The 144,179-nt window shown below is 37.7% G+C and overlaps 2 protein-coding genes and 2 long non-coding RNA genes across 11 annotated transcripts; 1 reads left to right on the top strand and 3 right to left on the bottom strand.

Moving 5' to 3' along the window:
- Positions 1 to 21,842: 21,842 nt before the first annotated feature.
- Positions 21,843 to 27,016, top strand: LOC138320658 (uncharacterized). Of its 2 annotated transcripts, none has more exons than XR_011208228.1 (4): positions 21,843 to 23,024; positions 23,285 to 23,438; positions 23,758 to 23,829; positions 24,089 to 27,016. It is a non-coding gene; the product is annotated as an uncharacterized lncRNA (long non-coding RNA). The 2 variants fall into 2 exon arrangements; XR_011208229.1 differs by having other exon boundaries at positions 21,843 to 23,053.
- A 4,482-nt stretch (positions 27,017 to 31,498) lies between these two features.
- Positions 31,499 to 33,962, bottom strand: LOC138322396 (uncharacterized). Of its 2 annotated transcripts, none has more exons than XR_011208384.1 (3): positions 33,224 to 33,962; positions 31,911 to 32,031; positions 31,499 to 31,565 (listed from the first exon to the last, which is right to left on the bottom strand). It is a non-coding gene; the product is annotated as an uncharacterized lncRNA (long non-coding RNA). The 2 variants fall into 2 exon arrangements; XR_011208383.1 differs by having other exon boundaries at positions 33,239 to 33,962.
- A 9,015-nt stretch (positions 33,963 to 42,977) lies between these two features.
- Positions 42,978 to 143,329, bottom strand: LOC138320657 (microtubule-associated protein 2-like). 6 transcript variants are annotated; one of them, XM_069263802.1, is made up of 13 exons: positions 143,046 to 143,329; positions 118,524 to 118,759; positions 98,115 to 102,935; positions 89,679 to 89,725; positions 88,763 to 88,934; positions 83,242 to 83,339; positions 82,807 to 82,905; positions 81,540 to 81,629; positions 79,885 to 79,974; positions 76,869 to 76,964; positions 74,300 to 74,395; positions 51,709 to 51,767; positions 47,912 to 48,050 (listed from the first exon to the last, which is right to left on the bottom strand). In XM_069263802.1, the coding sequence occupies exons 2-12, from the start codon at positions 118,573 to 118,575 to the stop codon at positions 51,753 to 51,755; spliced, it is 5,676 nt and encodes a 1,891-aa protein (XP_069119903.1). In that variant the 5' UTR covers positions 118,576 to 118,759; positions 143,046 to 143,329; the 3' UTR covers positions 47,912 to 48,050; positions 51,709 to 51,752. The 6 variants fall into 6 exon arrangements, with proteins under 6 accessions (XP_069119899.1, XP_069119900.1, XP_069119901.1 ...); XM_069263798.1 differs by lacking the exon at positions 51,709 to 51,767 and having other exon boundaries at positions 42,978 to 48,050; positions 143,046 to 143,327; XM_069263799.1 differs by lacking the exons at positions 51,709 to 51,767; positions 143,046 to 143,329 and adding an exon at positions 137,801 to 138,001 and having other exon boundaries at positions 42,978 to 48,050.
- Positions 58,868 to 61,903, bottom strand: LOC138320656 (uncharacterized). The gene has a single exon (XM_069263797.1). It carries the CDS (start codon positions 60,710 to 60,712, stop codon positions 59,315 to 59,317), a length of 1,398 nt encoding a protein of 465 aa, XP_069119898.1. The 5' UTR covers positions 60,713 to 61,903; the 3' UTR covers positions 58,868 to 59,314.
- Positions 143,330 to 144,179: the final 850 nt, after the last annotated feature.

Here is a 144,179-nt window from a genome sequence, read left to right as displayed (position 1 = left end):
ATGAAACGGGAATAGCGTACAGTTTTATATGATTACATGTAATATTCTGTATTTCAAGGACGGGAACTCATTATTGTGATGTAATTTGCAGGAATTTATAGCATTTTGAAGGTCATGTTAAGATTTATCTATCAGAATAAGTGTATTTAGTGCCAAGGTAAAGAAGAACAGGATTTGTATTTATCTGAAATGATAACACTAAGTTTTTATGACGTCATTTGCACATATAATGATGACGTCACCATTATTATGACGTCATGGTAACTATGACGTCACAGAACAGGGTCAGATTTCATAGCAACCCAGTATTTTTCACTTTTCTGCATAGAGAGAAACTCCAAATACCATATCAAATTTTCAGAATAATTTTATTTCAGAAAACAGCATAGTTATTAAACTTTCATTTTTTCAAATTACCTCCCCTTGTTACTTGTATTGGAGGAATATTGGTGAAAATATACCTTATGGGGAAATTGGCATTACTCGGTGACTATTAGAGATACACAGTATCCGGATAGGTCATTTTGTTCGTCACAACCTTATTTAGACATAATTTGGGTTTTCGGAAAACTTGAAAATACAAAACATGCTGTATAATTATAAGTGACTGAAATTCTCATTTTTTGGAAAATGACCTTGATTATAATTGATTTTGCTAAATTTTCGTTCATTTATCTTAGAAATCACAATCAAACAGTTTGAAACTGTGTAAATACATATATTTTTCATTTGTTACACCTAAAGGGGGGTAATTGGCTCAGTTTGCCATTCTGTAATTTGCTACCTAGGTATGGTATGATATGCTTGACTGTTAATCGATTAATCATTTTACACTTGAACAGCAAGCTGAAAACAGCGAACCGGGTGTCTTTCAGTCATTTATATGAATTCTAATTAATTTTGCTCTGCTAATTACCTAGTATCTATGGAGAATTACAGCAAAAGTGCTAATTTTGGGATTTTTTTCATTGATTTCTCAGTTTTCACATAATTAAGGCTATAATATGTATTTTTTGTACTAGAATGAGTGTTCGACTAAGCCGATGTTGTCAGTTATTGCCATTTCCTTAAGAAAAGAGGGAAAGTGGCTTTTTTTCAATGAAATGGGAATAGCGTACAGTTTTATATGATTACATGTAATATTCTGTATTTAAAGGACGGGAACTCATTATTGTGATGTAATATGCAGGAATTTATAGCATTTTGAATGTCATGTTAAGATTTATCTATCAGAATAAGTGTATTTAGTGCCAAGGTAAAGAAGAACAGGATTTGTATTATCAGAAATAATAACACTAAGTATTTATGACATCATTTGCGCATATAATGAGGATGTCACCATTATTATGACGTCATGGTAACTATGACGTCACAGAACAGGGTAAGATTTCATAGCAATCCAGTATTTTTCAATTTTCTGCATAGAGAGACACTCCAAATACCATATTCAATTTTTAGAATAATTTTATTTCAGAAAACTGCATAGTTATTTAACTTTTTAATTTTTTGAATTAACTCCCCTTGTTACTTGTATTGGAGGAATATTGGTGAAAATATACCTTATGAGGAAATTGGCAGTACTCAGTGACTATTAGAGTTACACAGTAGCCGGATAGGTCATTTTGTTCTTCACAACTTTGTTTAGACATAATTTGGGTTTTGGGAAAACTTAAAAATACGAAGCATGCTGTATTACAAGAGCTCATTTTTTGAAAAATGACTTTGATTATAATTGATTTTGCTAAATTTTCATTCATTTATCTTAGAAATCACAATCAAACAGTTTGAAACTGTGTAAATACATATATTTTTTCATTTGTTACAACTAAAGGGGGGTAATTGGCTCAGTTTGCCATTCTGTAATTTGCTACCTAGGTATGGTATGATATGCTGGACTGTTAATTAATTAATCATTTTACACTTGAACAGCAAGCTGAAAACAGCGAACGGGGTGTCTTTCAGTCCATTTAATATGAATTCTAATTAATTTTGCTCTGCTAATTACCTAGTATCCATGGAGATTTACAGCAAAAGTGCTTATTTTGGGATTTTTTTCATTGATTTCTCAGTTTTCACATAATTAAGGCTTTAATATGTATTTTTTGTACTAGAATGAGTGTTCGACTAAGCCGATGTTGTCAGTTATTCCCATTTCCTTAAGAAAAGAGGGAAAGGGTTTTTTTTCTTCAATGAAATGGGAATAGCGTACAGTTTTATATGATAACATGTAATATTCTGTATTTAAAGGATGGGAATTCATTATTGTGATGTAATATGCAGGAATTTATAGCATTTTGAGTGTCATTTTAAGATTTATCTATCAGAATAAGTGTATTTAGTGTCAAGGTAAAGAAGAACAGGATTTGTTTTATCAAAAATAATAACACTAAGTATTTATGACATTTGCGCATATAATGAGGATGTCAACATTATTATGACGTCATGGTAACTATGACGTCACAGAACAGGGTAAGATTTCATAGCAATCCAGCATTTTTCAATTTTCTGCATAGAGAGACACTCCAAATAACATAATCAATTTTTAGAATAATTTTATTTCAGAAAACTGCATAGTTATTTAACTTTTTATTTTTTTAAATTACCTCCCCTTGTTACTTGTATTGGAGGAATATTGGTGAAAATATACCTTATGAGGAAATTGGCAGTACTCAGTGACTATTAGAGATACACAGTAGCCGGATAGGTCATTTTGTTCTTCACAACTTTGTTTAGACATAATTTGGGTTTTGGGAAAGCTTAAAAATACAAAGCATGCTGTTTTACAAGAGCTCATTTTTTGAAAAAATGACTTTGATTATAATTGATTTTGCTAAGTTTTCGTTCATTTATCTTAGAAATCACAATACATATATTTTTCATTTGTTACAACTAAAGGGGGGTAATTGGCTCAGTTTGCCATTCTGTAATTTGCTACCTAGGTATGGTATGATATGCTTGACTGTTAATTGATTAATCATTTTACACTTGAACAGCAAGCTGAAAACAGCGAACCGGGTGTCTTTCAGTCCATTTAATATGAATTCTAATTAATTTTGCTCTGCTAATTACCTAGTATCTATGGAGAATTACAGCAAAAGTGCTAATTTTGGGATTTTTTTCATTGATTTCTCAGTTTTCACATAATTAAGGCTATAATATGTATTTTTTGTACTGGAGTGAGTGTTCGACTAAGCCTATGTTGTCAGTTATTGCCATTTCCTTAAGAAAAGAGGGAAAGGGGCTTTTTTTCAATGAAATGGGAATAGCGTACAGTTTTATATGATTACATGTAATATTCTGTATTTAAAGGACGGGAACTCATTATTGTGATGTAATATGCAGGAATTTATAGTATTTTGAATGTCATGTTAAGATTTATCTATCAGAAAAGGTGTATTTAGTGCCAAGGTAAAGAAGAACAGGATTTGTATTATCAGAAATAATAACACTAAGTATTTATGACATCATTTGCGCATATAATGAGGATGTCACCATTATTATGACGTCATGGTAACTATGACGTCATAGAACAGGGTAAGATTTCATAGCAATCCAGTATTTTTCAATTTTCTGCATAGAGAGACACTCCAAATACCATATTCAATTTTTAGAATAATTTTATTTCAGAAAACTGCATAGTTATTAAACTTTCATTTTTTCAAATTACCTCCCCTTGTTACTTGTATTGGAGGAATATTGGTGAAAATATACCTTATGGGGAAATTGGCATTACTCGGTGACTATTAGAGATACACAGTATCCGGATAGGTCATTTTGTTCGTCACAACCTTATTTAGACATAATTTGGGTTTTGGGAAAACTTAAAAAGACAAAGCATGCTGTATTATAAGATTCTCATTTTTTGGAAAATGACCTTGATTATAATTGATTTTGCTAAATTTTCATTCATTTATCCTAGAAATCACAATCAAACAGTTTGAAACTGTGTAAATACATATAATTTTCATTTGGTACAACTAAAGGGAGGTAACTGGCTCATTTTGCCATTCTGTAATTTGCTACCTAGGTATGGTATGATATGCTTGACTGTTAATTGATTAATCATTTTACACTTGAACAGCAAGCTGAAAACAGCGAACCGGGTGTCTTTCAGTCCATTTAATATGAATTCTAATTAATTTTGCTCTGCTAATTACCTAGTATCTATGGAGAATTACAGCAAAAGTGCTAATTTTGGGATTTTTTTTCATTGATTTCTCAGTTTTCACATAATTAAGGCTATACTATGTATTTTTTGTACTGGAGTGAGTGTTCGACTAAGCCGATGTTGTCAGTTATTGCCATTTCCTTAAGAAAAGAGGGAAAGGGGCTTTTTTTTCAATTAAATGGGAATAGCGTACAGTTTTATATGATTACCTGTAATATTCTGTATTTAAAGGACGGGAAACTCATTATTGTGATGTAATATGCAGGAATTTATAGTATTTTGAATGTCATGTTAAGATTTATCTATCAGAAAAGGTGTATTTAGTGCCAAGGTAAAGAAGAACAGGATTTGTATTATCAGAAATAATAACACTAAGTATTTATGACATCATTTGCGCATATAATGAGGATGTCACCATTATTATGACGTCATGGTAACTATGACGTCACAGAACAGGGTAAGATTTCATAGCAATCCAGTATTTTTCAATTTTCTGCATAGAGAGACACTCCAAATACCATATTCAATTTTTAGAATAATTTTATTTCAGAAAACTGCATAGTTATTTAACTTTTTAATTTTTTAAATTACCTCCCCTTGTTACTTGTATTGGAGGAATATTGGTGAAAATATACCTTATGAGGAAATTGGCAGTACTCAGTGACTTTTAGAGTTACACAGTAGCCGGATAGGTCATTTTGTTCTTCACAACTTTGTTTAGACATAATTTGGGTTTTGGGAAAACTTAAAAATACGAAGCATGCTGTATTACAAGAGCTCATTTTTTGAAAAATGACTTTGATTATAATTGATTTTGCTAAATTTTCATTCATTTATCTTAGAAATCACAATCAAACAGTTTGAAACTGTGTAAATACATATATTTTTCATTTGTTACAACTAAAGGGGGGTAATTGGCTCAGTTTGCCATTCTGTAATTTGCTACCTAGGTATGGTATGATATGCTTGACTGTTAATTGATTAATCATTTTACACTTGAACAGCAAGCTGAAAACAGCGAACCGGGTGTCTTTCAGTCCATTTAATATGAATTCTAATTAATTTTGCTCTGCTAATTACCTAGTATCTATGGAGAATTACAGCAAAAGTGCTAATTTTGGGATTTTTTTCATTGATTTCTCAGTTTTCACATAATTAAGGCTATAATATGTATTTTTTGTACTGGAGTGAGTGTTCGACTAAGCCGATGTTGTCAGTTATTGCCATTTCCTTAAGAAAAGAGGGAAAGGGGCTTTTTTCAATTAAATGGGAATAGCGTACAGTTTTATATGATTACATGTAATATTCTGTATTTAAAGGACGGGAACTCATTATTGTGATGTAATATGCAGGAATTTATAGTATTTTGAATGTCATGTTAAGATTTATCTATCAGAAAAGGTGTATTTAGTGCCAAGGTAAAGAATAACAGGATTTGTATTATCAGAAATAATAACACTAAGTATTTATGACATCATTTGCGCATATTAATGAGGATGTCACCATTATTATGACGTCATGGTAACTATGACGTCACAGAACAGGGTAAGATTTCATAGCAATCCAGTATTTTTCAATTTTCTGCATAGAGAGACACTCCAAATACCATATTCAATTTTTAGAATAATTTTATTTCAGAAAACTGCATAGTTATTTAACTTTTTAATTTTTTGAATTAACTCCCCTTGTTACTTGTATTGGAGGAATATTGGTGAAAATATACCTTATGAGGAAATTGGCAGTACTCAGTGACTATTAGAGTTACACAGTAGCCGGATAGGTCATTTTGTTCTTCACAACTTTGTTTAGACATAATTTGGGTTTTGGGAAAACTTAAAAATACGAAGCATGCTGTATTACAAGAGCTCATTTTTTGAAAAATGACTTTGATTATAAATGATTTTGCCAAATTTTCATTCATTTATCTTAGAAATCACAATCAAACAGTTTGAAACTGTGTAAATACATATATTTTTCATTTGTTACAACTAAAGGGGGGTAATTGGCTCAGTTTGCCATTCTGTAATTTGCTACCTAGGTATGGTATGATATGCTTGACTGTTAATTGATTAATCATTTTACACTTAAACAGCAAGCTGAAAACAGCGAACCGGGTGTCTTTCAATCCATTTAATATGAATTCTAATTAATTTTGCTCTGCTAATTACCTAGTATCCATGGAGATTTACAGCAAAAGTGCTAATTTTGGGATTTTTTTCATTGATTTCTCAGTTTTCACATAATTAAGGCTATAATATGTATTTTTTGTACGAGAGTGAGTGTTCAACTAAGCCGATGTTGTCAGTTATTGCCATTTCCTAAAGAAAAGAGGGAAAGGGGCATTTTAGTCCACCATCATCAGATGGTGGGCTATTCAAATCGCTTTTCGTCCGTGGTCCGTCGTCCGTCCTTCCGTCCATTAACAATTCTTTTTACCGCTTTTTCTCTGAAAGTACCGAAGGAATCTTTCTCAAATTTCATATTTAGCTTCCCCTAGGTCCGTAGTTATGCATATTGCAATATGGGACCAATCGGTCAACAAAATGGTCGCCAGGCAGCCATCTTGGATTTTGATAGTTAAAGTTTGTTTGGCTATTTCTCTGAAAGTACAGAAGGGATCTCTCTCAAATTTCACATATAGGTTCCCCTAGGGGTTTAGTTGTGCATATTGCAATATGGGACCAATCGGTCAACAAGATGGCCGACAGGCTGCCTTCTTGGATTTTGATAGTCAAAGTTTGTTTCCACTATTTCTCAGAAATTTAAGCTAATGATAAAAACCCCATATAGAAACTGTCCGCAGCCCAATTTTCTTGAAACTTTGCATATGGAAAGTACTACTAGTTTTCTCTTTAAAATGACAGTACTTTGTAGAAACTCCATTTAAACATCGTGTAGCTCACTTACTTTAACCGTCACTGCCATGTTCATTTGTATTTCGGAACGCTTCTCGAGTTTACCTACAAGCACAACATTACATAATTTGCATAATTTAGTCACGATATGTAAAGTCGAGAAGCGTTCCGAGAGAAAAATGAACATGGCGGTGACGGTTAAAGTAAGTGAGCTACACGATGTTTAAATGGAGTTTCTACAAAGTACGGGTCATGACACCTCCAAAGGAGATTGTGGATGAACACAGTTATGGGTACTGTTTACCGCCACAAGCGTAGATTTTGTTATTTTGGCTTGGTTTTTGAGGTACCCATTAGAGCCGAGACGACATTTCGACCGGACAGGAAAATGTCTACCTAGCATATTTTTCGTAAATTTCCCGATTCATCAAGCCATAACTTCGTCAATACTTGGCCAATTTTGTCCATCAAGCACTCAATGGAAAGATAAATTATTTCTCTTTAAGGTAAGATATCCGTCAATGTTGTATATAACCCATTTATTAAAATAATCATGGTTTTAAAAAAATAGGTCCGTTTTTCTCGACCGCCGAGTTCATACCCTTGGTACTATAATATATATATGTAAACTATTGGTTAAAAAATTTTCGTGCCAGGTCCCTGTGAATCTGATCAAACAGATTCCATATTTCAAAATCTTATGGCATACATGTGTTCCTGCACATGCCAATGTCTTTTTGTTCACCTTAAAATTATATTTAATGTCACCAAGGACGTATATGAGAAGGATAAGTCACCCTGGGTTTTGGGGAAGTCCAAAGCAGGCGCTTTTGTGTATGTGCACTGACCGTGGCGTTGGGCGACGACTGATTTTCCTTTGATATCCGCCGGCGCAGCCTTTGATGTAGCTTGCGGGTGCGAGGGTTACCGTCTTACTTTCTGAAGCTGTGCTGTCATTTCATGAGCTGTCTATTTTTTTTAACGAAAATTTAAGACATATCCCCTAAATATTCCGTCTTTAAAGCAAGTAATAAACGTCGTGAAATTTAACAAACTTTACAATGGTGTTTCGTTTGACTCGATAAGACAAGTATTTGTTGAGAAAAACGGTTTTTATTCCCGGTTCATAGGCGTCTCGCGTGGTGTTTAGTTATGTAAAGAGACAGACACGAATCCTTCTCACTTATAAATTCTTGATGTCACATAGGTCACATATACTTCAACAGTACACGCTATTATATCTGTAACATTATAGACCACTGGTAAAATAAGTTTATCATGTATTACCTTTATCACTTTTGAAGGTCACGGTGAAAAAAATGTTGAATTAACACAATTCTTTTGAAACTTCAGCTGGGGTTTGCATCATGCATGGTTATATGCTTTCAAGCGAATGGCCTTGACATGCATTCAAGGTCACAGAAGTCAAATCAATCGATCTAACGACCGGTTATTTTCGTCCCATTAAAATATGCAAAACGGTCGCCGAGTTCATCTTGAGTTATGTCCCTTGAACCATAGCTGCATAAGAACAACCATTCTAACAAGACGGACGTGAAGCCATAATTAAGATGACACCTTTACAGAGGACAACCATCTTTGAGTGTAAATAATTTTAAACTCAAAGTCTTCTTATATTTCATAATTTAGATGAGCTTAATGTCAACATAAATTTACAAATACTCTTATTTGGAGATCCTGAACTTTCTGTATAAAAAAATACAATTATTTTCAACCATGTACTCAATTTATAAGATCTAGTAATAGATTTTGATTTTATATAAACTAAGCTAGACGCAACTCGTGTTCAAGATTGAAATATCACATTCTTTCCCTACATCTCTTTTCACAACGCGTTCTCTCTCTTTCCCTCTCTCCAAAAAATGTTTTTTATACATTTTGTTTTTTGTCGTATTTTGTTGCCATCATGCGATGTTTGTATATTATATTATTTTGTATTATTAAGGAAAGGACTGAATGTGGTGATATAACTCATGTCCGATCCTTTTGTTATTCAACAATAAAATATATTCCAATTAAATAATCTAGTACAGTACTTCTATTAAATACATGCATTGCACTCACTATAACTAAAAATAACGAAGTTTAAAAATCAATAAGCTGTAAATGGTACAATTTTACTACAGGTGTTTTGCAAAGTCTATATTAATATAAATCTGAAAACTAAAGCAAGATATATTATTGTATTAAAATTTTACATTTACAAAGGTGAAAATCAGCACAAAAATGTATTCTGCAGCAGCTTGATAATAATTCACAGTTACTGATTTGCTGTTCAGCTACTGTACCAGGTGAGTTGATTTACCCGAGATTACCTGTGATCTTGCAACGAGAACCATTTTGAAACAGACTATAACTCCCTATCAACGGCTATCAATACACCTTTGGCAATTAGCCCTTATGAAAACACCCCAAACTGTAGGAGATTTCAGAAAAGATGGCGTGACGTCACAGAAAGTTTACATCCGGGTCCTCAAAGGTACAAACACAGTATGGCGACTGATAAAAACAATAACAGATACGTACATCCCTGCTTCATAATCGATACTTTGACAAAAGTTTATACTTTCATACTTGAAAATTCTGATTTTGAAATGGTTTCTTATTGTTTCGCATGTTACGGATGTTAACATTTTTATATTTTCATTTGTTTATTGCTAAATATAACAAGTGTAGATTTAGTGTCGAAGCCACCTATCGAAGCGCTGCCGGGCCATCACACGTTCCCGATTATGTTCATATGTATAAATTGAGGTTGTGAAAAAGGTGTTTATGAATAAATGATTTATTTCAATGTATCATGTTTCTGTTAAACATGAAAAAGCTGTTCACAACACGATATGATATAAACAAAACGTGAGCCACCTGACCAGACCACGGCCGCTCGTGTATGGCTTCATCGCTGGTAGATCACCGCAGGCCACAGCATTGTTGGGGAAATAAATCATATGAATGATTACCAACACTTTTATCTAAAAAAGTACTTGTTTAAGATATATATATTTCGTTATTTAATATGTACATGTTGTTTTAATGGAATCCCCTTGTATCAACTACTGTGTTACACGTACATGTATGGCTGCCGATCTCGAAAAATAATATATGGTGAAATCGTTCAGTTTTCATGCTGCATATTTCATTTTTAATATTTCATTTTCAGTCGCTTTTATGCCATGGACTGCTGTGTTAAGTCTTCATTTGAAATGGTATTAATTTTATATAATTTGAATACATATTAAGTAGACTTCATTTAAATTGATATAAATTACAGATCGTAGTACTGTACGTAAATGCCGACCAGGATACATTGCGCACGGCTTTGAGAATCCTAAATACTCAAAGTTTTGTTTAAAAATATGATATAATGAACCTACAAACTGACTCATTTGTATGTTATAAACTAAATCCCAAAATTGATGACAAAAATATTAACCAATATACGTAATTTTATGACACTGAAAACGGACGAAATTCGGGTTCTCGGTTGTACTGTAATGGCTGCTGTGGGCTTGGGGTAATCTACGAAAGCAAATGTTTAATTTTGTACTAATCACACATCGTAAGGTGTTTTATCAAGAAACCCTTCGAAAACAGTAATTGCTTATAATTATATTTTGGGTGACTTTGAATTTAATTTGTAATTTCAAATTGATATTTGCAATATATCTGTCAATGTTTATACGTAATGGCGACCGTGTTTTCTCGTGGCGGTTGAAAATGGAGTATAAACAGAGTAAAATATATGAATACCATATGTTTAAAATTGTAAATTATTGTAAAATATTTTTATTTACACTTTTCGAAATGTAAATAACGCAATAGTTCTCGGATTGTCGTACTATTTATTACAATAAAATGTAAACAAACATCGCAAGCGGCTGTGTTCCCTCAATGTTTATGTGTACAGATATAGTTGTACCTTTGAGCGCCCGGATGTACCCTTGTGTGACGTCATCGCCATCTTTTCTGAAATCTCCTATACCCGGAGGTGGTGTTCGGAGAAGACCCCATGGACAGTAATGTGTCAAGATACTATTTCGCCATAATTTTGCCCTCAGGTCATGAATATTATTTTACCTGTAACTAACATCCAGACTTGGGTATATAGGTACTAGACCAATAATTCAATTTAATGCCTTTATTACCCAACAGATCAAGTGAAGTAAAGAATGAACAAAATGTCTATACATTGTAAAACCTATATCCTAAGATATAGATCTAGAATTATACATTTTGTAGTTATAGCTACGTGTACATATACCAGCCCTCACCAGATTTTGTAAATAGTTTGAATATCTAATTGTATTTTGTTTACAAAACTACATGACAATATGTTTACTTAATTAAGAAGGTGTCCTGTTTTGAAATCAATAAGATGTATATTGTGACAAATTTTAGAATGTGACATGAAAGATTTAGTTTAGTTATTGATACAAAAATGTACAATTAAAATTATAGAACTTATGATAATTGAACTGGTAAATAACCAATGAAGTGTAAGAAAAATAGTTTAAAGATTTTCATCAATTGCATGTACATTGTATATAATAAATCAACTTTGTAAAGACAAAAATTATACGAATGTATCAGAATTTGCTAATTTTATCTAAATATAAGTTAATAATATCTTTTTTTAAATGACCATACCAGTTGCATAATTTATTAATAAAAATTTTAAAAAAATTCTCCAGTAAATATATTAATAAAAAATTATGCATGTTTGCATGATATATTTCTTAAAAAAAATATTAAAAATAAAAAAAAAATATAATACCGCCGGTAAGCTTCGAACCCCATCCGCCTGATCAGATCTCTAGCATGTTACCACTACGCTGTAAAAAAAGTGTAAACTTTACGATTGATGATGGTTACTGTTTATTGTTATCTTTGTCGAATTAAGGTAGGTCCATACTTTTGAAAATCGCGCCAATTCATATGACGCTATACCGGAAGTTGCGGAGGTTGTTTTGAATTCCAGAATGGTTTCCGATACGCCACGACATCACACTTGGATATTTTTTCAATAGGTGAAAATTGTCTACATATAATATTGAATGTTTACAATCATTAAATAAATCAAATAAAAGCAGTGAAGTGAAAATTATATGCTATCTCTGAGGTTTTTGCGGTCCCTGTCGTAAATGGGAATGGATTTTTAAACACCAGAAGTGCCGTTCGTCACTATAAATCATAAGAGGGGACCCGGCCGGACCGAAATTCCGGAATTCTAAAAAAATCGCATACGGATTTCCTTTAAACACACAATTTGGAGAAAATCATAAAAACAAACAGACATAAACCAGATATAATGTCACAAAAATGTATGAATTGATGTGGAATGTTTTTTTGCGGCATGATTTTCAAAAAAAAGTCAAATATAACCCATCTTAGCACTGGATGAAATGGGGGTAGGGTTGCGATTTACAAACTTCAAGCTTACAAAATTGTGAAATTTTGATCGAGGACCCCGTGTTTTTTATATGATATCCGAAAAACATATTACCTTGGGCATATCATGTACAAATATTGTGAAATTGACATGGGTTTTTATTTCCTTTTTGGCCTATTCATTGATTTTTCTACGGGCGAAAATATGGCAAAACATGATAATTACGTATAGAAACGTTCCTGGGATATAACAAAAATTAGTTAGCATTTGTAAAAATAAAATAGTTTTGTATATTGTCCTATCGTAAGAAATTTAGGACAAAAAATCAACAGGATCCAGACTACATTCACCCTAATATTACAGAAAACATAATTTTATGAATTTTTCTATTTTCGGTCAGCAAATTTGCATGGATGGTATATTTTAAGCTCAAATATCTCACAAAGTTGTTCGAGAACACCCATTTATCTTTACAGATTTGAAAATCACATGAAAAATGCAAGAAAATAAGACCTGTTAGAAAAAAATGACATGGGTTTTCCCAAAAGTATGGAGCTACCTTAATGACTTTTTAATGATATAATGTTTCAAGATTAATGTACACAATTATTCTTAACTATGTTCTGTTTTATATGAGTGCAAATTGCTACCATAAATACCACTAGTGAACGCTTATTCCTTCAAAACGTCAGCCGGGGGGGGTAAAAAGCTAGTTCCGGTAAATGTGGTGACAATATAGTCCCAGAAGCCTTAAGGACTAAAAATAATTAAAAAATAAAAAATATGTTCAAAAGGTGGACAGAAGTGGTCCTATTGCCCCATACCCAAAGTAATGTTAGAAAATATCAGTTTAGGCCCTTTATGACTTTTACAAAATACAAAATAGATAAAAAAAAATCATATAAAGTAGTTATATACCTATAACTTTAACACTGTAAAATTTGAAAAAAAAAACTTAGCGTGGGCGGATTTTGCAACCCCACCTTTATACATGCCTTTTTCACAGGCGTTTGGCTAATTTCATACAGATAAATGCGACATCATCCGTGTTACACCAAAACGCAACAAAATACATCACAACTACACACTCCACAATCACACACTCGAGCAAGTAAACTCAAGTAAATATTTAGGACTAACACTACAAAAAAACCTAAACTGGGACATACACATAAACAATATCACCGCAAACGCAAACAGATCACTAGGGTTTTTAAAGCGCAGCTTAAAAATTAATTCACCACATATAAAAGAACACGCATACAAAGCACTAGTCCGACCCAAACTGGAATACTGCTCTTCCATATGGGATCCCCACAACACAAACCAAATCCAACAGATCAAAAAACAACGCAGAGCAGCAAGATACGTAAACAACAAATATCACGAACCCAGTTCAGTTACAAACATGATACATAAACTCACCTGGCCAACAATACAGACACGACGGCTACACACAAGATTAATACTTTTCTACAAGATCACTACCCAACCGGATGTGGGAAACTGTAGTTACGCTCTACAAAAATGGTGACGGTGATTTAGGTCAGATTTCGCATGTCTCAGTTAATGTAATTTGCGATATTTTAAAGATTTTTATCCTTGTCTCATAAATCATTTTTGTATAAGAAATAAAATTTGAAGCGTAACGCATACGTAAATGACTATGAATAAGCCAAACAAGCCATCACAAAATTGACATTTATAGTGGGTAACTGAAATTCAAATGTGTGTAACTGAGTTATGATTTTTAGGTGAATAGTGGGTAACTGACAAACATGGAGCATAACTGACGAATTAGGCTTAGATCGACCAACCTATGATACTTATTTGTTTTCGTCATTCATGCAATGAAAAGACGAGAATTAAGAAACCTTAAATTTCGTCTTTTCGTCTTTTCGCCCCGACAAGACGAAATTTAACAAATTTAAATTTCGTACGAAAAGTCATACACGAAAAGACGAAAGTAATGCACGCTAATTAGCGACTTTGATTCTCGTCTTTTCGCCTTCAAAAATCTCGTCTTTTCCACAGGGATCAGAGAATTAGTTACAGATTATATACTCATGGACTCACCAGAGTGCCCTAAGACCATTTTAGGTTTAAGAGGTCTAGACTAAAAAACGATAAAAATCATACTCTACATGGTACTATATACGAGAAGGGGGAAAGCCTTAGACTCCAAATTTCTAACCAGCCTACTTTTAGCGGCTATAAAAACACATTTCTAGTACGTCATCATAAAACGGTTACTACAGTTGGAAAGAGCGATAATTTTCCTTTCAAAATCATCCTATGCATCTATACAAAGTGCCGTCATTAAGACGATATAAGCCCCATTATGACAAACATCTTGAAACCATCTAATTAAAAATGCATATTGGTTTCGTGGCTGATATAATATGCATGAGCGAGGCTTCGGTTGCAATCTCATTGGTCATACAGACGTTTTAATAATGACCAATTTTGTTCATCAAGCACTCACTGGAAAGATAAATTATTTCTCTTTAAGGTAAGATATGTGTCAATGATGTATATAGCCCATTTATTTAAATATTCACGGTTTTTAAAAAATAGGTCCGTTTTTCTCGACCACCGAGTTCATCCTTGATACTATGATATATATATGTATACTGTTGGTTAAAAATTTTCGTGCCAGGTCCCTGTGATTATACACTGTATTTATATGTGAAAAAAACAATGTCTCGCTGTGAATTTGATATTTCATACGGTTGAGTGTTATTGCCTAGTGGGTAAGTGATATTAAACAAGTAAGATCAAATGCATACAGATGTTTTAATAATGGTTTGCATAAGCATTTCTTTGCTCCATTAGCAGTAATAGGCACCAAATGTAGCTCTAAAGACGACACCATTATCGGTCTAAAAGTCTTTTGAGCTACAATATTACAGCTACCTTGCACTCCTACAGATCACATGACGTAATCGTCATTTTTGACGGAGTCATGCAAGAAGAAGAAGCTTTACGTACAGTACTACGATCTGTAATTTATATCAATTTAAATGAAGTCTACCTAATATGTATTCAAATTATATAAAATTAATACCATTTCAATTGGAGACTTAACACAGCAGTCCATGGCATAAAAGCGGCTGAAAATGAAATATTAAAAATGAAATATGCAGCATGAAAACTGAACGATTTCACCATATATTATTTTTCGAGATCGGCAGCCATACATGTATGTACGTGTACGTGTAACACAGTAGTTGATACAAGGGCATTCCATTAAAACAACATGTACATATTAAATAACGGAATATATATATCTTAAACAAGTACTTTTTTAGATAAAAGTGTTGGTAATCATTCATATGATTTATTTCCCCAACAATGCTTTGGCCTGCGGTGATCTACCAGCGATGAAGCCATACACGAGCGGCCGTGGTCTGGTCAGGTGGTTCACGTTTTGTTTATTCATGTTTAACAGAAACATGATACATTAAAATAAATCATTTATTCATAAACACCTTTTTCACAACCTCAATTTATACGTATGAACAAAATCGGGAACGTGTGATGGCCCGGCAGCGCTTCGATAGGTGGCTTCGACACTAAATCTACACTTGTTATATTTAGCAATAAACAAATGAAAATATAAAAATGTTAACATCCGTAACATGTGAAACAATAAGAAACCATTTCAAAATCAGAATTTGCAAGTATGAAAGTATAAACTTTTGTCAAAGTATCGATTATGAAGCAGGGATGTACGTATCTGTTATTGTTTTTATCAGTCGCCATACTGTGTTTGTACCTTTGAGGACCCGGATGTAAACTTTCTGTGACGTCACGCCATCTTTTCTGAAATCTCCTATTATGAAGTTCCTTACCGTCAATCGATTGATTTGTAACACAGCGAGAAATTCTGTACCGTGTAGCGATAAACGCTAACACTCTACCGACACAACGTGGCTATTTTTAGACTCGAGTACTGTCGCCAAATCCACAGGTAAATCGCGGGGCGCTCTGGCTACATCAGCTATACCAAACACAATCGTAAATGTTACAAATACCGTAAAATCTTGTGTTACTTACTCACCAGTGTACTTTGCAGATGTATTTTTTCTTATGGCTTTAAATACTGAAAAAAATCTACTATCGGTATATTTTGCGCATTCAAATTTTGGGGAAAACGATGTCCGGGGAACCACAAATTCAGTGTTATAAAGGTGGTAATTTCATTGCAAAACATTCACAATAAATGCTTGACAACTTGCACAAAAAGTGTTGTATTTAGAAGAAATAACATAATATAATTGCACTGTGCTTGTTTTCTTTTATTGGCCACCGTAACTGAAACAGTGAAATATATCTTGCAGAACATGTCAAAAACATTAGCAGTCCGCCGTATTCGATCCGTACACATGTCAATGTCTGGAGATATTACACATGAATAGTTATCAGAACTATTTGAAAATTATAAATTTAGTTACTTTAATATTGCCACAATAAGTTTTAAGTGTGTTTGAGATCATTAACAAACTTTAAAGAGCATTCCGATAGCATTTACGTTGGCTTGCAATAATCACATCGTGAGTGAACTCACTATCTGTACGGCACCAGATCCAAGCTGATGGCTAATTATATATAACAGTACGGTTAAAATGCCACTAACCTTGTAGCTTGTCAGTTTTGCTGTAATAATATTACAAACCACTTATTGAAAATCCTAAATATAGGACAGTTTAGGACTCGTCTTATAAATCCCACGTGTGTTTTGACTTTTTGCACACGGCCTGCAGCCGGGACATGTTATGGCGGTTCCCTACGTAATGAGCATAGCTAGATCTATAAGGAGTTTCATATGCAGTTTTACTAGAAATATGAAGATTTGTTAAAATATCTAAAATAAAGAAATACTAGTCAAGTGAATTTTTACGCAATTTGAAGAATATTTGTTTTGTTTTTAAGTAGATACAGACGCATTGTTGATGATATATAGATCGGTTAAGCTAACTAGCCATTCAGTTTCGTTAAGCTGGATGAGAGGCCCGAGCGTAGCATCCAGTACCAGTTTACCTGTGGATTTGGCGACAGTACTGGAGTCTATAAATAACTACACTCATTCGATACATCGATACAATATACACGCATCGTTCGCAGTTGGGGTGGACCGGGTGTAAAAGGACCTCCTGGGGTTGGGATAAGGTACTACATGTATACAGGTGTTGTATAGTCTGTGATACACTTGACTGAACATATAGAAGGGTGCCCAAAGAAGGCCCCAGGCCCCTGGCCCCACTCTGACCAATGTTAGGTAATTTAGATTAGTATGAAGTCCAAGTGACCATGGCAACTGCAGTCCTAGCCTAGGGGTCTACCTTTCGAGCAGGCAAATTTAAGTGAACAATATATACTACATGTGTGGATCATACATTAATATATATTGTTATCATATAACTCACGCGGTTTGTAAAAGAAGGTCAGAATAGGATATTGTCAAATTATCAAGGTTTCTAGAATTAAAATAATTATGACAAATTCAGAATCGAATCAACAACTATGAATCTACAGTTTAAATGGGTAGAAGTTGGATTTATTTTGATTCTGTCTGTTTGATTTGTTATCAGACATGTGACCTACATTTTAGCGATCATTCCTTTGAACAGTGTTGATGCTCACGAGCAGCCACATGCCCGATAATAAATTTTTGCTTTCTTAAGCTAGTGCTTACAGGTTCCTCAATCGGTTGAGTGTAATAAAGTGTAATTTCTAATGCCGATTTTTAACGTCTATGGACGATTTCTCATTTTTCCAATGCTTTGCAACGCGCCAGGTTCCATGTAGCAAATGTATACGTATTATACAAACTATTTGGCGCACCTTGCCGTTTAGAAAATTATATTCCATACATACATAGTTAAACATTTTATGAAGAATTTAATTTGTTTATGTTTATATGTCCTTGCTTTTATTATGTCCATCAATATATTCTTTTTAATCAAAATAATTTGCCGATCAAAATATCTCTTTGGCGACGATTTGCTTACACTGAAAATCACGGTCAGTGCACAAACACAAAAGCGCCTGCCTTGGACTTCCCCAAAACCCAGTGTGACTTATCCTTCTCATATACGTCCTTGTGTACGGTAAATGATAATTTAAATCATAAATAAAGGATGATTATTTTAGCATTAGCGTATGAACCTTGAGAAGGAATGTGAAGTTTTACACTGTACAAATGGGATAGGCCTACTTCGATGAACCACTTTAAATAACGTGTGACTAAAGCAAAATTAAGTTAGATCTAATATGAATTTAAGGCAAAGCCTCAGAAGAGCGCAGCTACATGTAAAAGATTATAACATCATAACTCTATATTGTCTATATTTTTCTAAGAGATTAACAATAAAATATTTCACTGACATGCAAATACTATTGATAGTCTAGTTAGAAAGAATTCTGACCCTGTGACCTTTGAATGAAGGTCAAGGTCATTCATTTGAACATACATGTACTTGGTAGCTCTTTATCCAATCATGCTACGTACATGCCCATTAGCATGTCTCTAGGGCTCTTATTTATTTACAAGACGTTGATTAAAGGTTTTAGCCTTTTTGACCCCTGTGACATTGAATGAAGGCCATGGCCATTCATTTGAACAAATTTGGTAGCACTTTATTCCAGCATGCTACAGGCACAATATCAGATCTCTAGGACTGTTACAAGATGTCAGTTAGAGAGTTTAGCCTTATTTGACCCCTTTGACCTTGAATGAAGGACAAGGTCATGGCAATTTATTGAGGTATAAAAGTATAAAGTACATGTACCAATCTTCACACCAGTCTAAGCACCAGCCCTATTGACCGATCGCCAGGTATAATATAGCCACACCTCGTGCTCACAAACGCACATGTTTCTATTCAATGTCGGAGCAAACATCGTAGCACACACAATTCAAAATACAAAGTCACGTGCGGTTTGATTGACAGCTGGCGATCTGTCAATTGCTCTTGCGCAAGAATCTGATGCAATAAGAGTTCTGTAAGTGTGTGTGTGTGTGTGTGTGTAATCACTTTGGATACGTTCAATTGTGTATAAATTAGTGTAAGTTGAATATTTTCTAGGGACAGTTTAGATCCCTTTCCGAGATCCGGAAATCCGGAAATAATAGATGTACAGGTCAACTATTTGCTCATTGTATGTTGGCATCGGTTCACTAAAAGAAACCCACTAAACCGCTCAACTATTACAATGACATTCAATTCATCTGATTCTGCTCAAGTGCAATAAACACTCTGTTGCATTAGACCTGTCCGTAGATCGGTACCTAGTACTACTATTTTACATGGAATCCAATATGGACGGTGATAACTTGTGTAAATGGTATAGGCTATAAAGATACAACGAAAATTATAAAGTTTATTGCCGTACAAATAATCAATAGAACTACAATGAAGATATAAAAGTAGGGCAAAAATTACTAAATTTCAGTATTATTCACTACCATAAAATAACATCTTTCAACATATACGTGAAGCGGTCATTTATAGTTTATTCTAGAATCACAGAAGGCTCATAGCTAGATTTATGCTTACACTGCAAGCCATTTGAAAGCTTTTAAATAGTTATACCGATTAAGAAAATTATCGGTAGAAAATATCGGTGAACAAGTAGTAAGTTACAGATAAATAATTTACAGTCGTACCATTTATTTTTGAATGCATTCATATTGATCATGAGATAACAAGTAACAAGATGGCTCCATGAGCAACTGATCTCGAGCATGGTATGAATTCTTGATTATAGGCTGTACTGACGTGAAACATTCAATAAGACATCACAGCTTTATGAAACAATATATGCAGTACCACCCTTTAAATCATTACCGCTTTACCCTGTCATGTGCTAGTGGAGCAAAGAATTTTTTTGTAGAACTACTCCAATCACTTTTTAACAGTGTCATTTTTACCTGAAACAGTTAAGTAATACACACTTCGGTGGCTATATTTGTAACGTCATCTGATCCATATTTTTCAAGATGCAGTACAGGAGAGGAGAAAATGTAGCAGCCAGACAGGGATTCAAACCCAGGACCCTCAAACACTAGCCGAATAATGCTCCACCGCTGAACTACCTGGTCAACGATGATCAACCCAGTCCATTCCCACTGCATTCCTCCCTCCCTTTTCAAAGTCTTCGCCTTCAAAGGCATTTAAGACCACTTTATATATAACACCATGTTTATGTAGACACTAAATCTAGAACCAGGGGTATACACATTACACCAGGGTTATATAGACACTACAGCTCTAACACCAGGGTTATATAGACACTACAGCTCTAACACCAGGGTTATATAGACACTACAGCTCTAACACCAGGGTATATATAGAAACCACAACTCTAGCACCAGGGTATATAGACACTACAGCCCTAACACCAGGGTATGTAGACACAACAACTCTAGCACCAGGGATATATAGACACTACAGCCCTAACACCAGAGTATATAGACACAACAACTCTAACACCAGGGTTATGTAGACACTACAGCTCTAACACCAGGGTTATATAGACACTACAGGTCTAGCACCAGGGTTATATAGACACTACAGCTCTAACACCAGGGTTATATAGACACAACAACTCTAGCACCAGGGTTATATAGACACAACAATTAACCAGGTATATAGACACTACAGCCCTAACACCAGGGTTATATAGACACACACTCTACACCAGGGTTATTAGACACTACAGCTCTAACACCAGGGTTATATAGACACTACAGCTCTAACACCAGGGTATATATAGACACTACAGCTCTAACACCAGGGTATATAGACACTACAGGCACAAGGGTATATAGACACTACAGGTCTAACACCAGTGTACATAGACACTACAGCTCTAACACAAGGGTTATATAGACACTACAGCTCTAAAACCAGGGTAAATATACACTACAGCTCTATTACCAGGGTATATAGACACTACAGTGTCTAACACCAGTGTACATAGACACTACAGCTCTAATACAAGGGTTATATAGACACTACAGCTCTAACATCAGGGTAAATATACACTACAGCTCTAACACCAGGGTATATAGACACTACAGCTCTAACACCAGGGTATATAGACACTACAGCTCTAACACCAGGGTTATATAGACACTACAGCTCTAACACCAGGGTTATATAGACACTACAGTCTACACCAGGGTTATATAGACACTACAGGTCTAACACCAGGGTTATATAGACACTACAGGTCTAACACCAGGGTTATATAGACACTACAGGTCTAACACCAGGGTTATATAGACACTATAGGTCTACTACCAGGGTTATATAGACACTACAGGTCTAACACCAGGTTATATAGACACTACAGGTCTAACACCAGTGTAAACACTACAGGTCTACACTACAGTTATAACTCTAACACAAGGGTATATAGACACAACAGCTCTAGCACCAGGGTTATATAGACACTACAGATCTAACACCAGGGTTATATAGACACTACAGGTCTAACACCAGGGTTATATAGACACTACAGGTCTAACACCAGGGTTATATAGACACTACAGCTCTAGCACCAGGGTTATATAAACACTACAACTCTAGCACCAGGGTAATATAGACACTACAGCTCTAGCACCAGGCTTATATAGACACTACAGGTCTAAAACAAGGGTATATAGACATCACAGGTCTAGCACCACAGGTTTATGTTATATATAGACACTACAGCTTTAGCACCAGATGTATACTGACACATCAGGTCTAACACCAGAACACTATATACATACACTTCAGCTCTAGCAGCAGAGGTATATAGACACAATAGTTATAGACACAACAGAGACACTACAGGTTTAGCACCAGAGGTATATAGACACTACAGGTTTAGCACCAGAGGTACGGTATATGGACACTACAGGTTTAGCACCAGCGGTATATAGAAAAGGGGTATAGGTTTATTCAAAGATATGTAAATTAATCTATCAATAGCATATTCTTTCATTGGAAATAGGTTTTAAATGCAAGAAAAGAAAAGCTAATGAGATAATATTCTAGAATAGTAAGAGGGTAACTTGAGCTATTTCCAACATAAAGCCTGCATTTTTCAAATTTGGTAATAGTATTCACAGATAGCCCGTATTGGCAGATAGTCGCATTAGGCATCTTCTGATGTAAAAAAATTGTATACCCCATGGCCAATACGCAGGAAATTATAGTGAATGATCAAAAATTAGAAACCAGATATGTTATTTTTCATTTCAAATGATAAACTTCCTATAGATTCAATAAATATTGCTGAACTTAACTGGCTAGTACATATTTAGTTAAGACTAGTGTGATTTGTAACTGATTTTTTTTTTTTTTTTGTGTAGAGATCATGATATTTGTTGGAAGAACGTTGTTTTCTTTGCCTCAAACAACTGCTCCGTTACGAACAACTCTGTGATGACCCACATCAAAGAAAAACAACCATATGTTTTTTATGTTGGATATAACTGCCACCTGGCCAACCTGTGCATTCTAGCAGCTGTCAAGACCCTGCCTATGCCCATTGAGGATCTGTTGGTGGACACCTACTTCCATTTCTATTACAGGTTCATATAAATTATATATATTGCTTGAGGTAATTGATTCCAAAATTCTATACCATTACAACTTCAGTTTTAGAAAGAGAACTAATAATATGAGATATTTGATGTCTTATCATAAAAAGGATAAATTATCTACCTACCTATCCAACACTGACTGGTATGGGTAGATATAGGGGACACAAACAATATATTAGGGCTTACCAGAAGCATCCTTAATTACTCAATTATTTAACTGAGAAATATGTCAATTTATATATCTTAAGCTCAAGCAGGAAAGAGGAGTACAAAGAATTTACAAAGTTTTGGGATGTAGAGCCAACCAAGATACTGAACATTGTTCTACCCATTCGTTGAGCCTTGAGAAGTGTGTGAAGTGAAGCGCCTGCTAGATCACTGGCCAGCCCTCCAGAGCTACATGTACTTAAATTCTAATGATGAGGTGGCGAAGTCTGGCCGAATCAAGAGGTTGTACTACTTGTTTCTGGCTTTCATCCTAGAGCCACTCAAACGGTTCAACACAACTTTTCGTGTATTACTATAATTCTAATATATATGAAAAGTAGCAATTATTTTGAAGAAAAAGAAGTATGACAGAATATTTTAATTTGTATATGATCATGGGTATGATTGTAGTTCTTGTTAATATAAAGTCTATATTTTTGAATGAATGTCACACACTTATGTTTTAATCATTGATCATTCTTAATTATTTTACACAACAATTTTTGGACATTAGACCATTGTGCCAGGCATAGGAAGTCGACAATGAGGACAGGATTTCCTCATCCTTGATCAATAGATTTTTTAGGTAAGTTAAACAATATAAGTGTATAAATCATGAATATGTCTTATAAATAACTTGTAATACATTTTAAAATGATTAATCAAGGATATTTCAAATTTTGCACTAATCTGAATTAAATGTATTTCTAGGAGGATAATACCAATGATAGAAGTTTGTTATGATTTATTATCAATAATAATTACTTTAAAGAAATTTCAATTTCATTTGTGATAACCTACCAAAGAAAAACTTGACACTAATTGTTTTCTTTTTATTCTAACAGGTCTGTCAGGAAATTCTATTGCACTGTTGTCGACAAGATGATTAAGAAGTTTCCATTTGAGGGTACAGTCGTCGCCAAGTTGAGTTACCTTAACCCTGCTACAAGATCAGATGACACACCAATAGATGTGATGGCCATTGCCAGGAAGTTCCCAGGAGGACTTTCCCAAACTAGAGAGTGTCCTGGGCTCCGTTATAACTGTAACAAGGACATTAAGGTGGTTAAACCCCATCAATCAATCAATGAACCAAACTAGAGGATGCACTGACTGATTACACTTGAATTCTGAACTTCCTAGATTGGTTCCTGGTAATGGGCCAGTATGGGGAAAATGTGTAATCTCATCACACTGATGACTTTGCTGTACCTTTTAACCTATCCAGGAGATCTTGACGCTGACAAACACAGCAACAAGAAAATATAATATGTGTCACTAATCTTCAGATTTCCAAATGGAATTGAGAGAATAATTAGTGCTTGAATTTAACTTGTACTATTTGTTCATATGAAATGATCTGTGATGTGTTCTTACATGATGACTTGATCATGAACAGTTGGTATGTATTTATTAAGTTGTGTTTGTCAATTTAATTGTTCAACAAACAGTTGATATTTTTTCAGAATGAAAAAAGATATATGAATATTTGGTGTCATTTGCAGCTAGTCAGCTATGTTTATTTAAGAAAATGAAATGTTTAGTTGAGATGTTTGTTAATCATTTGAAAATAGTTGCTATTGTGTTTTTATTATGTCAACATCTTTTATGACTTTAAGGTGACAGAATCAGTTTGGAGTTTTTCATAAAACATGAATTTATAGAGTTCAACTTATATTTAACATAAAATGTTATTGATGAATATGACTACAATACTTCTTTTTTATTATCCCCCGCCCAACGAAGTTGGCGGGGGATATACAAATGGGTTCCGTCCGTCCGTCCGTCCGTCCGTCCGTCCGTCTGTCCGTCCGTAGGAATGGTTTCCGGAGCATAACTCTAAAACCAGTAGAGATATTTCCACGAAACTTCATACACACATTGGTCTTATGGTCTTGTAGTGCCTTTTGCTATTTTTAGGATTTCATTTTTTGCATTTTTTCCGTAACCATGGAAACATTGCTGAAAATATCATATTTTTGTACCAGGTTCGTTTCCAGAGCATAACTCTAAAACCAGAAGAGATATTTCCACGAAACTTCATAGACACATTGGTCTTATGGTCTAGTAGTGCCTTTTGCTATTTTAAGGTTTTCACTTTTTGTACTTTTTTCTGTAACCATGGAAACATTGCTGAAAATGGCAGATTTTTGTGTAAAAAATCGTTTCCGGAGCACAACTCTAAAACCAGCAGAGATATTTCCATGAAACTTCATAGACACATTGTTCTTATGGTCTAGTAGTGCCTTTTGCTATTTTTAGGTTTTCACTTTTTGTGCTTTTTCTGTAACCATAGAAACATTGCTGAAAATATCATATTTTTGTAGCAGGTTCATTTCCGGAGCATAACTCTAAAACCAGCAGAGATATTTCCACGAAACTTCATAGACACATTCTTTTTATGGTCTAGTAGTACCTTTTGCTATTTTTAGGTTTTCATTTTTTGCACTTTTTCTGTTACCATGGAAACATTGCTGAAAATATCATGGTAAATGGTAAATGTTACTTTGCAAAACTCCACCCATCTTTGTGTATATAGTCTAATATAAATGTCAAGGCTGTAAACCTGATTCAACAATTGCAGCCCCGCTCTACTTGAATTATACTCCATCTTTCTTTAGCTCAACTTCCTTTTTCCTGTTTTTTTTCATACACATAAGTCTCCACAATCAAACTTACTTCAGCTTTGATATCTCTATTGGCGGGGGATCTGAATGACTATGTCCTTGTTGAAGTAGTATTTATTTTCAATTAATTTGATAGAATAAATATTAATTATGGAGACAAGCTTGGCATAAAATGCATTCCATATGATTCAATTGTTATTTCTATTGAAAGTTTATTGTTATAGGTATTCTGTGGACATTTGTAACTTATTTATAATAGCTGTTGTATTTATTTTACAAAGAAGAGTAATATGTGTGATCAGATGACATTTGTGAAATCAATATGAAGTAGTTCCTATTTTTAAGTCATCTGACCCAAAGGGTCAGGATGACCTATTGTCATCATGCATCATCCGTCATCCTGCACCATCCGCCGTCCGCCATGCGTAAACTTTTGATTCAAATGACTTCTCACGTTTGTTCAAATGAATGACTTTGACTTTCATGCAAGGTCACAGGGGTCAAGTAGGCTAAAATCTTTAAATGACTTCTTGTTAATAACTAAGAGGCCAAGGGACCTGATTTTGGGCCTATGACGTGCTGGGATGAAAGGCTACAAAGTTTATTCAAATGAATGACTTTGACCTTCATTCAAGGTCACAGGGGTCAAATAAGCTAAAATCTTTAAATGACTTGTGAATAACTATGAATTCTAGAGACATGATATTGGGCCTGTGACATGCTGGGATGAATGGCTATCAAGTTTGTTCAAATGATTGACCTTGACCTTCATTTAAGGTCACAGGGGTGTAAATAACTAAGAGTCCTAGAGACTGGATATTAAACTTGTAGAATGGTGAGGATCAAGGGACTTTAATTCATGGTCTAATTCATAAAATATATCAGAACCTGAACTTTTCCTATTAAAGATTTCTTTGTATTGCCTTAATTGTTTGCCACTACTTTATTCTTTGAGGTGTTGTATAATGTGCCAATAGTTAGATGACCCATGGGCCTGTTGTTTTTGTTAAACACATATTGCTTCTTATCGATTAACTTAAATTTATCCTAGAATCATGTGAAATTTTGCAAGATGTTAAATGTTATGGAATTTATTCACAAATACAAATAAATGATATAGTTGTTTTAAACTGTTTTCAAGTTATTTGTACTGTATAGTGTGTTAAAAAAATTCTCTAGATTTACTTCAATTAAGACTTTATTACTAATATGCCATGTCGAAAATGTCATCAAAAAATGCAATCTAAATCTTCATCAATGCTTTTTCCTACCTATTTATCTTTTCTAATCGCTTTTACTAGTTAGAGCATATTCAATTTCTCTGCATGAAGATGAGAATTTTAATAGCTGTATTGTCCACAAAAAGATATGTAGAACATTCAATTAAAAGCTCATCAGTAATATCGTTCAGAAAGATAACAAAAAGAAGAGGACTGAGTATTGAGCCTTGAGGAACTCCAGCCTTAATCCTACCTATTTCAGAAAATGAATTATTGATAAATAATTTTTGTTTTCGATTACTAAGATAATTTTCCAACCATAAGAAATTTCCTGAAATACCATGGCCATATGATTGTAATTTTACAAGTACACATTTGTGTCAGACCTAGTCAGAAGCTTTTGAAATATTACAGAAAACTTAACATGTGTATTTTTCTCCTCCATATCTATACAAATTTTTGTCTATCTTTTTGTTTCTATGTGCTTGTCTTTCTGTCTATATTTGTATGATATGTCTATGTGTACATGTATATCTGTGTGTATGAGGGTGTATGTGTTGGTTGTGTATGTATATTGTGGTGTGTGTTTTTGTCATAGTGATTCAGCATAAATGTGTAACAAGGTATTAGCATTTTGTATTATCAAGATCAGATTGGATTAATAAAAACAACTGACAATGAAAAAGATGGTGAATGATAGTGAGTTTTCATGTCAAATAAGACAATATATGCTATATTCACAAAACTGATATGAAAGAAATAAAATTGCCATCCAACATAAAACTTTATTTATAAACATCTAATTCCTATAAATATTTACTGCAACACTTTACTAAAAGGTCAAGACAACTGTGACACTTCATAAATCTAATATTGGCAATACATTAAACATTTAATAAGGAGAACACAGGTACTGTACCAACAATATCTGAGAACCAGAAGTCTAGTGATATACATATCTGGATACTATAACACAAGCACCATACATATCTAGGTTCTATGACACTAGCACCACACAAATCTGGGGACTAGAACACAACACTAATACCATACATATCTGGGTACTAGAACACAAGCACCATACATATCTAGGTTCTATGACACGAGCACCACACATATCTGGGTACTATAACACTAGCACCATACATATCTAGGGACTAGAACACAACACTGATATACATATCTGGGTACTAGAACACAAGCACCATACATATATGGGTACTATAGCACTCGCAAAATACACATTTAGGTCCTAGCACAAGCATTATACATTTAAGCATTAAACTATCATCCTATGGCATCTACATTGTATGGTCTATATAGATGCCAGAGCTTTGCAGACAATCTTCATAATGCGCGCTAGCTAAATATATCTGGGTACCGGTACTAGATCACAAGCACCAAACATACCTGGATACTCTAACACCAGCACCATACATATCTAGGTTCTAAAACACAAGCACCATACATATCTGGTTAGTAGAACGCTGGCACCATACATATCTGGGTACTAAATCACTAACACCATATATATCTGGGTACTGAAATACTAGCACCATACATATCTGGGTACTATAACATTAGCATCATACATATCTTGGTACTGAAATACTAAAACCATATATATCTGGGTATATAACACTAGCACAAGACATATCTGGGTATAAGAACACTAACGCCATACATATCTGGGTAATGAAATACTAACACCATACTTATCTGGGTACTATAACACTAACAAAATACATATCTGTATACTATAACACTAGCACCATACATATCTTGGTACTGAAAAACTAACACCATACATATCTGGGACTATAACACTAGCATCGATTTGTCACCACATAAACGTCTGCATTTGGTGTGTATATCACCGCATCGACTTGTCCCCACATGATTACGTCTGTATTTGATCTAAATAAGGTGTGTATACCACCACATCGACTTGTCACCATATGACCACGTCAGTATTTGATCTTAATAAGGTGTGTTTACCAACAAATTGACTACTGGGCGGTGGTTTTTCTGGGGGTACTCCGGCCTACCTCCACAAACAAACCTTGCATGTCCTTACATGACTCTGGTTTTAATAAGACGTTAAACTAATAAGCTGTAACATCTGTATTTGATGTTTTTAGGTCACCGCAGAAGGACTGATAAATTTGATCTTCTTTGTTCTATTATAACCTCTAGAAGTTGGTTGCATAAGGTTAATATACTGTAAAAGACTAAAACACATTATATTAATTTTCATTTCAAGGTTCCTTTTAGTTATCTGTAATATGTGTATAACAATCTATGTGTATAACGAAGTGAATCAGGTGGTCCCCAAAGGTTTGTTATAACCGTTGCATTCTGTATTTGCATATTACAGAGTTATCTGCACTTTTGGGTAGGTATTGGTTGTGATGTCATATGTTTGCAAGCGTTCTGTTATACTTAAATAATGACATAACAAGAAATACCTTCCCGCAAGGGAGCTTACTCTGTTATATGCAAATGTAGTGGCTTAATACTTATACAAACATACAAAGACTTTGTAATAAGTTTAATTATAGTTTATTCAACTAAATGTATAACTATATCAAATGGGATTTATACTCAGACTATCAATACAATATAATACATAATGTTATATGAAACATATTATTCAAATGAGACTGTTAATGCACTCCACAAATCCAATGGAAAAGAAAATTAATGAGATGTTTATAAATTGAAACATGATAGTATAGTTGAAGAAATAAAACAACTATTTCGGGTAAATTTAACTATATATATATTGACTCTTATGATGATTATACATTTGATGGCTATAGCAAATAACTTTTTAAAACAAAATATGACATAAAAAAACTATTATCTATAATGACCTGATGCTAATATATGTTTAAATTTTTAGCAGAAAGATACTTCAATACTTTCTGAAAAATAGTGATAATTGTCAAAATCCAAAATAGCTGCTAGTTGGCCATCTTGTTATCCAATCAGTCCTAAAATACAATATGCAAAACTAGTCACCAAGGCAAACCTACATAAGAAATTTGAGATAGTCCTCTTTTGTACTTTCTGGGAAATAGTTATAACAAGAATTGTTTAACATGGCAGAAAAGACAGAAGGAAGGACGGGTGAACAGATCATGGACAAATCACAATTTGAATCAGATATAGTGGACTAAAAAAATGTTGAATCTTGGGGAAACTAGGCCTATATGAACAAACAGGTATGACATTAAAAACACCCAGTCTATACAGCTGAGACATGTTCAGTTGACAAAGAAAATAAACCTTCTCTTCACAATTGATAAGACTATGTAAAAATTTCTTTCTAGCTCTATAGCTTTTCTTCTTGATATCTTGTTCAAAATACAGATAACATTATCCACTCAGGCTTCATCCATTGTATTAATCAAATTTCTTCAGAAATAGTTTTACGCTTCTGTTTTACAACTTTTTAACCTACTGTCTTATTTTTAAGAAATTTGTACTTGATATTATTCTGAAATTAACCAAATGTAATTCTGGGTGAATTGTGACTATGTGAGCATTCATATTATTTGTATTTGCGATATAACGTTACATAATATATATCTATAGTTTTGAGAACAGACCAAATGTGCTATTCCTTTCTTCAATGGAATCCTCCGAAACATCCTTGAGCCACATCTCTTAATTGACCTCCCATTGATCACCCTAGTAGACTGCTCCTGAACAAAATTTTCAACTTCAGCAAAGAGTAGTGTCAGTCTTGGGAAGCTTGAAATGTTCATCCAGGAGCACTTCAAATTTGCATGCTTGTAAATAAATAAATAAATAAATAAATAAATATGCATAGGTATACCAATGTTGACAAAAGGCAAAGTTTAATTCAATATTTTTTATCCATAGTGACTCAATATTTTTTATCCATAGTGACTCAACAAGCACACAAAACATTTTTATATTTATAACTAGAACTGCATTTCCCTCATTTATATAAGTGAATGCATGTGGTATATGTATATACTGTGTTTCCAAGGTAACCAATGTTATTAGTAAACAATATGACGTGTGAATTATAGGCATCCATGTGTTACATTATTTGACCACCAGGTTTGAACAAGATTGATTCAATTAGTCTAAGATTTATTGTCTACTGTGAAATCATCTATTTTCGTCGGGCTCAATGTCACCTGTACTGTTTGATCGCCCAAGTGGATACAATCACATGCTAGAGTCGGTACTCAACCAGTGTTTTTACAGGTGTATCCATCAAACAATTATTGTGTCATATTGATTGATTCAAGATATACTCAATAATTTATACTTTAGTACATGTTGATAAAGTCTACGGAATTTTGAAAACTATCTTTGTTTGAAGAATACTTTCCATCTTTGAACTTGTCAGGACATATGATGTATAGCTCAGTAAACTGGTGATGTAATTTTCCCGAGCATCTACTATCGCTATCCTTCCAGTGTCTGAAGATTTTCTGTTAATTCAAAGATAATAAATTTCAATAATATGTAAAATCTCTTGATGAAAGCAAACAATAGTTCTGATATCGATGATATAGGTAAGCTCGTTTACCTAGTGGTTGACAACATGTATTTCAATTTCAAGAAGATTTTATAGTTTTTACATACAAATGTACATCAGATGGATTGGACATCAGGTCTAGGCTATGCCTATTAACATGCAAGCCCTTTCCAAATTATCAAATTCCATGTATATATACATTCTGCTTAACAAGTTTACCAGATTGATATGTGTTGTAATGCATGACTTATCAATGTTTTTGTCATCAAATGAGTTGAAGATATATGTATATCGATACCATCTTGAGCTTCACCAATTAGGCTTTCTCAGAAATATGGCCTATAACATGCTGTCTGTGCGAGTGATCTATTACTGCTGTGTTCAAGTGACTTTCCCGATGGCATCCACAAGTAATGGAACTGAAAAATACAAATAAAATTGAAAAAGAATGAGATTAAACTTTACTTATCACATCTACTCTTATAAGATTATGTTAAATTACATACACTATTTGAAGATCTTTTCTCTAAAGATAAATATGTGTAGTCCTCTGTTTATTACCATAATTGTTTGGTTGTACTGCAATCTTGACATAAATTGAGCTATCAACAATGTACATGCTTCACGTTGTGTAAATATAACCCAATGTATATATATTCCTGTATATACATTAATATATGTCATTAATTAAATTGGTTACCACCAATTTTGTCAAATCCTAATAGTTCCAAATTAGCTGTGCCACAAATGGAGAGAACAGTCAGCCATGATTTATCATCCCAGAAGGATCTTGGATCCACTTTTGCATTTTATATATACAGTATAACTTATCTAAACTGCATGTCATCAGAACAAGCATATTTGGCTGGTATGGACAGATTTCCGGATTATACAGATTTAAAATAAAATCTATCAATATATGTAGCAAGTTGCCAGATGCAAATTTTGTCCTAAAGCTACATTTCTATTCTGAAAATATGATTCTAATTAATAATAACTGGTATATTTTTAAAGACGACCACTGGAAAATAAATTCTGCAAACATCCATATATCAAACACCTCATAAGGAAATTATGGCTTTAATCTCTTGTGTATATGGTCGAAACGGCAAAATTTCCAAAAAATCCAATATCTTATTAAAGGTCCACTACCTTTCCGGAGTAAAACGTTAAGGTCTCTTAAAAACATTAATAACATCATAAGATATATGCCAATAGCCTTAGATGAGCTTACAATACCAAACATATGCAAGATTTCCTCTGTAATATATGATAACAGTAGAGAGTCATTTCGCTGTTTTGCCGTCCGGTGCAGTGATAGTCAATTACCGCACCGTATTTAGGATGACGGCGGGAAACATAAACGACCCGCATTATTAAAATTAATATTTACTGTCTCCTATCCTTTAAATAATATATTAAGTATCAATCTCATTTTACATTTCCATTTTAAAATCAAAAGCCATTTTGGTAAGGTAGTGGGCCTTTAACTAGGTGTCTTTGAGTGACAATAGTTCAAAAACTAGTATAAATAACTATCAATAAATTAATGCATCTGGCCTGAGTAAGATATTAACCTGGCAGTGACCAACAAACATATCTCAAATTTACCATATTATAAAGTACCTTCAACATCAGTTACCTCTACTGATGTCTCTTGTTGCAGTGCCTTTGTCATTGAAGAAGGTCTGGTCAGCATGACATCATGATCACAAATTTTCACGATCACCATAACATCCTGTAATGAGAGTAAAAATTATCTAGCGATAAGTGAACACCATCTTAGATTTAGGATATCTGTTATCCAATATCATATTCAAGTCAAAGTGTTATACAAAAGGCACTTCTATTCTAAGTGAAATGAAATATCTGGTTTCAGGAGTTTTTCTTTTTAAATTAGTAATCGAAAATATGAAATGATTGATACTAATGTGTCATTTTATGTATTTTAAGGAAGTTTGCTTCTAGAAGGATATAGGTCAGGTCTTATTAATAATCAAGACTCAGTTGTTCAAAAGGTGTTTATTTATAAGCTTTATGAGCAGTAATGTAGAAATAAAAAGTTTTCTCAAAGCTTATCTGATTGGTCTTGAAACTAACATCATGTTAAAGTAGGATTCAATTTCATATGATGTTTGATATAAGATATGATTGATTGTCCCCTACACTTTGACCTTTACCTTACGCTTTCCTACTCTTTGACATTTACCTTCTAGTCTCCTACACTTTTGACCTTTACTTTCCAGTGCCCTACACTTTGACCTTTACCTTCCTGTCCCCTACACTTTGACTTTTACCTTACTGTCCCCTACACTTTGACCTTTACCTTACTGTCCCCTACACTTTGACCTTTACCTTACTGTCCCCTACACTTTGACCTTTACCTTACTGTCCCCTACACTTTGACCTTTACCTTAACTTGATCCTCCTACACTTTGACTTTACTTACTGTCCCTACACTTTGACCTTTCCTTCTGTCCCTACACTTTGACTTACCTATCTTCCTACACTTTGACTTACCTTACTTCTACACTTTGACCTTTACCTTACTGTCACCTACACTTTGACCTTTACCTTACTGTCACCTACACTTTGACTTTTACCTTACTGTCACCTACACTTTGACCTTTACCTTACTGTCCCCTACACTTTGACCTTTACCTTACTGTCCCCTACACTTTGACCTTTACCTTACTGTCCCCTACACTTTGACCTTTACCTCACTGTCCCTTACGCTTTGACCTTTACCTTCTAGTCCCCTATACTTTGACCTTTACCTTCTAGTCTTGCACACTTTGACCTTTACTTTCTAGTCTTGTACACTTTGACATTTACTTTCTTGTCTCCTTCACATTTCCTTTACCTTATGTGTTCCTACACTATGACCTTCACCTTACTGTCCCCTATCCTTTGACCTTTACCTTACTGTCCCCTGTACTTTGACCTTTACCTTACTGTCCCCTATACTTTGACCTTTACCTTACTGTCCCCTACACTTTGACCTTTACCTTACTGTCCCCTACACTTTGACCTTTACCTTCTAGTCTTGTACACTTTGACCTTTACTTTCTAGTCTCCCTCACTTTTACCTTTACCTTATGCGTTCCTACACTATGACCTTTACCTTACTGTCCCCTATACTTTGACCTTGATCTTACTCTGTCCCCTATATTTTGACCTTTACCTTACTGTCTCCTACACTTTGACCTTTACTTTCTAGTCTCCTTCACTTTGACCTTTACCTTCTGGTCTCCTACACTTTGACCTTTACCTTACTGTTTCCTATCCTTTGACATTGACCTTACTTTCCCCTTTGCTTTGACATTACTTTACGCTTTCCTTCAATTTGACCTTTACCTAAATGTCCCCTACACTTTGACCTTTACCTTAAGCGTTCCTACACTTTGACCTTTTCCTTACTGTCACCTAAACTCTGACCTTTACCTTATGCTTTCCTACACTTTGACCTTTACCTTACTGTCCCCTACACTTTGAACTTTACTTTTCAGTGCCCTACACTTTGTCATTACCTTACACTTTCCTACACTTTGACCTTTACCTTCTATTTTCCTTCACTTTAACTTTTTATTTTCTAGTTTCCTACACTTTGACCTTTACTGTACAGTGCCCTACACTTTGACCTTTACCTAATTGTCCCCTACACTTTGACCTTTACATTATGCTTTCCTACCCTTTGACATTTACCTTACCCTTTCCTACACTTTGACCTTTACCTTACTGTCACCTACACTTTGAACTTTCTAGTCTCCTTCACTTTCACCTTTACCTTCTAAGTCTCATACACTTTGACCTTTACCTTACTGTACTCTACACTTTGACCTTTATCTTACTGCCCCCTATCCTTTGACCTTTACCTTACTGTCCCGGGTGTCCCCTATACTTTGACCTTTACCTTACGCTTTCCTACACTTTGACCTTTACCTTACTGTCCCCTACACTTTGAACTTTACCTTCTAGTCTCCTATACTTTGACCTTTACTTTCTAGTCTCCTACACTTTGACCTTTACTTTCTGGTCTCCTTCAATTTCACCTTTACCTTACTGTCCCCTATCCTTTGACATTGACCTTTCTTTCCCCTTTACTTTGACATTACTTTACACTTTCCTTCACTTTGACCTTTACCTAACTGTCCCCTACACTTTGACCTTAACCATATGCTTTACTACCCTTTGACATTTACCTTACCCTTTCCTACACTTTGACCTTTACATTATGCTTTCCTACACTTTGACCTTTACCTTACTGTCACCTCCACTTTGAACTTTCTAGTGTCCGTCACTTTCACCTATACCTTCTAAGTCTCATACACTTTGACCTTTACCTTACTGTACTCTACACTTTGACCTTTATCTTACTGTCCGCTATCCTTTGACATTTACCTTACTGTCCCGGGTGTCCCCTATACTTTGACCTTTACCTTACGCTTTCCTACACTTTGACCTTTACCTTACTGTCCCCTACACTTTGAACTTTACCTTCTAGTCTCCTATACTTTGACCTTTACTTTCTAGTCTCCTACACTTTGACCTTTACTTTCTAGTCTCCTTCACTTTCACCTTTACCTTACTGTCCCCTATCCTTTGACATTGACCTTTCTTTCCCCTTTACTTTGACATTACTTTACGCTTTCCTTCACTTTGACCTTTACCTAACTGTCCCCTACACTTTGACCTTTACCATATGCGTTCCTACACTTTGACCTTTACCTTACTGTCCCCCTAACTCTGACCTTTACCTTACGCTTTCCTACACTTTGACCTTTACCTTACTGACCCCTACACTTTGACTTTTACTTTTCAGTACCCTACACTTTGACCTTTACCTTCCTGTCCCCTACACTTTGTCATTGCCTTACACTTTCCTACACTTTGACCTTTACATTATGCTTTCCTACACTTTGACCTTTACCTTCTATTCTCCTTCACTTCAACCTTTTATTTTCTAGTCTCCTAACCTTTGACCTTTACTGTACAGTGCCCTAGTAAGGTAAATGTCAAAGAGTAGGGGACAGTAAGGTAAATGTCAAAGTGTAGCCTACACTACCTTACTGTCCCCTACCCTTTGACATTTACCTTACCCTTTCCTACACTTTGACCTTTACCTAATTGTCCCCTCAACTCTGACCTTTACATTATGCTTTCCTACACTTTGACCTTTACCTTACTGTCCCCTACACTTTGACCTTTACCTTCTAGTCTCCTACACTTTGACCTTTACTTTCTAGTCTGTTTCACTTTCACCTTTACCTTCTAGTCTCATACACTTTGACCTTTACCTTACTGTACTATACACTTTGACCTTTACCTTACTCTGTCCCCTATCCTTTGACATTGACCTTCCTTTCCCCTTTACTTTAACATTACTTTATGCTTTCCTACACTTTGACCTTTACCTAACTGTCCCCTGTACTTTGACCTTTACCTTCCTGTCCCCTACACTTTGACCTTCACCTTACAATTAATATTTTCTTTGATTCATATAGAATGGCAGCCACTTTTTTCTAGTGATACTTTCATGACCTTCCAGTTCTTTTTGACCTTCTTGTCAGTCATCTCTGCCATCAGTTCAGAGGTAAATTTCTCCCTAGAAAACAAAAAAACCTGAAGCACAATGGAACACATCATTAATTTCATCACATAAATATCAGGTGAGAGAGAGAGCGAAAAAGGTATTTAGTTGCATAATTTGAGTGCCCATGTAAAAGCTCTGATGCACTCATCATATTCACAGAGGGGATACAAGCTTGATTCCAACATCTGAGGATCTCTGCACATATGACCTACGCTTCACATTTTGATGATTATGTTACAAAACTTGATCTACTGCAGTTATGGTAGAAAAAATACGTTTCTATTCTGTGAACAGACAGTATAATGCCCTCTCCATTTTGCAATGTCACCATGTTCCTCCCTTGGCCCTGTGAGCTATTAAAATAATTAATTTATTGTGGTTGAAATGCCCATATCAATGAATGTCACAATACTAACGTTTTGACAGGAACATTTCCATATAACAATTACTTTTGTATCAAATATGCGTGTGCCTATCATGTATAGACTAATAAGCAAGTCATCTGCCCCTGTGTAATTTGCAATTTACTGTGGATTAGTCCCACCCTTCGGTGATTGACTGATCGCCAGGCTGTATATATGTAGCCACACCTTATATCAAATGTCGTAGCAAAATATACTTATATAAACATAGCCCGAGATACTCTAGCCCCGACACCAGACTTAGACATTATGAGTATGACAGATAGATGTCTGGCGTAGGGCCAGAGCGCAGTAGTACTCGAAAATCTGGAATAAGCCGACACTGTTTGGTATCGGGCCAGGTCATCTCCGATTCAGACTGACCACCGAGAAGCACCACTAACGTTAGTCTATTCAACAAATGAATATTATATCTACCCAAATATAGCAATCCGTCAAGATTAAAGGTGATATGCATACTACGAGAAAATGGCGACGACGACGAGGGAAATTTAAAGTTGCGGAAAAGAAACTACTGTGTTGACACTATAGAACATGCATGTGTGATGAAACTGATGGTTTTGAGTAAATAAATTATTCATTTGTTGAAAAAACCAAGGTAAGTGGCGATTCTCCGTGGTAATATTTTGTGAGTTGTCTGAATCTGAGATGACCTGGCCCGATACCAAACGGTGTCGGCTTATTCCAAGTTTTCGAGTACTACTGCGCTCTGGCCCTATGCCAGACATCTACAATGTATCTGTCATAATGTCTAAGTCTGGTGTCAGGGCCAGAGTATCTCGGGCTAATATAAACAATACAGAATTTATCAATTAATTGTGACATCAAAAAGATCATGATCATGTCAAAATATCTTGTCACATTGGACACAATCACTGGATGATGCGACTAATCAAAGGTCCATCTCTGTAAATCTTATTTTAGAAAATTTTACATAGGGTACTAGGTAAGAATTGTTTTGATATCTTGAAACCCTTGTATTGGTACTGTTTAGCATCTGGCTAATATTTGGAGGTTCCAGACGGCAAAACAGCGACATGAATCTTCACTGTTAACATAGCCCAAGGTCTTGGCATATCAGAACTTTTCCTATGCCTATTTTTATATCATAATCGATTATTCTTATGAATTTCATGACATTATATTAGGCCTACATATATACCCACCTGTTTCCCATGAAGTGATCAGCTATCAGACGGTTCTCTCTTACTATTCCTTGTTCGATGTGCACGAAGCGAAAAGTGATGGGTCGGAAAAATGGCGGTCGTCTACAAACTCGGAACTATATATATTCGGAACACACTCGGCATGAGATGCGATCCGAGAGGTATCGAAAGAACAAGTCCTTACATAGTACATGGGGTTACTATTTAAGATGACCATGTCAACAGTCACTATTTGACTATTTAATATGGAGCATGCGTTGAATTGGATTACCCACATACTTCATCCTCTTCAAGTTCATTTTCTGAATGGTGAACTTCTGAATCCGCCGCCGAGGAATACAGTACCTACTTTAACATATAGAAGGATTAGAGGAGACATGATTGAACTTTTTAAAATAACAAACAATATTTATGACAAGGAGTCTTGTAAATTCTTAAAACTTTGGAAAGATGTAGGATACAGACGGGGTAGTCGAGGTCACACCAAAATGATCTTCCCACAACAGTTTAAGACCAACAAAAGAGGAAACAGCTTTTCGATCCGAACAGTAAAATGGTGGAATAGTCTAACAGAAGCAATTGTAACAGCTCCAAACATAAACACTTTTAAAAACAGACTTGATCAATTCTTTAGTAAACATGATATTATTTATAACTATAGGGCAACCATGTCATAACCGGAAAATGAACTGTAATGTATTTAACTTTTATCATTAATTTGAGTCCAGTGTAGAGGAACATCATGTGTTCCTGTATTGGAAAACTACTATATTATATTATATCATATATGCAGTAAAATGGCGCTGCAACTTTCACACCACATTCGTGAGGATAACCTCTTACCAGGCAGTAGCTTTTCAACAGTTCTTTCTTTGACCATAACAATGGCTACAGGTTCTACACGCGTTTCAAACTGGTGGAAAATAATCTAGCAGACTACTAGAAATCTGCCGAGAAAACCTAATCAATAATTTTGGGTCCTGTGATCAAGTCTCCCCTTGAACTATTCCGTCGTGTGCTTCTTTATGGATAACTATATTTGCGGGTCGGCTTCACCTCAAATTCTACTGCTATACTGGTTAAATATGAGATTGCCTAATAGATGTCTTAGGTCATTCATTTTATCGAACTCGGTCTAATATAAATAACCCTTAAGAGAATGCGCAGCATATTATATCAGGTATCTTGGCATCTTACATAATTACATGTATCCACAGGTAACATACACGTAGGAGTTATAATTTACACATATTTAATTTGTATGACCTTAATGAAGGTTAATGTCGTTATTCGTTCTAACAACCATGTCTCTGACGGTTTGTAGAGAATTATTTATTTAAAAAGATAAATGTCAGCACACCATGGACACAAGGTGATCAAAATGGACCATCTGACTTTTTCCTACAAAAGGCTGATGGTTACCAATTCTTGTATATCAAACCCTTGTACCAATCTAAGGCTAGTCACTGCAATAAGTTCACGTATTATAGTTCCATCATCAGAAACGTTTTCTTTGCCATGTCGCATGACATTCAGAAGAAATTTTCTATTTGTTGATTACAACAAGGATTTATAAGTGAGACTAATCCTTCATTACAGTTATATATTGTCTTTGTCTTTTGTTAAGATTTTCAATTCCACCGGACTCTTCTTTGTGAACCATTTTTGTTTTCAAAAGAACGTGCCAAATTATTTTCAAAATAATTGAATGTTTGGTTAAGGAGACATCATAGCAAAGTAAGCAATGTTCTGTGTTCGCCATTTTTACCTGACAGAAGGTAATTGTTTCTTTTTTAACTATTCTTTCCATGTTTTTTTGTCTGGAAGCTACTTATAACTCCCACCTCTAGGTTGCGAGTTAAAACCTATCTGACCCATTTACCAGGAACTGACTGTAGTTCAGTGGATCTGCTTCACCTCCATAGCCTCCTTAAATGACCTTCACCTCCATAGCCTCCTTAAACGACCTTGACATTTAGTAGCTAAACTAAAACCAAACTCCAGTATCTGGATTTCCTATTTCATGTTTTGATTGATAAACAACAACAACAACACAGACATGTTTTTTTGGTATTTTTTAATTGACATACATGTATATCAAAGCATACAGATAACTTAGTGCTAGATAAAGGTATGTCAGAGAAATATCAGACCATGTAGAGGCATGACAACAAATCACAGAGGCTGATAAAGGTCACCACCTTTATACTCATGTAGACTGACCAGCGAGGAGGGGCCAAGGAACCCCCAAAGTCCAGCAGGGAGGGGTCGAGGAACCCCCAAAGTCATCTCAGCTTTCACTAGCGAGCAACATATTTCAATTCCTATCATCATCATTAGTTTAAAAATGCATCACATCACAAAACATATCCCAGCATGACATTGCTGTCAAAACATATTACATGAGCATTTTATCATGTTTTAATATTGGAAACAATACACAGGGGTCCCTCAAAAGTAAAGCATTGAGCAAGAGGTCCATAAGGCCTGATCACTCACCTGTACAGTGAACCATTGTTTTCAGACATGTGCCATACTTTAGTTCTGTCTTGTTAAACACCTTTAGTAGTTACAATGGTAGAATTTCTTTCAATAATCCCTTGGTCAATTTTACTTGGGTGTTATATAAAGTAAACACATACTTAGTGGGATATAGTTATAAAAAATTGAAGATACCAGCAATACAAAGCCTTGTAGCAGGGGAGGACTCCCAGTTTACATCTATCATTTGTATGGGTACAACTTCTGTACCTTACAACTCCAGGGTTATCTGTACCCTACAACTCCAGGAGTAACACCAATATCTGTACCCCACAATTCCATGGGTAACACCAATTTCTCTACCCTACACCACAGTGGGTAACACCAATATCTGTACCCTACAACTCCAGGGGTAACACCAATATCTGTACCCTACAACTCCAGGGGTAACACCAATATCTGTACCCTACAACTCCAGGGGTAACACCAATATCTGTACCCTACAACTCCAGGGGTAACACCAATATCTGTACCCTACCACTCCAGGAGTAACACCAATATCTGTACCCTACAACTCCAGGGGTAAAACCAATATCTGTACCCTACCACTCCAGGGGTAAAACCAATATCTGTACCCTACCACTCCAGGGGTAAAACCAATATCTGTACCCTACAACTCCAGGGGTAAAACCAATATCTGTACCCTACCACTCCAGGGGTAAAACCAATATCTGTACCCTACCACTCCAGGGGTAAAACCAATATCTGTACCCTACAACTCCAGGGTAAAACCAATATCTGTACCCTACACTCCAGGGGTAAAACCAATATCTGTCCTCAACTCACACCAATATCTGTACCCTACAACTCCAGGGGTAAACCAATATCTGTACCCTACACTCCAGGGGTAACACCAATATCTGTACCCTACACTCAGGGGTAACATTCTGTACGGTAACAATATCTGTACCTACACTCCAGGGGTAAACCCAATATCTGTACCCTACAACTCCAGGGGTAACACCAATATCTGTACCCTACAACTCCAGGGGTAAAACCAATATCTGTACCCTACCACTCCAGGGGTAAAACCAATATCTGTACCCTACCACTCCAGGGGTAAAACCAATATCTGTACCCTACCACTCCAGGGGTAACACCAATATCTGTACCCTACAACTCCAGGGGTAACACCAATATCTGTACCCTACAACTCCAGGGGTAACACCAATATCTGTACCCTACAACTCTCCAGGGGTAACACCAATATCTGTACCCTACCACTCCAGGGGTAACACCAATATCTGTACCCTACAACTCCAGGGGTAACACCAATATCTGTACCCTACAACTCCAGGGGTAACACCAATATCTGTACCCTACAACTCCAGGGGTAACACCAATATCTGTACCCTACAACTCCAGGGGTAACACCAATATCTGTACCCTACAACTCAAGCTCCAGGGTTAACACAATTTTTTGTCAAATAAATTGTGATCATTTTGCGAAAGGTGAAACTCCCTGACACTAATTCGAAAGATAAGTAGAGGTTTTTTAAACGAAAATTATCCTAAATTGATCAATTTAGGCCCTAGGAAAACCACAACCTTTAGTTTTATACAATTTTTCTTTGGTCCAAGAGTACCATATACTTTTTAATATCAAGATATAGGATATGAAATATTATCCCTGTTTTCTTACAGTCTCTCCCCTGAAATACAGTCTTAAAGACACCTGTAGTCTTGTCTATTCCTCACGTGATTTGCACACAAAAGTACACCATGTGAGGAAGACGTGGTGATCCTGTGAAACAGTGGTAGATGATTTTATCTTAACACATCCTGTGAAACAGTGGTAGATGATTTTATCTTAAAATTCAATAGCTAGATGGCCTTGCTTCTATTGTCAACTGGACATAAAGGTATAGGGTTATCAGCTTGCCCTAAAGGGTTTTCCAAATTCCAAGTATGTGCACATTCTGATCTACCAGAGTTACTTCCCTTCATTCCACTTTGTCAGTACTGACCGAGTTAAACAAGGGGAAGTAACTCTGATACTCAGGTTTCCTCTCACACAAACACCCCATCATAGGTTTCTATCAGATATCATTAATGCAAATGAAGCTGCTTAATATCTCTTTTTACAAAGAAACCAAATTCAAAAAGATGAACTTTATAAAAAAAATTCAAAATTTATTTGATGACGGATGTTGCACCCCAGCAGAAGTCTAGAGACATCAGGGTGAGCTCAAACAATATATGGTATAAATAAGACTGGAGAAACCAGAGAAAGCATGGATTCACCAAAGTTTTACACCTAAAGCTGAACACAGTGATTTGTGACTAGGTACACAAAGTCAAGCGGGCTAGGATACTTAAGCACATCGCATATTATAACTAAATCTCCACAGATACCTAGCTTAATATTTGTGGCAGTAAACATTTCGCTAATAACCATTTTTGTGTGTGAAAGACATCCATGCTCCCCAATCATTAAAAAAATTTGTTACAAAATGGTTACACAACCTGGAAGTTCATGTGAAATATTATGACCTTAAAATAGCAATAATTTGAATAAAAGAAAACCTACAATTGGATAATAGTACAGGACAATATATAAAACATAATTAAATGTAAAATACTGCAGGTGTAGGTCAAAATCATCACTGTAACCAGAGACAAATATTCTTTTATTTTACAGAAAGGTAAAAGTAACAATTACAGGCAAAAAATATGTATCACACGTGTTTTCTTCATTGAAAATGACTGGAGTAAAAAGTCAATTTTAAGAACTTCATTGATAACAAAATAAAAGGAAAATAGATTTCTTTTAAATCTTTTCGGTAATATTTGGAAGTTTTCCCAACCAAATTATTATAATCACACTCAGTCTATAGAGAAAGTCAACAAACCATGAATAGCCAGTTATTTTAGTGGTTAAAACTTTCACAATTTTCACTTGAAATGAAAAAAAAAAAATCAATTTTAACCAAATTTAATTGTGATATATGAAAATTTTGTTAACTGACTTTCACAAAACCTTCTATGTATAATATTAGTTACTTGATTATGATTATTTCAAAGATCAATTTTTTAATAAGCATGTCATTATGTTGTGAAATCGCAAAAAACATCCTTGCAAAAATATCCAGCCACTGTGTATACAGAGTATTAGACAGAGTAAGAAGCATGCTCTACTTGATAAGAATCCTACCAAATACCTAGCACCTCTTGGAAGATCAATCTGGCATATATCATATGCTCCTAAATCTACAGATATCTGTAAGCAGAAGTTATAAATACATGTATAATGAAGTACCAATAAATTAGAATTGTGCGTGACACAAAGAGCTTACAACATGGTTTTTCTACTGTCAAAATGGCATTTCATTAATTTGGTAATTTACTATTTCCTATCTTATAAAAGTTATCATTATCTAATACCTATATATATATCATTTCTAACTCTCCTTCAAACCATAATAGTAATTTTGTATCGAAAACTCAGAGAATAGTTAAGGAAAGAACATGTGTTTAACTATCCCCTGTACTCCAGTAAACATGATTAACTCATTCAGCCCTGAAATTTCATAACAGACTAGTCTGCTCTATGTTTCAGGAGAGTCTATGTGTGTCTTCAGGGATGAATGAGTTACAGAGAAGGATAACTAGTATCACTTGTATAGAAACAGCCTTTTTGATTTACTAAAAATGGCTGATGTGCCATATTCTGGAACAGGAACTTGGTGCTATAAATAGGTGGGTGTAAGATCTGGGACTTGGCTACAGTGAAATACTATCAAGGTTGTGACCAATGTTACCGTACTTATTCCAATTAAGTTTCTGAAGTGTGAGAAAGTAACTAAAGCCTTATGTCTTGGCAAATTTCAATACTGGTCGGACTGACAGGCAAACAAAATGGAGACTAGATAATTAATTAGCTACCAAAGGTGCTGGATAAACAGATTAATGTAAAACCAAGGATGGGTATTTATTGGTGGTCATCATTAGAACTGCCCATACCAAGGTTAGGAACCAAATAATACAGAGATATTGTGCTCAAATGCTTTATTAGCAAAATGGTTTTAAAAATCTAATAAAAAAAATTCAACTAAAATGATGAAAGTTTACCCATTAATAACAATTATGATTCACATTCAGTTTGATGTAAATAATTTTAAATAAATAGCAATGAGGAAAAATCCTAAATGATTATAGAAGTTAATTAAAGATGCTAACAATATTTGAGAAACATTGTTGAATAAGACAATTTTGATGTAAATTGAATTCCATGGTTTTGCCAATTAAGTTCTGCCACAAAAGCGTTGCTTACAAATAAACAGAGATATCAATGCACATTGACTTATTCACAAATTCAATATACCAGATTCTTTCTTTTGATATCTTGTTTTATATTACTCTGAAACATACCTGGTAGCAAACATTTCTAATTCTGAACTTCCAGATTCTTTCTTTTGATATCTTGTTTTATATTACTCTGAAACATACCTGGTAGCAAACATTTCTAATTCTGAACTTTTTGAAAATGTTTTGTTGTCCTGAGCATTACCCCTCAGAGTCAAACAGTGGTTTGATTTGACTCATTTTCTAGCTTATTTTCTTTTCTTTTAGACAAGCCAAATTCCTTTTTGTTAAAATGCTGCTACTGGTATATTTTTGTCTGTGAAAAAGAGTTGTCTTTCCTTGACTGCACTCTCCCAACTCTCTCACACACCACAGCTTCCTGTATAAAAGTACATCTGTTCTAGTGAGGTTACATATGTTGTTTATAAATAAATAGTATTTTGGATATTTTATGTATCAGATAGATTATCAAATTGATATTAATATTTTAAAACTAATTTATGTGATTACTTGGAACTAAATGAAACTAGAATTATTTCAAAATAAAATACATGTATTTTACACTCTGAATAAAAAACACAATACAAGAGACTTAAAAAATTGTATCATGAATTTCTCCAGGTGCTCATCTTGATTAAAGCCTTCGTTTTATCCAGGAAATGATGTTTAAATGTCTAAATAACCAAAGCGGCTAAATCTGATAACCATTAAAGAAACAGAAAAAAAAGTTTCAAAATAACATTTCTAAGACGTACGTATTCAAGATCTACCTTTTAGCACACAACTTATATGTTTACACCACATAGATGATCTAATAGAGGTTCATGAATCCAAGTCCAACAATATTATAGTCAATGAATCTTTTTTATGGTTAAATCATTAAAGGAACTGGAATCTAACTGACAATTCTTTCTATCCTATTATAACATATATTTTTTGTGACCATTGATGAAGGCATCATTCAATCCTAAAATAGCCATTTCACCATCTACATATGTACGGGAGCTTTGATGGTGTCTCCTTTACATGCAAAGCCAAATAAGGTATGATGTCATTATTTAATTTATTGAAAAAGGAAACAATTTTGTGGAGTGAATAACATGCAAGTCCTTTTATAATGTACTATCTGGAGATGATTCAAATTTTTCATAAATAAAGTCTCTTAGTCTTGCTTGCCATGTTCTTTTTTAATGAAACTACAGTCAAACTTTGCTATCTTAGGGGCATGAAAAATATTCAAAATATTCCGAGTATCCAGTGTCGGATTGAGTATACTTTATTTAGATTTTTTTCTCCATTCAAAGTTAAGCTTTTCTGTCTAATGAGCTAATTGTGAATTACCAGTGTTTGACTGTTTACAAATAACAATAGCTTGTCATACAATTTAACTAATAATGACCAAGTGTGAACATTGAAACTGAAATATAAATGGTTTAATGTAACTAAAAGAGTGACTTTTTTAAAAATGATTGATCTTCCCCCTCATCCAAATATCCGGTTGGTTGAGAGGGATTCTCTGCGATGATGTTTGGAAACTGGAAAATGCAAGCGGTACAATGAAGCACAAGTTGAAACATGTTTTTTCCATTTTTGTGCCACATTGAGGCCAGCTTGATGTCAAGCTATTGGGCGTACCCACTTGACTATATAGCCTCAGTATACACTACCAACAAGTATATAGATCCATAGACTAGACTATTTGAAGTGTTTGTGTAAATCATTAAATATTTCTCTGATAACTAAATAAAAATTACAAAGGAAAATTGAATATCAGATTTCTTCTTTGCATGAGTTTTCTTTTAGAGGGCTAGTCAAAGTAATTTTGACAAAATTTAACACATTTCCAATCTGTGAAAACTTTGTGGATCAACAATTAACACCTTTAATAAAGACAAACTCTATGCAAATCCGATTCATGATAAATAAAATGAAAATTGATTTTTTTTTCACGAAATGGATGAGATTTATAGGTTTACAATGTTATATCGTATGAGATACTTGATAATTGTTATAGTCTTTAAATGATATACATCTTTACAGAAAATCTAAAATATTTTTTAAAAATTTTCGATATAAATGCGGCTCCTGTGAAAGTTCTTGGCTACAACATATGATCCACGTAAGACAGTCAGCTCTCTGTGTTTACATTGACGTCTCTGTGCTGTCACGCAGCGGTAACGAAATTTATGTCCGATCATGTGGATTCCATCGGCGAAGCCTGTTACAACTTTGCTGCAAGACTATCATCACGATTCCTGCTCTTCTGGGAGACTATCATGAGAGATGCCACTGTCAGGTCGAGGTGATTTAAGGGAAGGAGACTTAGACTGAGGAGGAGAGGTGACAGGTCCAGAGCCAGTGTCTGTCCGAGGTTTGGCTGATTCTTTAAATGTCAGCTTATGGCTCTCTATCTGCAATCAACAATTATATATTATTAAAGTGGTGACAATATCAACAGCAGGCAAAATAACTTCCATTAGTTACAAGTTTATAAAAATTTCAAAATTTCTACATCAAAATGCATGTAACAGATTTATTTATGTATACATGTATATTTGAAATTAAAGTCTTTAACATGATTTATTAATAGACCTGGTCAAATAATTTTGCTTATGGATTTCTTAACTTTGCATATTCTTTTTATTAAGCTAAGTACCAGGTAATCCTATTATTAAGAAGCTGATTAAATATTTTGAATGTCTTACTTAGCTAGACCTCTTTGACCCAAGAAACGGGTCACAACCATGTATAAACTTGACTGGATTACATTTGATATACTGCTGACCTATTATTACCCTTATATTATATAAATAATCTTTCAGGATTTTAACACTGAAATAGAACATAGTGGTGATTTGTAGGCCAGCTACTTTAATATTTTAATATATTTTCCTAATGTGACAAACAAGTAAAAGACATGGATGGTATCGCCAGCTTTAACTGGGAAGCAGCAGAATTTTCATATTGATCAAGTTACAAAAAAATTTTAAGATTTGTGGCAGTTATTGCCCAGAAACCAAGCATTACAGACCAACAGACAGACAGACCCCTTTTGGTGAAAGAGGGGGATAAAAATCATGACAACTTTCTTTTCTGTATTGGAACAAATAATTTCACTTTCATTTACATTACACTGGGTCTGGGTGTCCCATATATTGGTCCCTAACTACCAGTAAACTTAGCATTGAGGAGTGCAATAACTAGGACAGAATAGGATGTCACTTTACTTCTGGAGGTGTATAGGAATAATTCAATTCACAGCTAGATGAATTCAACAATGGATGCATTATTACATGTTGACAAAAGTGCATTGCTTCTGAAATACTGAAAGAAAGAAAAAAAGAGGAAAAAACAACATTTCCCAAATAGGGATCTCAAAAGTCCTTTGATCATTGTACCATAATCATTCTGTCTAGAAACCTGAACAACTCATGCCGTCATAACTCAATACTCTTATTCAAATATCAAATGGAGAAATTTAAACCCCTCATGTCTCAATGTTATAGGGTTAAAAAGAAAATTAATTAATTTGGTTCTCGCTACCATAAACCTTTAATCAGGTTTGAATATAATGTAAAAATCCTCATGGTGTCAGGACAATACAATCAGGAACACATACGGATTCCCGTCAGTCATATTTGTATTGATGATCTCACAATCATCAACTCCGAGTCATTTAAATACCATATTTTACATTCCCATACAATCAATCAGACAAAATCAAATAATATCTTGTATGATATCTGACATTGGTGGCCGAGTAAGGTGGGAAGGAACACACCATCTACACTTAGACATGACCTTACACAGCTGATACACATCGTAAAATAACCTTCTATGCTCCTTTAACGTGTCACAAATGACCATTTCACCTATTCTCTGAACATTGAAAGACTTAACTTGTGTATGATGATAAATACTTATTAAACAATCCACAATATGCCACTCTGTGCCACCTTGGATCATTTTAAAATACCTAAATTGCTCCAAAAACAACAATATGCCACTCTGTGCCACCTTGGATCATTTTGAAATACTTAAATTGCTCCAAAAACACAGATATGAAAGTGTCTTCATAACAGTATCTTTTGTCCCCAGTAATATTTTTATAGCTTCTTTTATTTTAGTGTTATTCGAGACTCCTGCCAGATAATAGCCTATCTGCTGTGTCTTACACTCCCAGGTGATGGAAGGTCAGACGGCAGACCGACCCCTAAGTAACAATGCCACATTAGTTTTCTATCACCACATTAGCACTATGCTTCCATTACCTAAATCAGTACAACATTTCTGGCAGATTGCCTTTTATACAGAGCCTTACCAGGAACTGAATGGTCCTCTATTAGATAACACACTTCAATTACATAAATGCACAGGAAAATCTCTTAAAGGAAAATGTCTCCATAACTTCAATTAAACCATGACTATAACATCCTCTATAAATGAAAGTGCTCATAGGGTATGAGAAAAAAGTAAACATTACAAGAGCTATGTAGATTGTTTTCCGATCAAATTCTTCGAATCCAAACAGTATGCAAAGAGAAAATAAAACAAAAGTTTTTATTCTCTTCATTAGAATGTATCCACAGCACACAATTTTATTAGCACAGCAGGCAGCTGAGTAGGACCTCTATCACTGTGGAGAAGATTAAGCCATATATGGCTGGAATGTCTAGATATCATACTGCTAGACCTACTTCATTTTTGCAAGATACAAATTATATCAATACAGTGAGAGCTTGAATACAATTTTTTTTACAAATAATGGTATCTTAACATAAAATGCAGGGTTGTTCATAAGATTACTTGATCTCGAATTCAGGTAATAGAAAATTTGTTGGAAAAACTGTTTTGCAGAACGTACTCTGGCCTTGCTTCATCTCTCTATATCCTAACACATCTTAATGTACCTTTATAGCAGACACAGTCTGTTGAAAGCCAGATTACCTAAGGGTAATAGTTTGTCAAATAAGTGCACTTTAGAATCTATGATAAATTCTTCATTAGCTAATAATGAAAAGATGTAAATCTAAATGAAACTCAGCACCAGGTAAAATAGACACAAATGGGCCATTTTAGTGGTAAGAGTGCAGTGATAATAAAGGTAACATCGTAGCTGTGGACTCGGGAGTGGGGGTCACCTGGATTAACCACAGCAGTATGATCTTATTTAAAATGATGTGAAGTAGAAATAAATTCCATTGATATAACTGAATGGGACTCTCAACATTTGCATCATTGACAATATATGCCATGACAAACATGCTTACATGAACAGTTATTGAATGAGATATAGGAACAGTAATTATTTTGTACTATAAGGTATATTTGTGTAATGCGAGTGGTGTATAGGGCGCCATTCTAGCTTTAGGTAGTAGGAATTTCTCTACCAAAAGGTAGATTGCCCCTTTGTGATCTGAAGGTTGCAGGCACCATATAAGGCTGGTTTGGTTTTCACTAACTCTCATCTACTACAGGTTGGGAGCCATGGATCGATGCAAGATGCTGGAGGAGAGTGAGTTGAAAGTCTTTGTATAGAAGAGGAGTGTAAAATGGATGAACGGTCTCAATTAATTTCAGCTTCAAACTTCCCCTTACTTAAGTTACTGAGTGTTGGCCTTGTGACCAGAGGGTCATATGTTTGAGTCTTAACCAACTCTCTCCTATTGCATGTGTAACAAGAGTGGAAAACGGACGGTATCTCTGTATTGGAATTAAGTGCTGCCATTAGTTTCATTAAGTAAGATGATTTTGTTCATCTAATCCTGTCTATAGAACACACATGACATTGTACAATGTGATATGTCCACTATGTCGTCACGGTCACAGGCCTGTAATCCTTTATCAACTCCATTTTGTTTATCTGCTGATGCCAAGCAAACTTTATTGGAATAGGAATGCTAATCACCCCCGACTCATCAACCATGTAACCTATAAACGTGACACAATGTTATTCAACTCCCTAATCCCAATTAACACATACATTGAGTGTCGACTTTCAACTACTGCATGTCGATCACTGTTAGTGAGTCTGAAAAATAAATAATGATAATAAATATAATATAATACCTTCTCTGATGAGTGTGATGTACCAGGAGTTGTTCGCTTAGATCTCAGTCGTGGAGAACCTATGTCAAATGTATAAACATATATCATCAACACCCAGTACCTGGTATGTCACTCCATGCTGTACATTATATCACAATATGCAGCACACCATATATACTTATATCTGCAGGTTGTAAATCCTCTACGTAAAACTGATATTGTCCTTTTGACATATTGTCTCCAAACATAAAGCAGTTTGTGTCTATATGTGATCCCAAAGCTGTGATGATGCCAGGCGTATGTCATACAAATGAAGTGATGATGTGAGAACACATAAAGTGATGATTTCAGACACATGAAGTGATGATGTCATAAACATGAAGCAATAATGTAAGTAATGCCAGTCAAGAGTTGGTGAGATACTGAAGCCAAGTTCAAGTCTCTGTAGACTATGTGAAAACCATGAGAGGTCAAATAGAGACAAATATAGGAAAGCAGAATATCATCAATGTTAACTGAAATTCAGTTTTTTATTGTGAAACAAACCACTATACACGGAGCCTGTAACGTATGAAACCACTATGATGGAGTCTGTAATGTGTGATGGTTGATACAAATGATGTATAAACAGAACTTTGCATGCATCATGTCAAGTTATCATGTTTGACACACAGTAAAAGAATAATCACTCCTCCAAAGCCATGCATGGTCAGCAACACATACCTTTGACCATAGTGGTTTTTATCCTTCAGATCATGGAGAGTCTATGTCAAATGTATTAATATAGTTTAATCATCACACTCGGTCCCCTATGAGGACACACTCCATGCAGGACATAGTACATCTAGCCTTTATTTTGTCCCATTTTGTTGTGTTCTGTAATACAGCGTTTTTCTATCCATAAGATTGAGTGTTATAGTCAGCAGCAGTGTGGCCCTATCATAAAAGGACACATCACAACTTCTTAAAACACCCACAATCAACACCTACCCATCTAACACCCACAATCAACACCTACCCATCTATCTAACACCCACAATCAACACCTACCCATCTACTTCTAATCTCCCCGTGTTTGGGTTTTCACGAGCTCCTTTCCAATTATGCTCAATTGATCGGTTGGCATAATATTTTGGAAATATGATTGTTCCTTGTTTGTCCTCATCACTAGCGTAACTTGTTGGTCTCCTCTGAGTCCGAGAAATGTGATCCGGGTCCAAGGAGCCTATTTTTGACTCTTTTTTCCAGTTGACGGAATATCTAGGAATTTCCTTTTGGCTTTGTTTTGGCTTGTGCTGAACATTTTCAAGTGAGTTGACCTTAGGTTTTCCTTGGAATCCTAAATCTATATCAGGAAGTTTTGTGTATTGTGAACGTGACTTGTTATCACGCACCATTGTTCTTGTTGCCATGGATATCTTTCCTATGAAGGAAGCAATTCACTTTTAAAAGTAACTTCTAGTTTTCTTACAAAGTGATATTAAAGTTTCCTTATTAAAAGTTTTAAATGTCATAAGAAAGTCAAACATCACTACAAGTAGCTACAAAAACATCTTGACTCACTTCAGTATAACCAGGAGAAGACTCAAAAGATCATTCCAATATAGGCCAATTACCTGGCTAAAGTATCCAGTCAAAGGCTTCACACACGGTACAAAATTACTCAATACACCAAAGTACTCAAGTATCTAGCTACCAATACCAAAGTTTCTCTGTACTAGAAAGTTGTGTTGGGTGTCGTTAGGTCGCTATAGGGACAAGTGACAGTGAACACATCCGTGTCTACAGTTCAGGTTCATATTTGTCTAAGACAATCACACTATCAGTAGTCCACCATATTCCATAGCCTACTGTTTTAGCCTTATCAATATCCAAATCCTACATAAACACAGTTCCTCTCCCCGCAGAGTCTTTGACAAACATTCACCCACGGTGTTCTACAGAAGTTTATCTGAGCATGTGTGACATTCACAATCTCGTTTCTCCTCAGTACTTGTAATCATTCTGTTTACAGCCTGTTTGTATTTATTCTCTGGTCACCATTTCTACATCCTTGTATATCGACTTTTACTTGCATTTAAATGTATTCCACTGTCACTGTTCACCTTAATTCAGTATTTAAGGTCAGAGGTTAACTCCTGTGTACTTGGACACCCAAGAAAACAAGTGTATACATACAGGTGTATACCTGGCACCGCAGACAAGTGACACTCAGCACACTCTTCGGCAAAGCAATAAAAAACTTCAAAATTTATAGACACTTTTAAAATTACATATGCTGCGCCTCAAAAATCACTTTTTACTGATTGTTACAGATAGGTGTTAGACGTATCCATGGAGTTGGAATCTAATGTAAACTCAATGATTGCTTTTCCATGGCCGTGTCATTCAAACTTACAGACATTTAAACATGTGTTTAAATACTTCATTTGACAAAGGTTTTAATAATCCCATATCTTAGTCGTTGTTCCTTTTAAATTCTCCGACCAAGGGTAATGTTCAGTACTCTCTGAATGTTGACAGTAATTATTACGCTGTTTTAAATCCAGTTTGTATGGCCACTAGCAGATCAATTGTAATCCCCATTTTGTGTGTAAGTGCCATATTCATTCAGTTGTAGAAACTTTTATTGGAATGGCTATACCCACACCTATCTAGATCTGGTAGTATCGGGTAATTTAAGAACATTCCAAACCAACGGCCACACTCTGTTTACAAAGATTGGTTATCTTACTTCACAACACCCTAATTATATACTTCATATATCTATTAGGTTTGATAATCATTATATAAATTAAATTAAAAATTTGATATATAACTTTATCAAAATCTGTCTATAATATAGAAATTAACTAATAGAAAAAATATGAATTTTGTGTGTGATTATCACCGTCAATGATAGAGTTTGTAAACTAAGTATGCCAAGTTGTGCAGATTTGATTAGAGATAATTAACAATAGGCTGTGTGCTTTAATACAGTGTGCCCTATTGGGTGTCTAAGTAGTTGCTATATTATCAATATTAGTAATCCCACGGGGTTATGGGCCTTATCTAACGATCTGCCGGCAGTCGATATTACCTGGTCATTTACACCTGGCGTCTCATTCATACTCGTTACCCACCTGATCAGGGCCAATCTGATCATAGAAACAATACCTTAGGTCAGATTATGTAGATATATATTAATTTGTACTGATCAGAAGATCTTATATTCATGGCTTATATAATATATAAAGGAAGTTATTAAATCATTTTATCAGAAACAGATATTCAGTGACTTTAAATCATATTACTTATCACAGAACCTAATATTTCATCAATAGGAGTGAAAACAGTTATTATTTATGAATTTTTATGATTCTATCAAAGAAACTCAGGCTTTTTTAATGATCATTGTTCAGCTTTATAGTCGTGTAAGGTTATTCTTAGTGGTGGAAAGCCACAGTATCACAAAAAAACACCAATCTAATAGCATAACAACTGCCCCACACTCGTACATCTTTCTCAAACTCCCAAAATAGAGGTGAAGCAGTATGAAAGTGGAAGAATGTAAAGCACCTTAACCACTCAGCCACAGTATCCCAGTATATATGTAACCCTAATGAATACTAGCCACAATGGACCTATCGACTAGACAGAGCTTCTCTTAGCTTGATCGGTTGAGTGTCAAACTAGTAATATTATTAGGCCAGAGGTCCAGGGTTTCATTCCTGGCAGAGTCAGTGATTGTGTTAATGTAAAATCCTACAATCTGTTATAAAAGTAACATGTATAGTATAACGAAATTTTATAATTGTTTACCTATATTATTATATTGAAAGGCATGTTTTCATAGAGAGCATTTGTTAAATGTGTACGTTATATATGTGATTGAGGCAATAAAAAAATATTAAAAACAAAAAAACATGTGTAGTATCAGTGATAAGATACACATATATAAGAACTTTCCAGAAACAATATCCTCTACATATTCTAATACATCTGTGTGAAATGTTTCTTTAAAAAAAAAAAAAAATAATAAAAAAAGTCCCCTCCTTTATTAAACAGAGTCAATTAATGCATTTAAAATGAATATTCCCATATGACCTTTTTTTTTAAATACCTAGCGTGACAGTGGTGCCATTAGGGACCTGTATAATAACTTCAGTTGATCATAATGATATTCTATACTCTATATGTTCTGACATTTCTCACCTAGGACCAGTAGCTAGGCATTACAGACACTGACAAACTGCTCTCTTACATGTATATCTCTGACATTTCTCACCTAGGACCAGTAGCTAGGGCATACAGACACTGACAAACTGCTCTCTTACATGTATATCTCTGACATTTCTCACCAAGGACCAGTAGCTAGGCCTTACAGACACTGACAAACTGCTGTCTTACATGTATATTTCTGACATTTCTCACCTAGGACCAGTAGCTAGGGCATACAGACACTGACAAACCGATGTCTTACATGTATATCTCTGACATTTCTCACCTAGGACCAGTAGCTAGGCGATACAGACACTGACAAACTGCTCTCTTACATGTATATCTCTGACATTTCTCACCTAGGACCAGTAGCTAGGCCTTACAGACACTGACAAACTGCTCTCTTACATGTATATCTCTGACATTTCTCACCTAGGACCAGTAGCTAGGGCATACAGACACTGACAAACTGCTCTCTTACATGTATATCTCTGACATTTCTCACCTAGGACCAGTAGCTAGGCCATACAGACACTGACAAACTGCTGTCTTACATGTATATCTCTGACATTTCTCACCTAGGACCAGTAGCTAGGGCATACAGACACTGACAAACTGCTGTCTTACATGTATATTTCTGACATTTCTCACCTAGGACCAGTAGCTAGGCCATACAGACACTGACAAACCGATCTCTTACATGTATATCTCTGACATTTCTCACCTAGGACCAGTAGCTAGGCCATACAGACACTGACAAACCGATCTCTTACATGTATATCTCTGACATTTCTCACCTAGGACCAGTAGCTAGGCCATACAGACACTGACAAACTGCTCTCTTACATGTATATCTCTGACATTTCTCACCTAGGACCAGTAGCTAGGGCATACAGACACTGACAAACTGCTGTCTTACATGTATATTTCTGACATTTCTCACCTAGGACCAGTAGCTAGGGCATACAGACACTGACAAACCGATGTCTTACATGTATATCTCTGACATTTCTCACCTAGGACCAGTAGCTAGGGCATACAGACACTGACAAACTGCTCTCTTACATGTATATCTCTGACATTTCTCACCTAGGACCAGTAGCTAGGCCATACAGACACTGACAAACTGCTCTCTTACATGTATATCTCTGACATTTCTCACCTAGGACCAGTAGCTAGGCCATACAGACACTGACAAACTGCTGTCTTACATGTATATTTCTGACATTTCTCACCTAGGACCAGTAGCTAGGGCATACAGACACTGACAAACCGATGTCTTACATGTATATCTCTGACATTTCTCACCTAGGACCAGTAGCTAGGGCATACAGACACTGACAAACTGCTCTCTTACATGTATATCTCTGACATTTCTCACCTAGGACCAGTAGCTAGGCCATACAGACACTGACAAACTGCTCTCTTACATGTATATCTCTGACATTTCTCACCTAGGACCAGTAGCTAGGCCATACAGACACTGACAAACTGCTGTCTTACATGTATATCTCTGACATTTCTCACCTAGGACCAGTAGCTAGGCCATACAGACACTGACAAACTGCTCTCTTACTTGTATATCTCTGACATTTCTCACCTAGGACCAGTAGCTAGGGCAAACAGACACTGACAAACCCCTGTCTTACATGTATATCTCTGACATTTCTCACCTAGGACCAGTAGCTAGGCCATACAGACACTGACAAACTGCTCTCTTACATGTATATCTCTGACATTTCTCACCTAGGACCAGTAGCTAGGCCATACAGACACTGACAAACCGCTGTCTTACATGTATATCTCTGACATTTCTCACCTAGGACCAGTAGCTAGGGCATACAGACACTGACAAACTGCTCTCTTACATGTATATCTCTGACATTTCTCACCTAGGACCAGTAGCTAGGGCATACAGACACTGACAAACTGCTCTCTTACATGTATATCACATATCTAACAATTTGAATGATCATTCTGTTACATGTGTATGTACATAAACTATGTTTCATCAGAAGAGGGATTAGTGTTGAATTTAAAGGTCCTGGCATGTGGTAAGGGTTTTATCAACAATTCCTACGTAATATAACAGGCTCTAGGCAGAATGTAAGTTATGTTTCATAACAGATAATGCCCTGTAAATCTGGGAATGTTATAAATAATATCTCAGAACTGGAATGATCAATATCAATTTGTAACTGGAAAGACAATGTGAGTTAAAAACCCATGTGGGCCAGTTTATACTCACAGTTTGGTGGTTTTTCTCCAGAAACTCTGGTTTTTCTACTACTCTAAATACTGGTTTGCCCTTAGAAAACCCTTCTTGGTAATTAGGCATAAAATCAAATCAATCCAAGATCACAACATGTAGTGTAATGTACAATGATCATCAGACCAGGAGTTCCAGGAGAGTCAGCATCTCCTGATGTAGCAGTAACAGCTGCTTCACAGGTAAAATATAGGTAACATTAACACGACAGTCTACAGGGTTATATGTACATCCCAGTCTACAGGGTTATATGTACATCCCAGTCTACAGGGTTATATGTACATCCCAGTCTACAGGGTTATATGTACATCCCAGTCTACAGGGTTATATGTACATCCCAGTCTACAGGGTTAGTCTACAGGGTTATATGTACATCCCAGTCTACAGGGTTATATGTACATCCCAGTCTACAGGGTTAGTCTACAGGGTTATATGTACGTCTAGTCTACAGGGTTATATGTACATCCCAGTCTACAGGGTTAGTCTACAGGTTATATGTACATCCCAGTCTACTACGGGTATGTAAATGTACGTCCTAGTCTACAGGGTTATATGTACATCCCAGTCTACAGGGTTAGTCTACATGGTTATATGTACATCCCAGTCTACAGGGTTATATGTATATCCTAGTACAGGACGTTATAACCTCCATTAGTCAATGCTTATCTGTTTTCATTTATCAATACTTTCACACACAAAGGTATGCATATATGTAATTATTTAAATGTTCTGTTTATTGCAAGGTCATTAAAATATGAAAAGGTACAGGAATATAGGAGCAGTTTTGAATTGTCATGATTGTAACAAAAATAGAAATGTACAAACTAAAGCAGCTACTCGTATATAATGTATAAATGGTCAATGAAGTTAAATATTGCACAAATACATAGAGAGAATGAGTGAAGTATTGTTTATATCTACATATATTCCTACAGCACTATAACCACTAACATTACTCTCAGCTTTAAAGTAAAAATACATTAAAAATGTTCATCATAAACTTTTCAAAAATTTCCAGCTATTTTGTTATGGTTAAAACCAGTCTTTTGCCATAAATTTTATAGAAATAAAGCAATTTGTTAAACACCTGTACTTTATCACCTATCATTTATCAAAGTTTATTGCATTTTCATCTATTGTGTCTGAGAAGTCTATGTATCACTGTCCTGCTTCTTGATCGAGTGAGACTTCTCCAGACGATTCCTCAGAGACCTGCGTCTGCTCCGTCTGGTTTGCTGGCTCTGAATCTTGGCCCGTTTCCATGGATTCTGCAACAATTTCATTCCACGGTAGTTTTTCTGTCACCACCTGGAAGTTGCCACCCCCTGCCTGATAATTTTTGTTGAGTAACGATCCAACCTTCGGCTCAGCTTTCCAGTTCAGTTCCTCACTAGCATATTCCTTATTTCCCCCTCTTGGTTGGTAATGTTTGTTCACTAGAGACCCCACTTTCGGAGAAGCTTTCCAGTCCAGTTCCTCGGACCGGTAAGTCTTATTTCCCCCTCCAGGCGTGTGATCTCTGTTTTCTAGTGAACCAACTTTCGGCGACGCCTTCCATTCTAGTTCCTCCGTTTTATAAGTCACATTGCCTCCACCCGGCTGGAAATTCTTGTTGACAAGAGATCCAACTTTTGGGGAGACGTCCCAAACAAGTTCCTCTGTGTGGTAAGTCTTATTACCTCCCTTGGGTTTATGAGTCTTGTTTACCAATGAGCCAACCTTTGATTCCGCCTTCCAATTGAGTGGCATAGTCTTGTATTCCACATTCCCACCACCGGACTGATAGCCAATATTCTGCAAGGAGCCCACTTTTGACTGGCCATTCCATTTCTTCTTCTCCGTCAGTACCTGTACATTTCCTCCTCCTGGCTGATAGTTTTTATTGTCCAGAGACCCCACCTTGGAGGAAGCTTCCCATTTGACGGGATATTCAATAGCTTTCTTGCGCTTTTTGGTTGGTACGTAGCCAATGTTATCAAACGAACCCACTTTTGACTCCACATTCCAGTTGAATTTCTTATTGGAGATTTCTACATATCCCGTTTTTGGCATGTAATGGATATTTAGAAGTGATCCGACCTTTGAACTCGAGTCCCACTGTGGTCTTTCGTCAGGAATTTCCACGTTTCCACCCCCAGGTTTATACCCAGCATTCTCCAGTGATCCCACTTTAGGTTTCCCAACAAATTTCTTTGGTGTCACTGGAATCTCAAGTTTCCCGGTTACAGAATTTTCACAGGCTCCTTCCCACTTATCCTTGACTCGACTAGCATGGGTTTTCGGGAGGACGATTGTCTTGGTGTGCTGGGTATCGTTCCAATCCCTCTGTTTCTTTTTGGTCCGCTCTATGTGCTCAGGGTCAATGGACTTGACCTTCGCCTCACTTTTCCAGATGACAGGAAATGAAGGGACTTCCTTATAACTCTGTTTTGGTTGATACTGAGTGTTTGACATAGAGTTCACTTTAGGCTTTCCACGGTACCCCATGTCGATACTCGGCAGATGAACCCAGTTAGACTTGTCACGCGGCCCACGTTTTTTTGTAGTTGTTTCCATTTTTATGTCTCTTTCACTTCCTCTTCTCTAGAAAAGTTCCTTTAGCATCAACTAAAATCTCCAACAGAAGAAGCTTGACTTTTGATAGCTTTAGTTCACTTTGTCTATATCCACTTGACTTTTACTTTAAATGTAGATATACAGACTTATAGGTACGTAGGATATGATCAACTTATCCGCCAATCACTACTGATATCGAGAATAGATATATATTTGGTCAATCTAAACACAATAAATAAGTCACATGTGCAGACCAATCCACTAAATGTCCAAACAAATCCGACTTAAAACTATCTACTCTGGCTAACGGATATATGTTGTTAGCTGGTAGTACAAATCACCCGAGATCCTAATCTACCTTTCTAAAACCAATTACCTCTATACCTTTAAACTTCCTTTTGATTAAGGCAATCGTGCTTTTCCGACAATAAATCTAGACAGGAGATATTACTTAAGAATAAAAAAACAAAGTGATTTGGGAAGGGTTGGTGTATACACAAAGACATGTATCATATCACTCCCACAAAGCTATGGTGAATTAGAGTTTCCTAAGTAGTCCAGTCTTTGCTTTAACCTTTTGACCTTGAGAAGTGACCACAACACATTTGAAGCATCTAACTGATGCTAGTATTATCCATATAAATACACACTATAAAAGTGGTAAACAAGAAGAAACTGTGCCAGGTATTGAGGAACTTATGGAATTTTTGTACTCACTCTGTTTTAGCCGAATGCATCATACAAGTGAAAGTGGACGAGAGTAGTGTGCCACCAGCCAGGCTCGAACCCACGACTCAGAACTTACACAAAGATCCTAACTTTATATTGTTACATTAGGCTCGAACCCACGACTCAGAACTTACACAAAGACCTTAACTTTATATTGTTACATTAGACTCAAACCCATGACCCAGAACTTACACAAAGATCTTAACTTTATATTGTTAAATTAGGCTCGAACCCACGACTCAGAACTTACACAAAGACCTTAACTTTATATTGTTACATTAGACTCGAACCCATGACCCAGAACTTACACAAAGATCTTAACTTTATATTGTTAAATTAGACTCGAACCCACGACTCAGAACTTACACAAAGATCTTAACTTCATATTGTTACATTCAGACTCGAACCCACGACCCAGAACTTACACAAAGATCTTAACTTTATATTGTTACATTAGACTCGAACCCATGACCCAGAACTTACACAAAGATCTTAACTTTATATTGTTATATTCAGACTTGAACTCACAACCCAGAACTTACACAAAGATCTTAACTTTATATTGTTATATTCAGACTTGAACTCACAACCCAGAACTTACACAAAGATCTGAACTTTATATTGTTACATTTTGGCAATGTTCAGGTTTACTGTTGACTTTGTACAAATATGAACAGTATTGCATATGTGTTGAATAAACATTTTGAGACCCATTCTTTTTATAAAGATATTCATCACTTCATTATTTTCTTAAGATATTTTTATGAAGATATTCATCACTCCATTATTTTCTGAAGACATTTTTATGAAGATATTCATCACTTCATTACTTTCTTTAAGAGAGAAAAGTAATAAGAAATCTTGAAAACTTCATTAAACAACATTAGCCTGATAGGTACATAAAAGCATGTACGTAATGAAAACAAAATTTATAGATCATTCACTGTAACTTTTGTTGAAACCAGGCCAATAGTTGTGAGAAGAGAAATTTCTAGACAAGTGTATTTGAAAGCGTTTGTGTATATTACTGAGACTTCCAATTCCTAGCCATTCTCTCTTTATCTTTAGATGAAGTGTGGCCTCTATAGGGAGACCTGTATATAGACCAATGTGGGGATGGGAGTTGTTACTGTCCTGTAGTACTCCCCAGGGTTAGAACTCTGACCTGTACATAGACCAATGTGGGGATGGGAGTTGTCACTGTCCTGTAGTACTCCCCAGGGATAGAACTCTGACCTGTACATAGATCAATGTGGGGATGGGAGTTGTCACTGTCCTGTAGTACTCCCCAGGGATAGAACTCGACCTGTACATAGATCAATGTGGGGATGGGAGTTGTTACTGTCCTGTAGTACTCCCCAGGGTTAGAACTCTGACCTGTACATAGATCAATGTGGGGATGGGAGTTGTCACTGTCCTGTAGTACTCCCCAGGGATAGAACTCTGACCTGTACATAGACCAATGTGGGGATGTGGAGTTGTTACTGTCCTGTAGTACTCCCCAGGGTTAGAACTCTGACCTGTACATAGATCAATGTGGGGATGGGAGTTGTTACTGTCCTGTAGTACTCCCCAGGGATAGAACTCTGACCTGTACATAGATCAATGTGGGGATGGGAGTTGTTACTGTCCTGTAGTACTCCCCAGGGTTAGAACTCTGACCTGTACATAGATCAATGTGGGGATGGGAGTTGTTACTGTCCTGTAGTACTCCCCAGGGTTAGAACTCTGACCTGTACATAGATCAATGTGGGGATGGGAGTTGTTACTGTCCTGTAGTACTCCCCAGGGTTAGAACTCTGACCTGTACATAGATCAATGTGGGGATGGGAGTTGTCACTGTCCTGTAGTACTCCCCAGGGATAGAACTCTGACCTGTACATAGATCAATGTGGGGATGGGAGTTGTTACTGTCCTGTAGTACTCCCCAGGGATAGAACTCTGACCTGTACATAGATCAATGTGGGGATGGGAGTTGTTACTGTCCTGTAGTACTCCCCAGGGATAGAACTCTGACCTGTACATAGATCAATGTGGGGATGGGAGTTGTTACTGTCCTGTAGTACTCCCCAGGGTTAGAACTCTGACCTGTACATAGATCAATGTGGGGATGGGAGTTGTTACTGTCCTGTAGTACTCCCCAGGGTTAGAACTCTGACCTGTACATAGATCAATGTGGGGATGGGAGTTGTTACTGTCCTGTAGTACTCCCCAGGGATAGAACTCTGACCTGTACATAGATCAATGTGGGGATGGGAGTTGTTACTGTCCTGTAGTACTCCCCAGGGTTAGAACTCTGACCTGTACATAGATCAATGTGGGGATGGGAGTTGTTACTGTCCTGTAGTACTCCCCAGGGTTAGAACTCTGACCTGTACATAGATCAATGTGGGGATGGGAGTTGTTACTGTCCTGTAGTACTCCCCAGGGTTAGAACTCTGACCTGTACATAGATCAATGTGGGGATGGGAGTTGTTACTGTCCTGTAGTACTCCCCAGGGATAGAACTCTGACCTGTACATAGATCAATGTGGGGATGGGAGTTGTCACTGTCCTGTAGTACTCCCCAGGGATAGAACTCTGACCTGTACATAGATCAATGTGGGGATGGGAGTTGTTACTGTCCTGTAGTACTCCCCAGGGTTAGAACTCTGACCTGTACATAGATCAATGTGGGGATGGGAGTTGTCACTGTCCTGTAGTACTCCCCAGGGTTAGAACTCTGACCTGTACATAGATCAATGTGGGGATGGGAGTTGTTACTGTCCTGTAGTACTCCCCAGGGTTAGAACTCTGACCTGTACATAGATCAATGTGGGGATGGGAGTTGTTACTGTCCTGTAGTACTCCCCAGGGTTAGAACTCTGACCTGTACATAGATCAATGTGGGGATGGGAGTTGTCACTGTCCTGTAGTACTCCCCAGGGTTAGAACTCTGACCTGTACATAGATCAATGTGGGGATGGGAGTTGTTACTGTCCTGTAGTACTCCCCAGGGTTAGAACTCTGACCTGTACATAGATCAATGTGGGGATGGGAGTTGTTACTGTCCTGTAGTACTCCCCAGGGTTAGAACTCTGACCTGTACATAGATCAATGTGGGGATGGGAGTTGTTACTGTCCTGTAGTACTCCCCAGGGTTAGAACTCTGACCTGTACATAGATCAATGTGGGGATGGGAGTTGTTACTGTCCTGTAGTACTCCCCAGGGTTAGAACTCTGACCTGTACATAGATCAATGTGGGGATGGGAGTTGTTACTGTCCTGTAGTACTCCCCAGGGTTAGAACTCTGACCTGTACATAGATCAATGTGGGGATGGGAGTTGTTACTGTCCTGTAGTACTCCCCAGGGGTTAGAACTCTGACCTGTACATAGATCAATGTGGGGATGGGAGTTGTTACTGTCCTGTAGTACTCCCCAGGGATAGAACTCTGACCTGTACATAGATCAATGTGGGGATGGGAGTTGTCACTGTCCTGTAGTACTCCCCAGGGTTAGAACTCTGACCTGTACATAGATCAATGTGGGGATGGGAGTTGTTACTGTCCTGTAGTACTCCCCAGGGTTAGAACTCTGACCTGTACATAGATCAATGTGGGGATGGGAGTTGTTACTGTCCTGTAGTACTCCCCAGGGTTAGAACTCTGACCTGTACATAGATCAATGTGGGGATGGGAGTTGTTACTGTCCTGTAGTACTCCCCAGGGTTAGAACTCTGACCTGTACATAGATCAATGTGGGGATGGGAGTTGTTACTGTCCTGTAGTACTCCCCAGGGTTAGAACTCTGACCTGTACATAGATCAATGTGGGGATGGGAGTTGTTACTGTCCTGTAGTACTCCCCAGGGATAGAACTCTGACCTGTACATAGATCAATGTGGGGATGGGAGTTGTACTGTCCTGTAGTACTCCCCAGGGTTAGAACTGACCTGTATAGCATGGGAGAGTCCCCTCCCAGGGTTAGAACTCTGACCTGTACATAGACCAATGTGGGGATGGGAGTTGTCACTGTCCTGTAGTACTCCCCAGGGATAGAACTCTGACCTGTACATAGATCAATGTGGGGATGGGAGTTGTCACTGTCCTGTAGTACTCCCCAGGGATAGAACTCTGACCTGTACATAGATCAATGTGGGGATGGGAGTTGTTACTGTCCTGTAGTACTCCCCAGGGTTAGAACTCTGACCTGTACATAGATCAATGTGGGGATGGGAGTTGTCACTGTCCTGTAGTACTCCCCAGGGTTAGAACTCTGACCTGTACATAGACCAATGTGGGGATGGGAGTTGTCACTGTCCTGTAGTACTCCCCAGGGATAGAACTCTGACCTGTACATAGATCAATGTGGGGATGGGAGTTGTCACTGTCCTGTAGTACTCCCCAGGGATAGAACTCTGACCTGTACATAGATCAATGTGGGGATGGGAGTTGTTACTGTCCTGTAGTACTCCCCAGGGTTAGAACTCTGACCTGTACATAGACCAATGTGGGGATGGGAGTTGTTACTGTCCTGTAGTACTCCCCAGGGTTAGAACTCTGACCTGTACATAGACCAATGTGGGGATGGGAGTTGTCACTGTCCTGTAGTACTCCCCAGGGATAGAACTCTGACCTGTACATAGATCAATGTGGGGATGGGAGTTGTCACTGTCCTGTAGTACTCCCCAGGGATAGAACTCTGACCTGTACATAGATCAATGTGGGGATGGGAGTTGTACTGTCCTGTAGTACTCCCCAGGGTTAGAACTCCTGTACATAGATCAATGTGGGGATGTAGTACTCCCCAGGGTTAGAACTCTGACCTGTACATAGATCAATGTGGGGATGGGAGTTGTTACTGTCCTGTAGTACTCCCCAGGGTTAGAACTCTGACCTGTACATAGATCAATGTGGGGATGGGAGTTGTTACACTGTCCTGTAGTACTCCCCAGGGTTAGAACTCTGACCTGTACATAGATCAATGTGGGGATGGGAGTTGTTACTGTCCTGTAGTACTCCCCAGGGTTAGAACTCTGACCTGTACATAGATCAATGTGGGGATGGGAGTTGTCACTGTCCTGTAGTACTCCCCAGGGTTAGAACTCTGACCTGTACATAGATCAATGTGGGGATGGGAGTTGTTACTGTCCTGTAGTACTCCCCAGGGTTAGAACTCTGACCTGTACATAGATCAATGTGGGGATGGGAGTTGTCACTGTCCTGTAGTACTCCCCAGGGATAGAACTCTGACCTGTACATAGATCAATGTGGGGATGGGAGTTGTTACTGTCCTGTAGTACTCCCCAGGGATAGAACTCTGACCTGTACATAGATCAATGTGGGGATGGGAGTTGTCACTGTCCTGTAGTACTCCCCAGGGATTAGAACTCTGACCTGTACATAGATCAATGTGGGGATGGGAGTTGTTACTGTCCTGTAGTACTCCCCAGGGATAGAACTCTGACCTGTACATAGATCAATGTGGGGATGGGAGTTGTTACTGTCCTGTAGTACTCCCCAGGGTTAGAACTCTGACCTGTACATAGATCAATGTGGGGATGGGAGTTGTCACTGTCCTGTAGTACTCCCCAGGGTTAGAACTCTGACCTGTACATAGATCAATGTGGGGATGGGAGTTGTTACTGTCCTGTAGTACTCCCCAGGGTTAGAACTCTGACCTGTACATAGATCAATGTGGGGGATGGGAGTTGTCACTGTCCTGTAGTACTCCCCAGGGTTAGAACTCTGACCTGTACATAGATCAATGTGGGGATGGGAGTTGTTACTGTCCTGTAGTACTCCCCAGGGTTAGAACTCTGACCTGTACATAGATCAATGTGGGGATGGGAGTTGTCACTGTCCTGTAGTACTCCCCAGGGATAGAACTCTGACCTGTACATAGACCAATGTGGGGATGGGAGTTGTCACTGTCCTGTAGTACTCCCCAGGGTTAGAACTCTGACCTGTACATAGACCAATGTGGGGATGGGAGTTGTCACTGTCCTGTAGTACTCCCCAGGGATAGAACTCTGACCTGTACATAGATCAATGTGGGGATGGGAGTTGTCACTGTCCTGTAGTACTCCCCAGGGTTAGAACTCTGACCTGTACATAGATCAATGTGGGGATGGGAGTTGTTACTGTCCTGTAGTACTCCCAGGGTAGAACTCGTCCATAGTAGTTGTTACTCCCTCCCCAGGGTTAGAACTCTGACCTGTACATAGATCAATGTGGGGATGGGAGTTGTTACTGTCCTGTAGTACTCCCCAGGGATAGAACTCTGACCTGTACATAGACCAATGTGGGGATGGGAGTTGTCACTGTCCTGTAGTACTCCCCAGGGATAGAACTCTGACCTGTACATAGATCCAATGTGGGGATGGGAGTTGTCACTGTCCTGTAGTACTCCCCAGGGATAGAACTCTGACCTGTACATAGACAATGTGGGGATGGGAGTTGTCACTGTCCTGTAGTACTCCCCAGGGATAGAACTCTGACCTGTACATAGATCAATGTGGGGATGGGAGTTGTCACTGTCCTGTAGTACTCCCCAGGGATAGAACTCTGACCTGTACATAGATCAATGTGGGGATGGGAGTTGTTACTGTCCTGTAGTACTCCCCAGGGATAGAACTCTGACCTGTACATAGACCAATGTGGGGATGGGAGTTGTTACTGTCCTGTAGTACTCCCCAGGGTTAGAACTCTGACCTGTACATAGACCAATGTGGGGATGGGAGTTGTCACTGTCCTGTAGTACTCCCCAGGGTTAGAACTCTGACCTGTACATAGATCAATGTGGGGATGGGAGTTGTCACTGTCCTGTAGTACTCCCCAGGGATAGAACTCTGACCTGTACATAGATCAATGTGGGGATGGGAGTTGTTACTGTCCTGTAGTACTCCCCAGGGTTAGAACTCTGACCTGTACATAGATCAATGTGGGGATGGGAGTTGTTACTGTCCTGTAGTACTCCCCAGGGTTAGAACTCTGACCTGTACATAGATCAATGTGGGGATGGGAGTTGTTACTGTCCTGTAGTACTCCCCAGGGTTAGAACTCTGACCTGTACATAGATCAATGTGGGGATGGGAGTTGTTACTGTCCTGTAGTACTCCCCAGGGATAGAACTCTGACGTACCATGTACATGATCAATGTGGGGATGGGAGTTGTTACTGTCCTGTAGTACTCCCCAGGGATAGAACTCTGACCTGTACATAGATCAATGGGAGTGGTCCTGTAGTATGGGATCATGTTACGGGATGAGTTTATGTCTGTGTAGTACTCCCCAGGGATAGAACTCTGACCTGTACATAGACCAATGTGGGGATGGGAGTTGTCACTGTCCTGTAGTACTCCCCAGGGATAGAACTCTGACCTGTACATAGACAATGTGGGGATGGGAGTTGTCACTGTCCTGTAGTACTCCCCAGGGTTAGAACTCTGACCTGTACATAGATCAATGTGGGGATGGGAGTTGTCACTGTCCTGTAGTACTCCCCAGGGTTAGAACTCTGACCTGTACATAGACCAATGTGGGGATGGGAGTTGTCACTGTCCTGTAGTACTCCCCAGGGATAGAACTCTGACCTGTACATAGATCAATGTGGGGATGGGAGTTGTCACTGTCCTGTAGTACTCCCCAGGGATAGAACTCTGACCTGTACATAGATCAATGTGGGGATGGGAGTTGTTACTGTCCTGTAGTACTCCCCAGGGTTAGAACTCTGACCTGTACATAGATCAATGTGGGATGGAGTTGTACTGTCCTGTAGTACTCCCCAGGGTTAGAACTCGACCTGTACATAGACCAATGTGGGGATGGGAGTTGTCACTGTCCTGTAGTACTCCCCAGGGTTAGAACTCTGACCTGTACATAGACCAATGTGGGGATGGGAGTTGTTACTGTCCTGTAGTACTCCCCAGGGATAGAACTCTGACCTGTACATAGATCAATGTGGGGATGGGAGTTGTCACTGTCCTGTAGTACTCCCCAGGGATAGAACTCTGACCTGTACATAGATCAATGTGGGGATGGGAGTTGTTACTGTCCTGTAGTACTCCCCAGGGTTAGAACTCTGACCTGTACATAGACCAATGTGGGGATGGGAGTTGTTACTGTCCTGTAGTACTCCCCAGGGATAGAACTCTGACCTGTACATAGACCAATGTGGGGATGGGAGTTGTCACTGTCCTGTAGTACTCCCCAGGGTTAGAACTCTGACCTGTACATAGACCAATGTGGGGATGGGAGTTGTTACTGTCCTGTAGTACTCCCCAGGGTTAGAACTCTGACCTGTACATAGATCAATGTGGGGATGGGAGTTGTTACTGTCCTGTAGTACTCCCCAGGGTTAGAACTCTGACCTGTACATAGATCAATGTGGGGATGGGAGTTGTTACTGTCCTGTAGTACTCCCCAGGGTTAGAACTCTGACCTGTACATAGATCAATGTGGGGATGGGAGTTGTTACTGTCCTGTAGTACTCCCCAGGGATAGAACTCTGACCTGTACATAGACCAATGTGGGGATGGGAGTTGTCACTGTCCTGTAGTACTCCCCAGGGTTAGAACTCTGACCTGTACATAGACCAATGTGGGGATGGGAGTTGTTACTGTCCTGTAGTACTCCCCAGGGTTAGAACTCTGACCTGTACATAGATCAATGTGGGGATGGGAGTTGTTACTGTCCTGTAGTACTCCCCAGGGTTAGAACTCTGACCTGTACATAGATCAATGTGGGGATGGGAGTTGTTACTGTCCTGTAGTACTCCCCAGGGTTAGAACTCTGACCTGTACATAGATCAATGTGGGGATGGGAGTTGTTACTGTCCTGTAGTACTCCCCAGGGATAGAACTCTGACCTGTACATAGACCAATGTGGGGATGGGAGTTGTTACTGTCCTGTAGTACTCCCCAGGGTTAGAACTCTGACCTGTACATAGACCAATGTGGGGATGGGAGTTGTCACTGTCCTGTAGTACTCCCCAGGGATAGAACTCTGACCTGTATATAGACCAATGTGGGGATGGGAGTTGTTACTGTCCTGTAGTACTCCCCAGGGATAGAACTCGACCTGTACATAGATCAATGTAGGGATGGGAGTTGTTACTGTCCTGTAGTACTCCCCAGGGTTAGAACTCTGACCTGTACATAGATCAATGTGGGGATGGGAGTTGTCACTGTCCTGTAGTACTCCCCAGGGTTAGAACTCGATTGTATATCACTTATACAAGGTTGTCTGATAATGTCCGATTCAATTTCTAACAACATCAATCATAGCTTTCCAAAGGTAAATTGATAGTTACAGAGCACCTGTGAATCTCATTCACTGTGAAATATTGATACGCTACCAGGTCTGTTATTCTTTTATACATTTTAAACCATTCTTTTCTAATTTAATAAACCTTACAGTACAAGTTAAGTGAATTCTTGTCGGAGTTATCCTCAGGCGGTCTACGTGTATAGATATGTGATATTGATTGACAGAACCCCGGTCTGGCCTGCGTCCAATAAGCACAGCAGAGTTCTGGTCGTATACCTGGGGGTTATTGTGTTTTATCGGTACTAAATACCTCATGTATTTCATACCACGTAATCAATAGATTATCCCAACACAAAGAGTGTATTTCCATTCCATATAGCTAACACCTTGTACCGTTACTTCACTAATTCTCTTTCAAAGATAACAAGAGGTCTTTAACTAAAGCCTTTACACTTACATAATGAAGTATTGGATAGGAGCTTTTGTTAACTTTGTGGTCCTTATAAACAGCATGACAAGACAGCTGGGACCATGAAGCAATATTACAGTACTTATCCCTCAATAAGACAATGCAATCTTATCCAAAATCTATATTTAGACATATAAAACATGCTCCAATTTACATACCTACGATTAGCAAACCAACATCTGAAGACAGAGCCTTAGTGATGGTCACTGTATGTACATGTATTACCTCCATGTGAGAGTTTGTTGTCAGCATGAGGCTTGCCTAGTGCTGACCTGCCAAACTTTTTATTGTCGGGTTCAGGATATAATAACTTTAGCAACCTATCACTGTTGGGTTAATCATAACTCTCAAATAATTTCATTGAAGTGCAAGTCTATTCAAAAATTTTCGTAGTGTGGCCACAACATTCAGGGAAGTGAACTTCATATCTGATGATCAGTTCCAATTTAATGACATCATATAAAACCATGATAACACTATATTGACCTATATAACACTACATTGACCTATATAACACTACATTGACCTATATAACAGTATATTGACCTATATAACACTATATTGACCTATATGTCATACCATACGTCATCTGTAATACTTTTATTCCTTCACTCTGTGAAGTATACAATATCACCTGGTCTACCATAAAAACAAATGACCTCTGAACCAGGATGGCCCGACCTTGTCAACTTATGTCTTCACTCTTTACCTATGCCTTTATACTAACACCTATTAATTTCTTTTTTGGTTTTGAAACTAAATACCATATGAACATCCTTCAGCATAAATTGTTCTAAAGCTGTCAGTGTGAAACTCTGTACTTGGAAACTTCCACATCAGATAGTTATAAATTGATGTTGCGAGGTTATGCTATGAGTGCTCAGGCTTTACCAAATGTATCTGCGCCTATTTCTGATTCAGTGACACAATACAGCTACACAACCTTTAGTTTTCATGAACTATAGAGGAAATTGATTTCTCAGAGTACGGTGTAAAACGACAGAGAAATCATTTCACACTAAAGAGCTAGTAAAACTCATTATAGCATTGATTTTCCAAAGGTAAACAAATGTTGCCAATTTTTAAATTAATTTTGCTTCCACTGTTGAGTAAACTTATTTTACTGAATCAATGTACACTTTACCCAAACACATTGTAAGGATATGGTACACATGATTGGACCAGAACTGATCTATAACACACACCCGTAGCGCTAAGGTCTGATAAATAAAAATAAAAAATTTCTTTCATCTAGAGATTTCAAAACATTTGTCTAAAAAGTCTCTTCACAATGCTTTCATGCATCAAAGGGTGACAAGTCTTTGTGAGGAAAACATGTATATAATGTAGCATTCAATTTTGGTGCTCCTTACTATAACATATATGTAAAACATTCATACAACAGTAAGTAATACAAGAACAGTTTGTGTGACACAATTGTAAAACAAAATGTGGAGATTTAGTGGCACCAGATTGTATAAAATCAAAGAAACATAAATACTTTTAGAGAATAGATTGAAGAGAGAACTACTAAAATGACAGCCATTTCACATCTGAGGGGAAAATGAATATTACTATGTTCTTATCTAGGAGGGTCTCAATAAGATACTCTAGAAATATTCACATTAATGATTATATCCTGTAAATTTCACAACTTCTAGTTAGAAAAATAAAGGTCAAGCCAGGCAGGGTAGGAACATATCCCACACATTATGGTACAGAATGAGGGTTATTAGGTGAGTGATATTATGAACATCTTAAGATTGGTTCAATGACATGCAACAGATAGATAAAGCAGTATATTATACAACATAACATCATATCTAATATTAATTTTCACTAAAGTTTACTTGGTTTTAAATAGAAAGTCTGAAATTGAAAAGTAGTGAAATGAAATAGTTTTACAATATCGCCGTCAGAACACTCACCTTCCTCAGGTATAGAAGAGATGTAATCAGGGCCTCCTAGACTTACCTTCCTCAGGTATAGGAGAGATGTAATCAGGGCCTCCTAGACTTACCTTCCTCAGGTATAGAAGGGATGTAGTCAGGGCCTCCTAGACTTACCTTCCTCAGGTATAGAAGGGATGTAATCAGGGCCTCCTAGACTTACCTTCCTCAGGTATAGGAGAGATGTAATCAGGGCCTCCTAGACTTACCTTCCTCAGGTATAGGAGAGATGTAATCAGGGCCTCCTAGACTTACCTTCCTCAGGTATAGGAGAGATGTAATCAGGGCCTCCTAACACTTACCTTCCTCAGGTATAGAAGAGATGTAATCAGGGCCTCCTAGACTTACCTTCCTCAGGTATAGGAGAGATGTAATCAGGGCCTCCTAGACTTACCTTCCTCAGGTATAGGAGAGATGTTATCAGGGCCTCCTAGACTTACCTTCCTCAGGTATAGAAGGGATGTAATCAGGGCCCCCTAGACTTACCTTCCTCAGGTATAGGAGAGATGTATAGGAGAGATGTAATCAGGGCCTCCTAGACTTACCTTCCTCAGGTATAGGAGAGATGTAATCAGGGCCTCCTAGACTTACCTTCCTCAGGTATAGGAGAGATGTAATCAGGGCCTCCTAGACTTACCTTCCTCAGGTATAGGAGAGATGTAATCAGGGCCCCCTAGACTTACCTTCCTCAGGTATAGAAGGGATGTAATCAGGGCCTCCTAGACTTACCTTCCTCAGGTGTAGGAGAGATGTAATCAGGGCCTCCTAACACTTACCTTCCTCAGGTATAGGAGAGATGTAGTCAGGGCCTCCTAGACTTACCTTCCTCAGGTATAGAAGGGATGTAATCAGGGCCTCCTAGACTTACCTTCCTCAGGTATAGGAGAGATGTAATCAGGGCCTCCTAGACTTACCTTCCTCAGGTATAGAAGGGATGTAGTCAGGGCCTCCTAGACTTACCTTCCTCAGGTATAGGAGAGATGTAATCAGGGCCTCCTAGACTTACCTTCCTCAGGTATAGGAGAGATGTAATCAGGGCCTCCTAACACTTACCTTCCTCAGGTATAGGAGAGATGTAATCAGGGCCTCCTAGACTTGCCTTCCTCAGGTATAGGAGAGATGTAATCAGGGCCTCCTATCACTTACCTTCCTCAGGTATATAAGAGATGTAGTCAGGGCCTCCTAGACTTACCTTTTTATCTCCTCCCCCAGGTTTATGAGTAGCATTGTCTTTGGAACCAACTTTGGATGTAGCCTTTTCTTTGAAATCTAACTTCTTCGTTTCAATCTAAAAAGAAATAGCAGTTTGCAATGTGACAATCAAATGAGATGAATTTCATTTATTATCTGAAGCAAATCATAACACCTTAGGCCTATCACTATTGTTTGTCCAGGCCCCGATTTCTCGAAACGAACTTAAGTCAAAAACTGACTTAAGTCATAAATGTTCATATAAGTTACATAAGGAGAAAAACTTCAGTTTTGACTTTTAAGTCTGCACTTAAATTTCGAGAAATCAGGGCCAGATCAAACATGTGAGAGGTTTAAACCTTGAGGGAAACTAGAGTACCCACAAAAATTATTGTGTTTGGGTAGGAGAGAAATATGTATCTGAGGTGTGGGCTACATGTATCTGAAAAGTGGGCTTCATGTATCTGAGGAGAGGGTAACTTGTATCTGAGGAATAGGCTACATGTATTTGAGGAGTGGGCTACATGTATCTGAGGAATAGGCTACATGTATCTGAGGAGTGGGCTACATGTATCTGAGGAGTGGGCTACATGTAGTGAGGAGTGGGCTACATGTATCTGAGGAGTGGGTTACATGTATCTGAGGAGTAGGCTACATGTATTTGAGGAGTGGGCTACATGTATCTGAGGAGTGGGTTACATGTATCTGAGGAGTGGGCTACATGTATTTGAGGAGTGGGCTACATGTATCTGAGGAATGGGTGACATATATCTGAGGAGTGGGCTACATGTAACGAGGAGTGGGCTCCATGTATCTGAAGAGTGGGTTACATGTATTTGAAGAGTGGGCTACATGTATCTTAGGAGTGGGCTAAATGTATCTGAGGAGTGGCATTTTTGTATCTGAGGAGTGGGCTACATGTATCTGGGTAACGGGCTATATGTATCTGATGATTGGCCTTCATGTATCTGAGGAGTATGCTATATGTATCTGAAGGGTGGGCTACATATATCTGATGAGTGGACTACATGTATCTGAGGAGTGGGCTACATGTATCTGAGGAGTGGGCTACATTTATCTGAGGAGAGGGCTACATGTATCTGAGGAGTGGGCTACATGTATCTGAGGAGTGGGCTACATGTATCTGAGGAGTGGGCTACATGTATCTGAGGAGTGGGCTACATGTATCTGAGGAGTGGGCTACATGTATCTGAGGGGTGGGCTACATGTATTTGAGGAGTTTTCTACATGTATCTGAGGAGTTGGCTACATGTATCTGAGGAGTGGGCTTCATTTATCTGAGGTATGGGCTACATGTATCTGAGGATTGGGCTACATGTACATGAGGAGTGGGCTACATGTGTCTGAGAAATGGTCTACATTTATCTGAGGAGTGGACTACAAATATCTGAGGAGTAGGCTACATGTATCTGAGGAGAGGGCTACATGTATCTGAGGAATGGGCTACATGTACATGAGGAGTGGGCTACATGTATCTGAGAAATGGTCTACATTTATCTGAAGAGTGGGCTACAAATATCTGAGGATTTGGCTACATGTACATGAGGAGTGGGCTATATGTATCTGAGGAATGGTCTACATTTATCAGATGAGTGGGCTACACATATCTGAGGAGAAGGCTACATGAACATGAAGAGTGGGCTACATGTATCTGAGGAGTGGGCTACATGTACATGAGTTGGCTACATGTATCTGAGGAGTTGGCTACATGTATCTGAGGAGTTGGCTACATGTATCTGAGGAGTTGGCTACATGTATCTGAGGAGTGGGCTACATGTACATGAGGAATGGGCTACATTATCTGAGGAGTTGGTTTAATGTATCTGAGGAGTGGGCTACTCGATCTGAGGAGTGGGCTACATGTATCTGAGGAGTGAGTACATGGGCTACATGTACATGAGGAGTTGGCTACATGTATCTGAGGAGTGGGCTACATGTATCTGAGGAGTGGGCTACATGTATCTGAGGAGTGGGCTACATGTATCTGAGGAGTGGGCTACATGTATCTGAGGAGTGGGCTACATGTATCTGAGGAGTGGGCTACATGTACATGAAGAGTGGACTAAATGTATCTGATGAGTGGGCTACATGTACATGAAGAGTGGGCTACATGTACATGAGAAGTGGGCTACATGTATCTTAGGAGTGGGTTACATGTACATGAGGAGTGAGCTACATGTATCTGAGGAGTGGGCTACATGTATCTTAGGAGAGGGCTACATGTATCTGAGGAGTGGGCTACATGTACATTAGGAGTGAGATTCATGTATCTGCGGAGTTGGCTACATGTATCTAGGGAGTGGGCTACATTTATCTGAGGAGTGTGCAACATGTATCTGATGAGTGGGCTACATGTACATAAGGAGTGGGCTACATGTATCTTAGGAGTGGGCTACATGTACATGAAGACTGGGCTACATGTATATGATGAGTTGGCTACATGTATCTGAGGATTAGGCTACATGTATCTGAGGAGTGGGCTACATGTATGTGAGGAGTGGGCGATATGTATCTGAGGGAAGGGCTACATGTACATTAGGAGTGGCTACCTTTTTGTCTCCACCACCAGCTTTATGATCCATGTTGTCTTTAGATCCAACCTTTGAGGCTGCCTTCTCCTTAAAGTCTAGCTTAGCAGTCTCAATCTGTCAGAAGAAACAATCACACATATCAAACATGATCTCACAATGATATTATGGTCCACTCCATTCTCATCTACTATTCTGCATTCACCTAGTTATAAATGATGGTCAACCTCTAATAACGTTTGGCAGATCAGAATCTGTATACCATCATATGTACAGTCAGTCAAGTTCACTTATACTGAATATAGCTTCACCTTGGTTTGGTCAAGCTCTTGGTGTTTTCATCAGAAATTCACAATAATAAAAATAGTTCCCTTACTTTAAGAATACGGTGGAATGTTAATTGTACCAAAATGTATTCAAATTTTATAAGTAAACTTTAGACACGGAAAGGAACTAAAGGAAAAACAATACATCAAACAGTTAGTGACACATTATTTTATATGGTAACTATGGAAACATTGAGAGACAATAAGACACACCCATGATGTAACATTACACAGTAACTATGAAGACAGACATTGAGAGACAATAAGAAACACACAGGATTTAACATAACATAGTAACCATGGAGACAGACATTAACAGACAATAAGACACACACAGGATTTAACATTACACAGTAACTATGGAGACAGACATTGAGAGACAAAGACACACATGATGTAACATTACACAGTAACTATGGAGACAGACATTGAGAGACAATAATACACACATGATGTAACATTACACAGTAACTATGGAGACAGACATTGAGAGACAACAACATGATGAACATTACCAGTACTAAACAGACACACATGATGTAACATTACAAGTAACTATGGAGACAGACATTGAGAGACAATAAACACACATGATGTAACATTACACAGTAACTATGGAGACAGACATTGAGAGACAAAGACACACATGATGTAACATTACAGAGTAACTATGGAGACAGACATTGAGAGACAATAATACACACATGATGTAACATTACACAGTAACTATGGAGACAGACATTGAGAGACAAAGACACACATGATGTAACATTACAGAGTAACTATGGAGACAGACATTGAGAGACAATAATACACACATGATGTAACATTACACAGTAACTATGGAGACAGACATTGAGAGACAAAGACACACATGATGTTACATTACAGAGTAACTATGGAGACAGACATTGAGAGACAATAAAACACACATGATGTAACATTACACAGTAACTATGGAGACAGACATTGAGAGACAAAGACACACATGATGTTAAATTACAGAGTAACTATGGAGACAGATCATGGTTGACAATTTAGACACCTAAGACACAGATATTATATGGGTATGGGTAGATATTACATCACAGGCACTACAGTCAATAGTAAGGAAAAGACAACAAAAACAATAGTTAGACATGAAGTAAACGCCAGTTAAACTGTTGAGTTAAAATTGTAAATGAATCTACATATAAAATCAGCTTAATGTCCTCATCTACAAATGAAGTGGAAACCAGAGAATTCTGTCGATGAAAAGCAAATAAAAGCAGAAATTCCATGCATTAAACATGATGTGCATGCAGAAATGAATGGTGTTTCACAGTATTCAATTCTAATACTTTCTTTGATTTTAAAAAAATGTTGTTAAGCTGTATACCACATAGCGGGATATTTCTACGAGCCTCTGAATCTTTGTATAAAAATCAAAGTTAGGGTTATTAGGGGGCATCCTTCGTGTAGATATAGTTTTCTATTTCATTGTTTTGTAGACCATTGCTGCAGTTGGCTATATCGGACTAGTACATTTTATAATTAGAAGGTTGGCATTATCAATATCTATAAAATTGTATCTTTCAATTAATTACAGACATGCCTCAATGCATGTTGCCTTAGCTTTGAAAATTAAAATGTGCATGTACTGCAGAACTGTTATAGATTAGATTGTCATGCACACTGCCAGTGTTTCAGGAATTAATTGACACACACCTGATCTTACCATATATTGTATATAAACAATGTATATATATATACATAATCATGTTATCATATCATCATGCTGTACATGCATTGTTTTTTTATACATTTTCAAATTTTCTCTCCATAGTCTATTCAATATAAAAGTTACACTCTTTTTCATGGATATTTAATAAACACATCTGATGATTTATATCATACTTTTTATGAGATGCATGCATTAATGTACCAGGTGTGCCTTCTTAAGAAAATTATTTGACTTACCACACATACAAAGAAAGACACTATTATTTATGTGGATAATTCATAAAACTTAGATCAAATTAGTCCTCTATTAACCAGGTTTGATTTCAACTTAAACCTTCACCATTTTTAACGATAGTAGACTTTGGGAATATGTCCCAATTAGTTTCTTAATATTCTTAATTAAGCAGGAAAATGTTAACAGTCATAAGATAGTGTTCTTAGAAAATATAGAACAGATGACATATTGACAAAGTGACAACTAGTGCAAACTATTCCTCATAAAGAAGTATTTATATAGATTCCATTTTTAGGAACTAGAGCTTCTGTAAACTTGATTTTTTTTTTTTTTTTTTTTTGCAGCGATATCATATTGAATTTGCATTTCCACTAAGGTTTACATGGGGATAAAGTTATCTGTTCACATGCAGTCAATCATATTCTACTGTGCTTGTAACTGTCACATTTTATGTGGAGATAAACTTATACATTTTATGTGGAGATAAACTTATCTGTTCACAGTCAATCATATTCTACTGTGTCTGTAATTGTCACATTTTATGTGGCGACCAATTTTCATGAACTCTAATCATTCGCAAAATATGGAAAAAAAACTAATCGCCAGCAAAATTTAGTCGGTGTACTTTATTTATTGGTATTTGACCAATCTACACTTCAGAGGTTGTAGAGCTGCTCACAAAAATAGCCCGCTATATGGTAGATCCTCAATAAACACTGATCGGTCTGAGTTGTGATTACCAGCTAGATCATACTTTAACATTGCCGCCTCCAGGCTCATGCTTCACGTTATCCAGCGACCCGATTCTCGACTCTCGCTTCCAGGCAACTTTTTCATTTGTTATCTAGATGTAAATAGCCAGACAGAAAAAGATCGGAAATTAATTTTCTGATATTGTGGCTTGTATACTCTCAGTGAAAATGGCACAAAAACATAAACTGGAATCAAATTCTACTGTTTAGGAAAAGAAAATTACTAAGATAAAAACAATCACTCATACTAAAAACAAATATCCATATAAAGATGATACAAACAGAGTGCAATCAACACCAACCTTACAGACAAGGTCTTTTAATTGTCAGCAAATTTGGATGTGAATAATGCCTCAAATTTATCAAACTATATATTTCATAGGGGTGTTTGATTAGTTTACTGGTCAGTTCAGAAGAGATTTTCTTTATGTTTTAGATGAAGAAATCAAGAATGCTCTCCCTTTTAAGGCTCAGTATGACAAAAAAATTCAATAGATGTTTTTGGGTTGGGTTTTTTTTCCATTCGTTTTCAAACAGTTTTTTTCCAAAAAACAATAAGACAAAGAAAGATTTAATTGGATGACATAAAGTAATAAAATGTTTAGCCAATAGAAAAGCTTAGTTCATGCAGGATAAGCTTTTTACAGAGGAGACACAGCAAAGACAAAAACATTTTTTTGTTATCATTATATAACATAAAGTTTTTAGTAGTTATGTTGGGGAAGATAATGTTATTAGAGTGATTTGGGAAGATTTTACTTTAAAAGCGACACTGAAAGCAAATTGACCTATTGTTTGAGGCGAGAGGAGCCGCTATATTATAGACATTGTGTAAACAAGTAACAGATTTTCTACAACAAGATGCAAGGATTAAATTATCTTCAGATCTGACCATGACATGTATTAATCTACACTTCATCTTCTTACCATCACAATAATGTATACCACAAAGACGTCACTCGTGATAATGTGTAGATAAGTGTATAAAATATTCATACAGAAGCAGTGTAAAGAGACTATTCCATTACTGGCTAAATTATACAACGCATAAAAAAACTAAATACCAATATGATCACCAGGTTTTATAGTATTGATCTTGTTGACGTGTGCTAGCAATAGACTTATCACATATAGACTGGATTCATGTACCTCCTGGTAGGCAGAGCTAGGGGAGATAATCCATACTAGATACATGGCCGCAGTGTAAATACTTCTCTAATCATAAACACTGATGACACTAAAACTCTATCTTGCAAAAATTTGTTGCAACATTAGGTTTGACTGCTTCTCACTCAAACTTCTCTGTATTTTATAAGCAGATATATGTACATTATGTGTTGGCCATTCATAAGAAACAATGTATACCAAAGATATTTGGAACGTAATCAATCGATGCAACACAACAACAGCTCCCATGACAATTTTATCAATATGACATAAAATGGACCCATTACCGCAATCATAATCAATGATGATGTACTTTATAGCATGAATTGATTCTATGGAAAGAAATGTGCATATTTTGGGTGATTATACCAAATGATATATATAGTCATGCAAACAAATCTAGAGCATTTATATACCAATAATTTTATCAGTAATTACAAAGAACATTTGTTTTAAATAAAAATTTTCAGTTCCTGCAAATGATGCATACTTTGACTTTACCGCCACCTGGTGAATGTTTGGCATTGTCAAGGGAGCCAACCCTGGACGCAGCTTTCCACTCAAGTTTCTGGGACATTATCTAAATCAAAAAGAAAAGAGGAAGCAGGCAAATAAAAGTCTGAAGCTAAAAAGTTTCCTAAGTTATTAATCAATTCACACTCACAATCAGTAGTGAAGCATATTGGGGACAGCCTTATATGGTTGTCATAAAGGGAGATAAGTTTAGTAACATCACATCATGCAATTGAAATCATTGTGAGTCTGAATACTACGGAATACCAATAATAAAATAGCCTGTTAACTTGATAATAATATCAATTAAAGTTCTGGGAAAAATCTGTTCAAAAATTTAAACATAAAAAGAATGTAAACAATTCCTATAAATTACTTTATATTTCAAGGAAAGAAATGGTAATTATGTAGCATTAAATCTATGACCATATGAAAAGAGATCAAAATTATTCTTAAATACTGCACGGTTATCCTATTCTAATCATCATGATATGATAAAGAAGATCCTTTTAAATTTTTACAGAAAACCAAGGTCAAATAGACATTTACACTATGTGTCAGTAAAATGTCATTTCCTTGTACAAAGTGAAATGCTTAGAAAGAATCATCTGGAACATGTGCCATATACCAAACATATGTGTACTGAACGTTTATCAACAGTTTGTGATCAGTGAGCTTATATAACAAGGCTATAGTTTCAGCAACTGAAATAATAAATTATATAAACAGCAAAATCATGTAGCGAAAAGCCCCAGTAATGATCTGGGAAATCTTGCACTATGAAATATTTTTGTTGAATTGTAAGATTGTGATGCTTTAGTGAAGGAAGGAGGTTCAAACTACATTATCATTGTATCATAATAATGCAGTATCACATCACACACGACAAATATACTCATCAAATACCTCTAAGGCTTTCTACTAAGCTCAACAAACCATGCTAAATCTGAACCTGATACAAATCTGTCTACCACGGTAGTGTCTGGCTGGCAAATCTTTGATCCAACCAGACACAGAAGTGGAGGCATTATGAAAGTGAAGAAATGACATAAGAAGAACAGTCATTCATCACCAAAAATCTAAATAAAAAGGTCAAAAATCAGATACAAGACCACACACCTCATGTCTACATACTTTATGGCTGGTAAGAGACCTTTCTTTAAAATCACTCAATACCTGAAGATAGGCCATTTGAGACCAAAAGAGACCTATGTTGCCTTCCTCTGCTGCTTTTGTTACATTACCTTTTTGTCTCCACCTTTTGGCCGATGGTCAAGATTAACCTTTGACCCTATCTTGCCTTGCACTGCAGAGTAATCCTTCTTCTGATTTGCTATTCTTACCTGCAATGAAGATAACTTCATGGAACTTTGCAATTTATTACGGAATAAAGACCGCATATAGTTGAACTTTATTATCTTGAATTCATAAAACATTGTTTTATTCTAAATGTTCTGTTAGTCCCTACAAGAACCACGCAGATTTTGTACTAGACATTAAAGTAAATAAATTCATTAAAATATTCAGGTTATGTACACTTCCAATTCACAGAAGATTAAATTTCACTTTACTTGTAGTAAAGTTAATTTCCCCAATCATAAATAACCGTAAATTGTAAATTGCTAATCTGAGTTTATGAAAAGTCATCAATTTTTTTAGAGACTTTTCTTTGTACGTACGTTTCCTCCCCCCGGGGTGTGAGTGGCATTGGCGAGAGAACCAATCTTCGACTGGACATGCTTGGTGTCTGGTGTTGGTCCTTTAGGTGTGGTTCTAGCTGTAAGGAAATATGAAAGTCCATATAAACTTTCTATATCAAAGGTAAATTAGGTAGCCACCAGCTACTACAGAACTAGTAGGCCTCAGGACATAGAAACCCTGTATTCATGTAAAAGTATACATAAATATATTGTATAACTTTATCTTAAACCACATATTCCGTCTTTGCATTTTACAGAGTTAGCTCCCTTGCGGGTAGGTATCGATTGTTACGTCATTATTTTGTGAACACATTTCACGTCATTTTCTTCGAAAAGTATGACGTTACCCTAGCAAAAACATGACGTCACAATCAATACCTACCCGCAAGTGCAGATAACTCTGTAATATGCAAATCCGGAATAAATCTGTATCATATCTTGGAATCAATCTAGATTTTAAGTGCTTGTCAATGCAGAAGGTATCTACAAAAGGATATTTTTATAATACACAAATACTTATTCTAACACAATTATGAAACAAGTTATATCAACTATATCAAGGATACTGTCCATACAACATGTAAAATAGGTATGAATTGACGACAACGCGAGTACCCAGGATCTTGGATGCAACATATAGAGCTCTATAGACAATACCATCCCTATTCTGATACAGAAATCCCAAGCTATCTCATCCCTATTCTGATACAGAAATCCCAGGCTATCTCATCCCTATTCTAATACAGAAATCCGAGGCTATCTCATCCCTATTCTGATACAGAAATCCCAGGCTATCTCATCCCTATTCTAATACAGAAATCCGAGGCCATCTCATCCCTATTCTGATACAGAAATCCCAGGCTATCTCATCCCTATTCTGATACAGAAATCCAGGCTATCTCATCCCTATTCTGATACAGAAATCCCAGGCTATCTCATCCCTATTCTGATACAGCAATCCCAGGCTACAGCAATCCCAGGCTATCTCATCCCTATTCTAATACAGAAATCCGAGGCCATCTCATCCCTATTCTGATACAGAAATCCCAGGCTATCTCATCCCTATTCTAATACAGAAATCCGAGGCCATCTCATCCCTATTCTGATACAGAAATCCCAGGCTATCTCATCCCTATTCTGATACAGAAATCCCAGGCTATCTCATCCCTATTCTAATACAGAAATCCGAGGCCATCTCATCCCTATTCTGATACAGAAATCCCAGGCTATCTCATCCCTATTCTGATACAGAAATCCGAGGCCATCTCATCCCTATTCTGATACAGAAATCCGAGGCCATCTCATCCCTATTCTAATACAGAAATCCGAGGCCATCTCATCCCTATTCTAATACAGAAATCCCAGGCTATCTCATCCCTATTCTGATACAGAAATCCGAGGCCATCTAATCCCTATTTTAATACAGAAATCCGAGGCCATCTCATCCCTATTCTGAAACAGAAATCCCAGGTAATCTCATCCCTATTCTGATACAGAAATCCCAGGATATCTTGGTGAAAGCCTAGAATTATCATTATGTCACCTGACCATTCATTCCTTCCTTTGAAATCTTAATTTAATACAATATCCCAAAATAACTTCAATTGATAGTTAGATTGTTACAGCGCGGAACAGAAATGTAATATTGAAAAGTAAAATGCTGCTTATAGAGTATCAGATGGTCCTGCCTGCAGATACATCATACCTAGGTAATATAGGGTAATACAAAAACTTAAGTATCAGGTGGTCCTGTGGGCAGATACATCATACCTAGGTAATATAGGGTAATACTAAAATAAGTATCAGGTGGTACCGTATAAACTACAGGTAATATAGGGTAATACTATAACTGTAAGTATAGTGGTCCTGCCAACATGCAGAATACATCCTGGCAGATACACTAGGTAATATAGGGGTAATACTAAGTGTCCTGGCAGATACAACATACCTAGGTAATATAGGTAATACTTAACTGTAAGTATCAGGTGGTCCTGTGGGCAGATACAACATACCTAGGTAATATAGGGTAATACTATAACTGTAAGTATCAGGTGGTCCTGTGGGCAGATACAACATACCTAGGTAATATAGGGTAATACTATAACTGTAAGTATCAGGTGGTCCTGAGGGCAGATACAACATACCTAGGTAATATAGGGTAATACTATAACTGTAAGTATCAGGTGGTACCTGAGGGCAGATACAACATACCTAGGTAATATAGGGTAATACTATAACTGTAAGTATCAGGTGGTACCGTGGGCAGATACAACATACCTAGGTAATATAGGGTAATACTATAACTGTAAGTATCAGGTGGTCCCGAGGGCAGATACAACATACCTAGGTAATATAGGGTAATACTATAACTGTAAGTATTAGGTGATCCCGTGGGCAGATACAACATACCTAGGTAATATAGGGTAATACTATAACTGTAAGTATCAGGTGGTACCGTGGGCAGATACAACATACCTAGGTAATATAGGGTAATACTATAACTGTAAGTATCAGGTGGTACCGTGGGCAGATACAACATACCTAGGTAATATAGGGTAATACTATAACTGTAAGTATCAGGTGGTACCGTGGGCAGATACAACATACCTAGGTAATATAGGGTAATACTATAACTGTAAGTATCAGGTGGTCCTGGGGCAGATACAACATACCTAGGTAATATAGGGTAATACTATAACTGTAAGTATCAGTGGTCCTGGGCAGATACAACATACCTAGGTAATATAGGGTAATACTATAACTGTAATATCAGGTGGTCCGTGGGCAGATACAACATACCTAGGTAATATAGGGTAATACTATAACTGTAAGTATCAGGTGTGGGCGATACAACATACCTAGGTAATATAGGGTAATACTAAACTGTAAGTATCAGTGCCTGGGCAGATACAACATACCTAGGTAATATAGGGTAATACTATAACTGTAAGTATCAGTATCGGTGGTACCTGAGGGCAGATACAACATACCTAGGTAATATAGGGTAATACTATAACTGTAAGTATCAGGTGGTCCTGAGGGCAGATACAACATACCTAGGTAATATAGGGTAATACTATAACTGTAAGTATCAGGTGGTACCGTGGGCAGATACAACATACCTAGGTAATATAGGGTAATACTATAACTGTAAGTATCAGGTGGTCCTGTGGGCAGATACAACATACCTAGGTAATATAGGGTAATACTATAACTGTAAGTATCAGGTGGTCCCGTGGGCAGATACAACATACCTAGGTAATATAGGGTAATACTATAACTGTAAGTATCAGGTGGTCCTGAGGGCAGATACAACATACCTAGGTAATATAGGGTAATACTATAAACTGTAAGTATCAGGTGGTCCGTGTGGGCAGATACAACATTCCATACCTAGGTAATATAGGGTAATACTATAACTGTAAGTATCAGGTGGTCCTGAGGGCAGATACAACATACCTAGGTAATATAGGGTAATACTATAACTGTAAGTATCAGGTGGTCCTGAGGGCAGATACAACATACCTAGGTAATATAGGGTAATACTATAACTGTAAGTATCAGGTGGTCCTGTGGGCAGATACAACATACCTAGGTAATATAGGGTAATACTATAACTGTAAGTATCAGGTGGTCCTGAGGGCAGATACAACATACCTAGGTAATATAGGGTAATACTATAACTGTAAGTATCAGGTGGTCCTGAGGGCAGATACAACATACCTAGGTAATATAGGGTAATACTATAACTGTAAGTATCAGGTGGTCCTGTGGGCAGATACAACATACCTAGGTAATATAGGGTAATACTATAACTGTAAGTATCAGGTGATCCTGAGGGCAGATACAACATACCTAGGTAATATAGGGTAATACTATAACTGTAAGTATCAGGTGGTCCTGAGGGCAGATACAACATACCTAGGTAATATAGGGTAATACTATAACTGTAAGTATCAGGTGGTCCTGTGGGCAGATACAACATACCTAGGTAATATAGGGTAATACTATAACTGTAAGTATCAGGTGGTCCTGTGGGCAGATACAACATACCTAGGTAATATAGGGTAATACTATAACTGTAAGTATCAGGTGGTCCTGAGGGCAGATACAACATACCTAGGTAATATAGGGTAATACTATACTATAACTATAACTGTAAGTATCAGGTGGTCCTGTGGGCAGATACAACATACCTAGGTAATATAGGGTAATACTATAACTGTAAGTATCAGGTGGTCCTGAGGGCAGATACAACATACCTAGGTAATATAGGGTAATACTATAACTGTAAGTATCAGGTGGTCCTGAGGGCAGATACAACATACCTAGGTAATATAGGGTAATACTATAACTGTAAGTATCAGGTGGTCCTGTGGGCAGATACAACATACCTAGGTAATATAGGATAATACTATAACTGTAAACAATAGTATTTATACCTACCAGCAAACATGACTAGATATGAGGTGGTAGAATACAGACAAATATTACGTTACTTCCAAACAACACAGAGAAAATCAGACAAAGTCGACCGAATCATAACAACAACACAATCCAATCCTCCATTTGTCTCTCTTAATACATGTTTTCCCTGGGACAAACACACCACAAATGTACCAAAACACACCGACAAGGTGTTCAAATTACGATCCAGGTTATCACAGTCTTATATCATTAACCGGACCAATGATTCCAAATTGTATTAAAGATAGAGAGATTACACACAAAGGGAAGTACAATACCAGGAGATAGAGAGATAAAAGGGACAGAACATGTGTACTTAGGAATGAAATGAGTATTTAGAGTGGGAATGTATCTGTTCAAACAAACAAAAATATCAGAATGTTAAGAGCAGTGTAAACAAAATCTCTGGCAGCAGTAGTACCTATCACCTTTATGAAGTAAGTGAAGTAGGCATAATAAATAAATCTGATAAATTTTATGATCCATAATGACCACTCTTACTAAATGAAACCTAATACACTCAGCAATGTACATTTACTGAAAACTGATTTACAGTCTATAAGAAATTAAGGTCTTACTTCATATTAAATCAAGATACCACACAATAAGATGGTGCAAACATGGCTAATACAATATGCATATCCCTTTCCTCAACCACCCACATAGGGTTCTAACCCCTAATTAATAGTTAAAGCAATGACTAAAAAAAGAAACATGCAGGAGGGTCTACATCAACACGGCATAATTTAATTGAAAATTTTGGTTTGAAAATTTCTGATTTCTATATATTATATAGCATTTTTTTTTTAAAAGTTATATCTGTAAAGAGTACTGGGATTTAAGACTAAAGATGCCTGTAAGATAATAATTTGACCCCCCTGTCTCCATATACATTATTCAAAGAGGAACCGAAACAGGGCGAAATGGGACAGACATTATATGCTTCCCCCTCCAAATAAAATCTTTGTTTGAAGAAATAGGAGTTTACCTCAAAAAACTGTTTTTTTGTGTGGTGTATTTGGGGATTACTTACGAGTGTGGTCTCGGTTCGTGCTAGTTGGGGTTTTAGAGCGGGCATCAATCCTTGACCCCACATGTTTGACTGTGACCTTCTGATCAGTAATCTTCACGTTACCACCTCCTGGTTTGTAGTTATCGTTTTTGGCATCAATTCCATATTTCTTCCTCTGAGAAGTCGCTGAGGCCTGAAACCCAAACAAATCGGTATTGATGTGTTTATTTGAACAAATAGTCAGAGGCTATGGGGTAATGATCTGTATTCAGTTAGGGAGTGATTTGTTTTCTCTGGTATATATATATATTTACAAATTAAGGAACCATCTTGGAGACAATAAGCAGTTAATAAAGACATGATGGTATTGATAAAGATACTGAGTTAATAAAGACATGATGGTATTGATAAAGATACTGATAAAGATACTAGACTTTATTTTGAGCCCATAACACTTGCAGGCAGACATGTTATCTTACAAGTGGTCGACACAACAATATACAATATCTTATACATCATTTTTTTTTTGATGGGGCGAAATGTCCTTACTAGATCCTTGAGAGATACCATTGTCCTTATCAACTATTGACCGTCTTCTGATTTTGACCAATTTCAAAAGTTAAGCATAGGTTTGATGTGTAAAAATCAAAAGTGGACTGTTAATTAAATACACTACATGAACCTTATTCGACCCAATAAGCATCCCTCCCCCTCTTTGAGGACACAATTTGTCTTACCTTGATTGGAAACCTTAGAGATTTCTCTATTTGATTTATTTTATTAATTGATTAATAGCTTACTGTGCCATAATTTTGTGAAAGGTTATTAAGTTTGGTCCTTTTAAGTATCCCCTCATAATATTTTTATTGCTTGACCTCCTGGGCACTTATTGGGTCGAATATAGTATGTTACAGAAAGTCTCAAAATATCTAATTACCGCTCTCTGGGTCTTGTTTTCCTCGAAGCCACTATCTGATGTGCCGTCTGTGGAAAGATAAAATAACAACAATGATCACCAACTTCAAACTTTCACATCAGCTGCATTGGAAAATGTTACAATTAAAAAACATCAAAATGGGATACATTGGCAAAAGATTGAGAAGCATCTGTTTGAATTACATTAAAGCAAAAACAAAAGCAGCTGCAGTTTGTATGTATAAGAAATGATACTGTAAAGAAATCTATAGGAGTGGCATTATTTTAAAATATAACTTTCTAAATTCTAATCATATTGCTATATCCTTAGATGTTGATTTAAAATCAAAATTCAGAGAATATACTATTCACAAAAGACATTATATAACAAATTTCATATATGTCAATTTCTTAATACAAAACACTTTCATATATTCTTTACCCAAAATAAGAAAAACATATTCATGAATAACTAAATGAAATAGGCAAATCAAGGAATGAACGAGTAAGAAATCAGAAGAATGCATGCTGGAAGAAAGGCTGAAAAAACAAGTCAAAATCTACAACAACTGTACAAACTATGTAGATAACAAGTATATGATAGATATAGGTAATATAATTTATTTGTAACATAAATAGTTCAGCGATGAGGTTTAATTCAAGCAGCCTTAATTGACATATAAGATTGGAGTAAAAGTTTAATAAGAGATGTAACAGAAATTAATATCAATACTTGTACAGTGGTCAATATTTAGTAGCTAAATAACCAGAAAGAGGGGGCTTATTACCAGACAACCTAACATATATGTTCTATGACCGACCTGGGATTATTACTAGACATAAGACCTTATTCTCAAGAATGAACTTATCACTAGATATTGATTTTCAAGAATGGACTTTTTACTAGACATCCAGGACTAAATGCCTCCTACCTAGTTATTGCTGTAATGAGACAATGAGCAACATTCTCTACAGTAGATTTTGACTTTTAGATTCTTGTATAGACCATGCAGGGTATTGGCAAGCCTTGGGAACATCGTGTGCCTCGGTGGGGCTTACCTCCAGACAGTCTCCATAGAGTGCACAGTCACATGAACAAATTAAGCCATGTCAATGGGATAATTATGCAAAAAGCACACATCATGCATTCTCTCAGAAATATGCAATAAATCAAGTGAAGCTTGATGCATTTATGCACAGTGATCTAATGATTGAGTACGGCCGTGTGAATATCAAATTTTCATTATCAAGGCATTTGGTAGGAAATTCAGCAGGAGGCAACGATATTTCTGCTCAATTTGAAAAGTAAATGGGAGAAAATGAAGAAGAATGAAAATTAAATAAACACTATGTTAAAACAATTTACATATCATACAATTGGAAACATGGATAAAGGGTGAGAAGATCTATATAGACCAAACACTTTGTAGAGATTTCTTATCATTACATTACAAGGTTTGTGGCAACTTCTAAAATGTCTGAGAATTTTGAGGTCAGGATCAATGAAGATGGCATACAAAAGGCAATCCCAATAGAGAGGCATTGGCTTTGTTTATAGTGATAACATTAAAAGGACATTGTCTTCATTTGAGGGATCTAGAAAGCATGCTTATACACATCAAGGCTGTTTCTGAGGGATCTAGAAATCAGGCTTATACACATCAAGGCTGTTTCAAACACATGCAAACAATTAAAGAAAAGAAAATCAAGGCAAAGAAATAAAAACAAAATCATTTTATTGGCAAAATCTCAAAAGCAATCAAAGTGCAAAACCAAACAAGTCATTCTTGTTAAAAGCAACAAAATTCACAAGAAATAAACAAAATACAAACCAAAAGGTAGTGTTCTGTAACAAACCAAAAACTCTCTACATGTAGCAAACATAAAACAAAACATTCAGGTGCAAAACAACCAAGAAACCATGGTAACCAAATACATAAATATGTGTGTCATGATACCCATGATTCTGACATTACTTGTTATTCTCAGCAATATGCTGTAGATGCTTTGGTATGATTTCATAGCGGAAAGGGTGAGGAAATGTATATAGATCAACAAGATGAGACGTGTTTTTGTAATGAAAGAAACAGAAGTATTAGTAAGATGGTTCTCAATGATTTAGCATGTGACTTTCACAGAAAGCTAGCATGGTACCTGTATATCCATAGAATCTTGATTGAGGTATAAACAAGAGGTACAGAGGGCCTAAACCACTTACATGAGACGGTCTCTCATTGACATGAGGACACCACATCTTTATGAAGCGAGATTCAATATCAATCTGTATAAGGTCAAAAGGCCATGTATATATCACCTCACAATAGGAAAGTGATGCCAATACCTGGCTCATGAGTAATGTATCATACAATATATCATAGATGGCATTCCTCCCCATGAGTAATGTATCATACAATATATCATAGATGGCATTCCTCGCCAATGATAATGTATCATACAATATATCATAGATGGCATTCCTCGCCCATGAGTAATGTATCATACAATATATCATAGATGGCATTCCTCGCCCATGAGTAATGTATCATACAATATATCATAGATGGCATTCCTCGCCCATGAGTAATGTATCATACAATATATCATAGATGGCATTCCTCGCCCATGAGTAATGTATCATACAATATATCATAGATGGCATTCCTCGCCCATGAGTAAAGTATCATACAATATATCATAGATGGCATTCCTCGCCCATGAGTAATGTATCATACAATATATCATAGATGGCATTCCTCGCCCATGAGTAATGTATCATACAATATATCATAGATGGCATTCCTCGCCCATGAGTAATGTATCATACAATATATCATAGATGGCATTCCTCGCCCATGAGTAAAGTATCATACAATATATCATAGATGGCATTCCTCGCCCATGAGTAAAGTATCATACAATATATCATAGATGGCATTCCTCGCCCATGAGTAAAGTATCATACAATATATCATAGATGGCATTCCTCGTCCATGAGTAAAGTATCATACAATATATCATAGATGGCATTCCTCACCCATGAGTAATGTATCATACAATATATCATAGATGGCATTCCTCGCCCATGAGTAATGTATCATACAATATATCATAGATGGCATTCCTCGCCCATGAGTAATGTATCATACAATATATCATAGATGGCATTCCTCGCCCATGAGTAAAGTATCATACAATATATCATAGATGGCATTCCTCGCCCATGAGTAATGTATCATACAATATATCATAGATGGCATTCCTCGCCCATGAGTAATGTATCATACAATATATCATAGATGGCATTCCTCGCCCATGAGTAAAGTATCATACAATATATCATAGATGGCATTCCTCGCCCATGAGTAATGTATCATACAATATATCATAGATGGCATTCCTCGCCCATGAGTAATGTATCATACAATATATCATAGATGGCATTCCTCACCCATGAGTAATGTATCATACAATATATCATAGATGGCATTCCTCGCCCATGAGTAATGTATCATACAATATATCATAGATGGCATTCCTCGCCCATGAGTAATGTATCATACAATATATCATAGATGGCATTCCTCGCCCATGAGTAATGTATCATACAATATATCATAGATGGCATTCCTCACCCATGAGTAATGTATCATACAATATATCATAGATGGCATTCCTCGCCCATGAGTAATGTATCATACAATATATCATAGATGGCATTCCTCGCCCATGAGTAATGTATCATACAATATATCATAGATGGCATTCCTCGCCCATGAGTAAAGTATCATACAATATATCATAGATGGCATTCCTCGCCCATGAGTAATGTATCATACAATATATCATAGATGGCATTCCTCACCCATGAGTAATGTATCATACAATATATCATAGATGGCATTCCTCGCCCATGAGTAATGTATCATACAATATATCATAGATGGCATTCCTCACCCATGAGTAATGTATCATACAATATATCATAGATGGCATTCCTCGCCCATGAGTAATGTATCATACAATATATCATAGATGGCATTCCTCGTCCCATGAGTAATGTATCATACAATATATCATAGATGGCATTCCTCGCCCATGAGTAATGTATCATACAATATATCATAGATGGCATTCCTCACCCATGAGTAATGTATCATACAATATATCATAGATGGCATTCCTCGCCCATGAGTAAAGTATCATACAATATATCATAGATGGCATTCCTCGTCCATGAGTAATGTATCATACAATATATCATAGATGGCATTCCTCGTCCATGAGTAATGTATCATACAATATATCATAGATGGCATTCCTCGCCCATGAGTAATGTATCATACAATATATCATAGATGGCATTCCTCGCCCATGAGTAATGTATCATACAATATATCATAGATGGCATTCCTCGTCCATGAGTAATGTATCATACAATATATCATAGATGGCATTCCTCGCCCATGAGTAAAGTATCATACAATATATCATAGATGGCATTCCTCGCCCATGAGTAATGTATCATACAATATATCATAGATGGCATTCCTCGCCCATGAGTAATGTATCATACAATATATCATAGATGGCATTCCTCCCCATGAGTAATGTATCATACAATATATCATAGATGGCATTCCTCGCCCATGAGTAATGTATCATACAATATATCATAGATGGCATTCCTCGCCCATGAGTAATGTATCATACAATATATCATAGATGGCATTCCTCGTCCATGAGTAATGTATCATACAATATATCATAGATGGCATTCCTCGTCCATGAGTAATGTATCATACAATATATCATAGATGGCATTCCTCGTCCATGAGTAAAGTATCATACAATATATCATAGATGGCATTCCTCGCCCATGAGTAAAGTATCATGCAATATATCATAGATGGCATTCCTCGCCCATGAGTAATGTATCATACAATATATCATAGATGGCATTCCTCACCCATGAGTAAAGTATCATACAATATATCATAGATGGCATTCCTCGCCCATGAGTAAAGTATCATACAATATATCATAGATGGCATTCCTCGCCCATGAGTAATGTATCATACAATATATCATAGATGGCATTCCTCGCCCATGAGTAAAGTATCATACAATATATCATAGATGGCATTCCTCGCCCATGAGTAATGTATCATACAATATATCATAGATGGCATTCCTCACCCATGAGTAATGTATCATACAATATATCATAGATGGCATTCCTCGCCCATGAGTAATGTATCATACAATATATCATAGATGGCATTCCTCGCCCATGAGTAATGTATCATACAATATATCATAGATGGCATTCCTCGCCCATGAGTAATGTATCATACAATATATCATAGATGGCATTCCTCGCCCATGAGTAAAGTATCATACAATATATCATAGATGGCATTCCTCGCCCATGAGTAAAGTATCATACAATATATCATAGATGGCATTCCTCGCCCATGAGTAAAGTATCATACAATATATCATAGATGGCATTCCTCGCCCATGAGTAAAGTATCATACAATATATCATAGATGGCATTCCTCGCCCATGAGTAAAGTATCATACAATATATCATAGATGGCATTCCTCGCCCATGAGTAAAGTATCATACAATATATCATAGATGGCATTCCTCGCCCATGAGTAATGTATCATACAATATATCATAGATGGCATTCCTCGCCCATGAGTAATGTATCATACAATATATCATAGATGGCATTCCTCGCCCATGAGTAATGTATCATACAATATATCATAGATGGCATTCCTCGCCCATGAGTAATGTATCATACAATATATCATAGATGGCATTCCTCGTCCATGAGTAAAGTATCATACAATATATCATCATAGATGGCATTCCTCCCCCCATGAGTAATGTATCATACAATATATCATAGATGGCATTCCTCGTCCCATGAGTAATGTATCATACAATATATCATAGATGGCATTCCTCGCCCATGAGTAAAGTATCATACAATATATCATAGATGGCATTCCTCGCCCCATGAGTAAAGTATCATACAATATATCATAGATGGCATTCCTCGCCCATGAGTAATGTATCATACAATATATCATAGATGGCATTCCTCGCCCATGAGTAAAGTATCATACAATATATCATAGATGGCACTCCTCGCCATGAGTAATGTATCATACAATATATCATAGATGGCATTCCTCGCCCATGAGTAAAGTATCATACAATATATCATAGATGGCATTCCTCGCCCATGAGTAAAGTATCATACAATATATCATAGATGGCATTCCTCGCCCATGAGTAATGTATCATACAATATATCATAGATGGCATTCCTCGTCCATGAGTAAAGTATCATACAATATATATCATAGATGGCACTCCTCGTCCATGAGTAATGTATCATACAATATATCATAGATGGCATTCCTCGCCCATGAGTAATGTATCATACAATATATCATAGATGGCATTCCTCGCCCATGAGTAATGTATCATACAATATATCATAGATGGCATTCCTCGTCCATGAGTAATGTATCATACAATATATCATAGATGGCATTCCTCGCCCATGAGTAATGTATCATACAATATATCATAGATGGCATTCCTCACCCATGAGTAAAGTATCATACAATATATCATAGATGGCATTCCTCGCCCATGAGTAATGTATCATACAATATATCATAGATGGCATTAACATATCACAGAATCTTTCATACATTATTCTTTAGCTGTTTAACACTTTTCTTCTGTATTTGATAAGATAACTTTTCTCCAATAAAGTTATCATCAACTTTTTATAATTAACATATTGATGTATAAACCAAATTGGACCAACATCCATCAATCTAAGGCAAGCACAATGAGGGATAACATATCAGACACATCTCTATGTGCCAAAATTGTCCTACTGACATCTCAACCCTTCATTCAATTCTTAAAATTTCCTGGTAAGTCTTATATAATACAAATATATATTGCTTTAGCTTGTAGGTCATAACAATGGATAAACCACAAAGGACAAATTGTCTTTATAGTTATTCAAGAAACCTAAAATAGACCATAATGCCAAGACCATGTTTACCATGTCTTGTCATTATTCAAAGCAGACATTCAGGAAAAGAAGTGTTTAGAAATTAATGAATGGCAAGAGAGATCACAGAAGCTAAGCTTTGACAACAGCCTGCTAAACGAAATTCCTTGTCTCTGGTGATCTGAACACTATGGACAAGCCAGGTGAATAATAGGACTTTCTTTCTGCAGACATGCTTGTACAACTAATGAAGGGCTTGATGAAATGTCTTACAAAATGAACGGAATCCTGGGTAGCAATACAGGTAACTTGAATTGGATTGATCCTATCAACACTAGGCAAAACAATCAAAAGTAAGCATATCTATAAATTGAGAATATATTTACACTTTGTATCAAGTCATTGGTAAATCTGTATTCTAGTGAAAATGTGAAAATTAGCACTATGCTACAGTCTGTGTCGAGTGTGATACCTTAGGGTACAGACAGGCCAAAGTCTGGAAAGATCAGAATACAAATATACATTTCAAGTCATAGTTCATAATGATCACATCAGTAACATTATTTTTGCGAAAGATTTTAATACATCTTAACTAGGAAAGATTAAGAATAATTTCAGCTATAAACCAATATCACAAGCATAGGTTTGGGGGCATAACAAAGGGCCTATTTCCTAGTATCAAGTTTATTTTGTAACACTACTTTTTGCTGTATGATACAGACTATAACATTATTTGACTATTGGTTTCAAAACATCTATTACACGAAAGGAAACAATCGCTATATCTGGATAAATATATACTGGTAAACCGAAAATATGAAGTCAGACATTGAACAACATCAATTTACATTCACTAAGAACTTGCGAAAACACCAACATGCTCAATAAAAATAACTTCAATAATTAAATATGTTTAAAAAATTAAACTATGAAAATTAATTTAAAAATAAAAATATAATCATGATAGAAAAATTGTTTACACATTTTACCACTAATTTGAATTACCCTATTTTATAACATTAACTCCTTTACCCCTAAAGACACATGTAGACTCTTCTAAATCAAAGACTAGACCAGTCCATTATGAAAATTCAGGGGTGAATGAGTAAAATGCATATGATACCTATGTAATGGGCGAACTGTAGTAGAGTCATAGAGTTTGAGTAAACGATTAAAAACTACCTACAAATAGAGAAAAATAGATGAATTCAATGCACATATATTGCTACCCATGATAGAAGTCCATGACTTAGTAGTTGAGAATGAAATGACTTGATATAAAAAGGTGTGGTAACAAGCAGACACAATGCTGTGGCATTACAGACGGGTGAGCATAACATCAAGCTGGCACAGTCAGAACATCCGCCATAACAGAAGCTCGATACATTAGAACAGAGAGATAAACCTTTCTTTGGAGTTCGACACCGAGGCCGGGACATGCGCTCCAAAAACGACTCTGTGGCTTCCTTTGTTTGGGTCCTGGTGGGAAGTTTCTTGGAAGTGACTTTGGTTGGACTTGGTGTGGTGGGTGTCTGCGACAGAGGTGCTATCCTCTGTGAGGACGCAGACACTGCTCTTGGAAAACTGGTGTCGAACGGCGGCTTGTCAGTGCTTGGTTTCACATCCAGTGTTCGTGGAGAGGCTGTCTTTGCTGGTCTAGCTGTTCGTGTTGTGGATTTAGGTATCCTATTCTCTGTCTTTGTAGGAGAGGGTATTTTAGATGGTTCACTTTTAGGTGGAGTTTTCTCCTTAGGTTTTCTAAGAGGTTTCTGTGGTGTTTTTGCTGTAGGTTTTTCTGTTTTCTTAACTTTTGCATCCTTTTTGTCAGATTTATCGGTAGCAGGTGTTTTTTTCTCAGCAGGTTCAGCAATTTTCTTTGCCACTTTTTCAGCAGATTGACCTTTGGTGACCTTATCAGATTTTTCAGGGAGTTTTTCCTCGGTTTTCTCCGTGACCTTTTCAGCTATTGAAGGTTCCGGGACAGACGTAGTGATACTTTGTTCCATCACTTGCTGTTGAGCAGTAGTTGGTTTTGGAAGCTCTGGTTCTGGGGCCACAGTGTTTTCCTTATGAGACACCGCCTCTTCCTTGATGGCCACATCTTCAGGAGCCATTTGCTGATCAACTTTTGCAGACTCTGCCAACTCCTTCAGTCTTTTTTCTCCATCCTCTCCCAAGTCCTGTGTATGCTCCTCTAATGCTGTCGAAACAGATTGAGACAGAGAAGATGGGATGCTCTCTGTTTCCTTTAGCACCATGGAACTTTCGTTCAGGGAGGCATCATCCTCCTTGTATATAGAACCTTGCATGCTCTCATTCATAGGTTTATCTAGGTCAGCCATCTGTGCGGGGACCTCGGACTGGTTATAAGTTTTCAATGAGCCTGCTGTACTATCAGATTCTAACATACAAGTTTCTCTGACATCACTGACAGCTTCCAGCAGCTCTTCCTTTTGTTCCTTGTAAATGTCATGGGTTACAGTTTCAGGTTTTTGGTAGTCGTTTTCTGTCATTTGTTTTGGGAAGTCATCCTCAACATTTTGTTGTGGGAAGTCATCCTTAACATTTTGTTGTGGGAAGTCATCCTTAACATTTTGTTGTGGGAAGTCATCCTCAACATTTTGTTGTGGGAAGTCATCCTTAACATTTTGTTGTGGGAAGTCATCCTTAACATTTTGTTGTGGGAAGTCATCCTTAACATTTTTTTGTTTGAAATCATTTGTATCATTTTGTTGCAGAAGGTTTGTAATATTTTGTTGCGCAAATTCATCTGTATTTTCTTTTTGTGGGAAGTCATCCTGAACATTTTGTTGTTGGAAATCATTTGTAAAATTTTGTTGCGCAAAGTCATCTGTAATATTTTGTTGTGCAAAGTTATCCTCAACATTTTGTTGTTGGAAATCATTTGTAATATTTTGTTGCACAAAGTCATCTGTAATATTTTGTTGTGCAAAGTTATCCTCAACATTTTGTTGTTGGAAATCATTTGTAATATTTTGTTGTGCAAATTCATCTGTAATATTTTGTCGCGCAAAGTCATCTTCAACATTTTGTCGCGCAAAGTCATCCTCAACATTTTGTAGCGCAAAGTCATCTGTAATATTTTGTTGCGCGAAGTCATCCATTTGTTGAGGATATTCATCAGTTACATTTTGCTGAACTGCTACATCCTCATCATCAAACTTATCAGGTGCAGGCTGATCAGAACCATTTACACCTCCAGATGTCAAAATGTCACTTTTTTGTTCATTTTTATCGAAATCATCTACACCTGCAGCAGTCGAAATATCACATCTTTGATCATATTCCCTACCCTGATCAAAGTCACCCTCAGCAGTCAAAATGTCTTGCCTTTGTTGGCTTCCCTCACTTGGTATCACAGCAGCCTGTTCGTCCCTGAATGTGTCTGCTTCCTGACCTAAACCCTGGTCAGGATGCAGCACACCACATTGTTCTGAAGGTGCTGGAGCAGCCCCAAATAGTTCATCACTGGTTGTTTGCTCGCTCCTTCCTGGAACCATTTCATGTTCCATAGGAATGGAGTCTTCCTCAAACGTTTGTGAAACAGGCTGCTTTTCATCAAATGCACCTTGTTCTTCAAAAGGATGTTGGCCATAGACAGGTTGACTTTCTGAAGCCGACATCATTTTTGCATCTGATGCAAAGCTGTCTTTTAATTCAGGGGTCACATTTTCTTGGATCTCATTTGTATTTTGTTGTGCAGATGCAGGTTTCTCCCCAGATGCAAAGCCAACCTCTGGTGAAAATTCTTTTTCAACAGACATTCTGTCTTTATGTGGTGAGACCGACCTTTCCTCTGAAGGCAATTTCTGTTCCTGTGGATACTCATCTCTTTCCTCTGAAGGCAATTTCTGTTCCTGTAGATACTCATCTCTTTCCTCTGAGGCCAACTTCTGTTCTTGTGGATACTCATCTCTTTCCTCTGAAGACAACTTCTGTTCCTGTAGATACTCATCTCTTTCCTCTGAAGACAACTTCTGTTCCTGTAGATACTCATCTCTTTCCTCTGAAGACAACTTCTGTCCCTGCGCATACTCATCTCTTTCCTCTGAAGATGACTTCTGTCCCTGTGGATACTCATCTCTTTCCTCTGAAGATGACTTCTGTCCCTGCGCATACTCATCTCTTTCCTCTGATGAGCGACCAACATATTCTTCTTCTTCATCGTCATCATCAATAAAATCTTCTTGGTCTTCGGAGTTCTGGTCATCAGGGTATGTGCCTTCATCTTCACCCTCATCTTCATATTCTTGATTCTGTTGGGTAAACACTGTGTTTTGAGGAATATCCTGCTGTCTTGCTGGTTCATCGAGTGCCATAGCTTTGTCATCATCTACAACGGACTCGTCCATCTGGAGCTCCTGCTTTGATGTCTCCTCCAACAGGACGTCTCTGGGAGAAGCGACATCATCACTGTGGCCTGGTTGTTCCAGTGGTGATATTCCCTGCTGAATAAACATGGGTGGCTCTTCTGAGTAAACTTCATTTGGCCTTGTTTCATTGTTAAAACCTTGTTCCAGTGGTGGCATTTTCTCATCCTGATATGTGACTTGTTCTTTTTCTGCTTCCTGTGGAATTGCTGGTGATTTGGTAAACATATCATTTTCATCTCCATGAAATGCTGCAGGACATGCTTCCATATCTGATGCAAAACTATTTTCTTGTTTTTGCATCGGGCTCGTTGTCTGTTCAATTTCGTTTTGACCAAATGGTGGAGCAGCTCCACCAAATTCTTCGTTTGTCAGGTTATCCTGGTAACCAGACACATTTTGGTCTGAAGCTGCTCCTTCTGTGTCTGCTACCATATTTTCCTCCACTGGAGTAATTGATCTTTTCTCCATGTCGGAATCACTCTCAATAGTAAAAGTCTCACTTTTACTGAGAGTATCCCTTGAAAGATCTCCAGATGTCTCCTGCTGATTTTCCACAGGGTTTTGTAGATTGACTTTCTCTCTGGTATCAATCTGGTCTTTTTGTCCTTGTTCTGTGAATCCCTCAGCCAATGGTGGATCAGCACCAGCGCTTGGCATGGAACTACCAATCTGCTGCTGAAAATCTAATTCATTGTTTTCATTAAATGCCTGTTTTATAGAGCTCGGATCAAACTCTGGATGTACATCAGCGGGCTGTCCCATCTCACCAGCCCCACACACGACCTCGTCCTGGAGGTTTTCTGTGTCCTCCTCAGAGTCAGTGTAGTCATCCTCAATTATTTCATCGTTCTCAACCTGTGAATTAGATTCACTTTCCGAGTAATCCTCTTCATCATCATCATCTACATAATCATCAGCTTGTTCTGTTTGCATGTTCGCAACAGGTACATTCCATCCCTCCATTGATGTAGGTACAGTTTCTTTACTATCCACTGCATCTTGTGCTGGTGTCTTTGATGTATCTAATTGAGAATATTCGGGCAGTTCATTACCTTGTAAACCTGTCTGATCAAACATTGCTGCCTGCTGAGAGGCACGAGACACAAACTCAGGAGCATCATGTCTAAGGGGAGAGTAGTCAGCATTACTGTGTTGTTGTGGGTAGAATTCAGGAGCATCGTAATGCAGTGGAGACTGAATACTCTGTTGTTCAGTTTTCTTTGAGCCCATATCAGGGGGCTGAAATTGGCTGTATGGATCTGACTGGTGTGTTTGTCCTGTTGCCGGGTTACCAAAAGGGTTAGAACTTACAAATCCTAAATCTGCAGCTTGATCCTCATCCTTTGAGAAATCTATCAGCTCATTTTTCTGGGCCATGGGTGGCACTGGATCAGGGAGTGCCTCAGGGGTGGGCTCCATCTCCTGGTCGCCACCGAAAGCGGAGAAGGACTCATGGCTTCCTGTTTGGGAATATGAACTTATTTCTGAATTAAAAGGTGAGAATGAATCATCAATATTAGAACCAACAAAATCCTCACATTGTGGGGGGAAAGAAGCCGCATCACTCCCCAGTGGAATCTCTGGTTCCCTGGCTGCGGGATAACTTGGGGCGTCTCCTTGGAAGCTATCCTCAGCACAAAAACCTGTTGGCACCTTCTGGTCATCAGAAAACCTGTCAGTGGGCTTATTATCAAACTCAAAGCCACCTTCTACCTCCTCCTTGTGGACATCACCATTTCTCGTCTCTTTTGTAGCACCCTGCAAGAATTCACCATCCGCCATTTTGTCCGATGACGTCACACCATATAAGTTGTCAGCAGCTTGGCAAGATCCTACAACAGAGAATATTTAAGATTTAAAGATAAGGAAACAAAAGAGGATCTAAAAACAGAAATTTTCCATAATGTACACCTTGTCTATATATCAGAATTGTCTTCTATACTACACACATTAGTTAGTTCCCTATGGGAGGGACTATCACCCTACAAATGTAAATGGGAGGGACTATCACCCTACAAATGTAATTGGGAGGGACTATCACCCTACAAATGTAAATGGGAGGGACGATCACCCTACAAATGTAAATGGGAGGGACTATCACCCTACAAATGTAAATGGGAGGGACTATCACCCTACAAATGTAAATGGGAGGGACTATCACCCTACAAATGTAAATGGGAGGGACTATCACCCTACAAATGTAATTGGGAGGGACGATCACCCTACAAATGTAAATGGGAGGGACTATCACCCTACAAATGTAAATGGGAGGGACTAACACCCTACAAATGTAATTGGGAGGGACTATCACCCTACAAATGTAATTGGGAGGGACGATCACCCTACAAATGTAATTGGGAGGGACTATCACCCTACAAATGTAAATGGGAGGGACTAACACCCTACAAATGTAATTGGGAGGGACGATCACCCTACAAATGTAAATGGGAGGGACGATCACCCTACAAATGTAAATGGGAGGGACATCACCCTATAAATGTAAATGGGAGGGACGATCACCCTACAAATGTAAATGGGAGGGACGATCACCCTACAAATGTAAATGGGAGGGACGATCACCCTACAAATGTAAATGGGAGGGACGATCACCCTACAAATGTAAATGGGAGGGACGATCACCCTACAAATGTAAATGGGAGGGACGATCACCCTACAAATGTAAATGGGAGGGACGATCACCCTACAAATGTAAATGGGAGGGACGATCACCCTACAAATGTAAATGGGAGGGACGATCACCCTACAAATGTAAATGGGAGGGACGATCACCCTACAAATGTAAATGGGAGGGACGATCACCCTACAAATGTAAATGGGAGGGACGATCACCCTACAAATGTAAATGGGAGGGAACACCTAATGAAGGAGGGAATCACCCTACAAATGTAAATGGGAGGGACGATCACCCTACAAATGTAAATGGGAGGACGATCACCTACAAATGTAAATGGGAGGGACGATCACCCTACAAATGTAAATGGGAGGGACGATCACCCTACAAATGTAAATGGGAGGGACGATCACCCTACAAATGTAAATGGGAGGGACTATCACCCTACAAATGTAAATGGGAGGGACTATCACCCTACAAATGTAAATGGGAGGATAAACACACCTACAAATGTAAATGGGAGGGACGATCACCCTACAAATGTAAATGGGAGGGACGATCACCCTACAAATGTAAATGGGAGGGACGTCACCCTACAAATGTAAATGGGAGGGATCCTACAAGTAAGGGGGACTCACCCTACAAATGTAAATGGGAGGGACGATCACCCTACAAATGTAAATGGGAGGGACGATCACCCTAAAATGTAAATGGGAGGGACGATCACCCTACAAATGTAAATGGGAGGGACATCACCCTACAAATGTAAATGGGAGGGACATCCCTAAATGTAATGGGGGACGATCACCCTACAAATTAAATGGGAGGGACTAACACCCTACAAATGTAAATGGGAGGGACGATCACCCTACAAATGTAAATGGGAGGGACGATCACCCTACAAATGTAAATGGGAGGGACGATCACCCTACAAATGTAAATGGGAGGGACGATCACCCTACAAATGTAAATGGGAGGGACGATCACCCTACAAATGTAAATGGGAGGGACGATCACCCTACAAATGTAAATGGGAGGGACTAACACCCTACAAATGTAAATGGGAGGGACGATCACCCTACAAATGTAAATGGGAGGGACTAACACCCTATAAATGTAAATGGGAGGTACGAACACCCTACAAATGTAAATGGGAGGAACGATCACCCTACAAATGTAAATGGGAGGGACGATCACCCTACAAATGTAAATGGGAGGGACGAACACCCTACAAATGTAAATGGGAGGGACGAACACCCTACAAATGTAAATGGGAGGGACGAACACCCTACAAATGTAAATGGGAGGGACGAACACCCTACAAATGTAAATGGGAGGAACGATCACCCTACAAATGTAAATGGGAGGGACTAACACCCTACAAATGTAAATGGGAGGTACGAACACCCTACAAATGTAAATGGAAGGAACGATCACCCTACAAATGTAAATGGGAGGGAATATTATAAGCAATTTTTATAAAACAATGTTAGTCTATTATTGAAAGAACCACCACCATCATCATCCCCTCTGTGGACGCTCCCATTATATATTACATACAACACCATCATCATCCCCTCTGTGGACGCTCCCATTATATATTACATACACAACCATCATCATCCCCTCTGTGGACGCTCCCATTATATATTACATACACCACCATCATCATCCCCTCTGTGGACGCTCCCATTGTATATTACATACACCACCATCATCATCCCCTCTGTGGAAGCTCCCATTATATATTACATACAACACCATCATCATCCCCTCTGTGGACGCTCCCATTATATATTACATACAACACCATCATCATCCCCTCTGTGGACACTCCCATTATATATTACATACACCACCATCATCATCCCCTCTGTGGACGCTCCCATTGTATATTACATACACCACCATCATCATCCCCTCTGTGGAAGCTCCCATTATATATTACATACACCACCATCATCATCCCCTCTGTGGACACTCCCATTATATATTACATACACCACCATCATCATCCCCTCTGTGGACGCTCCCATTATATATTACATACACCACCATCATCATCCCCTCTGTGGACGCTCCCATTATATATTACATACACCACCATCATCATCCCCTCTGTGGACGCTCCCATTGTATATTACATACACCACCATCATCATCCCCTCTGTGGAAGCTCCCATTATATATTACATACAACACCATCATCATCCCCTCTGTGGACACTCCCATTATATATTACATACAACACCATCATCATCCCCTCTGTGGACACTCCCATTATATATTACATACACCACCATCATCATCCCCTCTGTGGACGCTCCCATTATATATTACATACACCACCATCATCATCCCCTCTGTGGACGCTCCCATTATATATTACATACACCACCATCATCATCCCCTCTGTGGACACTCCCATTATATATTACATACACCACCATCATCATCCCCTCTGTGGACGCTCCCATTATATATTACATACACCACCATCATCATCCCCACTGTGGACGCTCCCATTATATATTACATACACCATCATCATCATCCCCTCTGTGGACGCTCCCATTATATATTACATACACCACCATCATCATCCCCTCTGTGGACACTCCCATTATATATTACATACACCACCATCATCATCCCCTCTGTGGACGCTCCCATTATATATTACATACACCACCATCATCATCCCCTCTGTGGACGCTCCCATTATATATTACATACACCACCATCATCATCCCCTCTGTGGACGCTCCCATTATATATTACATACACCACCATCATCCCCTCTGTGGACACTCCCATTATATATTACATACACCACCATCATCATCCCCTCTGTGGACGCTCCCATTATATATTACATACACCACCATCATCATCCCTCTGTGGACACTCCCATTATATATTACATACACCACCATCATCATCCCCTCTGTGGACGCTCCCATTATATATTACATACACCATCATCATCATCCCCTCTGTGGACGCTCCCATTATATATTACATACACCACCATCATCATCCCCTCTGTGGACACTCCCATTATATATTACATACACCACCATCATCATCCCCTCTGTGGACGCTCCCATTGTATATTACATACACCACCATCATCATCCCCTCTGTGGACGCTCCCATTATATATTACATACACCACCATCATCATCATCCCCTCTGTGGACGCTCCCATTATATATTACATACACAACCATCATCATCCCCTCTGTGGACGCTCCCATTATATATTACATATACCCACCATCATCATCCCCTCTGTGGACGCTCCCATTGTACATTACATACACCACCATCATCATCCCCTCTATGGAAGCTCCCATTATATATTACATACAACACCATCATCATCCCCTCTGTGGACGCTCCCATTATATATTACATATACCACCATCATCATCCCCTTTGTGGGCGCTCCCATTATATATATTACATACACCACCATCATCATCCCCTCTGTGGACGCTCCCATTATATATTACATACACCACCATCATCATCCCCTCTGTGGACGCTCCCATTATATATTACATACACCACCATCATCATCCCCTCTGTGGACGCTCCCATTATATATAACATACACCACAATCATCATCCCCTCTGTGGACGCTCCCATTATATATTACATACACCACCATCATCATCCCCTCTGTGGACGCTCCCATTATATATTACATACACCACCATCATCATCCCCTATAAGGGCGCTCCCATTATATATTACATACACCACCATCATCATCCCCTCTGTGGACACTCCCATTATATATTACATACACCACCATCATCATCCCCTCTGTGGACGCTCCCGTTATATATTACATACACCACCATCATCATCCCCTCTGTGGGCGCTCCCATTATATATTACATACACCATCATCATCATCCCCTCTGTGGACGCTCCCATTATATATTACATACACCACCATCATCATCCCCTATGTGGGCGCTCCCATTATATATTACATACACCACCATCATCATCCCCTCTGTGGACGCTCCCATTATATATTACATACACCACCATCATCATCCCCTATGTGGGCGCTCCCATTATATATTACATACACCACCATCATCCCCTCTGTGGACACTCCCATTATATATTACATACACCACCATCATCCCCTCTGTGGACACTCCCATTATATATTACATACACCACCATCATCATACCCTATGTGGGCACTCCCATTATATATTACATACACCACCATCATCATCCCCTCTGTGGACGCTCCCATTATATATTACATACACCACCATCATCATCCCCTCTGTGGACACTCCCATTAATTATACATACACCACCATCATCATCCCCTCTGTGGACGCTCCCATTATATATTACATACACCACCATCATCATCCCCTCTGTGGACACTCCCATTATATATTACATACACCACCATCATCATCCCCTCTGTGGATGCTCCCATTATATATTACATACACCACCATCATCATCCCCTCTGTGGACACTCCCATTATATATTAATTACACCACACCATCATCATCCCCTCTGTAAGGGCGCTCCCATTATGTATTACATACACCACCATCATCATCCCCTCTGTGGACGCTCCCATTATGTATTACATACACCACCATCATCATCCCCTCTGTGGACGCTCCCATTATACATTACATACACCACCATCATCATCCCCTCTGTGGACGCTCCCATTATATATTACATACACCACCATCATCATCCCCTCTGTGGACGCTCCCATTATATATTACATACACCACCATCATCATCCCCTCTGTGGACGCTCCCATTATATATTAATTACACCACCATCATCATCCCCTCTGTGGACACTCCCATTATATATTACATACACCACCATCATCATCCCCTCTGTGGACGCTCCCATTATATATTATATACACCACCATCATCATCCCCTCTGTGATCACGCTCCCATTATATATTACATACACCACCATCATCATCCCCTCAGTGGACACTCCCATTATATATTAATCACACCACCATCATCATCCCCTCTGTGGACACTCCCAATTATATATTACAAACACCACCATCATCATCCCCTCTGTGGACGCTCCCATTATATATTACATACACCACCATCATCATCCCCTTTGTGGACGCTCCCATTATATATTACATACACCACCATCATCATCCCCTCTGTGGACGCTCCCATTATATATTACATACACCACCATCATCATCCCCTCTGTGGACGCTCCCATTATATATTACATACACCACCATCATCATCCCCTCTGTGGACGCTCCCATTATATATTACATACACCACCATCATCATCCCCTCTGTGGACGCTCCCATTATATATTACATACACCACCATCATCATCCCCTCTGTGGACGCTCCCATTATATATTACATACACCACCATCATCATCCCCTATAAGGGCGCTCCCATTATATATTACATACACCACCATCCATCATCATCCCCTCTGTGGACACTCCCATTATATATTACATACACCACCATCATCATCCCCTCTGTGGACGCTCCCATTATATATTACATACACCACCATCATCATCCCCTCTGTGGACGCTCCCATTATATATTACATACACCACCATCATCATCCCCTCTGTGGACGCTCCCATTATATATTACATACACCACCATCATCATCCCCTCTGTGGACGCTCCCATTATATATTACATACACCACCATCATCATCCCCTATGTGGGCGCTCCCATTATATATTACATACACCACCATCATCATCCCCTCTGTGGACGCTCCCATTATATATTACATACACCACCATCATCATCCCCTATGTGGGCGCTCCCATTATATATTACATACACCACCATCATCCCCTCTGTGGACACTCCCATTATATATTACATACACCACCATCATCATCCCCTCTGTGGACGCTCCCATTATATATTACATACACCACCATCATCATCCCCTCTGTGGGCGCTCCCATTATATATTACATACACCACCATCATCATCCCCTCTGTGGACGCTCCCATTATATATTACATACACCACCATCATCATCCCCTCTGTGGACACTCCCATTATATATTACATACACCACCATCATCATCCCCTCTGTGGACGCTCCCATTATATATTACATACACCACCATCATCATCCCCTCTGTGGACGCTCCCATTATATATTACATACACCACCATCATCATCCCCTCTGTGGACACTCCCATTATATATTACATACACCACCATCATCATCCCCTCTGTGGACGCTCCCATTATATATTACATACACCACCATCATCATCCCCTCTGTGGACACTCCCATTATATATTATTTACACCACCATCATCATCCCCTATAAGGGCGCCTCCCCATTATGTATTACATACACCACCATCATCATCCCCTCTGTGGACGCTCCCATTATGTATCACATACACCACCATCATCATCCCCTCTGTGGACGCTCCCATTATACATTACATACACCACCATCATCATCCCCTCTGTGGACGCTCCCATTATATATTACATACACCACCATCATCATCCCCTCTGTGGACGCTCCCATTATATATTAATTACACCACCATCATCATCCCCTCTGTGGACACTCCCATTATATATTACATACACCACCATCATCATCCCCTCTGTGGACGCTCCCATTATATATTATATACACCACCATCATCATCCCCTCTCTGATCACTCCCATTATATATTACATACACCACCATCATCATCCCCTCAGTGGACACTCCCATTATATATTTAATTACACCACCATCATCATCCCCTCTGTGGACGCTCCCATTATATATTACATACACCACCATCATCATCCCCTCTGTGGACACTCCCATTATATATCACATACACCACCATCATCATCCCCTCTGTGGACGCTCCCATTATATATTACATACACCACCATCATCATCCCCTCTGTGGACGCTCCCATTATATATTACATACACCACCATCATCATCCCCTATAAGGGCGCTCCCATTATATATTAGTTACACCACCATCATCATCCCCTCTGTGGACGCTCCCATTATATATTACATACACCACCATCATCATCCCCTATAAGGGCGCTCCCATTATATATTACATACACCACCATCATCATCCCCTCTGTGGACACTCCCATTATATATTAATTACACCACCATCATCATCCCCTCTGTGGACGCTCCCGTAATATATTACATACACCACCATCATCATCCCCTCTGTGGACGCTCCCATTATATATTACATACACCACCATCATCATCCCCTCTGTGGACACTCCCATTATATATTACATACACCACCATCATCATCCCCTCTGTGGACGCTCCCATTATATATTACATACACCACCATCATCATCCCCTCTGTGGACGCTCCCATTATATATTACATACACCACCATCATCATCCCCTCTGTGGACACTCTCATTATATATTACATACACCCACCATCATCATCCCCTCTGTGGACGCTCCCATTATATATTACATACACCACCATCATCATCCCCTCTGTGGACGCTCCCATTATATATTATATACACCACCATCATCATCCCCTCTGTGGACGCTCCCATTATATATTAATTACACCACCATCATCATCCCCTCTGTGGACGCTCCCATTATATATTACATACACCACCATCATCATCCCCTCTGTGGACGCTCCCATTATATATTACATACACCACCATCATCATCCCCTCTAAGGGCGCTCCCATTATATATTACATACACCACCATCATCATCCCCTCTGTGGACACTCCCATTATATATTAATTACACCACCATCATCATCCCCTCTGTGGACGCTCCCATTATATATTACATACACCACCATCATCATCCCCTCTGTGGACGCTCCCATTATATATTACATACACCACCATCATCATCCCCTCTGTGGACACTCCCATTATATATTACATACACCACCATCATCATACCCTCTGTGGACGCTCCCATCATATATTATATACACCACCATCATCATCCCCTCTGTGGACGCTCCCATTATATATTAATTACACCACCATCATCATCCCCTCTGTGGACGCTCCCATTATATATTACATACACCACCATCATCATCCCCTCTGTGGACGCTCCCATTATATATTACATACTCTAAAGGAAATCGTGCTACAGGTTTGACATTAGAACACTAGGCCATTAATTTTGAATTTTAGAAGAATTTAAACAGAAAAGCTTGCCGGTACATGACATTGCATCACAGATAGTTCATTACTGGCCCTTTGAGCAGGCTAGTTAAAACTTATACCATATAGCCCTGTATTTCTGTGGGTAAAATAATTTTGCGATTTTGATATTATTTTGGAAAATTTAAGTAACTTTGATACTATCCAGCAAAAATTACCAGGTATGCAATATCACACCTAGTGTTTGACATACCTTAGCTATCAGAGTATAGTTATATTGTGTTTTTATATAGCAATATTCTTCATAATTGGACACTACTTAAGTTTTGATCCATAAGTAGCCTCTTTTATGTTTCCGTGATAAATGTTATTATAACCATATAATATTTGAAATAATAGGCAATCATATACCGGTATGTTACATCAATTGACCAAATGCAAAATCAATCACAAGACTAATGAGTTATTTTCATATTGTCCCTAACATTTCTATGAAGTTTAATTGAAATTCATTAAAATTGCAAGAAATATAGCAAACATTCGCCAAAAGCTGTCTTTTACACCCTTACTCCCTTCGAAAAAAAATTGGTTACTTTCAAACAGCAAAAATAAAGATTTCGTCTGATTGGTCAAAAAACATAGGGTTTTTTTTTATCATCAATGCAAAATGTTATGTTAGCACAATTCCTATATTTCACCCACAAAAAAGAAATGTTGCTAATATGCTGGATGATCTATTTTTTTTAGCCCACATGGACATCCAGAATCTCACCTGATTCATCACATCAATGTTAACAGTCAGACCTTGTCAACAAAGGTAATTTTAATCAACAAAGGCTTTGTAATTACCTAACGATGTCACACTGCAACAAATGTGTGATTATCATTGGTTCGTACTTGCTCCTTTCATCCTGTTGGTCACGTGAATGTTTTATTGATATATAGCCTAACACAGCCAAGGGAAAGACCTTTGATATCTATACCGACCAGGAGATGGACTAATAATTTAATTAAACGTATCACTCACGATCACCCAATAGTCTATAACAAAAACAATACCGCCACAGCCACCATACCCTCGATGGGAATACTAGCTTCCTTCTCACCACCAATACTTAAGTTGATTAGGCACATTGACCACTGTAGTATCACTACTGGGATCATTAGTAGAAATTTGATAGACCTTGATATACCTATGTTACAGTAATTACATCTTAGATACATAGATCTATGTTACTTAATCAGATCGTTTTCATCAAGAAAAACGAGTTGTAATGACCTTTCTTACAAACATTACCACACTTGAAATACAGCACTCCTAACAATCTCTTGGCTTCATACAACTTGGTCAAAGTATACAGCAGTAAAGAAATTGTCACTTTGGCCTTGAAAGTGGGTCACAAGAAGTCAGTTAAAATTTCAACCTATTTGATCCCAGACCTTGAATGAAAGTTAATGTCTTTCATCTAGAAGCCCTTCATCCAAGCATGCTACAGGCAAAATTTCAGGTTCCTAGTGCCTTTTAGTTATTCACAAGAAGTCTATGACTTAGCCTATTTGACTTGTTATCTTGAATGAAGGTCAAGGTCATTAATTTGAACAAACTTCTAGTATGCTACAGGCCTAATAGCAGATCTCTGACTTCTTAATTATTCACATGAAATCATTTCAAGTATGATTTTAGGTCATTTGACGCTGTGACCTTGAATGAAGATCAAAGTCGTTCATTTGAATAAATATGGTAGCCCTTCAGAATGCTACAACCTAAAATATATGTGCCCTTTTTGTTGTTCATTTCAATCACAAGATATCTTAGAGGTATACACCACACACACCACCACACCTACACCAACATACACCACCAACAACACCCTAACTACATACACCACACCTACCACATACACCACACCTAACATACACCACACCTAACATACACCACCACACCTAACATACAACACCACATCTACCCACCTATACACACACCATAACACCTAACATACACCACACTAACATAAACCACACCTAACATACACCACACCTAACATACACCACACCTAACATACACCACCACACCTAACATACACCACACCTATACACCACCACACCTAACATACACCACCACACCTAACATACACCACACCTAACATACACCACCACACACTAACATACACCACCACACCTAACATACACCACCACACCTAACATACACCAACACACCTAACATACACCACACACCTACACCACACCAACATACACCACACACCTAACATACACCAACACACCTAACATACACCACACACTAACATACACCACCACACCTAACATACACCACCACACCTAACATACACCACACCTACACACCACCACACCTAACATACACCACACCTAACATACACCACTACACACCTAACATACACCAACACACCTAACATACACCACACCTAACATACACCACCACACCTAACATACACCACACCTAACATACACCACCACACCTAACATACACCACACCTAACATACACCACCACCCTACATACACCACCACCCTAACATACACCACCACACCTAACATACACCACCACACCTAACATACACCACACCTAACATACACCACCACACCTAACATACACCACACCTAACATACACCACCACACCTAACATACACCACCACACCTAACATACACCACCACACCTAACATACACCACCACACCTAACATACACCACACCTAACATACACCAACACACCTAACATACACCACACCTAACATACACCACCACACCTAACATACACCACACCTAACATACACCACCACACCTAAACCACCACCACCTAACATACACCACAACCTAACATACACCACACCTAACATACACCACCACACCTAACATACACCACCACCTAACATACACCCACCACACACCTAACATACACCACACCTAACATACACCACCACACCTAACATACACCACACCTAACATACACCACACCTAACATACACCACACCTAACATACACCACCACACCTAACATACACCACCACACCTAACATACACCACACACACCTAACATACACCACACACCTAACATACACCACACACTAACATACACCACCACACCTAACATACACCACACCTAACATACACCACACCTAACATACACCACACCTAACATACACCACACCTAACATACACCACACACCTAACATACACCACCACTAACATACACCACACCTAACATACACCACACCTAACATACACCACACCTAACATACACCACCACCCTAACATACACCACACCTAACATACACCACACCTAACACCCACACCTAACATACACCACCACACCTAACATACACCACACACCTAACATACACCACACACCTAACATACACCACCACACCTAACATACACCACACACCTAACATACACCACACCTAACACACCTAACATACATACACCACACCTAACATACACCACACCTAACATACACCACCACACCTAACATACACCACACCTAACATACACCACACCTAACATACACCACCACACCTACACCAACACACCTAACATACACCACACCTACATACACTAACATACACCACCACACCTAACATACACCACACACCCTAACATACACCACCACCCTAACATACACCACCACCCTAACATACACCACACCTAACATACACCACCACACCTAACATACACCACACCTAACATACACCACCACACACCTAACATACACCACACCTAACATACACCACACCTAACATACACCACCACACCTAACATACACCACCACACCTAACATACACCACCACACCTAACATACACCACCACACTAACATACACCACACCTAACATACACCACCACACCTAACATACACCACACCCTAACATACACCACACCTAACATACACCACAACCACCTAACATACACCACACACCTAACATACACCACCACACCTAACATACACCACCACACCTAACATACACCACCACACCTAACATACACCACACCTAACATACACCACACCTAACATACACCACACCTAACATACACCAACACACCTAACATACACCACACCTAACATACACCACCACACCTAACATACACCACACCTAACATACACCACCACACCTAACTACACCCACACCTAACATACCCACACCTAACATACACCACCACACCTAACATACACCACACCACAACACCTAACATACACCACACCTAACACATAACACCACACCTAACATACACCACCACACCTAACATAACACCACACCCTAACATACACCACCACACCTAACATACACCACACCTAACATACACCACCACACTAACATACACCACACCAACATACACCACACCTAACATACACCACCACACCTAACATACACCACACCTAACATACACCACCACACCTAACATACACCACACCTAACATACACACAACCTAACATAACCACCTAACATACACCACCACCTAACATAACACCACCACACCTAACATACACCACACCTAACATACACCACACACCTAACATACACCACACCCTAACATACACCCACAACACCTAACATACACCACACCTAACATACACCACCACACCTAACATACACCACACCTAACATACACCACCACACCTAACATACACCACCACACCTAACATACACCACACCTAACATACACCACCACACCTAACATACACCACACCTAACATACACCACACCTAACATACACCACACCTAACATACACCACCACCACCTAACACCACCACACCTAACATACACCACACACCTAACGTTACACCACACCTAACAACACCACCACACCTAACATACACCACACCTAACATACACACCACACCTCTTACACCACACCTAACGTACACCACACCTAACATACACCACCACACCTAACATACACCACACCTAACATACACCACACCTAACATACACCACACCTAACATACACCACCACACCTAACATACACCACACCTAACCATACCACCCACACACCTAAATACACCTAACATACACCACACCTAACATACACCACCACACCTAACATACACCACACACCTAACATACACCACACACCTAACATACACCACACCACACCACACTAACATACACCACACCTAACATACACCACCACACCTAACATACACCACACACTAACATACACCACACCACACCTAACACACCACCACACTAACATACCACACACTAACATACACCACACCCTAACATACACCACACCTAACATACACCACACACCTAACATACACCACACCCTAACATACACCACACCTAACATACACCACCACACCTAACATACACCACCACACCTAACATACACCACACCTAACATACACCACACCTAACATACACCACCACACCTAACATACACCACACCTAACATACACCACCACACCTAACATACACCACACCTAACATACACCACACCTAACATACACCACACCTAACATACACCACACCTAACATACACCATCTACCACCACACCTAACATACACCACCACACCTAACATACACCACCACACCTAACATACACCACACCTAACATACACCACCACACCTAACATACACCACACCTAACATACACCACCACACCTAACATACACCACACCTAACATACACCACACCTAACATACATACACCACACCTAACATACACCACCACACCTAACATACACCATCACACCTAACATACACCACCACACCTAACATACACCACACCTAACATAACATACACCACACCTAACATACACCACACACCTAACATACACCACACCTAACATACACCACCACACCTAACATACACCACCACACCTAACATACACCACACACCTAACATACACCACCACACCTAACATACACCACACCTAACATACACCACCACACCTAACATACACCACACCTAACATACACCACACCTAACATACACCACACCTAACATACACCACACCTAACATACACCACACCTAACATACACCACACCTAGTATAACCTTACATACATTACATTTCTCCGTAAGAACTTGAGTCTGTCCTAGTACGTTATGATGAGATTTGGACGGTGACAGTAAGCCTCTCCATGCCTACTTGAGCCAGACAAACCTTTCAGTCATGATCATGAAACATCAGTTTTGGGATACTTACCAGTATTAGAGATGTGCAGACATTCAGTTTTAAATCTGTTGATGAATTTAGGATGACAATATCTCACAATTCACATGAAGACTTCTACAATTGATCTCCCTCACCCCGATTTACGTAATTCTATGGCTGATATTTGAAATGTTGGGAGATGAAGGCAGTCTGCCTCTAGCATAACAGAATTAGACAGACTACTACCCAGGCCTACGACTCTCAAACATTTCCAGTCTGGTATTGATTTTCCTCTGTATCAATCCTGGTGCTCTCCTAGTGTAGGCTTGGCGGCCAGCTTTATCTGCTAAAAACTATCAATAATCCAGGAAAACTGCAAACAAAATCCCCTCATTAGCTATGCCTCATTGTCATTCCCTCCTAGTCTAAATCCTACCTTGCAAGGTGAGAGCCTCCGTGAGTTCTGTAACCGATGACGATTCTGCCATTGTCACACGGCGCTAACAGACGTCGTGCTCCACTGACTCAGGCGTGTACAAAGCAAGATGTGCAACTCTCCTGTTTCAATATTAATGATTCAACAGGAATTCTGGGAGATGTAATGTCGCTGTCACTGTGACGACTGCTTCACTGCTACTTCTTTGGTGCAGATCAATTTATTCCTAAAATTTTCTGTGAAAAAAAATAATGAAGAATTTTTGAATCATTCTTGTGTTTTGAGGTTTTCATTTTCTTGAGAACTACATAAATTATTTCCTCGAGACAAAACATTGCATAATACATCAATACATTACCGATATAAATCACAAAGACAGAGAGTCAGTCAACCGTAACAACATAAACATAACCGGCTGGAATACATCTTGTAATCAGTCAAGCATAACATCATTCACATCATATTTATGACTTGGAGGGAATATCATGGACAAACTCACTTTTTATTAACGGTTGAAGTGGAGGCATAATGTAACCTTACTAGTGGGGATTTCCATTCGTCTCGTGGGAGGGTCTAGAAAGATCTGTCTAGTTAATGGCTCAGGCTAGTAGACCTCTTCCTTCAGTAACAGTGATGTAGCCGTACTACTATCCTTATACCTGCTCATGTAGTAAACTTTACATGATGTATTAAAACAAAACTTTAAGTAGACCAAATAAAATTACAGTTAAGTTTCCCCTTTCAGTTCCAAATGAAACAGGGTAGGTAGGACACAGATTAATCTTTTTTTTTCATTTTAATTTTTACCTCAAATGAGAAAATCATCATATTTGTGTATGCCATTCTTTACTTTGATTTTAAACAATTTTGTTGGCAAAATGAATCTACTAATTAATTCAATATACTGTATTTGACCCAATAAGCCCGGCACCCCCTTTCCTATAAGCACCGCTCCCCCCCTTTTTAGGTTTCAATTTCATTTACTTCAAAATAAATGCAGACAGAAGATATAAAAACTGTGAAGGCTTCTCGATTGATTTCTGTTGCCAAATGATTTATAGCTTACTTTGTATAATAATCTTATGAAAAGCAAGTCCAAATTTGGTTCTATTGTGTCACTTTTAAAGCTCCCTGGGTGATTATTGGGTCAAAAACAGTAATATCTGTCAAATTGACAGATACAGTATAGAATCTGCCTTTTAGCCATCAAATGTGGAGACAGAAATCTTCTCCAATCAACAAGACTGTTAGAATGTATAACCACGTGTCTGTTGGTGTAACCATCTTTTCTATTGTATCATACAATCTTGGTTTCTTTCCCCAAGAGTTCAGATGACTTACATGCATGTTCATTGGTGCACAGATATATGAATATTGATAACCTCAGCAAGCGTGGTGTATGTAGCCAGAGGTAAATAAAGGTTAGTGTAATTGATAACTGGGATCAAGGATTGCATACTAATGAAACAGTCCACATTATTCTTAATGTGTATGTTAACATGGCCAGTTATATCGAAGGATGTACTAATTATCAGTCCATATTAATGACCATCTATCACCAGTGTCCCAGCAGCTACAATATGTGTTTATCAGTGAAGAATATATTTACACATTTTGTCTCTGAATTATGCAACAGAGTTGTTGTTATGTTTACATAATAATGTTGGCAGAAACACGAACAAACACCAGTCAGACAGGAAAGCTCTTGTAATGTCAAACATTTGGCTAGCTGTCTGTAAATCAATCAAAAAGTTGAAGCCAGCAGCATTGTACATGAGTGGGAATTATCACCAAACTAAAGACCATGTAGCCAATCAACGTACATGGTCAATATCAGTACACATACTCCATTTACTTAAAAGACTAAAACTTCATAAACAAATATCTCCTTGTCTGGGCCTCCACCTTACTCCAAGACACCGTGCCATCTCAGCAGTATAAGAATTATTGAATACAAAACTAAAATTGTCTGTAATATGGGGTAATATTTCTATTCCCCAGTGGACAACAAGATGTAACATTCATCCAGCTTTACAGTGTGGGGACATAGTGGGGACAAACAAAAAAACAAAGTGTATTTTACTGAGCCCTATAAGACAGTGAGGACAAAACAGATACAAGTGAATTTACCCAGCCCTACAGACTGACGACAAACAGACAAGTACATTTACCCAGCCCTACAGACTGACGACAAACAGACAAGTACATTTACACCAGTCCCTACAGACTGATGATGGACAAAAACAGACAAGTACATTTACCCAGCCCTACAGACTGACGACAAACAGACAAGTACATTTTACCCAGTCCTAGACTGAGGACAAACAGACAAGTACATTTACCCAGCCTTAGCAGACTGAGACTGACAGTGACAGACAAGTACATTTTACCCAGTCCTAGACTGAAGGACAAACAGACAAGTACATTTACCCAGCCCTACAGACTGACGACAAACAGACAAGTACATTTACCCAGTCCTACAGACTGAGGACAAACAGACAAGTACATTTACCCAGCCCTACAGACTGAGGACAAACAGACAAGTACATTTACCCAGTCCTAGACTGAGGACAAACAGACAAGTACATTTACCCAGCCCTACAGACTGAGGACAGACAGACAAGTACATTTACCCAGCCCTACAGACTGAAGACAGACAGACAAGTACATTTACCCAGCCCTAGACTGAGGACAGACAGACAAGTACATTTACCCAGCCTTAGAGACTGAGGACAGACAGATAAGTACATTTACCCAGTCCCTAGACTGAGGACAGACAGACAGTACATTACCAGCCTTAGAGATGACAGACAGATACATTTACCCAGTCTTACAGACTGAGGACAAACAGACAAGTACATTTACCCAGCCCTACAGACAGAGGACAAACAGACAAGTACATTTACCCAGCCCTACAGACTGAGGACAGACAGATAAGTACATTTAACCAGTCCTACAGACTGAAGACAGACAGACAAGTACATTTACCCAGCCCTATAGACTGAGGACAGACAGATAAGTACATTTACCCAGCCCTACAGACTGAGGACAGACAGATAAGTACATTTACCCAGTCCCTACAGACTGAGGACAAACAGATAAGTACATTTACCCAGTCCTACAGACTGAGGACAAACAGACAAGTACATTTACCCAGCCTACAGACTGAGGACAAACAGACAAAGTACATTTACCCAGCCTTACAGACTGAGGACAGACAGACAAGTACATTTACCCAGTCCTACAGACTGAAAGACAGACAGACAAGTACATTTACCCAGCCCTATAGACTGAGGACAGACAGATAAGTACATTTACCCAGTCCTACAGACTGAGGACAAACAGATAAGTACATTTACCCAGTCCTACAGACAGAGAACAAACAGATAAGTACATTTACCCAGTCCTACAGACTGAGGACAGACAGATAAGTACATTTACCCAGTCCTACAGACTGAGGACAAACAGATAAGTACATTTACCCAGTCCTACAGACTGAGGACAGACAGATAAGTACATTTACCCAGTTCTACAGACTGAAGACAGACAGATAAGTACATTTACCCAGTCCTAGACTGAGGACAAACAAGTACATCTCCCCAGTCTCACATGTTTCTATATTGGTTACCACTTGTCAACACTTGTGTAAGTAATAGCTTCACAGATGAGACAGAAAATTAAGAAGCAGCTGACTGGTGTAGTCTTTTGTCATTTTTTTTTTATTCTCTTGTTTTTTTTAAGTTGATAATAACATCATGTGTGTTGTCTGTGATAGATAAACAACTACAAGTATATGAGATGGGACCAAGACTATTGTTGTACATGTATGTATTATCATAATTATCATAATTAGGGGGCTTAAGCAAAAATTATAACAAAAAGGTCACGGAAATATAAGTTGTGGAAGAAAACCCTCTCAAAAAAGTTAGCCATATCTCAACTCTTTCCCTATTCATGGCATGGCACATCAAACTCTTGCAGTAAACATACACATACCTTCTTTGCTTTCAGACACATTATTACGTCATGATTCACATGTGAATGTTAACGACTTACAAGTTCATGTTATACATGGGATAAAATGCTAATGTTATAAGCATCACACCATTGTAAACCATTGTTAAAACTATGGGGTTGGAGAGGGACGTTCAGAGGGAGGGGCCCTAATTGCAGTGAATATGGTATGTGTATATTATATAATCATTTGTATATACACTAAATAACAAACTATTTTCAACCACTAGATATGTATACATGAGGCATAAGGTTTTTTTCTGTGGTGTTCATTAAAAACTAAAATCTAGGTCATAGTGACTTACTTTAAAAATTGGGCAAATCAACTAGGTGCATCAATAATCCAATTCAAGTTTGAAGTTGTATTTCAATGGTTTAAGCTAGAGACACAAAGTATAGAAACATATATATACTGATCACCATGTATAATAAAAGGATTAAAGGACAAATTAAACAAGAGGTCCAAGAGGCCTTGACAGTCACCTGAGTGCTGCTACAGAAAGAGCATTGCAAAGTTGGTTCAAATATATAAAAAATATTTACGATATTAAAATAAACTTTAAAGTTGAACTTTCCTAATAGAATTTTTATTTTTTATTTTTCATTTTGATAGTTAGTGTATTATGTTACCAAACCTTATGCTTAAAATTCCAATTTGCTTTGCTAACGTTAAACAACAAAACCAAACTAGAAGACAGTCAGTGTCAGTGATTTTATAAATTTCACTTTTTAATCTATGAAGATTATTTGGTTCCATCAAACCTGTGAATTCAGAAGATTTTTGAAATTTTAGCCATTTTCACCTATTTTGGCCCCGCCCCTCTGGTCCCTGGGGTTCAGCCAGGACCAATATGGATATGGTGTTAAAATGCTATTTCAGGCTAATAATTCTAACCCAGTTTGACTCATTTCCTATTAAAACTAAGCAAATAATGTTCATAAAATGTGTTTTTCCTATATAGACTATAGTCAATTTGACCCCCCTCCCCCTGGGGAAAATCTGAGATCCCAGGGCCATGAAATTCACAATTTTTGTAAAGGGCCTTAAGACCTTCCAATCTATGAAGAGTATTTGGTTCCATCAAATCTGTGAATTCAGAAGGAAGATTTTTGAAGTTTTAGCCTATCTGACCCTTTTTGGCCCCGCCCCTAAGGCCCCTGGGGGTCGGCCAGGACCAATATGGATATGACGATAAAATGCTATCTCAGGCTAATAATTCTAACCCAGTTTGACTAATTTTCTATGAAAAATAAGCAGATAACATTCATGAATGTGTTTTTCCTAAATAAACTATAGTAAACTTGACCCCCTCCCCAGGGAGAAAGATGAGACCCCAGGGTCATATAATTCACAATTCTTGTAAAGGACCTTAAGACCTTTCCATCTATGAAGAGTATTTGATTTTACCAGTTCCAGATTTCAGAAGAAGATTTTTGAAGTTTTAGCTTATTTGACCCCTTTTGGCCCCACCCCTAAGGCCCCTGGGAGTCAGTCATAAATTTTTTTTAATATGATTCAATGGCCATTTCATAGGGATAATTCTGACAACATTTGACTCATTTCCTTTTACAAATGACCAAATAATGCTCAAAAATGTGTTTTCCCTAGATAAACTAAGCTATATTAAACTTAACCCCCTCCCCAAGGGGAAACCTGAGACCCTAGGGTCATAATTCACAATTTTTGCAGAGGACCTTTAGACCTTTCCATCTGTGAAGAGTATTTGATTCTATCACATCTGTGAGTGGAAAAGAAGATTTTTGAAATTATAGTCAATTTTACCCCTTTTGGTCCCTCCCACAGCCCCCAGAGGGGTGGGGACCATATAATACACAATTTTGATTGGCCTTATGGCTTAGAAGGTTTGTGAAAATTTCATTGAATTTGCTTCAGCGGTTTTTGAGAAGAAGTCGGAAATGTAAAATTTTTACGGACATACGACGGACGACGCACGACGCACAATGGAGGGTGCACGACAACGGACAAAAGGCGATTAGAATAGGTCACTGGAGACTTTGTCTAAGGTGACCTAAAAACTATATTGATGTTCCTTAGTAAGACTCCTGCTATACATCTACCAGACTTAAAATTATTATCAGTCAGTGTTCTTCTATTGGCTCGTCACAGATATGGTACATATGTAGCAGTTGAAGATGCTAAAAATAAACTATATGGACTAAGTAGTACATTTAAATTTCAATACCATCACATATTTCACCCCTATGACCTTGAATGAACTTCAAAGAAGGTAAAGAATATCATTGCACCATGATAAAGGTCTAATATCTGATTGACAAACACCATATAACACTACACCATAATCACTGCTGTCCATGATTGACAAACACCATATAACACTACACCATACTCACTGCTGTCCATGATTGACAAACACCATATAACACTACAGCATAATCACTGTTGTCCATGATTGACAAACACCATATAACACTACAGCATAATCACTGCTGTCCATGATTGACAAACACCATATAACACTACAGCATAATCACTGCTGTCCATGATTGACAAACATCATATAAAACTACACCTATAAACACTACACCATAATCACTGCTGTCCATGATTGACAAACACCATATATAACACTACACCATAATCACTGCTGTCCATGATTGACAAACACCATATATAACACTACACCATAATCACTGCTGTCCATGATTGACAAACACCATATAACACTACACCATAATCACTGCTGTCCATGATTGACAAACACCATATAAACACTACAGCATAATCACTGCTGTCCATGATTGACAAACATCATATAACACTACACCATAATCACTGCTGTCCATGATTGACAAACACCATATAAACACTACACCATAAATCACTGCTGTCCATGATTGACAAACACCATATATAACACTACAGCATAATCACTGCTGTCCATGATTGACAAACACCATATAACACTACACCATAATCACTGCTGTCCATGATTGACAAACACCATATATAACACTACAGCATAAATCACTGCTGTCCATGATTGACAAACACCATATAACACTACACCATAATCACTGCTGTCCATGATTGACAAACACCATATATAACACTACAGCATAATCACTGCTGTCCATGATTGACAAACACCATATAACACTACAGCATAATCACTGTTGTCCATGATTGACAAACATCATATATAACACTACAGCATAATCACTGCTGTCCATGATTGACAAACACCATATATAACACTACACCATAATCACTGCTGTCCATGATTGACAAACACCATATATAACACTACAGCATAATCACTGCTGTCCATGATTGACAAACACATAACATACACATATACTGTCCATATTGACACTACAGCATAATCACTGCTGTCCATGATTGACAAACACCATATATAAACACTACACCATAATCACTGCTGTCCATGATTGACAAACACCATATATAACACTATGCGTCCATGAACAACACTATAACACTACACATAATCACTGCTGTCCATGATTGACAAACACCATATATAACACTACAGCATAATCACTGCTGTCCATGATTGACAAACACCATATAAACACTACAGCATAATCACTGCTGTCCATGATTGACAAACACCATATAAACACTACAGCATAATCACTGCTGTCCATGATTGACAAACACCATATAACACTACAGCATAATCACTGCTGTCCATGATTGACAAACACCATATAACACTACAGCATAATCACTGCTGTCCATGATTGACAAACACCATATAAACACTACAACCATAATCACTGCTGTCCATGATTGACAAACACCATATATAACACTACAGCATAATCACTGCTGTCCATGATTGACAAACACCATATAACACTACAGCATAATCACTGCTGTCCATGATTGACAAACACCATATAACACTACAGCATAATCACTGCTGTCCATGATTGACAAACACCATATAACACTACAGCATAATCACTGCTGTCCATGATTGACAAACACCATATATAACACTACACCATAATCACTGCTGTCCATGATTGACAAACACATATATAACACTACAGCATAATCACTGCTGTCCATGATTGACAAACACCATATAACACTACAGCATAATCACTGCTGTCCATGATTGACAAACACCATATATAACACTACAGCATAATCACTGCTGTCCATGATTGACAAACACCATATATAACACTACAGCATAATCACTGCTGTCCATGATTGACAAACACCATATAACACTACAGCATAATCACTGCTGTCCATGATTGACAAACACCATATATACACTACAGCATAATCACTGCTGTCCATGATTGACAAACACCATATAACACTACAGCATAATCACTGCTGTCCATGATTGACAAACACCATATATAACACTACAGCATAATCACTGCTGTCCATGATTGACAAACACCATATAACACTACAGCATAATCACTGCTGTCCATGATTGACAAACACCATATATAACACTACAGCATAATCACTGCTGTCCATGATTGACAAACACCATATATAACACTACAGCATAATCACTGCTGTCCATGATTGACAAACACCATATATAACACTACACCATAATCACTGCTGTCCATGATTGACAAACACCATATAACACTACAGCATAATCACTGCTGTCCATGATTGACAAACACCATATAACACTACAGCATAATCACTGCTGTCCATGATTGACAAACACCATATAACACTACAGCATAATCACTGCTGTCCATGATTGACAAACACCATATAACACTACACCATAATCACTGCTGTCCATGATTGACAAACACCATATAACACTACAGCATAATCACTGCTGTCCATGATTGACAAACACCATATAACACTACAGCATAATCACTGCTGTCCATGATTGACAAACACCATATAACACTACAGCATAATCACTGCTGTCCATGATTGACAAACACCATATATAACACTACAACATAATCACTGCTGTCCATGATTGACAAACACCATATATAACACTACAGCATAATCACTGCTGTCCATGATTGACAAACACCATATAACACTACAGCATAATCACTGCTGTCCATGATTGACAAACACCATATATAACACTACAGCATAATCACTGCTGTCCATGATTGACAAACACCATATAAACACTACAGCATAATCACTGCTGTCCATGATTGACAAACACCATAATAACACTACAGCATAATCACTGCTGTCCATGATTGACAAACACCATATATAACACTACAGCATAATCACTGCTGTCCATGATTGACAAACACATATATAACACTACAGCATAATCACTGCTGTCCATGATTGACAAACACCATATAAACACTACAGCATAATCACTGCTGTCCATGATTGACAAACACCATATATAACACTACAGCATAATCACTGTTGTCCATGATTGACAAACACCATATATAACACTACAGCATAATCACTGCTGTCCATGATTGACAAACACCATATAAACACTACAGCATAATCACTGCTGTCCATGATTGACAAACACCATATAACACTACAGCATAATCACTGCTGTCCATGATTGACAAACACCATATATAACACTACAGCATAATCACTGCTGTCCATGATTGACAAACACCATATAACACTACACCATAATCACTGCTGTCCATGATTGACAAACACCATATAACACTACAGCATAATCACTGCTGTCCATGATTGACAAACACCATATAACACTACAGCATAATCACTGCTGTCCATGATTGACAAACACCATATAACAACTACAGCATAATCACTGCTGTCCATGATTGACAAACACCATATATAACACTACAGCATAATCACTGCTGTCCATGATTGACAAACACCATATATAACACTACAGCATAATCACTGCTGTCCATGATTGACAAACACCATATAACACTACAGCATAATCACTGCTGTCCATGATTGACAAACACCATATATAACACTACAGCATAATCACTGCTGTCCATGATTGACAAACACCATATATAACACTACAGCATAATCACTGCTGTCCATGATTGACAAACACCATATATAACACTACAGCATAATCACTGCTGTCCATGATTGACAAACACCATATATAACACTACACCATAATCACTGCTGTCCATGATTGACAAACACCATATAAACACTACAGCATAATCACTGCTGTCCATGATTGACAAACACCCATATATAACACTACAGCATAATCACTGCTGTCCATGATTGACAAACACCATATAACACTACAGCATAATCACTGCTGTCCATGATTGACAAACACCATATATAACACTACAGCATAATCACTGCTGTCCATGATTGACAAACACCATATAAACACTACAGCATAATCACTGCTGTCCATGATTGACAAACACCCAATATAACACTACAGCATTGACAAACTATAATCAGCTTCACTGCTGTCCATGATTGACAAACACCATATATAACACTACAGCATAATCACTGCTGTCCATGATTGACAAACACCATATATAACACTACAGCATATAACACTGCTGTCCATGATTGACAAACACCATATAACACTACAGCATAATCACTGCTGTCCATGATTGACAAACACCATATAAACACTACAGCCATAATCACTGCTGTCCATGATTGACAAACACCATATATAACACTACAGCATAATCACTGCTGTCCATGATTGACAAACACCATATAAACACTACAGCATAATCACTGCTGTCCATGATTGACAAACACCATATATAACACTACAGCATAATCACTGCTGTCCATGATTGACAAACACCATATATAACACTACAGCATAATCACTGCTGTCCATGATTGACAAACACCATATATAACACTACAGCATAATCACTGCTGTCCATGATTGACAAACATCATATATAACACTACACCATAATCACTGCTGTCCATGATTGACAAACACCATATAACACTACAGCATAATCACTGCTGTCCATGATTGACAAACACCATATATAACACTACAGCATAATCACTGCTGTCCATGATTGACAAACACCATATATAACACTACAGCATAATCACTGCTGTCCATGATTGACAAACACCATATAAACACTACAACACCATAATCACTGCTGTCCATGATTGACAAACACCATATATAACACTACAGCATAATCACTGCTGTCCATGATTGACAAACACCATATATAACACTACAGCATAATCACTGCTGTCCATGATTGACAAACACCATATATAACACTACAGCATAATCACTGCTGTCCATGATTGACAAACACCATATAACACTACAGCATAATCACTGCTGTCCATGATTGACAAACACCATATATAACACTACAGCATAATCACTGCTGTCCATGATTGACAAACACCATATAAACACTACAGCATAATCACTGCTGTCCATGATTGACAAACACCAATATAACACTACAGCATAATCACTGCTGTCCATGATTGACAAACACCATATAACACTACAGCATAATCACTGCTGTCCATGATTGACAAACACCATATATAACACTACAGCATAATCACTGCTGTCCATGATTGACAAACACCATATAACACTACAGCATAATCACTGCTGTCCACTCATGATTTTTACCAAACTTAATCAAATAACACTAACAGCATGACTCACTGCTGTTCATGACTTTACATATACACCATAATAACACTACAAGCATAATCACTGCTGTCCAATTGACAAACACCATATATAACACTACAGCATAATCACTGCTGTCCATGATTGACAAACACCATATAAACACTACAGCCATTAATCACTGCTTGTCCATGATTGACAAACACCATATAACACTAACAGCATAATCACTGCTGTCCATGATTGACAAAACACCATATAACACTACAGCATAGATCATGCGAGTCCATGATTGACAAACACCATATAAACACTACAGCATAATCACTGTGTCCATGATTGACAAACACCATAAAACACTACAGATTAATCACTGTTGACCACATGATAGGACAACACAACCATATATAACACTACAGCATAAATCACTGTTGTCCATGATTGACAAACACCATATAAACACTACACGCATAATCACATGATGTGACAAAACAATCATATATAACACTAACACATAATCACTGCTGTCCATGATTGACAAACACCATATATAACACTACAGCATAATCACTGCTGTCCATGATTGACAAACACCATATATAACACTACAGCATAATCACTGCTGTCCATGATTGACAAACACCATATATAACACTACAGCATAATCACTGCTGTCCATGATTGACAAACACCATATATAACACTACAGCATAATCACTGCTGTCCATGATTGACACAAACACCATATATAACACTACAGCATAATCACTGCTGTCCATGATTGACAAACACCATATAACACTACAGCATAATCACTGCTGTCCATGATTGACAAACACCATATATAACACTACAGCATAATCACTGCTGTCCATGATTGACAAACACCATATATAACACTACAGCATAATCACTGCTGTCCATGATTGACAAACACCATATAACACTACAGCATAATCACTGCTGTCCATGATTGACAAACACCATATATAACACTACAGCATAATCACTGCTGTCCATGATTGACAAACACCATATAACACTACAGCATAATCACTGCTGTCCATGATTGACAAACACCATATAACACTACAGCATAATCACTGCTGTCCATGATTGACAAACACCATATAACACTACAGGTGCATAATCACTGCTGTCCATGATTGACAAACACCCATATAACACTACTACATAATCACTGCTGTCTCATGATTGACAACCACCATAACACTAACAATACACTTACAGCATAATCACTGCTGTCCATGATTGACAAACACCATATAACACTACAGCATAATCACTGCTGTCCATGATTGACAAACACCATATAAACACTACAGCATAATCACTGCTGTCCATGATTGACAAACACCATATAACACTACAGCATAATCACTGCTGTCCATGATTGACAAACACCATATATAACACTACACCATAATCACTGCTGTCCATGATTGACAAACACCATATAACACTACAGCATAATCACTGCTGTCCATGATTGACAAACACCATATAACACTACACATAATCACTGCTGTCCATGATTGACAAACACCATATAAACACTACAGCATAATCACTGCTGTCCATGATTGACAAACACCATATATAACACTACAGCATAATCACTGCTGTCCATGATTGACAAACACCATATATAACACTACAGCATAATCACTGCTGTCCATGATTGACAAACACCATATATAACACTACACAGCATAATCACTGCTGTCCATGATTGACAAACACCATATATAACACTACACCATAATCACTGCTGTCCATGATTGACAAACACCATATAACACTACAGCATAATCACTGCTGTCCATGATTGACAAACACCATATATAAACACTACACCATAATCACTGCTGTCCATGATTGACAAACACCATATATAACACTACAGCATAATCACTGCTGTCCATGATTGACAAACACCATATAAACACTACAGCATAATCACTGCTGTCCATGATTGACAAACACCATATAACACTACAGCATAATCACTGCTGTCCATGATTGACAAACACCATATATAACACTACAGCATAATCACTGCTGTCCATGATTGACAAACACCATATAACACTACACCATAATCACTGCTGTCCATGATTGACAAACACCATATATAACACTACAGCAAATAATCACTGTGTCCATGATTGACAAACACCATATAACACTACACATAATCACTGCTGTCCATGATTGACAAACACCATATATAACACTACAGCATAATCACTGCTGTCCATGATTGACAAACACCATATATAACACTACAGCATAATCACTGCTGTCCATGATTGACAAACACCATATAACACTACAGCATAATCACTGCTGTCCATGATTGACAAACACCATATATACACTACAGCATAATCACTGCTGTTGTCCATGATTGACAAACACCATATATAACACTACAGCATAATCACTGCTGTCCATGATTGACAAACACCATATATAACACTACAGCATAATCACTGCTGTCCATGATTGACAAACACCATATATAACACACAGCATAATCACTGCTGTCCATGATTGACAAACACCATATATAACACTACAGCATAATCACTGCTGTCCATGATTGACAAACACCATATATAACACTACAGCATAATCACTGCTGTCCATGATTGACAAACACCATATATAACACTACAGCATAATCACTGCTGTCCATGATTGACAAACACCATATATAACACTACACCATAATCACTGCTGTCCATGATTGACAAACACCATATAACACTACAGCATAATCACTGCTGTCCATGATTGACAAACACCATATAACACTACACCATAATCACTGCTGTCCATGATTGACAAAACACCATATATAACACTACAGCATAATCACTGCTGTCCATGATTGACAAACACCATATATAACACTACAGCATAATCACTGCTGTCCATGATTGACAAACACCATATATAACACTACAGATCAATAATCACTGCTGTCCATGATTGACAAACACCATTATAACACTACACATATCACTGCTGTCAAACACATAATAACACTACACATAATCACTGCTGTCCATGATTGACAAACACCATATAAACACTACAGCATAATCACTGCTGTCCATGATTGACAAACACCATATAACACTACAGCATAATCACTGCTGTCCATGATTGACAAACACCATATATAACACTACAGCATAATCACTGCTGTCCATGATTGACAAACACCATATAACACTACACCATAATCACTGCTGTCCATGATTGACAAACACCATATATAACACTACAGCATAATCACTGCTGTCCATGATTGACAAACACCATATAAACACTACAGCATAATCACTGCTGTCCATGATTGACAAACACCATATAACACTACAGCATAATCACTGCTGTCCATGATTGACAAACACCATATATAACACTACAGCATAATCACTGCTGTCCATGATTGACAAACACCATATAACACTACAGCATAATCACTGCTGTCCATGATTGACAAACACCATATATAACACTACAGCATAATCACTGCTGTCCATGATTGACAAACACCATATAACACTACAGCATAATCACTGCTGTGTCCATGATTGACAAACACCATATAACACTACAGCATAATCACTGCTGTCCATGATTGACAAACACCATATAACACTACAGCATAATCACTGCTGTCCATGATTGACAAACACATATATAACACTACAGCATAATCACTGCTGTCCATGATTGACAAACACCATATAACACTACAGCATAATCACTGCTGTCCATGATTGACAAACACCATATATAACACTACAGCATAATCACTGCTGTCCATGATTGACAAACACCATATAACACTACAGCATAATCACTGCTGTCCATGATTGACAAACACCATATATAACACTACAGCATAATCACTGCTGTCCATGATTGACAAACACCATATAACACTACAGCATAATCACTGCTGTCCATGATTGACAAACACCATATAACACTACAGCATAATCACTGCTGTCCATGATTGACAAACACCATATAACACTACAGCATAATCACTGCTGTCCATGATTGACAAACACCATATAACACTACAGCATAATCACTGCTGTCCATGATTGACAAACACCATATAACACTACAGCATAATCACTGCTGTCCATGATTGACAAACACCATATATAACACTACAGCATAATCACTGCTGTCCATGATTGACAAACACCATATAACACTACACCATAATCACTGCTGTCCATGATTGACAAACACCATATATAACACTACAGCATAATCACTGCTGTCCATGATTGACAAACACCATATATAACACTACAGCATAATCACTGCTGTCCATGATTGACAAACACCATATATAACACTACAGCATAATCACTGCTGTCCATGATTGACAAACACCATATAACACTACAGCATAATCACTGCTGTCCATGATTGACAAACACCATATATAACACTACAGCATAATCACTGCTGTCCATGATTGACAAACACCATATAACACTACAGCATAATCACTGCTGTCCATGATTGACAAACACCATATAACACTACAGCATAATCACTGCTGTCCATGATTGACAAACACCATATATAACACTACAGCATAATCACTGCTGTCCATGATTGACAAACACCATATAACACTACAGCATAATCACTGCTGTCCATGATTGACAAACACCATATAGCATAACACTACAGCATAATCACTGCAATGCTGTCCATGATTGACAAACACCATATAAACACTACAGCATAATCACTGCTGTCCATGATTGATAACCACCATATAGCATTACATAGGGCTACTTACTGTATCTACCAACGATAGGCTCTGACCCTAGATATATATATATTATGGAATTCTTGGTAAAGGATAGGGGACTTATTGCTGAGGGGGAGCTCATAGCTGAGAGGGAGCTCATTGCTGAGAGGGAGCTTATTGCTGAGAGGAAGAGGAAGCTCATTGCTGAGAGAAGGAGGGAGCTCATTGCTGAGAGGGAGTGTATTGCTGAGAAGAAGCTTATTGCTGAGAGGAAGCTTATTGCTGAGAGGAAGAAGTAACTAAGTGATGATATGATCATGTACAGATAACACCACAATGCTGAGAGGGAACTCATTGCTGAGATGGAACCAATTGATGTATGGGTGCTCATTGCTGAGAGTGAGCTCATAGCTGAGAGGGAGCTTAATACTGAGAGGGAGCATATTGTTGAGAGGGAAAGGGAGCTCATTGTTTAGAGGGAGCTCATTGCTAAGAGGAAGCTTATTACTGAGAAGAAGCTTACTGCTTAGAGGGAGCTTATTGTTGAGAGGAACCTGATTACTGAGAGAGTGTTCATTGCTGAAAGGAAACTCATTGCTGAGATAGTGCTCATTGCTGAGATAGTGCTCATTGCTGAAAACGATTTCATTGCTGAGAAAAAACTCCTTGCTGAGAGGAAACTTATTACTGTAAGGGAGCTCATTCTTGAGAGAGCTTATTGCTGAAAGGAAGCTCATTGCTGAGAGGGAGCTTGTTGTTGAGAGTGAACTCATTGCTGAGAGGGAACACATTGCTGAGAGGGAATTTGTTGCTGAGAGGGAACTAATTGCTGAGAGGGTGCTTATTGTTTAAAGGAGCTTATCGTTGAGATAGAGCTCATTGCTGAGAGGGACGTCCTTATTGATGATAGAGAACTCATTGTTGTGAGGGAGCTCATTGCTGTAGGGAGCTCATTGCTGAGAAAGAGCTCATTCTTAAGAGAGAGCTTATTGCTTAAAGGGAGCTCATTGCTGAAAGGGAGCTTTCTGCTGAAAGGGAGCTTTCTGCTGAGAGGGAGCTCGTTGCTGAGAGGGAACTCATTACTGAGAGGGAGATCATTGCTGAGAGGGAGGTTACTGCTGAGAGAAAGCTTTATGCTGAGGTGGGGCTTAAAGCTGAGATGGAGAGCTTATTGCCGAGAAGGAGTTATTGCAGAGAGGGAACTCATTGCGGAGAGGATGATTATTGTTAAGAGGAGCATATTATTGAGAGGGAGCTTATTGCTATAGGGAGCTCATTGCTGAAAGGGAGCTCATTGCTGAGAAAGAGCTCATTCTTAAGAGAGAGCTTATTGCTTAAAGGGAGCTCAATGCTGAAAGGGAGATTTCTGCTGAGAGGGAGCTTGTTGCTGAAAGGTAACTCATAGCTGAAAGGGAGCTCATTACTGAGAGGGAGCTCATTCTTGAGAGAAAGCTTATTGCTGAAAGGTGCTCATAGCTGGAGGGAGTTTGTTGCTGAGAGGGAACACATTGCTGAAAGGGAGCTCGTTGCTGAGAGGGAATTTGTTGCTGAGAGGGAACGCATTGCTGGGAGGGAGCTCGTTGCGGTGAGGGAGGTTACTGCTGAGAGGTAATTTGTTGCTGAGAGGGAACGCATTGCTGAGAGGGAGCTCGTTGCTGAGAGGGAATTTGTTGCTGAGAGGGAACGCATTGCTGAGAGGGAGCACGTTGCTGAGATGGAATTTGTTGCTGAGAGGGAATTTGTTGCTGAGAGGGAGATCATTGCTGAGAGGGAGGTTACTGCTGAGAGAAAGCTCAATGCTGAGGGGGAACATAATGTTGAGATGGAGAGCTTATTGCCAAGGAGTTTATTGCTGAGAGGGAACTCTTTGTTTAGAGGGAGCTTATTGTTAAGAGGAGCTTGTTATTGAGATGGAGCTCATTATTGAGAGGGAGCTCATTGCTGAGAGGGAGCTCATTGTTGAAAGAGAGGAAGCTCACTGCTAAGAGGGAGCTTATTTTCGGTGAATTAATGTCATAAAATGAAAAAGGATGCTTTTCAAATGAATTGTGAAAACCATCCTACTGCGTCATTGCACAAGTACTATTGTGGTGTTATCTGTACATGATCATATCATCACCTAGTGAGCTTCTTTCTAGACCACACTTTGATCTAGAGTTAAGTTAAGTGTACCTTAAGGGTACAATCCTTGTCAGGGATTTTAAATCTGCAGTGGATGATGGAAAAATCATGAACAGGTAAAGCAGGTGAGAGAAATACAGGTGAGCTGTGCACTAGAAATAAAGTGTCTACAATACATTTACATACCTCACATTATTTGATTATGGTCGGTTTTCTCAAAACCAATGTATTCATTTTTTGCTAATTATATAGAGCAAGCAATGTTCTATATCCAAGGTTTACATTTTTTTTTTTAAATTACTCCTATTAAGTATGCAATATATATGTCAGAACATACCAGTCATGATCTGAAGATATCTAATTATTACATATGATAGTTGTATTTTTATTTATGATAAAGGGGAACAACTCTTTTTATAAAAATTGAAAACGCAAACACTTGTAACATAAGTAGATAAATAAATAAATACATGTATATAAATATACTGATGTTTGCATGTTTGAAAAAGTAGTAACCAGTTATAAAGTGGTTTAAACCATGGTCAGCAATGGTCAGCATGTTATTTTAGGCTGTACCTTATATATAGTGGTCTATTAAAAAAGGGGAGTAACTCCTTAGAGCACGATCAAAATGTAAAACTGATGCTGAGCATGTTTTAGAGAGAAGAGTACACATGTATTACCTTTTTGTCCTATAAAAGTGTCCATCTCCATTAAAATACTCTCATCATCATCAACAGATAAAAGGCCATCACAATGCTTACAGCTAACATCCTGACAGGAGGGCCAATATAGTGTAGGACTAGGGGATACCTACACACAGTTATCACAGCCTAGCTGTTTGTAGGTCAATACACATTGGGATTCACTGAGGTATGTTGTTGGCTAGGTCTGACAGACAGACTGTGTGTTTCACAGGAGTGGGTCCAAGCCTCTCTCAGAGCTGGGGACCCCTATCTGATCAGAGTCTATCTATGATAACACTATCCATATACCAAAAGGCTCAACAGTCTTAGTATCAGTGAAATACCATCTATACTTAAAATCTGGGCCAGCATACATTTTACATGTGCCAGGGTAGAATATGAATGAAAAATATTTTGTTAAAATGAATCTCTTAACATTTAGATTGGTTCTCAAAAGTAATATTTACATTTAGATTGGTTCTCAAAAGTAATATTTATATTTAGCCACCAATCTCTATATTATAATACCGTGGGTAAATATTTAGCCACCAATCTCTATATTATAATACCGTGGGTAAATATTTAGCCACCAATCTCTATATTATAATACCGTGGGTAAATATTTAGCCACCAATCTCTATATTATAATACCGTGGGTAAATATTTAGCCACCAATCTCTATATTATAATACCGTGGGTAAATATTTAGCCACCAATCTCTATATTATAATACCGTGGGTAAATATTTAGCCACCAATCTCTATATTATTTTACCGTGGGTAAATATTTAGCCACCAATCTCTATATTATAATACCGTGGGTAAATATTTAGCCACCAATCTCTATATTATAATACCGTGGGTAAATATTTAGCCACCAATCTCTATATTATAATACAGTGGGTAAATATTTAGCCACCAATCTCTATATTATAATACCGTGGGTAAATATTTAGCCACCAATCTCTATATTATAATACCGTGGGTAAATATTTAGCCACCAATCTCTATATTATAATACCGTGGGTAAATATTTAGCCACCAATCTCTATATTATTTTACCGTGGGTAAATATTTAGCCACCAATCTCTATATTATAATACAGTGGGTAAATATTTAGCCACCAATCTCTATATTATAATACTAAATATTTAGCCACCAATCTCTATATTATAATACCGTGGGTAAATATTTAGCCACCAATCTCTATATTATAATACTGTGGGTAAATATTTAGCCACCAATCTCTATATTATAATACGTGGGTAAATATTTAGCCACCAATCTCTATATTATAATACCGTGGGTAAATATTTAGCCACCAATCTCTATATTATAATACCGTGGGTAAATATTTAGCCACCAATCTCTATATTATAATACCTGGGTAAATATTTAGCCACCAATCTCTATATTATAATACCGTGGGTAAATATTTAGCCACCAATCTCTATATTATAATACCGTGGGTAAATATTTAGCCACCAATCTCTATATTATAATACCGTGGGTAAATATTTAGCCACCAATCTCTATATTATAATACCGTGGGTAAATATTTAGCCACCAATCTCTATATTATAATACCGTGGGTAAATATTTAGCCACCAATCTCTATATTATAATACCGTGGGTAAATATTTAGCCACCAATCTCTATATTATAATACCGTGGGTAATATTTAGCCACCAATCTCTATATATATACGTGGTAAATTTAGCCACCAATCTCTATATTATAATACCGTGGGTAAATATTTAGCCACCAATCTCTATATTATAATACCGTGGGTAAATATTTAGCCACCAATCTCTATATTATAATACCGTGGGTAAATATTTAGCCACCAATCTCTATATTATAATACCGTGGGTAAATATTTAGCCACCAATCTCTATATTATAATACCGTGGGTAAATATTTAGCCACCAATCTCTATATTATAATACCGTGGGTAAATATTTAGCCACCAATCTCTATATTATAATACCGTGGGTAAATATTTAGCCACCAATCTCTATATTATAATACCGTGGGTAAATATTTAGCCACCAATCTCTATATTATAATACAGTGGGTAAATATTTAGCCACCAATCTCTATATTATAATACCGTGGGTAAATATTTAGCCACCAATCTCTATATTATAATACCGTGGGTAAATATTTAGCCACCAATCTCTATATTATAATACAGTGGGTAAATATTTAGCCACCAATCTCTATATTATTTTACCGTGGGTAAATATTTAGCCACCAATCTCTATATTATAATATCGTGGGTAAATATTTTGAAGGTACTGGTAATAGGTTTAACACTAAATAATCCAACACTAATTTAAAACTGCTGACGTGCAAAGACAATTAAATCAATTAGGACTATGATGTCACACAACAGTACACTAAATATCATCAACACCTCAATCCATTGTGATGACATCATTCTCTAATTTTATGTTTCTAATCCAACAAGGCTACAACACTGCCTGTAGTTACAAGGCTTTTCACACCTAGACAATATACTGATCATCTAGAATGTATGCCTACCTGGGCCACCTGCACTGTAATCATTTGTACAATCTATCAGATCTGTATTAAACACAACAGCCTGCTAGTTGCAGCTAGGACATACTTTCACTTTCATAACAGCAATCAGCAGTATCATAAATAGTTAAATTTTGTTAATTGCCTTAGTAATTACTATGATGAAACTATTATTTTTGATTGTAACAGCTATTACATTCTATATTCATGTACAATCAACCAATTTAGCATCAATTTTAGTCCTCTCCATATATAGATCTAATCACCTGTGTTTTATCTTGTTATACCACCACATTTAATACCTATATCTATAGGATGTATAATTATATGGAGCAAATTATACAAGAAAGCTGCATTGGTTCACCAACCAACCACCCCCTCCACCACCAACCCATGAAATTCCTCCTAATAATATTTGAGTATTTTGACATAGTCCAATTGTTTCTGGTTCACAATTAACTTTATTTATTAAGCTTTATCCAGAAACTGCTTTAGCTCTAACCTATAAATCAGGATAGGCTGGGATGGAAGCAGGGAGCTTAGTGTGGGAGGAAACCAGAGTATCCTGTGAAAACTATGTGATGTCTGTTCCCGGGTTTGGACTCAGACTGGCAAAGAGAAAGGCTTCCAGACCAACATAATTACAAACCAGATATAATTGATTTGTCACGTTATCATTACACCCTTTATCAACAAATGAAATTGATTTTTGTATTCACAAGGGGCACCAGGATATTTGCTACGTCTAGGACCAAAAGATGTTCAACTCATGTCATAATGAAAAAAGTCCCAATGGTTCAGAGCAATTCATTTTTTAATGTAACACAATATCTCTGTGTCGCAACATATGGTGATGGTTCAAAAACCATCTTGAGAATAGTGATCTCATTAGCAAAATGACTAATTGTATTGACACTACTAATTGACACATGTAAAAAACAGGGACATATTCTCAAGTAATATTTTTCCTCTGTATCATTCCAACAAATTCTTTTATTAAAGTTGACTTCAGTTCACATTTTAAACCAAATATGAAGAATATCTAAAGTTGAAGTGTTTTCTTCATTCACACTTGCTTTCCTCCAACACCAAAACACATCCTTAAATGACCCAGCCTATGAATAGAACGTTGCTTACAACTTGTTTTTAGCAAATTCTGCTCTGGGTGTAAAAATATTGCTGAGAGTAACACATGTGTAACAGATATATCCAATGTAATTACAGTAATTGGCCATAGTGTGACTGATACTACTCTCAGAGTATGTGATGGACATCCCAGTCTACAGTTACACATGGCCTATCATTGTCCCTCTAACTGTACATTGGGGACTATGGGTTACATTGGCTTGGTCCAATGAATTCAGCCTTCTCATGTCCAGCCTTAATCAGAAGCTTTTTGTCATATTGGATCAACTCATTCATGGATCACCTAGGAAAGTCATTACGAGGTCACTTTGACTTACATTTTGACCATCACTGACCTCTATCAAGGACATATAAGTACATTCCATTAAAGAAATCCAATGCAAGCTATAATAATATACACCAATCAAATGCCAATATAATTTCAACAAGGGGAGATAATCTATCAATTTTTTGACTTTTTTTAACAAACTTGGTGCCTGGTGGCTATATGGTCCAGCACTTGGTAATACCTTCCTAATGTATATGATTATGAGTCCAGTGAAGAGGATAACTCTATTCTGTACTAAAAATAAACTTATCAAATCTCTACAATAAAATAGGGAACAATTAAAAAAAATACACCTTAAAGCTTACAAAGAGTTTCAACATAGTTTTACGATAGCTTTACAATTATCGTATCATTAATACTGCTATTCTTTTTCATACATGTCATTGTAATTAAATACTGCATCGTCAAACATGGACATATCTATTTTCTGAGCTGAATGTCTGATATAGCACAGGATCAAAATCTGAGCACAGGATCAAAATCTGGTCACAGCTTTTTAAAAATTTGGAGAGGACCATACATTATATAGATGCTCTTTAGACAGGTGAGCGGAAAAAACACTTGTGACAAGGTGAAAGCAAGGACAGTTAATCTGTAGCTGTACAGTATTTAATGGTTGTCCCAACTTAACCTGTATTGCCAAGCATTGTCAGCTTTAACACCACCAAATTATTTTCATATTATTAGTCACACTAAATGCATGTTGTTCATAAATAGTTTTAGCTTAGTCAAGTCTTGAACGTCGGCTGATGTTAGGCCTGGGGAGATTATCTCACTTTTGCGACCTGCGTCAAAATGTAAAGCTGATAGTGATAAATATCAAATTCACCGTCATCAAGCTTACATGTTTTAAATGCCAGGATGCCGATTCATTGTTCATTGTTCGGCGATGACAGAGAAAGCACCTGTACCATCACAGGACTAACTATCTACAGAATATATATGTGTAGCATTGTATCATGTGTATACCATTATTGACTGCGGGTTTGGGAATGTGTACCAATTCCCTGTGTTAGACTGTCTGCGACTCGACCGACGCTACATGTAGCGACTACACCCAACACGTACATGTGTGGCGTGACAAATTTTACCACAAACACGTCCTAATCTATGATGGATAACTCACCAATATAAGGCGATACGGCCCGGGAGCTTGTTCATGTGTAATATGTAATTAGAAATCTACCAAATTATACGCTCCATCCCTCGGCGCATATGTACCTACCGTCGTCAACTGTAGCGGCCTGCGTTTGTAACCATGAATGAATATCATTCCCTCCGTACCCTCGGGATTTAAGATCCACACATCCTTTGTCAGGTCAAGATAGATATCCCAGATAACCTCTAGTATAGACAGGTAGTCCTGACCGGCACCTACAGGGCACCGACGAAAATACGTATCCTCAAATCTCCTCTTATAACTCTGGTAATGCCAATAGCCTCAGCATGCTGCTGGACGAGTTACATCAGGGGTCGTCTCAAAAGGCGATTGTGTAGAGATCTATATCTTCGGTAGCATCATTTGAGAAAAATGCAGCGCGTTACTAAAACGGAAAACGAATGGTACAGAATAAACGGAAAATAGATTTAAACATATGCAAAGCTAGAATGTACAAATGTCACCTAAATCAGATGGAAAAAAAAACACATTCTAGATTTATTTTTTGACAGCTATGTAAATCATGATCGCGGATATTATACGTGTATATAATTATTTTAAGTTATTGTACATGTAGTACTTAATTAGGCCTCGTCTAGACGACTAAATCCGCATTTATATATATTCTCATATAATGGGCGAATATATATATAAATTGTAGTACAATGTATGTATAACAATTAACTAAGCAGGAAACACCTTTTCATTTTTTCTTCTTTTTTATTTTAGATTCCACATAGAATTTTGAAAACGACCACCTTGTAACGTCTTATCACAAGTAAATGGTTATTCATAAACGCGTGGCAATGTCGCAGTATCATCAGCAACCTTTTGGATATTAACGTTTTAGGAATGTATAAATATCACCATTGCTTACATAGGAACTTAGGAATGTGTTTTATGTACATTGGGTTTGGTGTCCATCCAAGGACTTTGCGCGCAAGATGGCGCCACCCACAAAATTGGACGATATTCGTAAAATGTTATCCAAAGGTATTTTAGAATGAATGTTTGATACAAGCTACGTATAAAACCGTTTTTTAGTAATACTTATTTATGATGGCTGGTACCCTGCTCTACATCAATACACATGTAGTTCAGTTACGTCATTCTGATGGTTGGAATTTCACACTACCTTTCCAAAGCGGCATTTATTTTTTTCGAATGGGAATGTAAAACGAGATCGATAATTTTGTAGAG

Source organism: Argopecten irradians, chromosome 4, assembly GCF_041381155.1.
Source record: "Argopecten irradians isolate NY chromosome 4, Ai_NY, whole genome shotgun sequence".
NCBI lineage: Eukaryota > Metazoa > Mollusca > Bivalvia > Pectinida > Pectinidae > Argopecten > Argopecten irradians.
The sequence above is the reverse complement of the archived record's forward strand: the minus strand, read 5'-3'. Positions and strand labels throughout refer to the sequence as shown.

Bases quoted from the DNA above. Each gene is read 5' to 3' on its own strand.
- LOC138320656 (XM_069263797.1), bottom strand. From the start codon at position 60,712: ATGGAAACAACTACAAAAAAACGTGGGCCGCGTGACAAGTCTAACTGG.
- LOC138320657 (XM_069263798.1), bottom strand. From the start codon at position 118,575: ATGGCAGAATCGTCATCGGTTACAGAACTCACGGAGGCTCTCACCTTG. The intron at 88,935-89,678 runs GTAATTAGATAT...TTTGGGTTTCAG, and splicing joins AAAACAAGACCCAGAGAGCG to GCCTCAGCGACTTCTCAGAG. The intron at 76,965-79,884 runs GTATGATCTAGC...TTCTTCTGACAG, and splicing joins CTGGAGGCGGCAATGTTAAA to ATTGAGACTGCTAAGCTAGA.